The following is a 142,493-nucleotide window of genomic DNA, read 5'->3' on the forward strand; positions in this document are numbered from 1 at the left end:
AAATAACACATTGAGGTAGTGCAGAATGAGAAACCCTCTGTTACTGCTATTTAACACTCACAAGCTGAAATCACATCTCTAACATCTCTAAAGAGACCATAAACTGTCCAGCAAACTGATACATTTCTCTAATCCTGCTTTTCAGTGAGTGAGCACAATAAAAAGGGAGCTCAGAAAAGGCTTTGGGGTCCTCAGGGTCAGGTTGTTGTTGGATCAGTTTCCCCCAACCATCACCATGTCAGCTGTAGCAATCCATCACACAAGGCCCAAGCACTGGCCTGGGAGCCCCTAAACCAACAGTGACTGGCCACAGAGAAGGGTGAGCTGCTGTCCCAGGCCCTCCCACCATCACCTGTCACCTGTTATTGTCAGCAGCCCTCTGACTCCTTATAGAAAACAGGGCAGCAGCTGGCCTAATGAAGCAGACTGTGTGATGGGTGGCCTTTGCGAGTGTGTTAAAGGTTGCTCTGTAAGTCCTTTTGCTGTGTACCAAGGCCTCTTTTGCCAAAGGAAAAAAAAAACATCTCGCACCAGAACACCTTATCTAAGGGGGAATGAGGTTTGCTGGGCACCAAGAAAATAGCTTTCATTTAGTAGGGAGGGGAATGATCAAAAGCCTTTCATGGTTTGAAATTATCTCATTGTTTGTTTATATAACAGCTTGAGAACGGGTGAGTCATTTGTTCTTTGATTTCATTTAATTGCCTGGAAATATTATAAGCAGCGAGCAGACCTCTTCAGTTACGGGCTGATCAAAACTCAAGGGAGAGAACCAAATCAAACCAAAACTGAACAAACAGATGACAATTTATAGATTTTAAAAAATTACTTCTCTCCATGGATATATTGACCCACTACCAAACCAATCTGTGAAATCTGTGAAAAGTACAGAGCACCAATGGTAGACCTACCAATTCTGTTATTCTATGGCAAATGCCAATCAGGCTACACGTTGCTGGGCAGTGAGAACAGAGCTCACCAGAGGACATTAGCCCCACAGGCCATCCTCATGAAGTCTGTTTCTGATTGTTTTATCAGAGATATTGACACTAGTGGCCTGCTGGAGCTCACTTTGTGGCTCTGGTAGTGGTCATCCTGTTCCTCAGATACCCTTCCCGCTGATGGTTTAAGGACCTCTATGACCCAGTCCAGCTATCCAAGCCTGTCTCCTGGAATCTCCTGTATGCTCCTGATTTGTGTGCTGAGAGACACACAAGCCTACTGGGAATAGCACGCACGAAGGTATCATTTTAGAGGAGCTGGACCTGTGTAACCTCTGTAGGATCCAGGTGTCACCTCATGCTACCAGTAGTGACACTGACCCTAGCCAAATGTCTGTGGCCTCCATCTGTAAAACAATTCCTGTCTTGTGGATTGCCTCACTGTCTAGTGCACCTGTTGTTAATTTTATGAAGACCAAAGCAGCTGAAACTGATTAGAACCCCCCCCCCCCCCCCCCCCCACCACCACCACCACCACCACCACTTATCTGACAGATCAGTAACTCAGTTTAATTGTCACGATGCAAAAAAGTGTTCCTTTAATTTTTTGAGCAGTATACTTATATACTGAACATGGAGCCCACTCCAAATACATATTCCCCATGCGTCTTTCATGAGAGGCTCTCTGCACACTAAATGTCCACTTGAATCACCACTTGATATATATATATATCACATATTTATATGGCCTCAAAGTAAAATAGAAAATAAAGTCTGTATATCTCTCTCTAGTTGTTGTTTGCAGATTAGTTGAGATTATGTGTGATTTTCTTTACAACAAAGTATTGATTGCAATGATTATTAAGCTCAGAGCAAAAACAATAGGTCACCAGCTGGTTAGCAAATGAAGCACTGAGCTGCCACTGGCAGCTCAGTCAAGACTGCTGCTGATGGTGAGAACTACAGTCAGAGAAGTCAGATTGTGACTATTTGTCGACTTGTGTCATACCTGTCACCTCATAAGAGGACACAGCAGGATCCTGTTGAAGGTCTTCAGGGACATCAGTGTATGCAGAGTGAAATCTGAATCTGTTTGAGGTGTGCTTTTTGCACTGTGGGGTGGGGTTGAAGCTGGCATTAGCAACACAAAAGTGACAAAATCTTCACTGCTCACAGGAGCTGACTCTGCCAGCTGAGCAATCTAACTATTCCGGCTATATTACACCAGTTTGAGACAGTGTCTGTGAAAGAATTTGATGAGGCCTAACAGATGGGATTGTTTTTAGATCAGTCTGACAATCTAATACTGGTAAACATGTTCATGAAATAAATCAAATTCTTACCATTTGCAATGTGTATTTTCTTGGTTTAGCAGTAATTATACAGAAAGGATGAATGTCAAAATCACACACAGTTCTCAGTTCTCATTGCCTAAGAAATACAAAAAAATAACCACTAAAAACAGCAAGAATGAAATAAAACAACAGATTAATCTACATTATTTTTGCTGTGTTTATTGATTTATGACAGAAAGCATCAGTGCAAACAAACCTAAATGAATTCCTTGTGAAAGCTAAATAATGAAGGTGATAACAGGAAATTAAGGGAAAGTGACAGAGTCAGCATTACCTTAAGTGGAAAACACATGGGGACAACTGTTAGACTGCCATTAGGACCTCACACATAGACAAAAGCAGGTCAGCACCTCAGCTGTCTCTTGACATGTGGGTGTAAGAACCTGGCATCAGGGGTGGCCATATCCAAAGGTGTGCAAACCACAAAGTGATTCAAGAAAAGAGACGATGAGAAGTTTTATTTACTCATCTCTAATCTTAGCTTGATCAAAAGAGAGACATCCTCTTCTGGGCCATATCCCCAAAAATTCTCAGTAATGGGTTTGATTACTGGTGCTATTTTTTTTCTTGCTGTTATGTAACAATAAGTAGGTGGGGTCATTTGACTCTGTTTTGTCTTTTCTGTTTTCCTACTAGTGTTTGTTGTTTTACTGAAAGTTAGCTGCAAATCAGAAATCGCAAATACAGTTTTCTCTAATTGTATACCTAGAAGTGAGGAACTGTGACTCGGGAGCAATAGTGGAGAGTAAAAGAAAAGAAAGTAATAGCTCTAAATATAGGGAGTGCAGAATTATTAGGCAAGTTGTATTTTTGAGGAATAATTTTATTATTGAACAACAACCATGTTCCCAATGAACCCAAAAAACTCATTAATATCAAAGCTGAATGTTTTTGGAAGTAGTTTTTAGTTTGTTTTTAGTTTTAGCTATTCTAGGGGGATATCTGTGTGTGCAGGTGACTATTACTGTGCATAATTATTAGGCAACTTAACAAAAAACAAATATATACCCATTTCAATTATTTATTTTTACCAGTGAAACCAATATAACATCTCCACATTCACAAATATACATTTCTGACATTCAAAAACAAAACAAAAACAAATCAGCGACCAATAGAGCCACCTTTCTTTGCAAGGACACTCAAAAGCCTGCCATCCATGGATTCTGTCAGTGTTTTGATCTGTTCACCATCAACATTACGTGCAGCAGCAACCACAGCCTCCCAGACACTGTTCAGAGAGGTGTACTGTTTTCCCTCCTTGTAAATCTCACATTTGATGATGGACCACAGGTTCTCAATGGGGTTCAGATCAGGTGAACAAGGAGGCCATGTCATTAGTTTTTCTTCTTTTATGCTCTTTCTTGCCAGCCACGCTGTGGAGTACTTGGACGCGTGTGATGGAGCATTGTCCTGCATGAAAATCATGTTTTTCTTGAAGGATGCAGACTTCTTCCTGTACCACTGCTTGAAGAAGGTGTCTTCCAGAAACTGGCAGTAGGACTGGGAGTTGAGCTTGACTCCATCCTCAACCCGAAAAGGCCCCACAAGCTCATCTTTGATGATACCAGCCCAAACCAGTACTCCACCTCCACCTTGCTGGCATCTGAGTCGGACTGGAGCTCTCTGCCCTTTACCAATCCAGCCACGCCCCATCCACACTCAGAAAAATTATGGTTCTTCAATGGTTCTTCAGATGTCTTCATGGTTCTTTAAAGAACCATCATACGTCAAAGAACCTTTTTATTTTGTGGATGGTTCTTCAGCTATTACAAATGGTTCTTTAAAGAACAAAAGGTTCTTCATCCTTAGCAATCTAAGTTTGATGGTGTAAATGGCATAAATATTTATTCACTATAATGAGGCTGTGAATTATACTGTGTGTTTTCTTTGTGTGCATGTGTGTGCGAAGGGGGAGGGCGGGATACCTGGCAATTACCCTTTAAGAGAAGATGGTAGGAAACTGAATATTCAAATAAAAGTTAGAAATATTTGCTAACAATAGACACAATACACACATTCAAATACTGTACTTTAGTTTTAAATTTTAATAAAGCATTACTATTTTCTACTCCAATGCATTACTTTTGAGATTATTATATATTTTTGAAAATATAGCATAATGATAATACTAGTTATTGTAAACTTTACAAACCACCCAGTAGTATGTAAGTCAAATTATAAAATACAAGTAAATAACAATTGCAGAACAGAATGTCAGTGTAATGAACACACACTTCGTTTTGACAAAGCGCACTGCTTAGGTAAATGATCTGAGTAGTTGTTCATCACTGAGCAATTTGTTAATATGTGTTTCGAGCCAAATAAATGACAGGGAGCGAGAGAGTGACGTCAGAACACGTCATACTGTAACCTCCCGGGAGCGGACGGGGGTCAGTCGTTGGGATGCGCATGCGCAGACAGAGTGTGCGAGCGGCGGGCCGTGACCTTTCGGGGGAAAAAACTCACGGACGGTGACAGCGAAACGGATAACAGTCTTCAGTACCTGCTGAACTGTGAAGCTGTGGATTCTGGGACTGTTGGAAAAGGTAAAACATTTTCATTGAAACCTTATTACTGTTTTGTTTTTGTTACTCGTCATTGTAGCTTGCTGTTAATGTTGTGCTAACAGTAGCGATTAGCTAGATACGTTAGCCGTTGAGGTCAGCGCAATTTAGTATCCAATTGTTTTCCTAACAAAACCACTGTTATAATTAAGTGAAGCTGCTCCCAGCTAATTTGAACCTTTGGCTTCTAAAATATGTGGTTCAATTGCGTGCTGCGTACATAACCTAGTGTCAGCTAGACCGAAATTAAAATTTAATATATTGTTAAAGTCACTAAAATGGCGCCTGAAGCCTGTTGTGGCGTGAGCTCTGTGTCTGCTCTAGAAACTCTGAAATTCTGTAGATCTGAGCCGTACATTAAATACTCACATGAACCTCTACTTTGAATTCTGTATGAGCTGTATAAAATACAGCTATGCATAAGTGTTTTGAATGAATAACTCTTTATTGTCTAATCAAATAATATATAAATGAATAGAAATGTGACATGAGAAGGTGTGTCTTTGACTGTTCCTGCATAACTTAGTTTCGGACTAGTTGACAAGTTATGCTCCGGTCATTTGATGTTTCCAAGATAGATGTTCTTTTGTAATATAGTTAATTTTTTTGTATATTTCATTTATCCACCATCATACATCATACATACAAGCTAAGAAGAGGTCGTTATACTAACAAGAGGTATCAACGCCGGGCCAAAGTTCAGCACATGGTTAAAGTTTGTAATCCAGCCAGGGTGTAAATATCACTCAGCAGCCAGAGCTGAAGCAGGTAGCATCAACACATAAATCTACTCTACCCGGCTTAAATCACAAGAGCACCTCTGACCAAAAAGCTGTAGATTTTTCTTGTTTGCACAAATTAATCCAGATTCACATTAATTGTGTTCACAGCTCCAACAAAATGAGGAAGAGGAGGGGGAGAAACACAATTAGGTTGAATTACAATTGGATGGAAGGCGAGGACAAGGAGAAGGAAGCTTAGGATGAGGAGGAAGAGAAGCAGCAGGAGCATCTTTAGGGATCCCTATGATGTCATTGAGGTTTGTTTCATTAATATGGTCCTCTCACAAAGAACGATGACTTGTTTTAGTTCACGTACTTCCTGTATTAAATAGTGATGTGCAAAATGTTGTGAAAAACCATGGAGCAGGTACGTATAGTGCATCTGCAGGTAAATGAACATCAAATCTCTAAGACAGACTGAAATCTGTATATTTGTCACCCTTATGATAAAACCCATGTCAGCCATTGGTTTATGGACTTTGTATTTTGAAGCCTCAACATTTGCTTTATTGCTGTTGCTATGTTGGGACCATATTAGGATGAGGGATCAGAATCTGGAGTCATGCACACTATTGTTTTATTTAGTGTGTATCCATAAGATTCGTACAGCAGATCCAAGTTGTGCCTTGAAAACCGGAAAGTCGTCTGCATAGAGGAGAACTGTAATAGCAGGCTTGTACAAAGTGAGGCTTTGTGCACTCGTTTTACTTCTGTCACCCTGTTTTGATGCAGATTTCACTTGAAATCAGGCAAGAACTGGACTTATTTTTTATAATGTGTTCTTGTGAATTGATTGTGTATCGCATATGTTTGATTTGACTTTCTGCAAGACAACAGTCGTCCGCTGGCCAAAAAAGTTTTCCAAATACCTCCACTTGATCTAGCCTGCATTTAGAAAAGAATAGCAAAAAAAATCTGCACCTCCTGCTTCAGATGCAATTTGTGTTTCTGTGTTCAGAGGCAGCGGCGAGAGGGGAGACCTCGGCTCATCCAGCTGGAGAGCCTGACCAGGAGGAGTCTAACATTAACTCAGCTCTTCCAGGGCACCCTGCAGACTCGGCTGTTGGCATCGACGAGGGATGACGTGAACGCCAAACTGGAGTCCATCACTGCACAACTGCACGTATGCGAGTCAGACCTTCTGAGGAGGGTTTCACTTTTCTCTCTTCTTTATAATTGACTCTTTTCTCTATCTCTTTCAGCTCCTTGTCTCAGAGTGGGAGGGATTTGAAGCACAAAGGGAGGAACTTGTCGTTTGGTTGGCTGATATGGATGTCCGCCTGAGTGAGGTTGACCAGCTGACAGGAAACACCAGTGAAAAACTGAAACAACTGCAGGTGTGGGCTTGTTTTGATATGACATATACAGGGAGTGCAGAATTATTAGGCAAGTTGTATTTTTTAGGAATAATTTTATTATTGAACAACAACCATGTTCTCAATGAACCCAAAAAACTCATTAATATCAAAGCTGAATGATTTTGGAAGTAGTTTGTAGTTTGTTTTTAGTTTTAGCTATTTTAGGGGGATATCTGTGTGTGCAGGTGACTATTACTGTGCATAATTATTAGGCAACTTAACAAAAAACAAATATATACCCATTTCAATTATTTATTTTTACCAGTGAAACCAATATAACATCTCCACATTCACAAATATACATTTCTGACATTCAAAAACAAAACAAAAACAAATCAGCGACCAATATAGCCACCTTTCTTTGCAAGGACACTCAAAAGCCTACCATCCATGGATTCTGTCAGTGTTTTGATCTGTTCACCATCAACATTGTATGCAGCAGCAACCACAGCCTCCCAGACACTGTTCAGAGAGGTGTACTGTTTTCCCTCCTTATAAATCTCACATTTGATGATGGACCACAGGTTCTCAATGGGGTTCAGATCAGGTGAACAAGGAGGCCATGTCATTAGTTTTTCTTCTTTTATACCCTTTCTTGCCAGCAATGCTGTGGAGTACTTGGACGCGTGTGATGGAGCATTGTCCTGCATGAAAATCATGTTTTTCTTGAAGGATGCAGACTTCTTCCTGTACCACTGCTTGAAGAAGGTGTCTTCCAGAAACTGGCAGTAGGACTGAGGGTTGAGCTTGACTCCATCCTCAACCCGAAAAGGCCCCACAAGCTCATCTTTGATGATACCAGCCCAAACCTGTACTCCACCTCCACCTTGCTGGCGTCTGAGTCGGACTGGAGCTCTCTGCCCTTTACCAATCCAGCCACGGGCCCATCCATCTGGCCCATCAAGACTCACTCTCATTTCATCAGTCCATAAAACCTTAGAAAAATCAGTCTTGAGATATTTCTTGGCCCAGTCTTGACGTTTCAGCTTGTGTGTCTTGTTCAGTGGTGGTCGTCTTTCAGCCTTTCTTACCTTGGCCATGTCTCTGAGTATTGCACACCTTGTGCTTTTGGGCACTCCAGTGATGTTGCAGCTCTGAAATATGGCCAAAGTGGTGGCAAGTGGCATCTTGGCAGCTGCACGCTTGACTTTTCTCAGTTCATGGGCAGTTATTTTGCTCCTTGGTTTTTCCACACGCTTCTTGCGACCCTGTTGACTATTTTGAATGAAACGCTTGATTGTTCGATGATCACGCTTCAGAAACTTTGCAATTTTGAGACTGCTGCATCCCTCTGCAAGATATCTCACTATTTTTGACTTTTCTGAGCCTGTCAAGTCCTTATTTTGACCCATTTTGCCAAAGGAAAGGAAGTTGCCTAATAATTATGCACACCTGATATAGGGTGTTGATGTCATTAGACCACACCCCTTCTCATTACAGAGATGCACATCACCTAATATGCTTAATTGGTAGTAGGCTTTCGAGCCTATACAGCTTGGAGTAAGACAACATGCATGAAGAGGATGATGTGGACAAAATACTCATTTGCCTAATAATTCTGCACTCCCTGTATGTGTTTTCACAATGTACGGTATGTAGTATGTGTACTATAGAAAAAAACAAGGGTAACTACAGCTATTTATGCTTATTTATGTACTTTGCGTTTGTCGTTGGTGTTCTGCATTTTGGTGATGTGGCTAAGGTTGAACAGGCACGAGGCTGGTTGTTTTGTTATTTTATATGAATTTCCTGTGGTTTGTGCAACTTTCTCATGCTAAACAAGAACATCTGCCAGCAGTTTATTTACACTTTATTTGCACCACGCCAAGGGTGTGTTTCAGAAAGACTGTGAAAGCAGGTTTGTGGTGCTCCATTTAAACTCCTCATTCATTTAGTGACTGGCAAATCTCATATCAGAGCATACTAACTTGTTAAAATGAATGTCTTTACAAACACTGAAGAAGCTTTTACAATCAGTCTGCCATCAGTAGACACTGTGGCTTTATTATCAGCTCAGAACAAAATGTATGCATCTTTCTCATGTTGTGACTTTGTGGTCTGTAAAGCAGCTGTCAGCATTTTGTGAAATATTTGTTGTAGAAATCACTATTTAGGTAAAAGTAACCTGTGTGAGTGTTCAAACATGTGAAACTCTGGTAAATCATTAGTCAGTTATTATATTGCAGTGACTCATATTGATGTTGGAGATAATGTAAATATATGAGTGAAGATGAGTGTGCTAAAATCATTAAGATTCTAAAACTGGAATAAATTGAGCTTAAAGCGACCGTCAACAAATTTATCAGTGGAGCAGACCTCAGGGCATCCTGTGATTGGTTTTGCTTGGTGGTAAAATGTAGAAATCTTGTACACCTTTTGCACAGAGTGGCAACTTTCTCATACTCACATGTCTGAGATACCAGCAAACTCTTGTTGCACTATTCAGTTACCAGTGCAATAAGAGTTTTTTGGGGAAGGAAATGTTGACTTTTATTTAGATTTACTTCAAACTCTGTAATTTCTCATGAACATTATCTAATCTCACTTAATGTGTGTGTGTGTGTGTGTGTGTGTGCATAGTTTCATTGTTGAAGTGAGAATGCTGGGGCTTGCTTTTTGTGTTTTTGGTATCTGTTTTTATATGTGACATGACTTCAACTCAAGAAATAAAGCATTAAAAAATATATTAAGACATATTTATTAATGTCAAAATGCTCTAGATCAGGGGCGTCAAACTCATTTGACATCATGGGCCACATATAGCCCAGAGAAACTACATGATCATTTTGTGAAATTACAGAAAACGTTCTGGTAGTTCATCTTCCAGACTGTTTTGTAGTTATGAAATTGTAAATTATAACAAACACATTTTGGACTGGCTGTAAAGAAAACAGTCCTTTCTACAGCAGACAGTGAAAAAACAGGAACTTTTCTGTGATTTCATTGTTTATCCATTGAATGGCAGTTGGAGATGGGGGGGGGGGGTTAACAATCTATCTAATCTAGCTTAAAATCTATGCTGCTGTTCATATTTTCCAAACCCGTCGGATGGGCCAGATTGAAGTATTTGCTTTGTGTTTGACACTACTGTTCTAGATGGTGTGTTTAGTATTAAGAAGATCGTCCTAGCAGAGGGAGGGAAGGTGCTGGATGGTGTTTTATGCAAATCATTCCAATATTCCAGCCTCGAGTTCAGTATCCAGCATCTTCTTGGCACTTAAGAAAGTCCGTGGCACCAATCAACACCGAGCTCAAATCCGAATAAGAGAGACAACAGATGGAGACGTATTTGCATTCCCGAGCAGTTGGAGTGAACAACACAACAGATGCTTTGCTTTTATTTTTTCCTGTGTTCGCTCGGACATTTGGAGGTATGGTAGGCAGAGAAGGACAAAGAGCCAAGGCCAAATATCTTGGCTCTGCAGGGACAACAGCTGGGAGGAACAGACCAGGAAGTCGTTTCACTTCATTAAAGACTCAGCATGAGAGCAGCAGAGCTTTCCTAGCTCACCCCGTTCTCATGATCACTCTACTCCTCCTCCCGCCTACTGGCCAATACACACTTGTGCATATGCCTTTCCCCACCACTGATGGTTATAAGTCCAATTAAACATGGCACCTATTCCTAAACCTTTCCCATCAGTGCAATAAACTATCCCCTAAGTCTGTTTCTATTTCTAACGTGGTCATTGAGCTTCTAAGCTCCTCACAGCTGATCCTCTTACAAGTGTGAAAGTGCTCTCTCCCTCTCCTCCATAGCGGAGCTGCTGTTTCACAGGTACAACAACCAAGGCTGGACTGGGACAAAAAATCGGCCCGGGCATTTTGACTAGAGACCGGCCCACCAGGATAAAGATTGAAAGTGTGACGTCATTCAGGGGTAAAACCGCAAAGGATTCTGGGAACTTGTGGCAAGAGGTACTAGCGCACGCAGGCTTTCAATTGAACTCAGTTACACAGGATAAAAAGAAACACAAAAAATGGCAAGAAGCTGTTGTATTATTAACTGCAACAGCCGGTCGCATGACAGCCATGGGAAGCCGATCGTTTTTTTTTTAATCGGATTACGTCGTTGAAGAGAAATGTTTTAAGCCATGTTTCCGAAGTAAGAGCCGACGGATGGTCTGGATATAGGGGAGACCGGGGATAGTTGTAACATTTTTGACATTTCTGTCTGTAAATTGGAGCTCTTTTAAGGTAGTGGATTCAAAATGTAATGCAAAGTATTTACATGTCTCGGCTATTAAATAGTGCAGCTATTTTCTCTGCAGCACAATTACCCATTGCATGGTATGGCCTCAAACACAAATAGTGAAATGTTACAATTGACCCCATAGTGTGGGTTAGTTGTAACATAGTAACCTTATTTCAATAAGGGTACTAACAAAACATTAACATGTAATCTTTGTTTATTCAACACATGAATGCACTTAGAGCCATTTATGTAGCTATGTGTGTGTGTGTGACAGAATGCAGAAATCTAGCTTTTGAACATATTCCAACCCCCCCAAAAAGACAAATTATGGAATTTTCTGCAACTGAATATTTCCTTAATTTTGGTTGGTCTTCCTTGAGTTTGGCCTCATTGGCTCAGTGGGCATTATAACCTACAACTCTTGCACCAATTTTGAACATAACAATGAAGCTGAAAAAATGTAGTTGTTCACCAGCATCGCAATTCCATTACTTTTTATCATGGCTTACCTTGGTGTGGTTTGCAAAGTGCTTCAGAAAGATGAGGAAATCTGTTTCTTGCACCCATCCTGATTTATTTCCACTACCAGTACTTCCTACTGGTCCATCTCTGACACAGTGGTGTGCATAGTGTATGTGTGGGAACACAAACAGTGGAGGAATTGTGTTGCCAATGGCATTAACCGCATATACAAAAGTGACCAGTGAACCTCTCTCTGCTGATGCCGTTGCCCCAACTTGTTTAATATAAGTTAAAGTAATAGTGTGGTAAGTTGTAACATCTGCATTATTGTTACAACTGACCCAGACTCCTATAGCCATGAACTAGCTAACATTACAGCCAACGGCTAAAACATTAACACTAAAGACCTACACAGAATATATCCCCATAGACATACAAATAACATAATTTAAGTTTGATGACTTTAACTGCAAAGCAGATAATGCTATTATAAATTGAAATAAAGTAGAAAAACTTACTTTTTGGCATACAAATTACTTTTTTTGGTGTTAAATTGTCTGTTTTTGACAAAATGTGCTGATTTTTCACATGTGATAGCAGAACTGAATTGGGCATGCACAGGATGAGTCACATCATTTGAAACTTAGCCCTGATTGGAGAAATTGGAAGTGTTACAACTGACCCACGTTACAACTATCCCCGGTCTCCCCTACCAAATATAACGTCTCAGAACACTCCAGCTCACATGTTAGTCTGCTCCAAGCATTCCCACAAAGGTCAGAGTTTTTTAGTCGTTAATACGTCATTTTTCTTAACATAATTGGTGATATAGGTTACAAGCAAGTCTGGCGCTGAACAGAAATTGTCGCGCTATGCTCCTTTATTTATTGTGCATAAATAGTAAATTGTCCTGACACAATATTGCGTTTCGCTTCTGTTATTATGGTACATTGACAAAAACATATACTTTTATTCACAGGATAAAACAGTTGTTTTGTATCACTAATTGTCCAGTGCGATTACAGCATACAATATTATTGTCACTGCTACATTTCTGTAAAGAACCAGAAATTATTTCCACTACTAATTAATTACCGCTGAGCTCAAAGGTTATATTAATAAACGGTTAACGAATGTGTATTTATGAAGACGATTTGTGAGACTGGTAAACTTACCTTTGTTCGTACGATGGTCTTTCGTTCTACACGGTGCATTTCAAGGTCCTGCACCCATCCGTCGGTAAACTGTACCTGGGCTTGTTGCAGTGACCTGAAGTTACTAAACTTCATGAGTGTATGCACTCACTCCAAGAACCGTATAATTATAAATATGAGCGTGATGAAAGTTGGGCAGCACGCTAACGTCTTTTGTCCCTCTGTGTGCTCGTAAGGGTCTGACACTTTCACACCTTTGATTTTTTCCTCGTATCTTTTCTTTGACTTTTCATCAAGTCTGTCTTTGTACGGACCAGCATTGTTCTCCTTTTGTTTTGTACATTCCTTTTTTGTGCGGCAAAGAAAAAACAAGAAGGTATTGGAACCGGAGAATGAACGTTTTGCGGTGCTGCAAATGCTTGCATTTGATGCGGTACTTGGATTGTTTTGCCACAAGTTCACGGCATGCAATGCGCGAAAATCACGTGATTGCTAAACAAGGGGGCGGGTGCATTCGGCCTCCTCGGCTGTAATTGGTCCAGCCCAGAGTCGATCATGACCAATTGGCCAATCCAACACCTTTCATTATATATACCCTTCCTAAAAAAAAAAAAAAAAATTTAAAAAAATCCATCGGCCCATAAAAACAAAAAATCGCCAGTGGCCCACTGGGCAAACGCCCGGTATGCCCGATGGCCAGTCCAGCTATGACAACAACCGATCTGCTGGGATGACGAAGTGTTTGTGGGAGTAATCTGAGAGTTTATTACCTCTTTATTTATCTTTTTCCATTTTGCCTCATTTGACTAGTTTCCTGCATGTCACCTTGCACCACCACACACTCATCACCAAGCATGTTTTTTAGCAGGCACAAATCCACATCTTTTGGCATCATTGGCGTCAATGAGTAATAAACAGTTACTTCATGATTTGCTCGTTCAGTAAGTGACGACTCCCTCCCCCTACAAAAGAACACACCTGTTAGAATCTGCTTAATCCTAGCCAGCGGCCCTGCTCTCTCTGTGCTTTCTGGGGCCTGGTCTAATCCACACAAGGGCTCCGGGCCAAGGCCAGGGCAGATTAGACCCCCACCATCAATTTATCCATCCATGAACACACACCTCTGAGTCTGGCCCCTATAGCAAGTGTTTGAATTGGCCTCTTAATCCTTGGACTCAGTGGAGCCTTCCACCCGAGCACACAGCCACCTTCCCCCTCTGCCCAGACTTAATATTTATGCATCTTTTCCATACCCACTCACAAATCTGGCCCAGCCCAGCACTCACCACTCTGACCCCACCCAACCACTACCCCACTCTGCCCCCACCTCCTTTCCCACTCTGCCGCCACCTCCTTTCCCTCCCCTGGTGGGACTGAAAGCCCATTGATTTGTTGATTTCTCCCCTTTTGTCTGCAGTCGGCCGAGTGTTAACGGGACATCCAGAGTCCAGAGCGCAGTGACAGGACTTTTGGCATGGGAGATTAAGGTCCTAATCTGGGCATCTGTCAATGTCCAGTACTGCTTTTTCTTTGCCGTTTGGAGAGGGGCCTTTTCTTGAGTTATTTTCAGTGTTAATTAGCTGTTCAAGCTGAAGACCCCCTGAGAAAAAAGAAAACTCCCCGATTCAAATAGAGCATAGAGGCAGTTTACAAATAAAGCCACATGTCTGAAAGCAGTTGGGCAATAAATGAAGTTGATTGATTTCTAATGCTGGTGGTGCACTGTGTTAACAAATACATCTGTAATCCTGTGTGGGCAGTTCATTGTACTTATACCACGATGTAGTACAAACACACATCTGTGTGTATAGCTAAGGTTGTCTAAACTGTGGCAGTGTAGTTTGCAAATCAGTCCTTAGGTTATGTCCTTTATAAGTGATGGAAAAATTGTGTAACAAGGAAATTACCACCAAATTATGTGATATTACATTAAAATTATCTAATGTATGGTAAAAAACCCCAAAACAAAACAAAAGAAAAACATTAGAAAACTATATGCCACCTACACCTATATGCCTGCTCATAGGGGGTCATCTGATTGTTGGGGTTTTGTCTGTTTTTTCTGTATCATTGTTGGGTCTTTACCTCACATTATAAAGCACCTTGAGACATCTGTTGTTGTGATGTGCAGTTTAAATAAATTTCCGATTTACATAAATATAACTGCATTGAATTGAACTGACTATATCAGGGGTCTGAACCCAGGCCTCGAGGGCCGGTGTCCCTGCAGGTTTTAGATGTGTCCTTGATCCATCACAGCTGATTTAAATGGATAAATTAACTTCTCAACATGTCTTGAAGTTCCCCAGAGGCCCGGTAATGAACTAATCATGTGATTCAGGTGTGCTGACCCAATGTGAGATCTAAAACCTGCAGGGACACCGGCCCTCGTGGACTAGGATTGGGGACCCCTGGACTATATCATACAACTGTCAGGTTATAGCATTAGCAAATAGTGACCCAGGACTTAATGAGTCTATGTCTCCATCTAGTGTTGTGATATCAGATTTTCAAGTCAGTAGAGTTGAATTTGATTCGAAAGTTGAGAGATTATTTTACACAACTCATTCTTTGTGTTAGTGTTTAAGGTTTTTACATGAGCAAAAAACTGGAGGAGAATGTAAACCCAAAGCGTTTGACAGTTTCACAAGCTCAAACTGAAAGAAGGACATGGCTGAATTTTGCATGGTTTTAGAATGTAGTAGAGTTTAACTGCAACAAAAAATATTGATGACATTTAGTAAAAATGAAATTTTAGGCTTTTGGAAGATCAGATATATTTCTGTGCTAGTTCTCGTGCATTTCATGCATTTATAAACTAAAGTTATGGAGAATTATTTGAACTACTTGTTTAGGCTATGAACCCTGACAGATGAGATTGAGTGAGAGAAGCTTACATCCTCATCTATTGGTAGATCAAGAGGTCGCTAAAGTATGTCTATTAAAAACAGGATTGCATTAATGCATAAAAAAACACACATTACATTCCAAATAGTATGGCATTTATTGATCTGGGAATAAAAGAATTATGTTTTTAAGATGATCTCACAGTAAAAATACAATTTTCACATCAGTAGCAAAGAAGCAGAAAATTCTTATTTTCAATTAGAAGTGAGTATAATACTTTTGTGATTGCTGTGCAGCAACAGTACTGTCTTTCATCAGCAACAAGGAATGATATATTTAATTGTAGATGATAAAGCACTGTGTCTTTACGTATGATGAAACTTCAAAAGCATCTGCAACAACATCTTTTTTTTTTTTAGTAAAGTAAAAAAAAAAAAATAACAGTACATGTCACATGTATAATCATGAATAAAATATTACTGTTAAAATGTATAAGGTGTATTAACAGAATTGCACTTCAAGTTGAGCATTAGTGGCTGATTTCCACAGCTGAGAATCCTGTTTGGATAAACTTAACCCGAGACGATCTTGTCACATGGCAACAGTGGGTTGACACCGATTTTCTTGGCGCATTCATTCTGCAGGAAAAATACAAAATGCTAATGAAGTTAGCATCATGCTTAAAGAGGTTTTAAATAAAGTCAGATTGTATTTAGGTAAAAATACTCTCATTTACTTTCTAGTTAAAAACATAAACTTGTGTTAATGCCAAGCTAAAACAGGACCTCTAAATCTTCCTGTAGTCTGTGTAGGTTCTCAGTCATCCAGGTTATGGTAGTCTTCAAGCATGTGAGTTGAACTGGATTTGAAAATATTTCACCTTTCATCTGAAAGGCTTCTTGAGTTCTAACAGCTGATGGGGAGTTCCCAGTATTTAACCTCTACGTTGGTTAGAAATGTTCTCATTTTGGACATGGAAGATAGACTGGTTGAGAGGAGTAAAAGAGGCTAGATTTCTATATCTACCTTGAATCAATGAATACAGTAGCCTATGACAATAGCTATCAGTTACCTGCAACACAGGCTTGAAATCCCTTCCCAGGCATTTCATCCCTCACTCACACTTTGGCTGTGTGACCTTGATGGCCCAGGGAGGGGCAGTTTCTCACAAATAAGTCACAGCTTTACTCATATGTGATGCAACTAATTTGAAGGTTGGCGGTGGATCCTTGGCTGCTCCGTTCAGCATACCTAAAATACCTTGGGCAACATACTGAACGCCATGTTACTCTCTGATGCATTCATCTGAATACGAATGTTAGATAGAAAGCACTTGGGTGTGGGAAAAAGTGCTTGTATAAATGAGTCTGAATGAGGGAATAAGGCATGTTGTATAAATTGCTTTGACTGGGTAGAAAAATGCTATATAAGAACCAGTCCATTTACCAATACCATTTAACATAGCTCATGCAACACTAGAGGTTAAATATCTGGGACTCTATCAGCTTTTCTCTAGAGCAAAATGTGTGAGTGTAACTGAAAACAGAGCAGGAGCTATTTAATTAACACTTTTTTTTTCCTGGCTCCACCAAAGAAGCACTCTCACTCAAATCAAATGGAGTATTTCCAGTAAAAGCAACAGGTCTGAAGAAAAGCATTTCATGTTGGGAGCTCTATGTGAAAAAGGACAACCTTTAGCCACTGCAGTTTAGACTAGCATGAGAACATCCCCACTTCTTAGCTTTTACCATGTATTTGACGACGTTGATGTGGTAAGGGATCCCACCCATATCCTCACATTTCTTCATGTTCATCCTCTCTGGATCTCCGGCAGCCAAAACAGGAGTGTCTAGGTCAGCCTGAAGCAGATAAGCCACAAAAAAGGAACAAAGAAAAAAAAGAAAGTATAGAGCAAGAAATTCACTTTTAATCTGCAAATGTTTGTCCCTACTTGATTTCATAAAACAAAGAAACTGTAACTACTGGATATCAACTGCATTTTTGATTAATCTTTTTTAGCATTTAATATTCCATCACTGGGAGCAACTCACAGGATTCAGGTTTCTATGGATGGACAGCAGATCTGACATCCTGTCACTGAACCCGGGAGCAAAGTTCTCTGGATTGATTGCCACAAAACACTGACCCTGAAAATACGAAACAGGTGACACTGTGAGCTCATCAAACATGAACATCAAACAGAGCCTTGACGTCAGATGACCTATATCAGAGTCACTAGCTGGGCCTCTGTTTTAGATAACAGCAGTCAAACACTTCAGACTTGTGTCATGCTGATTTCTCTTCTGCTGGTACATGATGGCTGATTACTTTATGAACTTTGCCCCAGATCTAATAATCAGCACCACATTATCTGCAGTGTATTATCTATTCTAGCTACTCAAAAACTGTATTTTATCATTGCTGTGGGAGCAAGGGGGGGGGGGGGGGGGGTGTTTGAATTATTCTTAATAAAAAGGTGATACAACAGTTTCAACTTGTTTCTCAGTCTGTTTCATTTCACAGATAAAACAACAACATGACTTTTAGAACACTTTGTTATCAGTTTTGTCACAAGTTACATCAGGGACATGTTAAAATAGAACCAGTGTGTCCTTTGTATTTCACAACTAGGCAAAACAAGATGTACCAGGTTTGCAACACGGTCTGTTACTTTCCAACTGCGGATGTATTTGCTGTACTGGGCACCAGCCAAGATGCCACAGAACACCTCCACCATCATTCCCAGACCATAGCCTTTGTACCCTCCTGAAGATAAAAACACAGAAAAACATATGCATGGAATAAATGTATTATACTGATCCTAGCCATCAATGGCATGTAATTCCACCAGTTCTGATAACTGGTTTCCAATTAATCTCCTATATGAGTTTCTCAGATCTGTGTATCTTGGTATAGATGAAGCACAAATCAGCCAGTTAGGGTTGTGGTTCAATTATATAGACTTAAAAAAGCAAGCAAACAAACACATATTTCACACATGAAGAATGAAAACATTCTTGACAAGATCTGTTGCTTCTGACCTGTGGCTTCACTGCCACCAACAGGCACCAGTCCTCCTCCAGTCAGCACTCTCTTGGGGTCTGTTGTAATTTTTCCCAGAGGGTCACAGCCCCAGCCCTCAGGAATGGGGTCTCCACGCCGCTCATGAAGCTCCACCTATGCACATTTATATACAGTACAAGAGAAGAATGTTTCCACATTAAAAATGTTGTTGTTTCAGTGGTCAATCACTGCTCGCTTGCATTTAATTTGTTAGCAGCTTACATGTGCAATAAACAAATATGCAGCAGTAGAGATGTTGATCTTACCTTTCCAATGGCTACTGCTGAAGTGGCCATGTCTAAAACAAAGCTGTCTCCATCTTTAGCAGGAGCCGCAACACTGATGGGGTTGGTGCCCAAAGTACACTGCAGAGTTCACAGAGTTTGAATAATGAAGATTTTATGATCAAATTCATAAATATCTTAATTAAAATGTCGTATATTGCATTAACTATGGATTCTTTTCTAAAATAGTTAATACATATACCTCTTTAGCACGTGTGGGAACCACCAGTGGTGATGTGTTGGTAAATGACATCCCCTGTGGAGTTTAGATTTTTTCTTAGAAAGTTAAACAAAAAGCAAAAGCAACTGATCATGCTATGATCTAAAGAAGCAGCTGAGAAACAAAGTCATTGACATCTATCATCCTGGAAGGAAATACAAAGCTATACTAAAACATAGTAAATCTGGGCCTATAATTGAAAAATGTATTCTTTCTGGGGGAAAAAATCAACTGAAAAGGGGGAAAAAAGATCAACAGACAAACATTTCACTCACAATCATGTTTTCTTTCAGCGCCTGCATTGCATAGTATCCAGCAATGCCATAATGGTTGGAGTCTAAAAAGAAAAAGGTCACATATAAATTTAATAGCTGAACAGCAGTGGTAATGCACTGTCATTGTTTTAGTCGTCAGATTTGAGAACTATCTCTCCACTATAAATAAGTGTTGAAATATAATAATTATATTTAAAAACTCAAGATTTTATTGATGAGATCAGAGCACTTGTTCCCCTTAAATGAAAGTTTCTTAAACCTCTAAGAGCTAAATCATCATGGGCCCCAATCCTAATCAAACCCTGTGCAATCTAATTATGTAGGTACCTTTGTTGTTTTTAATTGTTATCTTAAGTTTTGGCAGTCAGGCAACAAGGAAGGCAATAATTCTAATTTACACTCTTAAAAACTACTTAAAGATTTATTTCTCCAAAATAGAAGTTAAGGGTAGGGTTATTATTACCAATAGTGACTTATGACTTCAGAGGGTTAATAAAGTCTAACTGAGTCTTATATACCTCACTGAGTGTTAAACAAACCAAACAGTCAACTAGTTGCTGAACAGGAATCATGCACTTATAAAGGCAAGATTTTGTATAATCAAATACTTTAGTAAATATCTATGTAAAATGAACAGGTTTTTAAACAGGGCAACAAATGACAGACATATATTGCTTGTTTAGTATAAGACCAGTTATGTCTAACATAGTGCACTATATTTTGGTTCTTACTGGAAGTAAAATGCAAACAGTTCAATAATAAATGATCTGGAAACCTGTTTAACTGTGTCGCCACTATAACATTTCCTTGAAATGGGACTCACTGTGTGCCACCACCCAGCCAATGCCAACGTCGTTGGCCTTTTTTATGGCCAGATTCATACAAAAGTTTCCCACCACCGGGCCTAAGAGATTCTTCCCATCCACCAGTGCTGTCGCTTCACTCTCCTTTTCTACCACTGGCTCACCATCCTTGGCACAGATGCCAGTTTGAATGTCCTTCACATACATGTCTGTTAAAAATATAGTGAGTACACATAAACGACACACAGACTTAAATTTAAAATTACTGCTGATGTCTCCAGCATCAGTGAGGAAAGATGCTTAGTTTTTGTGCAAATAAGACACAATGATATGTACAGTGAGGATCAAACAATGAAGCAACAATGATGAAAACACAGTTTTGAAGGAGGCTGACCCATCCTGTTGAGTCCATGGCTGTAGTGGCCCCTGTGGTCTCCTTCCACCAACACTTCAGCTAGACTGCGAGCATGATGCTGCTTGGTACCCACTGCTGTCATGCACCTCTCAATGAAGCCTTTGACCTCCACCTCGCTGATCAAACATCTGCATGGGGAACGTGATATTTAATAAGAAACATTTGAAAAAGTAGAGTAAAGATGATGATGTGATCATACTGCTTGTTTAGATATTGCATGTACTAAAAACACATTACACATATTACTTTTTTATCAGTCATATCAAATTCAACGGTCGACAGTCCAGTTATTTACTCTAACATGAACTGCTGATTTTCCTTAAATTGCAGTTTATCTTACCTAAAAATTTGAATTATATCATATAATTATATGAAATGTATTGCTTTTATTTTGTAAGGTTAAATAACCATCACCATCTTGGCTTCTTGACCTGAGTATATTTGGATGAAAGGGGTGGCTAGCTAATTTTATTAGAATGGTGCAGTGGTACTTCATTTATATAAGTGTATTAAATGCTGTGTCACTTTTGTGCAGTGAAAGACAGACATTTAGAAAGCCACAAAAAGTTCACACACCACACTCTGCAAATCTTATACTAATACCTAACCATAAAAACATTTATTTATTATTTATTTTCACAAGGCTTGGGTGTATCATATTTTCTTTACCTGGTTTGTCCATGCACTACATCCAGTGGCTCATCACCACACTGGAGCATCTGAAAGTGGTTGGGCTTGCCCTGCTGCCTGTGTAATTACAACTAAATGCCAAATAGGACAAAATAAAACACACCTAACATCTATTATTGTATGTATTTTTTACTACAGGTTCATTCATTTTCATTTTATTAGCACCAGAAGTTGTTTATTTGGAAAGCATAGCTAGCATACCTTCTTTGTTCTTTCACTTTTGACACGTGGATATGAATGTGTAACACACATGACTAGGCTGTCAGCCTGTCTAGTTGTATTACAATTGTCTCCTTGATGAGCTTAATTAAATGTTTCTGTGTAACACATCTGCATCTGTGTGAGCTGAGCTGATTACATCATACATATTTTGTGTTCACCTTTGAGCCCTGCGTAAATAATTGTTTTGGCTCACTGCATCTAATTAAAAATCAGTGCACATGACCATGGCAGTCAGTTAAACTACCACAGGAGTTTTCTGCCTGATGGTCTAGCTCTCATTCAAAGACTGGAATCAAGAACAGGACATAAATAAAGTAAACTGCAAAGCTCCCCCATACTCTACACAACAGTTCCACCATGGGGATTTGTTTCCTGCCCTGTGCTAATTCAAATTTCCATTTTTGAAGTGATTGCAAAACCTGTAACCACACTGATGATATACTTGTGGTAGGACTGCCTTCAAGAGAACACCTGAGGAGTATATTGTGAACTTCAACATGGCCTGGCTTTCTTACATTAACTGGCTTGACAAAACCTAAAAGCCCAGTCAGTCATGATGTGTATCATGATTAGTGGTTATCAGTTGGTTATCAAACCTTTCTTTCCTTCCTGTAATAAAACAAGTTTGAACAACTAATGATACGTTCTGAGTGTTTAATGGTGAAAATGTAATGCTTTTCATCCTGTCGTCATTCTCATCCTCCTTTTTGCTTCTTTCAGAATCAATAAAAATAGACATAGAAATAATTTACCCTGAGACTATTTGTGATAAAAAACAAAACAAAAAAACATTTCCTTTTCGTTTGTAAAATTAATTTCCAGCAAGATATTTTCACATTCCAAGAATTACCCAAAAGAAAAAAAACAATAAAAGTAAGACAAGTTAATGAAAGTTTAACATAATTGTGTATAATGTCATTATTGTTATTTAATGCATTATTATTACTTTGATGTAAGGAGCAATTTACCATTCTTTATTTTTGGCCAGATTTTGGGCATTGCACTCAAAACTAGAGGTGCATGGACAATTCAAATATTGATAGTATTGATACCAATGCTGGTATTGGTATTGCTTAGGTTCTAGCACAATAGTATCAATACTGCGTTTCCAGGTTGCCAGCCAGTTAAATAATTATGATATTATCATTATTATCATTATTATCATTAGCAGAGATGGGCAGTAACGCGTTACTTGTAACGCGTTACTGTAATCTGATTACTTTTTTCAAGTAACGAGTAAAGTAAGGGATTACTATTGCAAAATCGGTAATTAGATTACCGTTACTTTCCCGTAGGAACGCTGCGTTACTGCGTTACTAAAACCGTGATTTTTTTTGCGAGAATGTCTCATGACAGTGACGTAAGCAAGTGCGACGTTGGTGACAGCAGCTGTGTGCAGATCAACAATGGATAATATATCGAGTGCGGGAGAGAGTGTGAGCGTGCAGCGTTTAAAGTGTGGAAGTACTGACCTTACTTTGAGTTTGATTCCATAAAAAGTGACAAAAACATTAGTGTCCATCGTGCGTGGGAAGAAAACTTCTTTTTACAGCGAAAAAAACCCCTAAACTTCCGAGCAAGTACCGAGTAGCTACGACGTGATGGGAAACTCACAGAGACACTCGCGCGGATTCTTCAACTGACCGCAGCACACCTACACCAGGGTAACCCTCCGCCTACCCTGCTCCTGCTTTACAGGTGAAAATAGAGCAAAAGGACCGCTGAGTCTTTGACTTTATTTATTTTCTGCTGTGTTTTACTTGCATCTGTTTGAAAGAGTGAGTGAAAACACAAAAAATATTTTATTTTATGTGCTGGAATGTGTAGAAAATAGGTTTAAATGTTAAACTAATTTATTCAAGTCAGAGAATGTTGCATATAATTAAATGTTTTGCTTGATGCATAAAGTTAAAAGATTAAAACTGATAAAACAAGTTAAAAAAAGAGACTTTTCCATTTGATTACATTTTGTATGATGGATTATGTAGAAAAAGTAGAATTGGGCTGAAAGATCTATCACTTTATCACCTCTTCAGGTTGTAAATCGTGTTTTTAAAAAGTAACTAAGTAACTAATAAGTAATTAATTACTTTTGAAAATAAGTAATCAGTAAAGTAACGGGATTACTTTTTGGGGGGAGTAATCAGTAATTAGTTACTGATTACTTTTTTCAAGTAACTTGACCAACACTGATCATTAGTAGTAGTAGTAGTATTGGAAATGAAAAATGCCTTTCAGCTTTTCAGTTTCAAAAAACATGAAATGTTGAAAGGTGTGTTTTGTTGTATTAACTAATTATTGTGGAAAGTAAAACTCACAGTAATTTAGGGGTCATTAAAATGTGTTCAGAATTCGCACATTATTTATGATTCATCAAATGAAGTCGTAGCACACTGCTCTTCCCTACATTAGCTTTATAGGTTAAAAGTATCGGTATTACCAGTAATGGACAAATGCTAATGATTTGGTGGCTCGACACCAAAAAATGTAGGATGGCACAGCACCGCTGTAAGCTGACGTTTACGGTTTTTTCTCTAAAATCTAGCAATTACGAAATGTAGTGAGATGGTAGAATATTAATAAAGATGGAGACGATAGAAATACTAAAACACGGTAGAGGTAAACGTCTTTACACATAATAAATAATAAGCTACTGCATCACAAAAGCACTTTTTGTCGCAAGTCTTGCGATTATGTTAATCACAATGAAAAAACTCTTGGATGAGTTGCTAACTCGTCTTGGCGCACAGGTTTTTAATTCATTGACTGAATCTACAGGTGTCCTTTGACCACACTTCTAACCACGCTCCTACCTGTTCATGCTGACTTTGCTGTCCTTTCACTATGATGGTCTGTCGATCCTGGATCAGATGTGTTGGGGGTAAATCCGATGACCTGGCAACTTTCCTCTTCAAGTGCCTCAATGTTAGGAAACGCCCCGTGTGTCAAAACTATCTGTCAGGTGTCTCTGCCCGGGGAGAAGCTTTGTGATTTGGCAAGGTCGTGAACCTGCTGCTTTCGGTATTTCCATTATATCGTGTCAATTTAACCCAGAAAGCACATTCTGATCACAAGTACAAGTCAATGAGTTTGGCAAATAAGTGTCATTGGCAATAAAATGTATTTTTCAAGAGAGATCTGGCCAAAGAGGGCAGCAGAGTGGAATCACTTTTTGGCACACCTGGCGCTTTCCGTTTTCCTGCTGTTTTAATCGCGCTCTACTTTCTGATTTCTGTCTCAAAGACCACCTCGTAAACGTCGCACCTTGCGTCCCTAATACAGAGCTTATACAGACATGTAGGTATACACATAATTTTTCTGCTTAAAAACACAATTGCTGGTAATACACAGGTTAAGAATGGACAAGAAAAGCCCTTAAGAGCTGCATCATTATACCTCAGCAACTCCTTTTACATTTGCGGGAAGACTGAGAAATTTCTCTCTGATGCATTTTTCATAATCTTAATCGAGAGCGGAGGATCACAACTTTGACTACACTGCACCCACCCGGTACCGCTGAAAACTGCTGTCCTGCACCAGCAACGCCCCAATCACGGTCTTAAAGAAAAATGTAATCTTTATACAACTTATTTAAATAATAAAACAACATATATTGCTATTTAACAGGAAATATTGCGGGTCAGTTCGTTATTTTTCGCAATGCTTTCATACACAGGGTGCTTTTCAAGAGCAAAAGTGCAAAAAAAAAAAATCATTACCTTTTAAATAAATGCATCTTAATGCTGATGGTACATGCAGGAAAAAAAGCATGGAATGAAAATGTTTACTTAAAACCCGTGAATAAAGCTTTATTTATAGTCATGTCCTTTTTATTCAGCCACAGTTTCTTAGAAAAATGTGATCCGCTTTAGGCCAAGGTGTGATCAGGTCCAGGAAGAGCCCTTATTGAGTGCCAGATATTGCAAAATATTGTCTTTACTTCGCAAGAACAGATGATGTCGGAATCACTTTGACTAATAAGCAAGTTTTGAGAGGTTTCCCCCAACAACAGCAACAACAAACAACAACAACAACAAATGGAGCCCCAAACTATGACAGAGCCTCCACCCTGTCTTACAGATGGCTGTAGACACTCACTGCTGTACCTCTCCCCTGACTTCCTCCAAACATATCAAGGTCTAGACTGAGAATGAGTGAACCAGCTGAAGTTGAAACAGAATTACAAAACAGAGACATAATCTTGAATACTTCTTTGAGCTAATGAGACTTTTTTGATAGATGTATGAAAGCTGCTTGGAAACATTTCATATGGATAATAGATTATATCTCTTCATAGTTAATGAATAAACCTTTAGTCTTTTTCCTCTCACAGTGATGTGATGTAAACCAAGGTTTTTCTTATATTTTAAATTTTTATTTTGAAAAGGCCAAGGAATGTCTTGCATCAGTGAATTAGATGCCAGTCTCTTTCTTTGAAAGCTTTCTGTCCACAAGGGGTCAGGCAATCACTGAATGCTGGGATGCAGAAACATAGAATATGCTGCAGCAAACAACTTTAAATCTATATACATACATACATACAACTTTATATACATATATATATATATATATATATATATATATATATATATATATAGAGAGAGAGAGAGAGAGAGAGAGAGAGAGAGAGAGAGCGAGAGAGAGAGAGAGAGATGGATGGATATTTACAAAGAAAATAAGCAAAGAAAACATGATGTATCTTAGACCATAGTGATCCTGTACAAGTAACTTACCAAAAGTTGCTATAATTTTTGCTTGTTTTTAGCACATTAACCTAACATGAATTATATTTGAGCCAACCCACAAGAGAAATTAGCTTTTCATATTACGCTTCTGTTTCTGCTGGATCAACTCACCAAAAGGAGCTGTTCCTAGGCATAAACCGCTCTTGCAAACCTACATTCTGGCCCTATGTGTAAATGTTCGTAGTGCTACACTTCAGTTAGGTCATTCTGGTGCTAATAAGGAGACAATGAGATATTTAACCCTCCTGTAGCGCTGCAGTTTAATGTAAACACTGTTCAAAACAACATGACCATTGTCCTGCTTCAATACAACAACAGCCCAGCTATCTAGGCTATCCATAAAAGGGAAAACATGTAGCTGTGGTGTGGCAAGAAAGCTTATCGAGTGTTACGAAACAAAATTTAGTCTTTACTTGCTCTTAAAACCTGGACCGTGCTACAAGAAGAAATGATCTGGGAATCAGTTTGACTTCTGTGTAAATGATGAATTGTAATGACCAGTACTGGACTTTTGAGGATTGTACCGTAGCAACCGTACTATATTGTAGGAAAATTTTGAGTCATTGTACTCCAGCGATGGATTCCATAAACCACTCCTGATTGCTGTGACGTTGATACATGTCCTACAGACAATGCTGACATCATTGAAACTATGTGACCCTTTATGAATGACTTGAAGCACATTTTTCTCCACAGTGTCATGTGTAGAAATCATATTCATAATCATATACATCTTGGAGCACATTGTAGAACACCAATTTTGGTTAGACTCAAATAAGTGATAAGCCAGAGTGAGACTAAATACAACACAAAAGCACAGCATCTTCACAATTTCTACACCTGGTTAGTACCCTTGTAGCCCAGATGTTGAACCAGAAAATGTTTGCTTCAGGTGGCAATGTAATAATGTATCTTTATGTATGAAAAAGAATAATAATTTTAAGACTATGTGTCAGTTTTTCTCCGTGACAGAAAAAGCTGCTGTTGCAAAGAAATATGTCTGTGTCCTAAATAAAAATATAAATGTGTAAAATTACAGCAAAAAGTTGATAGCAGATATCAACTCTCAACTATTTGATAGTTCATTGGCCAAGACTGTCCAGTAATGATACGGTTTTTATTAATTCATAGAAAATGTCTTGAAAAAGTGTTTAGTTGTTTATCTTGTTGTAATTTGAGTAAAAGTACTTTTGTTACAGTGCCATAAACCGGTAGCTTTATGGTTTGGTTTTGACATAAAACACTAACAAACCAATATTGGAAAACTAATGATTGAGTTTAGGTTAGTGTAAATGTTAGAGATTCAAGATTCAAGAAGTTTATTGTCATATACACCACAAAATACATTGGTTACACTGAGCAATGAAATTCGTACTGTGTGAGTTACCTTCACACAACTATAAAAAAAAAAACAACTGAAGTTCATTGCTAAGAAGTTTTTCCGTCTCCTGACTGACTTGATAGCACGAGTTTAAGCAGTCCTCCTGCACGTCTTTACTCCCACAGGCCTCAGCTGCGACTCGAGAAAGAGTATGGAGAAGTTAGCACCACCTCCCTATGCAGTGCCGCCTCCTATCCTGTAATTCTCCATGGGTCAGACATCTGTAAGCATTTCTCTCAGACCACAAGAGGAAAATAGAAAGTTGGAAGCTACAGGCTGTGATTTGGGTGTGTATAAATAAAGTTGCTAGCAAAGGAAAAGCTGCTAATGTGATGGGAGTCCAGAAGGTGGGAGGTTAGTAGGAGCAGGACACCCAAATCATCAAAGAGTGGAAATGAGTTGCAGGAGGGCAAACAGAGCCTCTGAAGAATTATATGAAAGGTTAGTTTCTGATTTGCTCATGAGGTATTCGTGGGTGTATATTTTACATATGTAAGTACAAGTTTGATTCATTGCATGTGTGGCTAAAAAAAAAACATACATGGAGCGTACATTTCTAAATGATTTCTCTTTTTATGGGTTGCACATGGTAACCAGGGCTTAGCTGAACATGAAAACACTTGGAAGGGTAAGTCATTTTGGGACAGCTGTTGCAAACGCATGTCATTATAGTCAGGGCTTGATCAGGGCTGCTGAGGGGTGTGTTTAATGTGCTTATACACCACAATCATTTAATCATTAGTTGTTATTAATCTCTGGTTCTCTGCCACAGTGTGTCTTTTATCCTGTCTCCTTCCCCTAACCCCCAGCTGGTCAGTGCAGATGGCTGCCCCTCCCTGAGCCAGCGTCTGCTGGAGGTTTCTTCCTATTAAAAGGTATTTTTCTTTCCCACTGTCGTCAAGTGCTTGGTCATAGGTCATTTGATTCTTGGGGCGTTATCTTTGTTTTTCTATGGTCTTTACCTAATAATATAAGGCATCCTAAGGTGACCAATGTTGTGATTTGATGCTATGTAAATAAAATGTAATTGAACCATACTGCTCTATCTGTATCTACAATCTTCACTCCTTAAAATATAAGCAACGCTAGAACAAATTAAAGAATGTTGTCAGATATATTACCAATTATTAGAACAAGTAATAATTTGTTTAAAACTGGTGTTTTAAGGCTGTTCTAATGAGTCCATCTGCAGTAGACGAGTAAACTAACAAAAACATGTTGACTCTGAAGTCTCAGAGTGCTAAACAGGGAGCAACACCCATTCAGTCTGTAATAATGCCTGAGCAAAGAGCAGATTGAGTGGAAATGAGCCATGTTGCCCCTTCACTGCAGGCCTCCACATTGGTGCTGACTCCTCTGTAGTGGTCGGCACTGCCTCAAAACTGCAGGGCACATTTGTGCAGCTTCCAGAAATAGGATGTGCTGTATATAATTGGCAAAACAGCAGGCTCACAGCTGCTATGAAAACAACCATGCTTTTCCCGTTGCCTTAGAACCACCCTACAGGCTTACATATGAGGCCCAAAATGATACCTTTAAAGTTGGGTGTAGGTGCAAAACCGCAATTTAATGGAGCGCCTCTTTGCCTCTATGTTCCTGAAAGACCTGAAAAGCATTTGTAGATCTTTGATGAATTGAGCAAAAGTTTTTTTAAACAAAAGAATAAAAGTTTTGTGCTAAAAGTGTTAACAGTAACTGGTTTATTTAACTCATTTATAAGACAGCAAGAGAAATTCAAAATACTTATAAAATCACAGGAATAGTGATAAAAAATAAATGTGTGTCGTGACTAATAACATTTAAAGCCTGCTGAGAGATAAAATATATTTGACTGTCAATGCAAGATGAATGTTGATTGTCCTTTTGTGAAGTGGTTTCTCATCCTCGTGGTATTCAGACATCAGCTCCACAGCCCCCTGTTCTCTCTGCTATTCCTCTCTCTCCCTCTCTCTCTCTTTCTCTAACCTGACAAAAGATCATTCAAATTCACTCATAAATACAATAAATAACAAAAACGATGCAGAGTAGCTGCTTGCTCAGTCTCTCAACTTGATTCAGCTCCCAGTCTCAATACAATACTAATACTTATTCAGTCTTTGGTCAGCTTCACATCTCTACTGACCAATCCTAGTAAGGCTGACATTAAAATGGGGAAATTTTAATATTAGTGTTTCAGATCCCATGTGTGAAATTTCTGTTATGCTTTTTCTTAATGTGTTTGTTCTTAATTTTTATTTTTTGTAAGTTTAAGTTTACTTTTCCGCATTTTTGAGACCATCTCATAATGCACTGACATGATTTCCTTTGAGTTAAAATGGTATTTTGGCGCTGATTAGGGGGTAGAGAGGCCAGCCCAAGTCCAGACTCCCATTTAGGTTAGGAGTGTAATAAATTCTCATGTCAGCCTTCATATTCTTGATTTAAATCAAATGCCTTCTTCATATATCACTCTTATCTCTTGCCTTCATCTACCAGCTGAAAAGTTTCAGGAAGTTTTGGAGTCCATCTTCTCCAAGGAAGTCGAAAGAGCCCTGAGACGAGCCCAAGTGGACGAGCAGGAGGACAAGCAGGACGATGGCCAGGAGTGGAATGAGAAGGTTCCAGCCGGCTGCCAGGATGTTGTACCATTTAGCCTTGTCCGAACACTCCTGAGCCAGCTGCAGGTTGCCCTGAGTCTTTTGGTCCCTGGCCTGCAAAGATGCAGGAAGACAAATTCATATTAAGACATCTGGTGTAGTCAGTTTTAACTGGTAATTTAAATATGAAGACTCCTCAGCATCAACGTAACTTTGTGCTGAAAGTCTGGGTAAATTCCCAGATGATTAAACATGCAACTATTTTGCTGGTAATAACTGAAATGAGTAAAGAAAATGAACAGCCTATTTATATATTGGTTGGGTCTGATTATTGGGGGGGGGTCATAACCCCCTCTGGAAATTACGCCCCTGCTCCTCAGTCTCATAAGTCTTGTGGGACATCTAGAGACATTAAAGCTTCATCTGCACTACATAAAAAAGATAATATGAATTCACTGTAAATAAAGAAGGTAAAACACAGATCATCTTTTTGTTTATAGACAGCTTGTCCCACAGATCTGGTTCAGTGCTGACCCAGGGCAGACTGAATAGCTTCTAAGTGTATCCATTTATTGTGGAAAGAACCCAGCCAGGGCCTTCCATACAACTCTCTAATTTCCCATGAGTACTTGCCCATTAGAAAGATACCAATTATGCCATTTTTAACTCCCCAGACAAGGAACCAGTGACTGTCTTTAATCTGAGTGCTGAGCCAGTGGCCCTGTGATTCTGAGCTGCACCGCGTGCATGCAGAAAAAAAATTAAATAAAGGGTATACACACCCTTTTGTGGTGAGATTTTCGGGAACTTTTATTTCCAGGTAGTCATGCGGTGTTTCCAAACAAGATTTGAAAATGCAATTTTCCAGGACTTCTTAACTTTTTAAAATGTGTTAAGTTTTTTGTTTTGTTTTATGTTTCTCTGCAGCTCCATTCCTGTGGTAAAGGGCGCTCCTGCTTTCTACTGTGTGAGACATTCGACCAGAGACAATAATAAGTCTTTACATGCTTCAGAATCTTACTGTGTTTAATCAAACTCAAAGATTTTGCAACAGAACTTTTACACAGAGGAAAAGCTAGAAGTTGTTCTGCTTTTTACACATAAAAAATCTGTAAAAAAAAATAAAGTAAAATGTACAATTTTTAAATGAAGAATGCTTCCATATTCATTTTATAAGAATTTTTTTTAACACCTTAAAAATCATAGGGTATGCAGGGTTTTTTCCCCTCTTTTTACAGTTTATACCCTCACTTACACATGGTTAAAAGAAAACATTTTTCTTCTTTTTGTCAAAAATGTAATTGCTGGTTCCTGCTGCTTCTTTTAGAAATGTTATTGTAGGTGCAGCCACTCATTGGTGCTTGACTTTTGCCCATTGTTTCATAAGTATCCTTGCCAACTTTGCACAACTTTTGCTTTTGCTGCCAAGTTTCATTGCAGAAGGCTGAGGCAATTATAGTAACACAATGTTCTTGTTAGCATTAAGCTGTTCAAGACTGACAAAAGTCTAGTATTACACTGCATAGAAATTCTTCCATTTTTTTTCATCAAGTGTATCCAAGTGTTTCTGCCTTTGTTGTTTTCAAAATGTTTTAATAAAGAGTTTAAATAACTGGAGACAACAATGAAGGCTACTTTATTTAAAAATAAATACATTAATAGAAAGATTTGTTTTAATTGGGACTGAGTTAACAATGTAGACCCTTCTTTGTTAGATGTCTGTAAATTGATTATAAAACATTTTCAAAAGCAAAGAAAGAAAAAGAGCACAAGGCCTCACCTTGATGGAGTAGATAAGCGCCATGAAACCCAGACAGCAGAAGTTAACATACAAGGTGTTGCACAGCGACCAGACTAGATAGTCTCGGGGAGGATTCTTGCCAGTGTTCCCCATGTTCACTACAGTGGATCCAACAGGCTTGCGAGCAGATTTGCAGTTGGTAAGAGGGGTGCAGTCGGAAGGGAAGTTGTAGGAATGGTTGTCCATTGTTAGCGTTCAGAGAGGGGAATCCTAGCTGTAAGTGGATAGACAACTTTGTGAGCTTGTTATCCTTCCAGATGCTTGGTCCTCGTCTTGAGAGTACTCCCCCCACTCCTCTATGCGAGAGGCTTAAAAAGGCCCATAAAGAGGGAGGTGGCAGGGAGAGCATCCATGGGCAGGGTCCTTTAATGCACTGCAGGTCTGTCATTATGTGGTCAAGCCTGTGAGACTGAAATAGAGATAGAGAGAAGAAGACAGGGAAACAGTTCTCTGAGAGAAAGACCAAATATATAAACTGTAGCTGAGAAAAGTATCCAAACAATAATTTTCCTAGAGATTTGAAGGTGGTGCGTGGTGATTTGGGTGAAGGTGAAGGCCATTTGAATGATGTTGAAAAGCCTTGATATGTCTGATGAAGAGTCTGCCAGAGGTCTTGAGGCAGGCATCTGTATCTTGGTGGGAACAGAGTGGGTTAACACAACCAACAGGACACATTTCTAAAACATATAAGAACCATTAGTTCAGTTCATTTCATTTGGTTTTCATGTGAACGGTCACAGTTTCTTACATAAAATAAAGTAAATTACCCAACCTGAACATTATTTTTTAAGCTGAAGCCAAACAAATTGTAATATTTGTAACAAATTGTAACAGTTGCATACATTGAAGATCCCACAGTAGATGGCCACTGACCAATTTATGCTGGACAATAGGGTTAACCAGGGTAAGAGGATACGCTTTATAATCAAGTGCTTGTCCTTTTCATTGTTTTCTTTTTTTTTGAAAATCATTTTGATATAAACACAAGGATTATATACATTTGAAAGGGAATTAAACAGACTCAACAGACTATGTTTTAAAAGACCAATGAGCCAAGTAGTGAGATCTAGCTTCCACCAACTGCGCCTTATCTCTAAGGCTAGGCATTATGTTCCGCATGAGGACCTGGAGAAGCTTATTCACGCTTTTGTGACCTCCAGGTTGGATTATTGTAACTCCTTGTACTACGGTCTTCCCTCTTCTCTTCTTCTTAGACTGCAAACAGTCCAAAATGCAGCAGCCCGCCACTTGACTGGTACGAGTAAATTTTGCCCTATTACTCCTGTTTTAGCTAGCTTGCATTGGCTGCCCATAAAGTACCGTATTCAATTTAAAATATTACTCCTTACATTCAAAACTATTAGTAAATTAGCGCCGAGTTATCTTAGTGAACTTCTCAAACCACATACTCCTGCTAGAACACTTAGATCTGCCACTCAACTACTTCTGATGCAACCTAGATCTCGGCTGAAGTCCCCATGGTGACTGTGCGTTTGCTCTGGCTCGACATCCGCGCATCTGATTTATTGTTATGATAATAATAAACGTTTCTTTGCGTTAATAATACAATAGGAAATCAAACATCACTTTGCACGGTCTATTCCCACAGTATCATCAAAGATGCACATAATAATTATTAGTGGATCAGGGTTCAGCTACACATGAAGAATTTCAGACATTGAATCAAAGATGTCGGCCCAATATTTTTTAACCTCGGGACAAAAAACAAAACTGTGGCTTATGTATTTCTCACATATAGGAGAGACCTCAGGGTATATTTTATTTAACCTTTCTCTAGTAAAGTGTAGATGAAGCTTTAAACTGAATCAAGAAGTGTTTTGCATTATAGGAGCATTTATGGATATTCTGCAAACCTTTTTCCCATTGAGTGTCTGTGATTATGATACCTAATTCTTCTTCCCATTTAGATTTGATAAAGGATGAGCTTGCAGGGTTTACTAACATTAAATTCTGAAAGGTGCAAGAGATAAATTTCTCACTACAAGGTGAAAGTTGGAGACACTTATCAAGACCGGAAATGTTGAGACTCTCAAAGACCTGTATATTTCCTGACAGAGTCTGGCAGGTATCTAAAAAAGTCTCTTCCTGATAGCTTGTATATCTCTTGTAACTGATTGAAAGAGGCAAAGACACTGTCCCAATATAGATGACTGACTGAGCAAAGTCCTACCTGTTTTAATGCATTGTCTAGAATAGATGGTTTAAAAGATGGATTGCCTACAATGGGTGTAATAGGGGATAGAGACTTCAAATTAAAACATAGTTTAATCTGCTTAAAAATACATAGGGTGCTATGTATTACCACATTGCCATCATACATAGACTTATCAATGGGCAGTATAGCTATATAGTAAAGCTGACAAGCTTCCTGCTCCAGTTGCGACCATGTGAGGGGATTGCCGTTGTCTGCTAACCAGTATGTCATAAATTTTATATGCAAAGCCCAGTAATAGAACAAGAAATTCAGAAGCGCTAACCCTCCCTCCGTTTTAGACTTGCAAAGCTGTTTCCTAGCAATTCTATGTGTTTTATTGCCCCATAAAAAAGGTAAGAGGAGTGAATTCAGGTTTTTAAAAAATGTTTTAGGAAGGAATACAGAGAGATGTTGAAATAAGTACAACCACAATCAAAATTATAATTTTTATAGGATTAACTCTACCAATGAGTGATATAGGAAGTGAATTGTACACTTGACTGAAGCTCAGATATTAAGGGAGAGAAGTTAGATTTTAATAGAGAGGAATAGCATTTTGTAACCTGAATACCCAGATAAGTGAGCTTCTCATAAGCTATACTGAATGGGAGGTTTTGCAGCCATGATGGGTTACTCACATGTATTAGTTCACTTTTATTCAGATTTATCCTGTATCCAGAGAAAGACCCAAATAACTTAATTTTGTCTAATATGGCAGGAATAGTCTTTCCTGGCTGGGTGATATATAATAACACATCATTCGCATAGAGTGAGATTTTATTAGTAGTTGTATCAGTATTTTTTTTAAAAATAGATCCCTGTTTTGTCGCTCTATATAAGCCAAAGGATAGTGATAGATTCTGGTTAGTAAGAATGCGAGCATGAGGATTGCCATAAAGAAAACTTACCACTGAAATAAATTTCTTGCCCAATTTAAATCTTTCCAATATTTCGAACAAATAGGGCCATTCAATCTGGTCAAATGCCTTCTCAGCGTCGAGTGCCAAAACTGCCAACTCTTCTTTAGGTCTGGCAGTGGAGTAAATAATGTCGAATAGTCACCTGAGATTAAAAAAAAGAATTTCTCTGGGGTATAAATCCAGTTTTATCAGGGTGTACTAACTGTGTTAAAAGGGGCTTAATCTACTGGCAAATACTTTAGACAATAGTTTCCCATTCAGATTTAGCAAGGTGATGGGACGATAAGAACCTGCATTCTCAGCATTCCTACCTTTTTTTTTTTTATAAATAACAGTTATAATTGCCTCTGTAAGGGTGGGAGGGAGGACTTTATCTGCTAGAGCTTGAGTGAATGTTTTATGCAGGTATGGGCACAAAATCTCACTAAATTTCTTATAAAATTTGCTGGGGATGCCATCTGGTCCAAGAGCCTTATTGGTTTTACTAATTGCCTTCTTGATCCCCTCTACTGTTATTTCTGAGTTTAAGCATGTGAGTTCATCCTCCCCTAGGTTTGGAAAAGTGCAGCTATCCAAGAACTTTTTCGTAGAGTCACAATCTATATTTTGTTTAGCATATAAACTTTGATAAAATTGGAAATAGTGATTGTTAATGTCTCCGGGGTCCATTAAAGCCTTAACTGCATTATTTTTAATTTTATGAATTGTACTGTCTTGTTCTTGTTTCCTAAGTTTTCTTGCTAGTATTTTATGCGATTTGTCACCAAGCTCAGAGTATTTCTGCTTGGTGCACAAAAAGGCTTTACTGATTTTTGCTGAGAGTAGATTATTATATTCATATTTTAAAGACAGTATTTTCTTAGGTAGCATTGTGGATGGCGTTTGGGCATTCTCTTTATCCAGATCTTTAATTTGTTTGTCCAAGTCAAGGAGCTTAGCCCGGTTTCTCTTCCTTCTGGCTGATTTAAAAGAGATAATAGTACCCCTTAAATACTCCCAAAGTGTAGCAGGCTTAGTTTCTGAGTTTTCATTTACCACAAAATACAGAGAGATCAGTGTTTCCAAATATTCATGAAAATCCTTCGCACCTAACAGTAGAGGGTTGCTGCAGTCTAGTTGCATTTGGATGTTTAAGGTTAATGTGACAGGGGGGTGATCAGAGATGACAATATTGTGATATTTTGTGTCAATTTTGTGTCAATGACATGTGGCATTAATTCAAATCAAATGGTGCCATTAAATAGGAAGGAAACTGAAAGGATCCGATGTCTTCATGAATGAACATCTGATAAAAAGAAATGCGGACATTGCCAGGAAAGCACGTTACTTGAAGAAACAGGGAAAAATTCAAAATACATGGACCACCAACTGCAAAGTATTCATTAAACTCAATGGAACACCGGAACAAGCCAAAGTGTTGGTCATCAGAAATATGGAAGAGCTGGACAAATACTGAGGTCAACTTACTCTGGAGGTATGAATACACATGTGACGTGACACACAACACAACACATGGCACAGTCCAAAAGAACTTCATCTGCATCCGGCAACAATATCAACATGACTCATTGGAATTCTCTTTATGATAATCTGGAACTGAGAACATTTCGATACACAGACCATAATGTTCTAGACTTAGAAAAGGATATAGACCCGGAAAATAATTTCTTCTACAACATCAGCTGTAACTGCTGCTACTTCACTGATGAACAGTTTAAGCACACCATCAACACGGAAAATAAATTATCAATAATCCATTTTAATAGCAGAAGTCTGTATGCCAACTTCAACAATATAAAGGAATATCTAAATGAGTTGACAAATCCATTTGGAATTATTGCCATTTCTGAAACATGGATCAATGCGGAGAAAGGAATGGACTTTGGACTGGAGGGATATGAAGTGAATTTTGTAAATAGAAGGAACAAGAGTGGAGGGGGAGTAGCTGTGTATGTGGATAAAAACCTAAACTACAAGGTGGTAGAAAGTATGACAACTGTAATTGATAATTTACTAGAATGTATAACAATTGAAATTTATAAGGAAAAAGAAAAAAATGTAATAATTAGCTGTATATATAGAACACCTGGCTCTAGTATTCAAGTATTTAATGACTTCATAGAGGAAATATTCTCTAAAACAAATCAAAAAGTTATGTTTATCTGTGGTGATTTTAATATTGACCTGTTGAATCCAAAAAAGCATAAAATGACCGACGAATTCCTAAACACTATGTACAGTTTGAGTTTACATCCTAAAATAACCAGGCCTAGCAGAATTACACCACATTGTGCCACCTTACTTGACAATATTTTCACTAACAATATGGAAAACAACATTGTGAGCGGAATATTAATTAATGACATCAGTGATCACCTACCAGTTTTTGCAGTTTATGACACTAATTATAAGAAAAATCAGCATGAAGAACAACTGAGATACAGACGTGTAAGGACGGAAGAAACTATGACTGCATTTAAGAACGATCTATTAAATCAGGACTGGGACAAGGTGTACAAAGAAGCTGATATCGATATTGCATATGGCATATTTTTAAGAATATTCATGGAGTTGTACGATAAAAACTGTCCAACAATAAAATACAACAGAAAGCACAAATATTCAGATAGACCATGGCTCACTAAGGGTTTACAAAATGCATGTAAAAAGAAAAATACACTCTATAGGGAATACCTAAAACAAAGAACAAAAGAAGCTGAAAATAAATATAAAAAATACAAAAATAAGTTGACCAATATTATACGTGTATGTAGAAAGGAGTATTATAGTAAAATATTGAACAACAATAAACATAATATGAAAGGAATATGGGATGTTTTAAACGGTATCATTAAAAATAATTCTGGACAACAAAGTTATCCACAATACTTTATCGATAATGGCAATATTATGGAAAACACTGCTGATAAGGTCAACAGCTTTAATCATTATTTTGTAAATATTGGACCAAAACTGGCAGAACAAATTCCTGAGTCACTGCCATCAGTAGAATGTAGTGAAAACCTGATTGATAGGAACCCTAACTCAATGTTCCTCACATCAGTGGAGGAAAAAGAAATAATTGACATTGTACACATGTGTAAATATAAAACATCCACTGATTGTAATGATATTGACATGAAAATCGTCAAGAAGGTCATTGAAGGAATTGTAGGACCTCTAATATATATTTGCAACTTATCATTTCAGACGGGAAAAGTGCCAAACAAAATGAAAATAGCTAAAGTTGTGCCGCTGTATAAAACCGGGGATAGACGCCACTTCACAAATTACAGGCCCGTTTCTTTACTACCACAATTCTCCAAAATCCTAGAAAACCTGTTTAATAAACGATTAGACAAATTCTTAGATAAATATAAATTACTCTCTGACAGTCAATATGGATTCAGATCAAAAAGATCAACATCTCTGGCATTAATCGAATCAATTGAGGAGATTACGAATGCTATAGATCAGAAACAGTATGCAGCTGGAGTATTTCTGGATCTCAAGAAAGCATTCGACACAATCAATCATGACATATTAATTAATAAACTGGAACGGTATGGGATTAGGGGGGTTGTACTGCAATGGGTGAAAAATTATTTAAGTGACCGGAAACAATTTGTGAAGCTGGGTGTCCATTCCTCATCATGCTTGGACATTGCTTGTGGTGTTCCACAAGGCTCTGTACTGGGTCCAAAATTATTTATTATTTATATAAATGATATTTGTAAGGCATCTGATATATTAAAATTAGTATTATTTGCAGATGACACAAATATTTTTTGTTCTGGGGGGAATCTAAAGGAGCTGCTGGATACAATTACTTCAGAAATGTGCAAAATTAAAAAATGGTTTAACAGGAACAAACTATCGCTAAATCTAAGTAAAACTAAAATTATCTTATTTGGGAATTCCCTTAGAAATGCACAAGTGCAGATTCATGTAGATGGTGTGGAAATTGAAAGAGTACTTGAACATAAGTTTCTTGGTGTGATTATAGATGATAAATTAAACTGGAAGTCTCATATAAATCATATACATAACAAAATTTCAAGAAGTGTCTCAATCTTGAGTAAAGTAAAACACATTCTGGACCACAAATCACTCCACATTCTCTATTGTTCCCTGATTGCACCGTATTTGAATTACTGTGCAGAGGTTTGGGGCAATACTTACAAATGTTCGCTATCATCAATCTTTATATTACAAAAAAGGGCCATAAGGATAATCCATAAAACTGGTTACAGAGATCATACAAATCCACTATTCTTAAAATCAAAAATTCTAAAATTCACAGATCTGGTTCATTTTCTCACAGCACAAATTATATATAAAGCAATAAATAACCTGCTTCCTGACAATATTCTAAAAATGTTTTCTAAAAGGGAACGGGGATACAATTTGAGGGGGGAATTAAATTTAAAACATCCTCGTATCCGTACAACATTAAAAAGTTTTTGCATCTCTGTGTGTGGAGTGAAGCTGTGGAACAGACTAAGTAAAGATATGAAGCAATGTCCAAGCATGGCGCAGTTTAAAAAGCGGTTTAAGGATATGGTTTTTACAGGGTACAGGGAAAAGGTAGAGATTTGATAGGGTGTTCTTGTCTAATATTTTCATGTGTGTGCGCATGCACGGGTTTGTTGGTATGGGTATATATGTATGTGTATATGTATGTATGTATGTATATATATGTGTATATGTATATGTATATATGTATATATGTGTATATGTGTATATGTGTATGTGTATATATATATGTGTATATGTGTGTGTATGTATGTGTGTATGTATATATATATATATATATATATATATATATATATATAAAATTGTAGGTTGTGTATCCTTCAGGTGTTAATGGGGTTATTGAAAATGTGTATATGTGCGTATGTGTGTATATACGTAGGTATGGATAGATAGAAACATATATGTGTATATATTAAAAAAAAAAAAAAAAAATTACACATAATATATAATGTAATTACAAGGAGGTATTTCTGTAGTCTATTGATACTAGATAGTGGAAAAGGGGTGGGATTAAATAAGCTTATGCTTCTTCCTGCTCCTTTTTGAACATGGACGTTATTTGGAGTTGTGGTTGCTCGTTTTCCTTTTGTTTGCTTTGTTCATTTGTCTCTTTTAATTCTATTTTTTTTTTATACTTTTTCAACATGTTCAAAATAAAGATTCAATCAATCAATCAAATATGCATAATCAAAATATTACAGTACACACAGGTTATTTAATTTATAAATTATTTCCAATTTTTCAAAAGATTTATTTCAGCAAAACAATAACTGTCATTGTATTGTAGAGCTTATGAAAAACATTGTTAGAGGCACAATTTCTTCGTTTGATTTCCGAACACCAGTAAAATGATTCTGATGCTATTTAAACGTGATAAAAATGAGTCAACTTTGAGCCAATGACACAATGAAAACCGACTTTGATGATAAACTCGGGCATGATAATGCGCTAAGTAGAGAAATGAGTACTGTGAAATCTTATGACCACTATAGTGAGCTGTGAGTTCAAAGTATGGCTGAATAAAAAAAACAAATATAACTTAATGAATTGAATCATCTAGATTTTTAAACGTGTCTCTTTGCTTTTGAACGCTGTTGTTTCAAATGTTGAAACAAAATGAGCAACAACGCCCTCTGCCGCCTATAACTGTGCTTTACAACAAAGCGGGAACAACCAAAAAAAAGTCCCTCGTGATGTTTTATGTGACCGTGGAGCAGGTAGCTGTTGTTCTCATAGACTGTTGCAGTAGTGTGATAGGTAGGTTTAAGCTGCGTATTATCTACGAAGTATTTCGTCTCAAAATGTGGTGTAAAATGTGGTGTTATCGTCGTCGCTTCTGCGAAAGACAACAGTGGGAGGGGCGTATGCAGAGCTCCAATTGATAGTGTCCCGTGCCGCTAACTCAGCGCAGCAGAGTGGCGCAGCGGAAGCGTGCTGGGCCCATAACCCAGAGGTCGATGGATCGAAACCATCCTCTGCTATGTATGTTTTTTCTTTTCTTTTTTTTAAATTAACTAATCTTACAAGATATGTAACATAATGTTACATTAAATCGTGTAATTACATTCATTTGGAATAAATGTTTATTTTAGTATTAACATCTAATCAAACCACAGTAACTTTATACCTATATACAGTTTATATCTACAACACTATCTTTTTTCTGAAATTCTCACTCTCTTTGTTATGTAATTACTTTCTAAAATGTTTAGAGACAAACAAAATTACTGTCTGCGTTTAATAAAAAGAGCAGAAAACTATATGGTGCCTCATTAATATCAGTTTACAAAGTCAAACCAATTAATGAAAACAGCAATTAAAGTTGCGTTTTTTCACTTTAGTAAAAGGTAAAAATTAAAAAGTAAACGTAAAATCCCACACTTCTGCAGTGTTGTTTTTATTGTATAATTTTTATATTTAAAGCATGTACACATTAAGAATACCATCTGGCATTTATATAAAAGAGAGATGAATACTCTAAATATGTTTCGTTTGCAGTAGTAATTTTTTTAAAATCAGATATTATAATACAGGTAAAAGAAAAATAATAAACTGTTAAAAAACCCCACACGGGGTAGAATGTAATTTATCATTGTTTAAGAAAGTTATGTGTTAATTCCCTTCATGAAAAGTTGAGATAAACATGACATGGGGAAAGAAAATCCCCCAAAGTGAGATTTGCAAGGAACTGTGAACTTTCTATAACTGACAAATGATGTAAGCGTTCAGGAAGCATTCTGGTGTAACTTGCCAGATGCCGTTTTCTGACAGCATGGTGAATGAAATGATAACGTTTGACTTTATGAGGCACAAACAGTTTCTGCCACTTAACATAAAAGGCAACTCCCTGTACAAAACTCAATTTCAAAAAGAATTGTGCACATTTTGACCACACAATCATCACTATAAGATTAAAACATGAGTGCATTATTGTTTTAAAGCTCTCTTAAAATTGACAGACTTAAAAAGACGAAGTTCAACATTTAAGATTAATAAATGAGTTGACGCTGAATTGTTTGAAACACATATTTAAAGGAAATTTAACAGTAGTTTAATGTTTAAAATAGTACACTGAGATGTTGCAGAGGTTGTGTGCAATGTAAATATTTCATTACGTTCACTTCTTAGTGAAAAACTACAAACACTGTGAATCAGACTTTTGCAGAATCACCTTTAGCAGCAATAATTTGAACAAAGCATCCTCTGTATGATTTCATCAGGCTCTCTCATAATTGTAGAGGAATTTTGGTACATTTGATTAGCAGCATATGGCTGCTACTTGTCCTCTCAACTCCCATGGAAGCATTAGGGATGTGCTTAAAAGACTCTAGGGAAGAAGTCAAAATACAAATAAGCATTGCTATGTTGGGTGGACCTCCTTTTTGCTCATTCCACAGAAAAATCGCTGAGATATTAGACAGACCTCCATATAAACAACAGCTGCATACTCTCATATGGGAACTGGGAGTTGGATTAGTGTGTGTGTGTGTGTGTGTGTGTGCTAATATTTCTTTCCAGTTTTTCAGCCACAAGTACAGTATTGCGTTCGCAAAAAGCAAACACCAATCAGCTGAAAAGGCTTTTATGTAGAAATGCACAATATGTGATGTTTTTATAGGAAAACACTACATAAGTGTTCAAAGCACCCTTTGGAAAAAATTAAACAATATCTTCAAATGGCATTGTCTGGGACTGCATTATAACCATGTGAATAATACTTTAATACCTACTTTCACTAGTTCATGATTAGAATGCCACACTTACAAAATTTGTTTCTATTGCAGTTCAATGTTTAATTCTTTATACATTTATTATTATATTTATAGAATTATGAAGATGGAGACAGAAAAAGGCTTTTGTCTAACATAAAGACACTGACATATAGCAGAAAGCACAATAGTGATGCAAAAGCATTTATTTGAAACCATGAAGAGTTAGCTTAAATGATTTATTGACAATACATCAGTCAAGCATCAGAATAACTGACTTAAACTTAGGTCTGTGAGATAATAGTTATTCCTATTACAATGCATTCATGAATTCATTGCCATTGGGAGTTTCACTTCAGTTGGTCAACTGAGAATCGTTGGTCTCATTTTTAATACTACAAAGTTTTCTTTCTTCTACAAAATGCAGCCCCGATGCTTTACCCATAATTCATAAACAACTGCAAGCTTAGATTTTTTCTTCCATTGGGGTAAATGAGAACATTTCTCTACATGTAATATAAGAAATAAAAATGCAATAAAAATGTTGAGATAAACATGATAGTGGGGGGAAATTGGCAAAAGCAAGATTCGCAAGGAACCGGGATTTTTCTATAACTGACAAATGATGTAAGCGTTCATGGAACATTCTGGTGTAACTTGCCAGATGCCGTTTTCTGACAGCATGGTGCAGCCTGTATCTTGGATGGATTTGTCTGGCTGACCTTCTCCCCACTTGGTAAATGTCAGACGTTGGTTTTTCATATCCACCTCAAAATTTCCCTCTGCCTTTTTGTTGTTGACACTGATCCAAGCTGCCTTGTAAACATCGCCAAACACTTGAGTCAGTGCGTTGTTCTCCTCCTCGTTCTGGGGCAAAGCCAACTCTATGTGTTGTTGGGAGCAGAATTCGACAGCCCTGGAGAAAGAGCCTCTCTCCTTGTTGGACACAAAGTATTTCTGACCAACTCTCCGGACAAAATGATAGTTAATGGCTAGAGAACAGAAAAATGTAATAAAGCAAACTGTTACTCTTAGGCTTTTTATTTAAAATCAATCTAATGTTGTAGAGACATGGAAAACTGTCACACAGAAATATGATGATGAATATGATGACTTATCAATCATGTCTGAAAATTAGACTTAAAGTTGCATTTTTTAGATGTCCTGTGAATTTGACAAAAACAGTTCTTTGTAACTGAGTTGTGTTTGAATTTGAATTAAAAACACATGATTGTGACACTTACCGAGCTCTAGCTTGGCAAGTCTGTCCTTCAAAGCTCTGAGGTCTGGGCAGCTCGTCTCAGTAGCAGCTGGATCAAACAGATCAAGTTAGTGAACTTTACACAGAGGCCACACTTACAGCTCTGCTGTACCTACAAATGGCCATTTAAAGTTTCTTCGTTTTATGCCTCACTTTTAACCACTGACAGATTTTCTTTTCCAAACTTTTATTTATTTATGACATGGAAGGAATTGTTGTTGTTTTTCTGATTTCTGAAATGATTAGATAATCACTCTGTTAAACTTACGGGCTCTTTAAACTGTTTCAGGATGTTTTGTTCAGTCATGAGAGAAATATGGAAAAAACAAGTGGTTACCATTTGTAAACTGTTTTTCTAGCTCATCCATCATCGTTGACATGCTGCTAACCAGCATGTAAATTTAGACAGTGATCAAATTACCCCCATGTGAATTATGTTGTGGGCACTTATGATCAACAAATCAGAAGATAACATGAGAAAATACAAAATGCGTGCAGGCATAAATTGTTTTATATACTCCAGCTTTGAGTAAATGTAACCAACCAAAACAACTGAGGCCTTGTGAGAAATTTGTGTGACTACAAATGTTACAGAGAGAACGACAGTCTACAGTCAAGCTTCCCTTTAGACTTTACAGACTATAAATACAGTAGACTTATTTCTAATCCTGCGCCTGCCTAATTGTGTCACCATATGCATAGATTTCAAGGCACATCAGGGGACACATAGCCTTTATCTTTAGAAAACATGCCAGATAACTGAGGTGTACATGATCTAAAGCAATCATTGCAAAAAAAAGGTGTTTAAGTGTAAACTTTACAGCATGTTCCACGAACGCCAGGATATCCAGGTATCCCAGGAAATCCTCGGTCCCCTGCAGAATAGATAAACAGGTAGTGAGCCAGCTAAAGGTGCTTGTGGCTTCAAAATCAAATATATTTGTCTGTCCAAATAAAAAATAAATGACCTAAATTTAGTTCGAAATTACATCCTTTAAAATACTGCTGGAATGAAGTAATAACATCGGTTATTTTGACCTTTAATCCCCGGTAATCCAGGAACACCATCTCGTCCAGGTGGTCCTATCATCCCAGCAAACCCAGGATATCCGGGATCTCCTTTTTCACCTTTTTGACCTGGAGGACCAGGAGGCTGACTGAAGCTGACAGTGGCCATCAAGCAGATGACGGAGAATAAAAGAAGCAGTCTCATCTTCGTAGTTCAGAACTGAAATTTTGGTTAAATATAGTATTAAGTTTTCCATATAAAAGCCATGTAGCCCTAACCCTCAAATGGAAGAATGATAAATTTTCCAATTATAGACATTCTTTATGCAGAAATTGCTAAATTTAATTAATTTTTTCTAGCTAGTGTGTTGTACTTCTTTATCTTTGTTGTTTTAAAGTGTTTTCAAGAGTTAAAACCATTTGGTAGCACAAAATTTAGTACAATACAGAGATAAACAGGAGAGAACTCACCCCACCAACGAGAAGTGATGTGCTGGGCATACTGCTTCTTTGCTGCTTCCACAGAAAAAGAACTGAGATATTTGCTAGAAGTAATGTGGGAGGGATTCAGTCCACAGTAAGCAGCTGGAACATCTCATTAGGGATTGTCCATTAACCTCCCTCCTTTCAAACCAAAAAAAGGCCACTGTGTTGTGATACCTTAAAGACTCTATGAATCTAAACATGAGAATACGGATTTGACGTAGTTATGGGTGAATGCAGAAATGATAACGTTTGACTTTATGAGGCACAAACAGTTTCTGCCACTTAACATAAAAGGCAACTCCCTGTACAAAACTCAATTTCAAAAAGAATTGTGCACATTTTGACCACACAATCATCACTATAAGATTAAAACATGAGTGCATTATTGTTTTAAAGCTCTCTTAAAATTGACAGACTTAAAAAGACGAAGTTCAACATTTAAGATTAATAAATGAGTTGACGCTGAATTGTTTGAAACACATATTTAAAGGAAATTTAACAGTAGTTTAATGTTTAAAATAGTACACTGAGATGTTGCAGAGGTTGTGTGCAATGTAAATATTTCATTACGTTCACTTCTTAGTGAAAAACTACAAACACTGTGAATCAGACTTTTGCAGAATCACCTTTAGCAGCAATAATTTGAACAAAGCATCCTCTGTATGATTTCATCAGGCTCTCTCATAATTGTAGAGGAATTTTGGTACATTTGATTAGCAGCATATGGCTGCTACTTGTCCTCTCAACTCCCATGGAAGCATTAGGGATGTGCTTAAAAGACTCTAGGGAAGAAGTCAAAATACAAATAAGCATTGCTATGTTGGGTGGACCTCCTTTTTGCTCATTCCACAGAAAAATCGCTGAGATATTAGACAGACCTCCATATAAACAACAGCTGCATACTCTCATATGGGAACTGGGAGTTGGATTAGTGTGTGTGTGTGTGTGTGTGTGTGTGTGTGTGTGTGCTAATATTTCTTTCCAGTTTTTCAGCCACAAGTACAGTATTGCGTTCGCAAAAAGCAAACACCAATCAGCTGAAAAGGCTTTTATGTAGAAATGCACAATATGTGATGTTTTTATAGGAAAACACTACATAAGTGTTCAAAGCACCCTTTGGAAAAAATTAAACAATATCTTCAAATGGCATTGTCTGGGACTGCATTATAACCATGTGAATAATACTTTAATACCTACTTTCACTAGTTCATGATTAGAATGCCACACTTACAAAATTTGTTTCTATTGCAGTTCAATGTTTAATTCTTTATACATTTATTATTATATTTATAGAATTATGAAGATGGAGACAGAAAAAGGCTTTTGTCTAACATAAAGACACTGACATATAGCAGAAAGCACAATAGTGATGCAAAAGCATTTATTTGAAACCATGAAGAGTTAGCTTAAATGATTTATTGACAATACATCAGTCAAGCATCAGAATAACTGACTTAAACTTAGGTCTGTGAGATAATAGTTATTCCTATTACAATGCATTCATGAATTCATTGCCATTGGGAGTTTCACTTCAGTTGGTCAACTGAGAATCGTTGGTCTCATTTTTAATACTACAAAGTTTTCTTTCTTCTACAAAATGCAGCCCCGATGCTTTACCCATAATTCATAAACAACTGCAAGCTTAGATTTTTTCTTCCATTGGGGTAAATGAGAACATTTCTCTACATGTAATATAAGAAATAAAAATGCAATAAAAATGTTGAGATAAACATGATAGTGGGGGGAAATTGGCAAAAGCAAGATTCGCAAGGAACCGGGATTTTTCTATAACTGACAAATGATGTAAGCGTTCATGGAACATTCTGGTGTAACTTGCCAGATGCCGTTTTCTGACAGCATGGTGCAGCCTGTATCTTGGATGGATTTGTCTGGCTGACCTTCTCCCCACTTGGTAAATGTCAGACGTTGGTTTTTCATATCCACCTCAAAATTTCCCTCTGCCTTTTTGTTGTTGACACTGATCCAAGCTGCCTTGTAAACATCGCCAAACACTTGAGTCAGTGCGTTGTTCTCCTCCTCGTTCTGGGGCAAAGCCAACTCTATGTGTTGTTGGGAGCAGAATTCGACAGCCCTGGAGAAAGAGCCTCTCTCCTTGTTGGACACAAAGTATTTCTGACCAACTCTCCGGACAAAATGATAGTTAATGGCTAGAGAACAGAAAAATGTAATAAAGCAAACTGTTACTCTTAGGCTTTTTATTTAAAATCAATCTAATGTTGTAGAGACATGGAAAACTGTCACACAGAAATATGATGATGAATATGATGACTTATCAATCATGTCTGAAAATTAGACTTAAAGTTGCATTTTTTAGATGTCCTGTGTATTTGACAAAAACAGTTCTTTGTAACTGAGTTGTGTTTGAATTTGAATTAAAAACACATGATTGTGACACTTACCGAGCTCTAGCTTGGCAAGTCTGTCCTTCAAAGCTCTGAGGTCTGGGCAGCTCGTCTCAGTAGCAGCTGGATCAAACAGATCAAGTTAGTGAACTTTACACAGAGGCCACACTTACAGCTCTGCTGTACCTACAAATGGCCATTTAAAGTTTCTTCGTTTTATGCCTCACTTTTAACCACTGACAGATTTTCTTTTCCAAACTTTTATTTATTTATGACATGGAAGGAATTGTTGTTGTTTTTCTGATTTCTGAAATTATTAGATAATCACTCTGTTAAGCTTACGGGCTCTTTAAACTGTTTCAGGATGTTTTGTTCAGTCATGAGAGAAATATGGAAAAAACAAGTGGTTACCATTTGTAAACTGTTTTTCTAGCTCATCCATCATCGTTGACATGCTGCTAACCAGCATGTAAATTTAGACAGTGATCAAATTACCCCCATGTGAATTATGTTGTGGGCACTTATGATCAACAAATCAGAAGATAACATGAGAAAATACAAAATGCGTGCAGGCATAAATTGTTTTATATACTCCAGCTTTGAGTAAATGTAACCAACCAAAACAACTGAGGCCTTGTGAGAAATTTGTGTGACTACAAATGTTACAGAGAGAACGACAGTCTACAGTCAAGCTTCCCTTTAGACTTTACAGACTATAAATACAGTAGACTTATTTCTAATCCTGCGCCTGCCTAATTGTGTCACCATATGCATAGATTTCAAGGCACATCAGGGGACACATAGCCTTTATCTTTAGAAAACATGCCAGATAACTGAGGTGTACATGATCTAAAGCAATCATTGCAAAAAAAAGGTGTTTAAGTGTAAACTTTACAGCATGTTCCACGAACGCCAGGATATCCAGGTATCCCAGGAAATCCTCGGTCCCCTGCAGAATAGATAAACAGGTAGTGAGCCAGCTAAAGGTGCTTGTGGCTTCAAAATCAAATATATTTGTCTGTCCAAATAAAAAATAAATGACCTAAATTTAGTTCGAAATTACATCCTTTAAAATACTGCTGGAATGAAGTAATAACATCGGTTATTTTGACCTTTAATCCCCGGTGATCCAGGAACACCATCTCGTCCAGGTGGTCCTATCATCCCAGCAAACCCAGGATATCCGGGATCTCCTTTTTCACCTTTTTGACCTGGAGGACCAGGAGGCTGACTGAAGCTGACAGTGGCCATCAAGCAGATGACGGAGAATAAAAGAAGCAGTCTCATCTTCGTAGTTCAGAACTGAAATTTTGGTTAAATATAGTATTAAGTTTTCCATATAAAAGCCATGTAGCCCTAACCCTCAAATGGAAGAATGATAAATTTTCCAATTATAGACATTCTTTATGCAGAAATTGCTAAATTTAATTAATTTTTTCTAGCTAGTGTGTTGTACTTCTTTATCTTTGTTGTTTTAAAGTGTTTTCAAGAGTTAAAACCATTTGGTAGCACAAAATTTAGTACAATACAGAGATAAACAGGAGAGAACTCACCCCACCAACGAGAAGTGATGTGCTGGGCATACTGCTTCTTTGCTGCTTCCACAGAAAAAGAACTGAGATATTTGCTAGAAGTAATGTGGGAGGGATTCAGTCCACAGTAAGCAGCTGGAACATCTCATTAGGGATTGTCCATTAACCTCCCTCCTTTCAAACCAAAAAAAGGCCACTGTGTTGTGATACCTTAAAGACTCTATGAATCTAAACATGAGAATACGGATTTGACGTAGTTATGGGTGAATGCAGAAATGATAACGTTTGACTTTATGAGGCACAAACAGTTTCTGCCACTTAACATAAAAGGCAACTCCCTGTACAAAACTCAATTTCAAAAAGAATTGTGCACATTTTGACCACACAATCATCACTATAAGATTAAAACATGAGTGCATTATTGTTTTAAAGCTCTCTTAAAATTGACAGACTTAAAAAGACGAAGTTCAACATTTAAGATTAATAAATGAGTTGACGCTGAATTGTTTGAAACACATATTTAAAGGAAATTTAACAGTAGTTTAATGTTTAAAATAGTACACTGAGATGTTGCAGAGGTTGTGTGCAATGTAAATATTTCATTACGTTCACTTCTTAGTGAAAAACTACAAACACTGTGAATCAGACTTTTGCAGAATCACCTTTAGCAGCAATAATTTGAACAAAGCATCCTCTGTATGATTTCATCAGGCTCTCTCATAATTGTAGAGGAATTTTGGTACATTTGATTAGCAGCATATGGCTGCTACTTGTCCTCTCAACTCCCATGGAAGCATTAGGGATGTGCTTAAAAGACTCTAGGGAAGAAGTCAAAATACAAATAAGCATTGCTATGTTGGGTGGACCTCCTTTTTGCTCATTCCACAGAAAAATCGCTGAGATATTAGACAGACCTCCATATAAACAACAGCTGCATACTCTCATATGGGAACTGGGAGTTGGATTAGTGTGTGTGTGTGTGTGTGTGTGTGTGTGTGTGTGCTAATATTTCTTTCCAGTTTTTCAGCCACAAGTACAGTATTGCGTTCGCAAAAAGCAAACACCAATCAGCTGAAAAGGCTTTTATGTAGAAATGCACAATATGTGATGTTTTTATAGGAAAACACTACATAAGTGTTCAAAGCACCCTTTGGAAAAAATTAAACAATATCTTCAAATGGCATTGTCTGGGACTGCATTATAACCATGTGAATAATACTTTAATACCTACTTTCACTAGTTCATGATTAGAATGCCACACTTACAAAATTTGTTTCTATTGCAGTTCAATGTTTAATTCTTTATACATTTATTATTATATTTATAGAATTATGAAGATGGAGACAGAAAAAGGCTTTTGTCTAACATAAAGACACTGACATATAGCAGAAAGCACAATAGTGATGCAAAAGCATTTATTTGAAACCATGAAGAGTTAGCTTAAATGATTTATTGACAATACATCAGTCAAGCATCAGAATAACTGACTTAAACTTAGGTCTGTGAGATAATAGTTATTCCTATTACAATGCATTCATGAATTCATTGCCATTGGGAGTTTCACTTCAGTTGGTCAACTGAGAATCGTTGGTCTCATTTTTAATACTACAAAGTTTTCTTTCTTCTACAAAATGCAGCCCCGATGCTTTACCCATAATTCATAAACAACTGCAAGCTTAGATTTTTTCTTCCATTGGGGTAAATGAGAACATTTCTCTACATGTAATATAAGAAATAAAAATGCAATAAAAATGTTGAGATAAACATGATAGTGGGGGGAAATTGCCAAAAGCAAGATTCGCAAGGAACCGGGATTTTTCTATAACTGACAAATGATGTAAGCGTTCATGGAACATTCTGGTGTAACTTGCCAGATGCCGTTTTCTGACAGCATGGTGTAGCCTGTATCTTGGATGGATTTGTCTGGCTGACCTTCTCCCCACTTGGTAAATGTCAGACGTTGGTTTTTCATATCCACCTCAAAATTTCCCTCTGCCTTTTTGTTGTTGACACTGATCCAAGCTGCCTTGTAAACATCGCCAAACACTTGAGTCAGTGCGTTGTTCTCCTCCTCGTTCTGGGGCAAAGCCAACTCTATGTGTTGTTGGGAGCAGAATTCGACAGCCCTGGAGAAAGAGCCTCTCTCCTTGTTGGACACAAAGTATTTCTGACCAACTCTCCGGACAAAATGATAGTTAATGGCTAGAGAACAGAAAAATGTCAGGGAACAAACTGTGACTCATAAATCATTATCAACAAAGGTAAATAAGCAATTAGGAAACAATGAAAAAAGCTTCATCTACATGGTGCATTTGTCATAGTTAGATACAAGAAAGGCAAGTAAAATCAAATTTTAAAAACACAGAGCTTGTAGGAACAAGATCACACACCATACCCAAAATCTCTGGAGGCTTCTAAATGAATATGCCAATTCATCAGTCATCTTCAAATGTTTTTAGCTTTGATGTTCTGATCAGCTGTTTTTTATTGCTGCTAACTGTCAATCAACTAACTTTTTCAATGTTGATCAAGTTGTAACATCAGGCAAAAACACTGGATTTATTGTAAATTGCAACAACAAATTATTAACGGATGGTCTTTGAAAGAGTTTTAAATAAACATAATTAATAATGCCTTGATGATGATACTTACCCAGTTCTAACTCAGCAAGTCTGCTTTTTAAGGTTTCAACATCTGGGCAACTGGATTCAACTGTAGCTGAAATTAAATTGTGAGCGTACAACAGGAATGAAAGGAGCTGTGTGGTCTATTTTTCTTTTAAATTACAGAGCATCAACTAATTCACTGTGCAATCTGTCATCAAACTGATCTTGTGCTGTCTGACACAGATTGGACTAATATCAGTATGCTACATGGGATCTTCTCATCTTATTGTATCTTATCTTTACCTTCAGTGCACACTGTTTCTCCAGGGTGCCCAGGAAGCCCATATATTCCTACATCCCCTGAAAGCAAAGAAACAGACATAAAGCCTTCTAAAGTCAAAGTACATAAATATGTGTCAAAATCAAACGATGATAAGAAGTTATATTCTTTACAACATTCTTGTGGTGAACTCATAATATTTTAGACTTTTTTCACCAGGATGTCCACGCAGTCCAGGCAGTCCAGGAATTCCAGTTCGCCCACGTAGTCCAGGCACTCCTTGTGTCCCAGAAACTCCTCGATCTCCTTTCTCACCTTTAAGACCAGGAGGACCTGGAAACTGAGTGTAGGTGATGCGGGCCGACAGGCACAAGATGCACAAAAAAAGAAGTGGGCTCATCTTCTCAGTGAAGAACTGAAATGATAATTAAAAATATATGTAATGTACGTTTTTCCCAGATTTACCTTGGTTTAACTGATTCAATGTGTAACAAAAATGAAATCTGATCTTTCAAAACAGAGATTGTATTAAATATTGTGATTGTAGCTCCGAGGGATTTTCTAGGTATATGTTTAGAATGTCAAGCAATACTTCAAACAATATGTAACTCGCATGATAACATTAAATTTAGTAGAATAAAGCAGTAAGCAGGAAAGTACTTACAATATAAATGAAGAGCAGTCTGTTGGGTGTACTGCCTCACTGCTAATGTCCCAACAAAATAACTGAGATATTAGGTAGAACTAATGTAAGATGGATCGTTCTCTCCAAAGTAAACAACAGCTACAAAATCCCATTTGGGATAGAAAAAAATGTCAGAATGTAGAATCCTCCCTCTTGTGCTGAAGCACAACCTACTTTCCAGATTGATATTTTTTCAGCACTCTTTATTTCCCCACCACAAATAAAGCATGGTTTAAGACAAAAAACAGTCTTTCTTCAGGTATTTGTGCACAGACGAACTTCAGTGTGAAACAAAGTATGGTGACACAGAGCATAGTTTTCATGCAATAGAAATACCACACTCACAAAATGTATGTTTCTGAAAAGTATAAATACTTGGCTTGGGTCTGTTTTGAACATTTAAAACTTCAAACATGTTGAACTTAGTGTAGCAAAGACATTGACAGAGACATATGGGGCCAAGTTGATGATAAAGATTACTAAATGAGCTTCAGATTTCCAGTTTTGGAAACAATGCAACAGTCGTCAACTTGTTGCGAACAATTAACTTAACTCGTTGTTAAGACAAATAGGATTGTTGTGTTTTAATTGCTCATTTGTTTCATAATTTCTTTATCAGTGCATGAAAAATGTCTACGATAATATGTTTCTAAAGTGAATTGCATCTCCAAGGTGGTCCCTGAGAATTGTTGCACAGACAGCAAATCCAAATCCATGTATAGTAATTATGCACAGGGAGACATTATGAATCCAGATAAACAGTAAAATCTTTACTTGTGTCAAAATTTGTGACAGGCACAAGAGGCAGAAAAAAGCAGCTCTTAATGCATCCATTTAACTGTTAGTAATAATTATTGCTTTATTGAAGTTTTGAAAATATCTTTGGTTAAGTAACTGTTTTTGAGACCCCGTTAGAGTCAAAATTTTGTTGCTTCTGGAGTCCAAAAGTCTTCTGCTTATAGCCTTTTTTTGTGTGTCCAGACTATTCTTTGACATTCTTTAAAATTACACTTTTGTCTCATTGCATGTTTGCAACACCTTTTAAATTGCTAACTTATGGTCACAGCTGGCTATTCTCTTGGGAAGCAGGGTTGCTTCCGATTCCATTGGAATCTTTTAATAATGACTTGAGTACGGAATTATATATTGGTTAAAAGTGGCATATGAGAGAAAACATCATCACTAAAATTTAATTTCACTGGCACAGGCATTCATTCCCACTTGCACAATTAAATTCTTTGAAAGTGTCCAACAGCGCTCCAGCTGATTCATGCTGTCACAGTTAGTTCTGATCTCAAAGCTGAATTCTGCTCGCTAAAATCAATCTGATCTGACTACTTGCTAAACAGACCTGTTGAGTCAGGATAAAAATGGCAAAAGGGTGATTTACACAAGCACTCCTATGTGTGTCCGTGCTCTCTGCGGTAGAGTATCACTTCCTAGGGATGGGCAAATTAAGCTTTCTGAAGCATTGAAGTACTGCAAAACGGTTCATTACTCAAAGCTTTTCAACACAGTTATCTTTGGTGACATCTGGTGGCCAAAAGAGCAGCTTGAATCTACAATTTGTAATGAACAGCTTTATTATGATTGACCACTTTACAGCTGAACTGACAGCTTCTGTTTGATCATGTGATAGTTCTGTCTGATAACGGGATGATATGGTGCTTCGGACATGAATTTTATTTTTTTTTTATGTTATGTCTATTTTAATAATAAATGTGTATTTAAATCCTCTGTTTACCTCCGTCCGTTCTTGTGATCGCCCTCATTCCCCACCATGTGTTCCACACACTTGCTTAGGTCACACATTTCTCAGTTTGGTTTTTGTATTGTTTAGTTTAGTTCAGCTGCCTTTTTTGACTTCCTTTTCACCCAAATGAGTCTCCATTTGGGTCTATCCCTGCCTGCTTCACACGGCTATTCACAAGAGTATTTGGTTCCAAATATGTTAGGGTTTAGAATTTCAACTTCAGACATTGTACCTCACAGAATCTTTGACATTATTATGTGACTAAATGTCAATCTGTGAACAACTATTAACATCATCTCCAAGATCCAACTTTAGGAGACATTTTTTCTATCAGTGTGACAAATTACAACAGGACAAATGGGTGATTATTGATTAGTGTGCTGAAAAGTCTGACTGACTGACAGTCTGACAACTTAATTTCCAGTTAGAAAAATGGAGGCTATAGATTTTATTCTGAGTGGATTATAAATCTCCATTGTAATCACTGTCTCCATCTTTATATATTGATGACTGAATGATTAAGTGTTTGTGTTAAAAACAAAAAATAACGAACTAATGGGATGTCAGTATTTGTAAAACTATAAACATCTACTAATTAGTTTTCTGCAGCTTGTGTTTTAAAGAGCAAGGTGCAGATATGATGCAGAAGTGTTTTCCACTTTATGAAAGAGGAAATTAATTGGTGTCTCACAGTTAGCTTCCCTGCAATAACAATAATAATAATATCTCTGCTATAACTGACAAATGCACTCAAGGAGGCATTTCAGTGTAACTTGCCAGGTGCTATTTTCTGACAGCATGGTGCAGCCTGTATCTCCCCATTTGGCAAAGGTCAGAGGTTGGTTTTTCATGTTAACCTCAAAATTCCCTTCTGTAATGTTATTTCTGACATTGATTTAAGCTGCTGTGCAAACATCCCCCACACCCTTTGGTCAATGCGCTGTTCTCCTGCTCACTCTGGGACACAGCCAGCTCAAGTGTTGATGCATGCAGAGTTCTTATTTCTGGACTACAAGGCGAAGGAAACTCTATCCTTGCAAGAGTATTTCTGACCAACTCTTTGGACAAACTTGTAGCTTGTAGCTGAAGAAAAAAGAAATCAAACAATGAACCAAATTTAAGAACAATTTATTAAGCAAATTTATCATTTCTGTGCATTTGTCATTTTTTAGACTCACACACACGAACAGACACTTTTTTGTTTCTCAAGTTGATCCAGGCCTTTTTGTAAATATATCCAAAAACTTGATTTAGTATGGTGTTCTCTTCCTCATTCTTGTGCAAAGTCAGCTCTGTGACGTGTTTGTAAAAACTGCTTTATTTAATCTTTTTCATCCCTAACAGTGGACAAAACATATTGTGCGGAAGAAAAGTCACATGGCGCCTGAAATTACCCTTTTATGTGACCAAGCTACTTCATAGCTTAAATAGTGGTCTTGGTGACTTGCTCCCATATACCAAAAAACAAACTGTATATGTTCCTCTGAGTTCTGTGTAAAGTTTCTTGAGTCAAAAGTGAAAATAATATGGACCATTTCAAAGTGGTGGCATAAACATAGTAAAGTCGAAGGAAAAAAACAGCATGACACAAAAATATATACAGGGAGTGCAGAATTATTAGGCAAATGAGTATTTTGTCCACATCATCCTCTTCATGCATGTTGTCTTACTCCAAGCTGTATAGGCTCGAAAGCCTACTACCAATTAATCATATTAGGTGATGTGCATCTCTGTAATGAGAAGGGGTGTGGTCTAATGACATCAACACCCTATATCAGGTGTGCATAATTATTAAGCAACTTCTTTTCCTTTGGCAAAATGGGTCAAAAGAAGGACTTGACAGGCTCAGAAAGGTCAAAAATAGTGAGATATCTTGCAGAGGGATGCAGCAGTCTCAAAACTGCAAAGCTTCTGAAGCGTGATCATCGAACAATCAAGCGTTTCATTCAAAATAGTCAACAGGGTCGCAAGAAGCGTGTGGAAAAACCAAGGCGCAAAATAACTGCCCATGAACTGAGAAAAGTCAAGCGTGCAGCTGCCAAGATGCCACTTGCCACCAGTTTGGCCATATTTCAGAGCTGCAACATCACTGGAGTGCCCAAAAGCACAAGGTGTGCAATACTCAGAGACATGGCCAAGGTAAGAAAGGCTGAAAGACGACCACCACTGAACAAGACACACAAGCTGAAACGTCAAGACTGGGCCAAGAAATATCTCAAGACTGATTTTTCTAAGGTTTTATGGACTGATGAAATGAGAGTGAGTCTTGATGGGCCAGATGGATGGGCCCGTGGCTGGATTGGTAAAGGGCAGAGAGATCCAGTCCGACTCAGACGCCAGCAAGGTGGAGGTGGAGTACTGGTTTGGGCTGGTATTATCAAAGATGAGCTTGTGGGGCCTTTTCGGGTTGAGGATGGAGTCAAGCTCAACTCCCAGTCCTACTGCCAGTTTCTGGAAGACACCTTCTTCAAGCAGTGGTACAGGAAGAAGTCTGCATCCTTCAAGAAAAACATGATTTTCATGCAGGACAATGCTCCATCACACGCGTCCAAGTACTCCACAGTGTGGCTGGCAAGAAAGGGTATAAAAGAAGAAAAACTAATGACATGGCCTCCTTGTTCACCTGATCTGAACCCCATTGAGAACCTGTGGTCCATCATCAAATGTGAGATTTACAAGGAGGGAAAACAGTACACCTCTCTGAACAGTGTCTGGGAGGCTGTGGTTGCTGCTGCACGCAATGTTGATGGTGAACAGATCAAAACACTGACAGAATCCATGGATGGCAGGCTTTTGAGTGTCCTTGCAAAGAAAGGTGGCTATATTGGTCGCTGATTGGTTTTTGTTTTGTTTTTGAATGTCAGAAATGTATATTTGTGAATGTGGAGATGTTATATTGGTTTCACTGGTAAAAATAAATAATTGAAATGGGTATATATTTGTTTTTTGTTAAGTTGCCTAAGAATTATGCACAGTAATAGTCACCTGCACACACAGATATCCCCCTAAAATAGCTAAAACTACAAAAAAACTAAAAACTACTTCCAAAAACATTCAGCTTTGATATTAATGAGTTTTTTGGGTTCACTGAGAACATGGTTGTTGTTCAATAATAAAATCATTCCTCAAAAATACAACTTGCCTAATAATTCTGCACTCCCTGTAAAAGTTGCATTCTGTCATTGGGCATACCCATGGGTCCGAGTACATCTCCTAAAAAACGACCTTGCACTGTAATCCCTCCTCCACCAAATTTCCACTTTGCACAATGCAGTCAGACAAATGCCATTGTCTTGGCATCTGCCAAACCCAGACTCTCCCACCCATCAGATGGAGAAGCATGATTTGTCACTCTAGAGAAAATGTCTCCACTGCTCTACAGTCCAGTAGCAGAAGGCTTTTACACAACAGCATCCGACACTTTGCATTGTGCTTGGTGATGTAAGGATGCGCTGCTCAGCCATGGAAACCCATTCCATGAAGCTCTCTACATACTGATCTTGAGCTAATCTGAAGGCCACATGAAGTTTGGAGGTCTGTAGCAATTGACTCTGAGTTGCTGTCATTGCAAATACTTCTTCTTTGTTACAATACCATTAACAGTTGACTGTGGAATATTTAGTTAGGTAATATTCTATCATGATACCTCACCGGAAGTCACTGAGCTCCTGAGAGCAACCCATTCTTTCATAATTGTTTGTATAAGCAGTCTACAGCCTAGCTGTCTGACTTTATACACTTGTTGCCATGGAAGTGATTGATCCAGTGATTTGGATGGGTGAGGGAATACTTTTAGCAATGTAGTGTATTTATGAATATGCTTAGGCAAAAGGAAATATTTTGTAAAACAAAAGCTGAAAAATTTAGCCCATGAAGTAGTTTTTCTAATGTAAAGACACCCTGCATTAACTACGGAAGAGGATTAGGGCCACTGGAAAAAAAACAAAGGAAAGAATTCTGACTTTAAAGTCAGAATTCTGAAAAAAAAAGTCAGAATTCTGAGATTAAAGTCAGAATTCTGAGAAAAAAGTCAGAATTCTGACTTTTTTCAGAATTCTGAGAAAAAAGTCAGAATTCTGAGATTAAAGTCAGAATTCTGAGAAAAAAGTCGGAATTCTGAGATTAAAGTCAGAATTCTGACTTTAATCTCAGAAAAAACAAAAGTCAGAATTCTGAGATTAAAGTCAGAATTCTGAGAAAAAAGTCAGAATTCTGACTTTAATCTCAGAATTCTGACTTTTTTCTCAGAATTCTGACTTTAATCTCAGAATTCTGAGATTAAAGTCAGAATTTTTTTTCTTTTCCAGTGGCCCTAATCCTCTTCCGTAATTAACAGATGATTTAGATGAACTGATGTAAATTAAACATAAAAGGTATCATGTCTGAATAAGGAACATAAGGATCATTTTGATCTTTTTTCATTGCTTTCTCACTTTTGGCATTACATAATCTTTAGTTGCCATCACACACAAGAAGGCTGAAACAGAGTTAGATTAAGCATGCAAAGCTGAAAATACACATATACACATAAATGTGGGATTTGTGTTTGTTTGTTTTGGGAGTTTTTTGCAGTTCTTCTCATGAGACATTTCTATAACTGACAAATGATGTGGACATTGAGAGAACATTCATGTGTCACTTGCCAGGAACCGTTTTCTGACAGCATTGTGCAGCCTGTATCCTCAATGGATTTGTCTGGCTGCCCTTCTCCCCAATTTTTAAAGGTCAAAGGTTGATTTTTCATGTCAGTTTTAAACTCCCCCTCAGCTTTTTTATTGTTCACATTGATCCAGGCTTTGGCTCTGAATTTGCCATGAACTTGAGTCAGTGCGTTGTTCTCCTCCGCGTTCTGTGGCAACGCCAGCTCTAAACCACGTTGGCTGCAAAACACTACAGCCTCTGAGAAACTGCCTCTGTGCTTGTTGGAGACAAAGTATTTTTGATCAACTATTTGGACAAAATCATAGTTTACAGCTGAAAAAAAGCACAGAAAAGTAAAATTAGAAAAAAGACATTTACTTGTAGGCAATCTTAAGGATATGTTTTCTGGCAAAATAATTGTTGCCTTTTCTAAAGCTTATCTAAAGATTCTTATTCAGTTAAATTTTATTTTACTAATATACCATGAATTGTCTCAAAAAAGAAACTTGGATTTTGAAGTAAAACCTCTAAATATGAGAATTTTATTAATGTTAATCAATAATATGTTCTTTACAGCTACTGCATTGGCATTGGAAAATTATTTTGTTACTGTTTATCAATATAGTTTTTACAGTGTTGACTTCAGGTTATTATTGTTGCAAACTGGTGGTATTTTAATAAAATAAAATTAAAAACTGACTATGTAGTCTTTTCTTTATCAATTTAAAGAATGCTGTTTATTATACTATTATTGATTACAATAGTGATGTGACCTCTTAGCTTCATTCAGTGACAGCAAATCTTTGCGTTAATCTGAACAAAATAATACAAATAGGCATCAATTTGAGTCCTGACTACAGCTGCTGGTCATCTGCAAGCTACTTTGCAACCCACTACCACACCAGTCCCTTCTGTGGCTGACAACAACATCTTGACTATTGTTACTTATGTCTGGTTTGCTTTAAATTGTAGGTGGGGGTGGTCTTAATACAGTTTTCTCCATTGAAGAGTCCTGTGTATGTAATAGTGATGCCAAACTCCCCAGAACAGAGATATACCATCAAATTTAAAATACAGCAGAAAGAAATAACAGCTGTCTGTTATGCTATAAAATAGCAGTTATGTATTTGAAACAAATGAATATGGATAAGATACTTACCAAGTTTAAACTTGGCAATTCTCTTCATTAGCTTTTCAGTGTCGCTTTGAAAAGAGCCAATAGGATCTGGACAAAACACATTAGAGTTAACAAAGTGTGTATTTATTCATTTGCATATTTAGTTATCTGTCTTTTTCCACGTCTCTCAAAACTGTAAAATAATTATGAAAACATAAGGGACATCTCACAATACAATGCATCTGGTGCTAAACCTGGTTCAGTATATACTAAAAGTTTTGTCTGCATAAAGGTTTTGTCATGGAGTCCCGGGACTCAGTGATTTTGGGTTTGGTGTATTATTATTATTATTATTATTATTATTATTATTATTATTATTATTATTATTATTATCATTTGTGATCTTCTAGCTTTGGGATTATTTGTGTTCTGGTGCTGGGATTCTGGGTTGGTGCTCCCTCTGTTGGTCCCTGGTGTTAGTCTTTCCTCTGTCTCGTCAGGTTAATCAGGTCCAGCTGTGTCTCCCACCTGTGTATGTGTGATTTCCCAGTGTCCCTCTGTGTGTTTTTATGTTGTGTAAACTCATGTACTCATGACTGGTCCGTCTGTGTTCGTCTCCTGGAAAACTGTCTGTGAATCCACTGTGTCCTCTCCCTGCTGTCCCCCTTCGTGTTCAGGATTGCTGTTAAATTACGTTTCTCCCAGTTTATGGTAAATGGCCTGCATTTGTATAGCGCTTTTCTAGTCCCTAAGGACCCCAAAGCGCTTCACACTACATTCAGTCATTCATCCATTCACACACACATTCACACACTGGCACTTCACACTTAGATTACCCTTAGTTCTGTTTTTGTAATGCCGTCTTTGTGTTTGCCTTTTGCAATAAACCTCCCTCACAACTCAGTAAGTGCCTGCATTTTGAGTCCTCTTTGTGGGATGTGTGGGAGCTGCAGCCCTGACAGGTTTACCAGACATACTTTGTATTAGATGGGACCTTGACTTCCCTAATAAGCTAAACCATAGTGAATTGTGATTCAACTCCCAAAACCATTATCCTTTCAGAAACCTAACCAATTAAGTTTAGAGACCAAACCTAGAGAAAAACTGAGAAAGTAAAATTAAAACTAAAACAAAAGAAAGATCAAATATAAGGAGAAAAAATGGTCTCAAAATGGAGTGAAGACAAACACCACCAACCTTCTTTGTTTTTAAGATTTTTGGTTTTCACTAGAAACTTAAAAGAGCATATTTTATGGGAATGTAGTTTTCGTGTGTTGTATATTTATGGTTAAACTGCTATTAGTTGTTCCCTTATTCACAAGTTGTCAACACAGTAGGTAGCCCTGCATGTTTTTGCCTTAGATGCCCTCCCTGACACAACCCCAAAGGGTTTTAAGTTTCACAGGATTGAATTCAGATATGACTTGTTAGGTAAATGTATAAACCACAACACCATAGAGCCACTATTAAAGTGTGTGTCTGTGAAGTTCCCTCTGGGATCAATAAAGTTATTCTTATGTTCTAACCTCGTCCACACATTATAATAGTTCCAGGTAGGCCAGGCAGTCCAGGTTTTCCCCTTGGTCCATTAGGTCCTGGAAATCCACGTGGTCCTAGAGGCCCTCTAGCCCCTAAAGTGAAGATATAAACACATCAAATAAGATGTTTCCGGTTTCTGGTTTTCCAGAGAAAAAAACTTTACCCTGTTGTTGTTTATAAATGTCGTCCATATAAGGTGGGGAAAATGATCATGTACACAACACAACAATGTGAAAAAATCCATGTTGGAGTCAAATTGTTAAATGTTGCCAATATTGTACTTAAATTTGTAAGTCTTGATTCAAACTATGTGATCAAACGTTACAAGGATTTTTTCCCCCTTAATAATAAACCCCTTTATTAAGAAACTGCATTTTGTATTTACTTGTTTTATCTTTGTCTAATATTCAAATTTGTTTGATGATCAGGAACATTTAAGTGTGACAAACATACAAAAAAAATATGAAATCAGGAACGCGGCAAACACTTTTTCAAACCAGTGTAGCTCTTACGCTAAGGAAGTTATGAGGGCTTACTTTTTCCCAAATATATTGTAGATATATTGATCCAGAACGTGGGCCAAATTCAAATCCGAACACATCACCACTTACTGTCACGGTCCTGGCTCGGTGACCCAGTGTTTTGTGTTGTTTATTATTAGAAGTCTGTTTTTTGTAATGTTTTTGAGGCTTCCCATGTTATTATATTTAGCTTCACCCAGTTTAGGCTTTTATAGCATTTTTAGTTCTTCCCTTCATTAGTTGTTTTGCAGTCTTTTGTAGAGCCTCTAATAAAGGCTGGCTTTCAGTTTAAAAGTTCTCTTGCATCTGTGTCTGCGTTTGAGTCCACATTATCTTATCTCCAGTTCGAACACACCTGGGGCACACATGACAACAGAATCTAACTGAAAGAAACCTACATACATAACATACACAACACAAGTGACTATAGCAATAAACTAGGAAACTAACACTGACATGGAGACTGAGACACACAAACTTGACGTAGACAAGGGAAAATTACATGGAGACATGACTGACAGGGTAAACGAGGCAAACTACAGAGACAGGGCACAGAGGGACCAAAGAGACACGGGGACTCAACTGTGGAGAAAGAAGGTGAATAAACATGGAAGCAAGACCGACAACATACACGGGACACTAGGGAAGACACACAGATGCTAGACTAAGAAAACCTGGGCTCAAAAGCGAACAAAGAACTAAGAACTAAACGCATAAATAATTAAAATAGGAAGCACTGGGAAATACTAGACACAAAAGACTAAACAATGTAGAACTATAAAGAAATCACATAAACCTCAAAACAACATTCAACAGTCCAAAATCAAAAAACCACTGGGTCAAATACCCAGAACCATGTGAGGCACAAATATGTTAGACCATGAAGTAATTTCCAGGAAAATCTGTTTGTTTTTTAATTGAAGTATTTGTTGAACTACTGCTTACCGCAACTTACTGCATTTGGAATTTAAAAAAAAACCAAAAAAAAAAACCAGATCATTGCTTGAAAATGTATTGTGCAGTTTATTTAGGTTTTTTGGTGGAAAAGAATCATACTGATAATGTAAAATTTTTAAAAACCTATAAAAAGTCCTGTACAATACACTTGGCATTATGGGGTTAAAAATAACCCTCCCTGAGAGTGTATTTGGGGGGATGTTTATCACACTCACCAGGTTCTCCTTTCAAGCCTTTCTGTCCTTGTTTTCCAGGTTCTCCATATGCCCCGGGTTCTCCAGGTGACCCAGGTGGGCCTTTAGGACCAGGAGGACCAAAAAGCTGACTGTAGCCCACAGGAGCCATGAGGCAGAAGGTTATGACAAAAACAAATGGCTTCATCTTCTTTATGCAACTCTGAAATGTGACATATTGGAAATTATTTTCTTCTTCAATTTTTATGATAATTTAAATAAATGAAATCAAAGAAAAATAACAGTTTGTTTGGTTGCAGGTTGTCAGCTGAATAGAAAAAACTGTACTTTTTAGAGACAAATACTCACAGTTTAAATGACGAATGATATGGATGTGATCCTTCTTTGCAGCTTCCAAACAGAAGTGGCAAAGAAAAAAGTCAAAGTCAGATATATAAGACATCCAGCCCAGCTATAATGAGAGACAGGTGAAAAAAAACAGAGTCTGCCTCTGGTGTCATAATCGAGAGTTCACTTACAACCGATGCCTTTTAAAAGCTTTTCCTTCCACTCACAAAAGGCAAACCACTGTGATCAGTCAAACATGAATAATCAAAAGGCCTGCATTCCTAGATCTGAAATATAGCAGGGTTTAGATTAAAGATAAATAGAATCTGATCAGTAATGTTGGTTCGGTATTGGTGAAAGATTTTCTTATTTACAGTTTATGTTAGTGTTCTGATCATAATTCCAATTGACATTTAGTAAATATGATCAAGCAGTAATTTCACAGTTATTAGAAAGGATAGCCAGATGCAGATGATGTAATTTTTTTAAACTGAATTTTTATAAATGTAAATTGCAAAGTTATTCAGTTATGTTAGTGTCAAATTGTATTAAAATGAAAATAAAATAGAAACTCACCATTATACGTAAGTAGTTATCGTCTAGTTGTGCTGCTTCATGTACAGCTTTAAAACAATTTCAGAACCCAAAGTCAAAAATATCTGACACTCTTTGGAGAGGAAATAAAAACCAGGTGAGTATTTTGTGTGTATTCTGTGTTGGACACAGAAAAGAGGGGGAGCATGAGGCCCAAAGCCTGCCTCTTTTTAGCTAAAACACTCTGAGAAAGACAAATATGTGTATCATAAAACAAGTTGTAGTTCAAACTTTACTATTTTATTATATTAAACCACAAAGAACACAGACTTATCTTTGATGAAACATGTATTTTACATAACTGTATAGGTTCAGGTCATGGTAATCTGAGGAGCTTGGAAAGAAAAACCATACGACTGTTTTAAATTTCTTGAAGACATTTTGTCTCTCATCCAAGAAGCTTCATTAAGTCTGAGACCAAATGGTGGAGACTCCCAGGATTTTAAGCGCTAGTGGGAGTTTTCCTTCAAGAAGGTTGTTGAGCCATTATTGATCATGTTCCTCATCATGTGTGCCAAGGTTTGAAAAAGAGTATGGGTCATTATTATCAGAGTTTTCAGTTGAAACCACTGTGAAACCTTGCCTCACCCTATCATGTGACTTACTGAGATCAACTGACACAAGATGTGAGTGGGCATTAAGGCACCTGAGAAGGGATCTCAAAACTGGATTATAGATGATAGACAGTTGGTGTCTGTGACACAAAGGACCCGGAAGTACACACTGTTAACAGGCTGGTTACATTTTATTTGCTCCTCTTCTTTCTTGGGTTTCTGCTGCCCGAGGTGCTCACTAAGCACATGATCATCTCTGGTTGCATTTGCAGCTTTCCTAATGGCTCTTCCATGGTTCCTGTTCGCCTGTGGGATTCCAAGGTACTCATAGCGATCCTCAGTGTCTAGTGTTGCTTTTGGGTACTGCATTCGTCTCATTTCTGACTCCCTTTCTTGTATTTGTTACCATTCAGCTATACTTTTCCAGTCTGAATGACATTCCGATGTCATTACTGTAGATCCTGGTGTTATGGATCAGTGATTATGTCATCCCTTTAAAGGAGGTGAATAATACTTGCTCCCTTCAGTCTTGTTAATGATCTGGCTGCAGGGTTCAGGCCTATGAAGAGCGGCAGTGAGGACAGAGCATCTCATTGGTAAATCCCACAGTTTATGGTGATTTGAGCAGCTGGCTTGACATTTGCCTCTAGTGTTGTTTTCACGTCCCCATTGAATTCGTTTTGGGTCATGTGGATCTTGTACAGTTCTAACCATTCCAGGATGCATGTATAAAGTACTGTGTCATAGACTTTCTTGTATTCGCTTTCATGTCATGCTGAGGCAGGTCATTTGTTGGTTGTTCCATGGGACTGGTCCTTTCTGGGGACATTTCGACTTTTGGTGAGCCATTCTGGATGCATCTCATCTATTAGCTAGTTCATTTGTGCTGTCATGTGCTGAGAAATCATTGTTGGGAAATCACGGACATCCTAAACACATCACTGAGCTCAGCTGTGGTACCTGCATGCCTCAAAACCACAAAAATCATCCCAGTGCCAAAGAAGTCCACTGTATCCTGCCTCAGTGACTACCGGCCGGTGGCACTTACGCCCATCATCACTAAGTGCTTTGAGAGGCAGGTATTGAGGCACATGAAAACTCAGCTTCCACTGAATCTGGACCCACTACAGTTTGCTTATCGCCAACATAACATACCATCATCCACAGATGATGCCATCTCATCTGCTCTTCACCTTTCTCTCTCCCATCTCGACAAAAAGTTGTTTATTATTAAGTTGTTTATTGACTTCAGCTCAGCATTCAACACAGGAGCTGGTAAAGAAGTTGGACTCACTAGGAATAAACACCTCCCTCTGCAATTGGATCTTGGACTTCCTAACTGACAGGCTCCAGTCTGTCTTCATAGGAAATAAAACCTCCAAAGTCATCAGACTGAGCACAGGATCGCCGCAGGGGTGTGTGCTTAGCCCACTTCTATTCACCCTGCTAACACATGACTGTACTGCACAGTACAGCTCAAACCACATCATCAAGTTTGCAGATGACACAACAGTGGTGGGTCTTAGCACCAACAACGATGAGTTTGAATACAGAGAGGAGGTACAACACCCGGTAGACTGGTGTCAGAATAACAACCTGTCTCTAAATGTTCAGAAGACTAAAGAGATGGTTGTTAACTTCAGGAAGAGCTCAATGACCCACACCCCACTGCACAACAACGGATCTGCTGTTGAGATGGTCAACAGTGTGAAGTTCCTGGGTGTGCACACATCAGATGATCTCTTCTGGAACCTTAACACCACCACCATCATGAAGAAAGCTCAACAACGTCTTCACTTTCTTAGGAAATTGAAGAAGGCCAGTCTCCCTTCTCCTACCCTCACATAATTTTACCGGGGAACCAATGAGACCGTCCTCTGCTGCTACATTGCTATCTGGTATGGGAACTGCACCCTCGCTGAAAAGAAGTCTCTGCAGTGGATAGTGAGGACAGCACAGACGATCATTGGAAGCCCTCTCACATCCATCTCCCAACTCTATGACAGACACATCATTCGACGTGCAAACAGCATAGTGAAGGACAATTTCGTCCCCTCACATGCACTGTTCTCCCTCCTTCCATCTGACAGACGGTTTCGCAGCATTAAAACCATAACAACCAGACACTGCAAGAGCTTCTTCCCCCAAGCAGTCAGAGCCCTCAACTCACTACCACAAAAAGGACTGATGTAAACATACACCTCTACAAACACCTTACAATAATCATCAAAAGACTCAAAAACAACAAAAACTACCACAAATCCACTACAAACTGGACCTGGGAACAATATGCTTATTTGTACACTCAGTCACATAGTTCTGAACACACACCTAAATTATATTGTATTTGCACATTTTGTATTTTGCACGTCTTTGTCATGTCTCGTCAATAATGTCCTGACAATAACTTGAAACTGGTATTCAATACCTACTGCACATTCCACTTTGTATTGTCCCTGTCCTGTCTTTGTTTATCGTACAGTTAATATTGTATAGTTACCATTATAGTATTGTATAGAATTATATAGTTAGTAATTAGTAACTTTTTCCCCCTTAATTTTTACTAAAACTTAGCGTGTTATTTATTTTTAATTAGTAGTTTTATATCTCTTGGAGATATATCCTTTATATATTTATAAATGCACCATGGGGGGCTTAGGGTGAAACAGCATGCACTGTATACTGTGTATACTACTGTATTGACAATAAAGCTCTTGAATCTTGATTCTTGAATCTTGAAAATTGTAGTTTAACTGAAAAACAGAAGCATAGAGAGAAGAAATCTGAACGAACTACTTTTATTTATTTTGTTAAAAACAGCAGAAAAAAAGGTTTTGTCTAGCTATCACACATGATGTATCCTTTCATTTTACTTTATTGTTCAAATTACAATGTTAAATAAATGTCTGAAAAATAATTTACATTTAAAAACCAAACAAGCCAGAGTTGGAACATGTTTCAAAACAGATAAAAATGTTCCCCCTACTGTAAAATTCATGTCTAGTTGCTCTTGATGACAGTTAGTCAGCTCTATCTTAGATATGCTTTCTTTTAAGGATGTAATGGTTTGATGGTCCTGGTCCATGGAACCAATGAGATCTGGATCAAACAGACACACACATATATACAGATAGATAGAGAGATACACACACACTTATTAACACATGAGCTCGTGGCATAGACCTGACATGCATAAGGTTTTGCAGTTTTAGGAAGGTCACCTAACAATCCTTTTTGAGGTTGTTGTTGTTGTTTTGGATTTTTTAGTTTTTTGCTTAGCATATACAAAATCAACCATTAATTTAATTAATACAAAATGATTTAATTGTGTAAAAATAAAAAATGCAACTTAAAAACTAATGAATCTGATAAAAACTGATTACCACCTGCTCAGCAGTCTGCACGTTTTCCAGATGGTCCAGTCATTCCACGTGGTCCAATTATTCCAGCTAAACCAGGTGGTTCATCAAGTCCAGTATCTCCTTTAAAGCATGTATAGAAGTATCAGCTGTGATCGTATATGTTCAAATATTCACTTGCAGTCTGAAGAGTAAAATTCTCTCACCACATTAGGAAACTGGTTATATGGAGCTCAAAATCACTCAAACTGGAATTTTAGCCTTATGTCAGCACCACAAAAAGACCACAATAATTACATTTAACCATATATCTAAAAGTAATTTGTATAAATATAATGAACCTATAAATGCAGAGCTTAAAGATAAACAAGAAGGTGTTAAAGGTATTCAAAGTTATTCAGAGATGTTAATTTGTTAAATGGTATTAACACTGCCCTGCGACAGACTGGCGACCTGTCCAGGGTGTACCCTGCCTCTCGCCCTATGACAGCTGGGATAGGCTCCAGCGCCCCCGCGACCCTGAAAAGGATAAGCGGAAGCGAATGGATGGATCAATGGATGGTATTAACACTAAAATATAATAGAAACTCACCAATATACAAGCAATTATCCACTAGGCTGCTTCATGTGCTGCTTCATGCGCTGCTTTCAAACAAATACAGCTCAAAGTACTCAAAGTAAAAAATATATATAGCACATATTAAAAACAACGAAGTTGACCAAAGTGCTTCACAGTCAGACAGAGTAAAAGCATGAGACAATTAAAACAAAACAATTAAGACAAAACAGGGCAAGAAACAATAGGTGACAACACAACAAGCCAGATAACAGCCAACTAGTTTGAATTAAAAGCCAAAGTAAAAAAATAAGTTTTAGGGCACAATTTAAAAGACGACACAGAGGTACGAATATAAACAGGGTGGTTATTCCAGAGTCTAGGTGCTACGGTTGCAAAGGCCCGGTCACCTCTGGATTTCAGTCGAGACCTAGGTTGTGTTAGGAGCATCTCATTGGAAGATCTTACTGCTCTATTGGGATTGTAAAAATGGAGGCGTTTGGATAGATAGCTGGACGCTAAATTGTTTAGAATTTTAAAAGTAAACAAAATAATTTTAAAATCTATATGATATTTAACAGGGAGTCAATATAAGTTGGCTAAAATTGGAGTGATGTGATGATAGATTCTAGTACCTGTTAAGAGATGCACAGCTGCATTTTTAACTAACTGAAGCCGGTAAAGAGAAGAGTGTTGGAGGCCCAAGTAGAGGGAGTTACAGTAGTCCAGTCTGGACGTGATAAATGCATGGATAAGCTTTTCAAGGTCCTTTAGAGGAAGGAACAGCTTTGCTTTAGATATCTGGCACAGCTGGTAAAAACTGTTTTTACCACAATGGAGACCTGTTTCTCTAGTTTAAAAGAGCTTTCCAGTAATACTCCGAGGTTTCTTACAGTGAGCGAGAGATGGCTTGCGAGAAGACATGCGAGGGCATCAGCTAACTGGTCTGGCGGAGCGTGACTATCAAAAACTTTGACTTCGGTCTTATTCTCGTTCAGTGTAAGAAAATTATGTGATAACCAAATTTTAACCTTGTGCTATGTTCATTAGTTGAATTTTCCAAGGAGCATTTTACAATGTCCAACACCTGTGCTGAACTGGTCATTGATATGGGTGTGATATGGGGTGATTATTGAGCAAGGTTTAACTTAAAGTGCATATATATTTATATTTACAAATTTAACTTACAATGAGTATTGCAGGAGCAAGTAAATGCCCTATTTTAAAATCCACACTATGATCAGTGTGGATTTCATTTTTGTTACATGGTCAAGATGCTGAATTACTTACACCAGACGCCATGAAAAGGTCCTCTTCTCTCTCCCAGGTTCAGTCGATGGGTACTTCTCTCCATACTTTGATTGCATGTCCTATTTAAGAAAACATAGATAAAGTATCGAAATGAGTATAAACTATATGGGTGACTGCCAACAAAGTGCATGCTGAAGCCAAAGGTCTAAATAATCATCATACCTCAAGAAGCATGTCACTGATGAGCCTGATTCTCACTCCTTTAGCTCCTCCCCTTAATGAAACTACATCCATCAGTTTTGGAGTCCAATGGCCACGTTTAGCCAGATTCAACGCTTACAGTGGTTATTCTCTTGAATTATTTTTTAATCTGTAGATTACACATACAGAAAAAATGCTATAAAAAGCTTTGACCATTATTACAAACAAATGTCAGGCTTTACAAATGTTTTCTTCAAAAGGAACCTGTTATTTTAAAAGTATTCAATTTAAATTTACTTAAAACTGATAGTGCAGACAGATGATCCACCAAAATCACAATTTAATATATTTTTAAAATATTAAATGATTTTTATCTATGCACAAATTACTTATATAAAAACTTAAAGACAAGAAGATTCACATAGTCTATGCCTGGATGTTACTACCAAAATAGTAACATTTCTTACATGTGGTAGTACAAAATATTTGCTCAACTGTATGAGAATAACATCAGACACAAATCCACTATTGGTCATAACAAAATTGACTAGCACAAAGGCATTGCTTTAGTAGAAGTGTTTGTTACATTCTGGCAGAGGCAGACTGTATGTATTATGAAAAGGACCCAAAATGCAGACACCATGAAACAAAACTTAAATGTTAACAGAAAGCGAGCCGTTTATTAAGGCTGGTGAAAACATTACAAAACAAAAGGCAGAGGAGAAGCTAAACAATAACCTAAACTGGGAGAGCTAAGATAACACAGAAACCCAAAACATGAACCCTAACATGGACACAAAAATACCTAGAGCACAGAACCTGGAAACATGACACAAAGGACAACAGACAACCTGACAATGACACACTGAAAACAGAGGACTTAAATACACAGGAGGTGATTAGGGGAAGTGGGAACACATGGAGGAACAGCTGACTGACATGAGCCTAATGATAGTACAAGGGAAGTGAAACTAAATACAATGAACAAAGAACACACGACTCCTTCAAAATAAAACAGGAAACATGAGACAGACATGATAATACAAACTTGATAACATAAGACACGCAGCGTGAAACACAAAGGGTGAGGGAAACTTAAATACAGGGGAAGAAAACACAAGGAGTCTAATAACCAAATGAACTTCGCTAATCTAATGAACTTAAACATAAACAACATCCAAATAAACTAAAACTTAAAACGCTGGGTCAACAGACCCAAGAACATGACAGAGTTATTTGAAAAAAAAATGTTACTTACCTTAAAATTTCTTTAACATCTGCCTGCAAATCCACCATCCACATTTAAACATTTTACATGTCTGAGTATTTCTCTCATGATAAAACTGTGGTTATAAAGCATTTATCTAGTGAAACATATATGTATGATTTTAATCTTAGAAAGTGCAATGTACAAATTGATACAATCATGCTCAGGTAATGAAGGTGAAATGATTTAATCAAAATGATAATGTACTGCTGCTACATTCCAGGTTACAAGCTGCTTATTCATTTGGAAGCTGAAAAAATCAATACATTTAAATCTGGAAACAAGCCACAGACTAGCCTCAGACTTTGAGCTGCTAATTCTCATTCCAGCCATGTCACACTCACTAACAAGTTTGTTGTTTGATCAAGTCATGCAAATAAAGCAGAGATGAGATGCTGGGGCCACCAAACCAGAACACCCTCCATGACTTCTCACTTTGCTGGATGAATATAAATATGGCTACTGTATGGTGAATGGTTACTAAATACTGCAGGTCTCGAAAGAATTTTTCATTTTACCTAAAAATGTAATAAAAGATTTGAAAGAATGTTTTGACCTGTTTTATAGGAATAGGAAAATTGCGCCAGATAGATGTGTGATTACATATTTGTACTCCATTTGATTTCCCCACACCAGAACCCAAAGAGTTACACTTTACTTCATGTCATCAAAGGCATTTCTATAACTGACAAACAATGTAAGCATTCATAGAGCATTCACTTGTCACTCTCCAAACACCGTCTTCTGACAGCGTGGTGCAGCTTGGATCCTGGATGGATTTGTCTGGCTGCCCTTCTGCCCAGCTGGTAAAGGTCAGAGGTCGGTTTATCATATCAGCTCCAAAGTTTCCCTCTGCTCTTCTATTGCTGACATTAATCCAGACTGTTTTAGGACTGTTTTCAAACACTTCAGTGAGTAAGCTATTCTCTTTATCACTCTGGGGCAAAGCCAGCTCTAATCCTCGCTGGGAGCAGAACTCAACAGCTTGGAGGAAAGAGCCTCTTTCCTTGTTGGACACAAAATATTTTCCATCAACTCTTCGGGCAAAATCGTAGTTTATAACTGAAAAAGAAAGCAGCATAGAAAGAGAAATTGGAATGAACTACTTTTATTTTAAAGAAACCAGCAGAAAAAAGGCTTCGTCTAGTCATTACACACCATGTATCCTTCCATTTAGCTTTATTGCTCAAAGTTCAAATTATTATGTTAAATAATAATCTGAAAGATAATTGAAATTTTAAAAGCAAACAAGGAAACCCCCCAGAGTTATTAATGATGGAGTTACTGTAAAACCTATGTCCTGTTGCTGCTGATGACACTTACCCAGCTCTAACTTGGTTATTGTTTCCTTTAGGGCTCTAATGGTTTGAAGGTCCTGGTCTATGTAACCAAAGAGCTCTAGATCAAACAGATAAAATTATCAGTGTTGTAGTCATTTGGGACCAACATTTCTTTGTGTATGTTTAAAATTGCAAACTGTTATTAAATAAAAGCTAGTTTTTCTCTTTTGAGCGTCAAATCTCTAATCATGCACGGCGTCAACACGTTAGCACGGTTAGCTTATTAGCGCGGTTAGCTCGTTAACGCGTTAGCGCCATCAGTCTGCGCTAACTCACTAACGGAGATTTGCCAAGTTAATGCGGTTATGGCGTGAACTCCATTTTAACGAGATTAACGCTGACAGCACTAGTAATTACGGAGCCCTGCAGGGGACATGGGAGAAAAAAAAATTAAGACGGACTTTTGCGAGATCTCGCAATACTTTTGCGAGATCTCGCAAAACAAACTCGGGATCTCGCAAAAGTTGAATTCCAACAATGGCGGCAGCTACTTAGTTGTAATATTACTCTTTCTGGGTCACAAAATACACTTTTAAGATATTTTGAGGCGTGAATGTAGTTGTGTAAACGTCAGATACCTGCTCGGTTTACAAGACATCACATATTTGCAAAAGTGCTCCGACGTTTTTGGAGATGTGACACCCACTAGCTCGAAGCTAACGGGAGGTCGAGACCTACTACAGCCGGGAGGAACACCGCTTTCCCGGCACATCGTGCCTCGACCTCCCGGTCGGCTTCGAGCTGGCGGCCTCCGGAGAATGCGGCTGAAACTTTTGCGAGATCTTGCAATACTTTTGCGAGATCCCGAGTTTGTTTTGCGAGATCTTGCAAAAGTCCGTCTTAATTTTTTTTTCTCCCGTGTCCCCTGCGGGGCTCCGTAAGTAATCAATTAAAATTATAGCTAAGATGCATTTTTTCAAATACCACATTTCTGTGTCTTTCACATTCCAAAACACATTACACTAAATATCGTTCTAAACCAAGGATCAGGTACCCCAGCATAAACAGAGTAATATAGTGTATGCAGTGAAGTGCCAAGAGGACTGCTGTGAGTAGTGACACTATATAAAACAACAATTTGATATTAATAAACCCTACTGATTAAAATGGTAAAAGTAATTTGTATAAATTACATTTAAAATTCTGCATCAAATTTAACAGAGGTTGTTTTTACTTTTGCTCCTGTCAGTCCATTCAATCGTCAGAGTCAGCTCCTATCACTGCCATTGATATGCCTAGTACAAGTCCTACTACACTCATGCTTGCCTCAATAGATTTTTATTTGGCATAGTCCTTGATTTTAGTACTTGTGTTGGTTTCACCTCAAGTCCAACACCCAGAGACTCTATACTCAAGCGGAAGCAAGGAAATCAAGGACTAGTGAGAACCACTGTCCAGGAGAAGACAACAAAGATCCATGAGTACATCAAAAACATGGCCACAACCAATTATGTGCTTAGTGAATATCTCAGGCAGAAGAGCAGCAAGAAGAGGAAAAATAATGGGAGTACAGCCCCCTGTACGGCATTTACGACAGATAGATACAACGAGTGGTTGGACTGAAAGAAAGAAAGTTACAATGGTTAAGGACACTGAATGCATCTATGGGAATGTTTCATAGCAAAGAAAGTAGTTGGTGCTGCCCTTGTGTGCAAAAATGAAAAATAAAACTTAGTAACTAATGAAACTAATAAAAATTGATCTTCACCTGTTCTGCAGTCAGAATCTTTTCCAGATTGTCCAGGAAGTCCAGGTGTTCCAACAAATCCACGGTTTCCAGGTAGTCCAGGAGGTCCATGTGGTCCATTAACTCCAGTATCTCCTTTAAAGCAGGTATGGAAGTATCATACCATATGTTCAGATATTCACTCACAGCCCAAAGAGGAAAAATTCTCTCACAACGTTAGGAAACTGGTTATACAGAGCTAAAAAGCAGTTAAATACCTTATTATTAATTAATCACTACTCAAATGGGAATTTTAGCTTCACGTCAGCACCAAAAAAAGACCATATTTAATGCACTTAACCATATATCTAAGTATAAAGTGTATATAGAAGTATAAATATATTGAGCCTCCACTATCTGATGTCATAAAATGCTCATTCAGTGTCACTTCCATTCATACTTTGTAGCATAAGCCTCTGTTGATACATCATGAAAACTTATTTGGCTATACAAAAGAATTGTAACAAGCTTTAGATAAACTATAAATAGTATCTGGTCAGTAGTCTTGTGGTTTGTAGGATTATTGCTCACCTTTTTGACCTACTGGTCCTGGTACTCCAGGTGGACCAGCTGGTCCAGGAAGTCCACTGTCTCCTTTGGGACCACGAGGACCTGGATTCTGACTGTACCCAATTGGAGCCACCAGGAAAAGGATACAAAATTGGAGCCATGCCATCATTGTTTAAATGCAGAGCTTAAAGATAAACAAGAAGGTGTTAAAGGTTTTCAAAGTTATTCAGAGATGTTAATTTGTTAAATGGTATTAACATTAAAATATAATAAAAACTCACCAGTATACAAGCAGTTATCCACTGGGCTGCTTTGTGTGCTGCTTTCAAACAAATACAGCTCAGAACTCAAAGTCAAAAATATATGAGCCACTCGTTGAAGAGGAAATAAAAACCAGGTGAGTATTTGATTGGAAACAAGGCAGAAAAGAGACAAAAAAACTATGAGGCCCAAAGCCTTCCTCTTTGTAACAAAAAAGGTCTGAGAAAGACTAAAGTGTGTATAGACAAACGTCCATTCAAGCAACATCATTTGATAACACTTTATAATAATTACACACTATAAAGGATTAACTAGGTGTTAGTAAGTGCTTTATTTATCACTTATAAAGTATTGCTCCTCCTTATTATGTAATTTATAAAGTTATATTCAGCTCCAAAGTGTCTTGTAATTTGTTTATTTAAGCTGACTTTACATGTGTGAAAGAACAACATCACTCTTACTATTTTGACTAATTCAGGAGCATTTTGGACCTGAACCTGAGTGGGTGCTGAGTTATCTTACTAAAGCTCGGTAACAGACTACAGACCTGAGGAAAGTTGAACTTTAGGAATCAACTAAAGTAATTAAAAACATCCCAGAGACATTTTCCTGCTTATTGGCTTAATATAATGGGCATTTTGTTTATAGTGTTTACAACTGTTCGTGAGGCTCTGTGAAACAGTTACTTTTGTGATAATCTCATTCATATTTTATTTTAAATGAAGAAGCTTCAGTATTTTAAAGGTAAGATATCCTGTAGCTCCAACTTCTCTTTCTGTCTTAAACCCCTCTTACCATCTTAGACGCTGTTCCAACTTACGTTGCAATCTTCTGCAAATCTCTGGGGGTTGACATTTACACCTGGCAATAAATATTGGTATGTTTTGTATCTCTTTTTGATTTGTCTGTCATTTTTCTGTTGTCAAGATAACCAAGACTTTGTGAGCTACTTGATTTTCATTAATAAATGCTTTATAAGGTAAACATAATAATCAATTTAGATGAAGTCACACAAAATGGTTAAATGACTACCAGTAATTGCCTGAATTAACTATGAATTAAAAAAAAAATAAGTACATAAAATAATAATCAAATAAGTTTTTATAAAATTCTCTATTAATAAATTCACAAAAAATGAGCTCATACCTTAATCTTAATAGTGCATGTGAACTTAATAGTATACATGTAAATACTTTGATCACAGTTATATATTATATATGCATGATACATGAACCTATTAATCAAGAATAAACATTTATATCAGTTTTTTAGAAAGGAGGAGTAATGCTTTATAATGTTTTATGAATGATGACTGAAACACTTACTAATACCTTACTAATGCTTAATAGTGTGTCTTTATTATAAATTATATATTTTAATAATGTATATACTCTTATGGTTTTCTGCACTGATGGCTTTGATAGGATTGAATCACTAAGATTCATACCTCTCCGACCTTTTACATCTTTACGTTCCATCCCGTGCTCTCCGATCTCAGGACTCTGGCCTTCTAAAGGTTCCTAGAGCCAGAAAAAAGACAATTGGAGAGCGTGCTTTTTCTTTTCATGCCCCGTTTCTGTGGAACACCCTCCCTCAAGATGTTAGGCAGGCATGCTCCGTGGAGGTTTTTAAAACTAAGCTGAAGACACATTTGTTCACCTTATCTTACAAGTCTTAATTCTATGGCTTTTAGTTTTTAAATTCTTACTGTTTTTAACTTGTATTGTGTCTTTTACGTGTATTGCTATGTATCGCTTTTTATTATTATTATTATTTTTTTTATCTCTTTAGTTTTAAACAGTTGTACAGCACTTTGTTTGAAAGCGCTTTATAAATAAAGTTATTATTATTATTATTATTATTATTATTAAGATTGTGCACTTTCAGATGACAGATGATCAAAATGTTTCTTTTTTCAATTAAGCTATTAAACTATTGCTACTGCCTCAGATTCTATCCATCCATCCATCCATTCGCTTCCGCTTATCCTTTTCAGGGTCGCGGGGGGCGCTGGAGCCTATCCCAGCTGTCATAGGGCGAGAGGCAGGGTCCACCCTGGACAGGTCGCCAGTCTGTCGCAGGGCCAACACACAGGGACAGACAACCATTCGCACTCACATTCACTTGCACATTCACACCTAGTGACAATTTGGATTATCCAATTAACCTATCCCCACAAGCCTCAGATTCTATTCAGTTACAATTCATTTGTTGTTTTTTATCAATTCATTGTGCATGTTTTCAGATGTGATCAAATTTTAAAGCGAAACAATGAATAGACATTACTTTTTTGAAACCAGGTCATTTATATTTCTTTGAAATGTATCATGTTGGAATGGTGAGCAGTGGAGCCATAAAGTTGTGCACCGTCCAGACCTCTAGCCACCTTCCTGTCTCTGGCCTGGAAAGATAGAAACATACACGTATCCACTTTTTTTTCTTTTTCTTTTAGCATGTCCTGTTTGGTTCAAGAAAAAAGCAATACAATAAACACAACACCATTGCAATAACCTATAACGTGTAATGATAATGGATTGGATTTATATAGCGCTTTTCAAGGCACCCAAAGCGCTTTAAAATGCCACTATTCATTCACTCTCACATTCACTGACTGACAGAAGCGAGGCTGCCATATCGCGCCATCGGCCCCTCGGGCCAACACCAGTTGGAATTAGGGCTGGGCAAAACGATTATTATCCTAATCGATGAATCTAGCGATTAATTTTTCGATGCATCGATTAATCTAACGATTCATTTTTCAATCCGATTCGATTTCGATTCGATTCGATTAACGATTTTTCCCCCATTATTTGACTTGTATAGCAATTTCACATTTATTAATTTATGTATATAAATGAAAAACACAAATTTATTCATTTGAAGACCTTTTAATAAAAAAAAATAATAATTGCAAAATAAAGTTGTAGAGGTCGTACAATCAATACAATAGAGATAGCATTTAACAAGAAATGAAATGTGCAAACATATATAAAATTAAGGAAAAGTTAACAAAACATTTCAAATAAATAGCAACAATGGTGTCTTTAAACAAACAAAATGTAACATTCACTTTGCTTTCTGCCAAAAAGTGCTCTTCATTCACAAAACAAAATCCACAATAACATTGTACTACAATCTTCTGTTTTTAACAAAAAATTAAATGTTTTGCAAAACAAATATAACAAAGGAAATCATAGCAAAAAATTAATAATATACAAACAGCAGCAATGGCGTCTTTGAACAAATAATGAAATGACAAGTTACCCCTAAGTAGGACTCTGTGACCAGACTTGTCCAAGCATCAGTGGTAAGGGAGATTTTGGATGTGGCTTTTTTTAGTTCATTCCTTAGTTTCTCCACTGAAGTTTCATACTTTCTCTCCATCATGCTTGTAAAATGACGCCTAGACGGCAGAGTGTAACCTGGTTGGAAAGTGGTCAGCATTTCTTTGAATCCCTCACCCACAGCAAGTGGTCTCTTGTCTTTTAAAATCATAGCTAAGACGCTCTCAGTAAGTACAGCCACCTCCTGGGGGGTGCATGGTGTACTTCTTCTCTGACAGTAGTCCTCCAGACTTTTCTGTTTATTCCTGAAATCATAAATCACACACAGCACACAGATGAATTCGAATAATTACAAAATACTTATATGGAAAGCATAATATCAAAATAATTTGATAAGGATCTGGTTGAGCTAGATAGATACACACACACACACACACACACACACACACACTGTTATGCCATGTGCTTTCATAGCATAACAGTAAGAGGTTAATAATAATCCCCAATGTTGAACATATGATATGCAGTAATCATGATGGCTGGAAAAGATAATGTTTAAACAGCCATAGCTGATGGCACCTTTACTGGTGCACTGCTTTCTAGTCATTAGATGGCATAACTTTGACCTATAAGATCAAGCTGGAGAAGCATAATGTATAAAAACAGCGTTCAAATAGGATGAAACACATTAAATTTGACAAATCAAGAGTTCATTGTCATTTTGCTTTTGCAAGCACTTTAACAATGTTGTAACAGTGTCCACGACGGCTACGTTTAGCAGGTGGTGCATTATCCTTGTTAACATTTCTCCTGCGGCCAATTCGCTGTCTCACATTTTTGTCTTTCGCCGATTCTGATAATCAGCCTGCGTGCATTCCGACTCATTTTGCCAGCATGGGCCACAAAAAAAAAACAATAACAACAGCAGCTGCTATATGTTACTGCTCAGCAGCTTAAATGAGTTTTGCATTTACGGAGGTTGGGTGCTTATCTCTGTGTCTATGAGTGAGTGTACGTCTACGTGGGGGGCGGTCTGCATGAATTAACGGGTAAAAACTAGCGTTAGTGAAAAAGTTGAAAACTTACGGTGGTTTGTCCTTTGCAGAAGCTGCTCCTGGATGCCGTCGTTTGAGGTGCTGGTGCATAGCCGTCGTGCGTTTATGATAGGCCATTTCCACCTCACAAAGCCGGCAAACGACTGAATCACTTCCTTTTCTGTTAAAATATCGGGTGGAGTGATTTAAGTTGACTGCAACTGCCTCACTCATGATTCCGCTACTCGCTGCCGCCATGTCTTTTTTTGAAAGTGACGACGCATCGACGCAGATTTTTTTACGTCGACGTATTTTTTGCATCGACGTAATCGATTACGTCGACGCGTTGTCCCAGCCCTAGTTGGAATGTTGTTGCGCAGCACACAAGACTGACAGCACACAATGTGTTTTGAGGAAGCAGCCAAGAAAGATATAGCTTGTGTCTGTGAGCACCCATGTGTACACCTGTGTGGATGAGCACGCTTGTATTCAAAAGGTTTCACCATCGAGGATGTGGGGGTCCATAGCCCCGTCTCCCAGAGCATGAAGCAGGCATAGAGGAGACCCAGGCCCCAGACATCCAGAGGTCCGCAAAGCGCGAGAGCCCAAGGAGGACCATGAGAGGGGCAGCTTCCTGTTGGAGAGCAGCAGGTGTCAGCACGGCCCCTCCTGAGAACCCTCAATGTCTACATGCATTTCAAATTGAGAGGTGGGCGCCGGCGCCAGAGGTGAGGTTGAATACACAGACCGTCCTCTGGACGCCGTATAGCGTGTCCGTGGAAACTCAAAACATCAGATGTCAATCAAAATCCTCTCATAGTCCCCTGAAAATAAGATTCTTGTGTGTTTTCTTTAAATTGTGTGGCTTATATGTACGGTCTCAGTGAAGCTACTTTTTTGCACTGTCCATAACACTCTCTTACACTCAGCCACTTTAATGTCATCTGACAATTTCTGTGTTCCTTTCGCTACAGTTAGTTACGCATATTTTCTGGAAATATTAACAAACAACACACTTAAATTGTTGTTTTAAGAACAACAATGCTTCAGATTTATAAAGCCCTTAAGAGAATGATAGTCAGTGAGGTGAGGGACTTGCATGGGTCGCCATTCAAAGACTGGACTCAAAATGAGTTTCTAGGTAAAGAACTCCTTTCAGGGAACCTCACCTACGTTTCTTTTTTGCTATTAGAAGCAGTTTAAAACACAGAAAAAAGAAAACAAACAGGTGTAATTGTGAAACTAAAAAAGTTGTTAAACAAAACTGCAGATCTTGTGATTTCCCTGAGCTCTACAAACTAAAAAATCTGTTAAAATTTCAAACAATGAGCAACATAATTTCCATCCAGGGAATTATTTGATCGGTTTATCAGTGTAGCTCTAAAAATGGCAACATATTACCCACAATATGCCTTATTGCAGCAGCGATACAAAGAGCAGAGACTGAGGTTAGAGCTTATCGCTCTAACAAAAACAATATCGCAAGCTAAAGGAAAAGTGGAAATTTATAGATTTTTAGTAACACTGAAGTGTTTTACTTTTTTTCCACTTGACTGTTTTTTGTAAATTGTCTTTTAGCTTCTAGTTAGCTTCTTGTTGCAGGAATTGCCGTCTTGTGTGTGACTGGGTGCAGTAAGGAGTGTATGTGATGTGTGTGTGAGCATGCGCGTGAAGGAAACGCGGGGAGCGAAAGAGGGAAAAGAGAGAGAGAGTGTGTCATGGGTAGAGAGGGCGACCGGGAGCAGCGTTCTAACGGGCTACAGGCTATGCAGTGTGTTTTTGAAGTGTGCAGTACTGTTATTAAAGCCTCATCTCTTCAGTACTCTCCGGTGCCTCGGCTGATTTCTGTCTGCCTCACTACTCCACAAAAGTGAAGGGAGTTAACCCCGAAGGAGGACAAACTTCGGCCCTGGAGGAAGCATCTCCCCTCGCGTCTCCCGACCACGGTCAGGGGACTGACGGCGAGGAATGGTTAACACTGGCGACCACGAAGGGACCCTCTCACGTTGTCAAAGGAGTGGTGAGCACTGAGAAAAACCGACAGGCTAAAGCGGCTAACGATAAAGCCGAGTGACCGTAATTACAAGTGTATTAGCCCGTAGCTAAGCTAACTCGCGATGGCCGCTGCTCGCCATTCTCGTGAAAAGTACGGACTTGAGACCAATTACTCCAACCCGTTCATATCGCTGACCAGTGTCTCCGAGGGTGCCGCGAGCATTAGGGAAGCTAACAGAGACAGAGCTGTGACTAAATGTGAACATATGAACCCATTCCTGTGTGCCGAAAGTTGTGCTAACACACACGCTAATGGAGAGGGTGTATTCGCGCCGCCCGATGGTCCTGCCCGGCCGCAGTTTTCCTGCACGAATCCCTTCGTTGATGCTGAATGCCGCAGCTACGGCCGTGAGAGAAACACAGGCAGCAGCATGAACTATTATCCAGCTCCTACTCCCCAAATGAAAATCCACTATCCAGATTCAAACCCATTTTCCCCCGCTCACGTGGACAGTTTTGTACACAGCACACCGGCTCAGTTTAACGCAATGTTAAATACACCCATGCAATGTATGCCTTCCAGTTGCCTTAATGAAGCCATAAGCTATGGGGAAATCACTGCACAGCATAAACCCCGCTCGAAACTAGGCAAGACCCGCTGTGTGCCCCGTCAGCCCCCATCTGACAGTGAAGAGGACGGTGACACTAGAGAGAGAGTCCCCACTCTACGTCCGGGCCAATATGACGGCACCACACCGTGGAAGGAATTTCTGCACAGGTTTGAGAGCTGCGCTGAAGCCAACTATTGGTCAGAAAAAACAATGACAACTCAGCTTAAATTCTGCCTAGTTGGAGCAGCAGGGGCCATTATCCACAGAAATCCCCGCTCATCCAAATGGGATTACCGCCGCCTGGTGGACGAACTGGAAACTGCATATGGCCCTTCTTCTGACCATGCAGCTGCTGTTGCTGTAGAACTGAGGCAGTGAGTGCGTAAACCTGGTGAGGCCCTGCATGTTTTCAGAGATGACATTTATGGGAAAGTGGCTGTTGCATATGGTAATAGAGCAGAGATTGAACAAGACTCTATAGCTGTTGAAGTTTTCACCAATGGGCTGGGTGATGCAGAAATAGTACAGAAGTTGCTAGAGAGGCACCCAGCCACACTCGCCTGTGCATATGAAATAGCCCACCGACACGAAACCACTAAAAGGGCTGCATCTTATGTAACCAGTGCCATGCAGCAAGGAGCCCGTAATGCAGCTGAACGCCGGCCCCGAGCTGCCGTCGTCAGAGAAAAAGACAAAGATGAGACTGTTGCTGAGCATGCACCTGCAGCTAGCCCCTCACCGAATCGTTTTGCCCCACACACACCCTCGACAACACCGAACAATCACAGAAACTTTAAAAGGAGTGGGGTTCGCTGCCATAACTGTCAAGGTTGGGGCCATGTCCAAAAGCAGTGCCCTTCCCCTCACAAAACCACCAAGGCCTTAACACTGAACAGTAGCCCTTGGGACAGCCCAAAACCCACTGTACTCCACCTTAAGTGCCAAAGCCAAGAAATGAGTATCCCCATGCGCCTCTACGAAATGGAGGTATGTGCTGTTTTGGACAGTGGAGCCCGGAGGAGCGTGCTGCCGCTGCCCTACTACAACTCCATCCACCCAGACGTGAGACCACCACTACAGCCCTCAGTTGTTGAGACCTTGCTTGGTGTGGGACCTGGGGACGTGCCGGTGCTAGGTGAAGCCCAGATACCTGTCAATATCAACAATCGACAGGTGGATGTTGATTTCTTGGTGGCAGATATAGCAGGAAATGAGGTGCTGCTTGGGCATCCCTTCCTCACTCAAGCTGAAGCACGTCTTGATTTCGGCAAACGCCGCATCATCCTTTTCGGTGAAGAGGTGCTCTACTACCAAACCAAAGCCAGTACAAAGTCACACGCAGTGAGAATAGCTAGAACTGTGGTGGTGGAACCGGGGCAAGAGTATATGGTGAAAGGCAATGTGCATCCTGGTGCAGCAGCTCGAGGTGACATGATGCTTAGTCTCACCAAAGGTTTTGTTGAGAAGCACAAAGTACTTATCGCCAGAGTCCTAGTCAACGCACAGCCTTCTAAAGCTGTCCCACTTCGCCTTTTTTAACCTTGGCAATAAAGCAGTAACAATTAAGGCGGGATCAATTGCCGGGCTCCTCCAGCCAGCTGAGGCCGTGGAACCCTCCATGGTCTCCCCAGCTGCAGACTCTCTGACCAGCCCTCCTGTGGTTCCTCTGCACCTGCAGGAGCTCTATGCCCAGAGCTCCACAGACCTCAATGACTATGAACAGCTCCAACTGAAACGCTTGCTTTGCACTTATGGACATGTGTTTTCTACAGGGCCTGCTGACCTGGGCCGAACCAGCCTTGTGCAGCATGACATCATAACCCGTCCTGGTGCCCCAGTCAAACAAAATCCACGAAGAATGGCAGGGGAAAAGCAGCAAAATGCTGATCAGCAGATCTACGACAGTCTACAGAGCGGTCTCGCCCAACGCAGCTGCAGCAGCTGGGCCTCGCCCATCGTTATGGTGCGTAAGAAAGATGGGACATACCGTCTCTGCATTGACTACAGGGCTCTCAACGACCGCACCATAACAGACGCCTACCCGCTGCCCCGCATCCAGGACACGCTGGACACACTCTCAACTGCCAGATGGTTCAGCACATTAGACCTCGCATCAGGCTACTGGCAGGTTGAGCTGACGCCTAGAGCACGCAGGGCCGCTGCTTTTTGCACTAGGACAGGCCTCTTTGAGTGGAACGTCATGCCATTTGGACTATGCAATGTCCCGGCAACGTTCCAGCGGCTGATGGACCGCGTCCTGGCTGGCATGCAGTGGGAGACCTGCCTGGTCTACTTGGACGACATCATCGTGCTGGCTAAGGACGTGTCGGGGATGCTGCAACGGCTTGGCCAGGTATTCTATAGACTTCAACAAGCTAACTTGAAACTGAAACCTGCCAAATGCTGCCTCTTTCGCCGCGAAGTTGCTTATCTTGGCCATGTGGTATCCGAGCATGGTGTGGCTACCGACCCCAGCAAAGTTCAAAAAGTTCAGATGTGGCCCACACCTACGTCCATCCAGGAGGTCAGACGCTTCATCAGCCTGGCCTCATATTACCGCCGGTTTGTGAAAGATTTTGCCTCTATAGCCGAACCCCTGCACAACCTGACCAAGAAGAATGCACATTTTCAGTGGCATGCTGAGCACCAAGCAGCTTTCGACAAGCTGAAGTGTCGACTCACCTCTGCCCCTGTTCTTGGCTATCCACTTGACCATGGAGAAATGACACTAGACACTGATGCCAGCGACACTGGCATCGGCGCGGTGCTGTCACAGATGCAACAGGGCGTGGAACGTGTGCTGGCATATGGCAGTCGTAAGCTATCAAGAACTGAACAAAACTACTGCACCACACGACGTGAACTACTAGCCGTCGTGGATTTCACGTCCCATTTTCGCCAGTACCTCCTTGGACGGCCTTTCAAAGTGCGCACAGACCACAGCAGTCTACGGTGGCTAACAAAAATGAAAGAGCCAGAGGGACAGTTAGCTCGATGGCTCGAGAAGCTTGCCGAGTACAACTTTGAGATCATCCACCGTCCAGGTCGAGTGCACACCAATGCTGATAGCCTCTCCAGAAGACCCTGTCGCCAGTCCTGTCCATGCAGAGTGCAGGACCCCCCCAAGCATCTCGGGGGGACCAGTCATCAGGCAGGTCAATGCGAGTTGGACTCTGACACCAGCTCCCTGTTGCTGAGTCCGGTGAGGGTGGAGGGACAACCGGCTACTACAGCGGTGTGTCTAGTGGGAGTAAGTCACGACACCACCACACCAGAAACAAAGACTTTAGACCAAACTGCTCTTACAAAGTCAGACATTTTATGTCAAAACACTCCTACCAACACAGACATCTCAGAACAGACAATTCACACTAGAACAGACATATCACACCAGAACATGTCCACTAATACACACACTGTAAAGCTGACTGAGAAAGTATATGTGGCTAAAACCCTTGATACTGCTTCTCTGTTTCATGGCTGGACCATGGGGGAGCTGAGCCAAGCCCAGGACGCTGATGCAGACATTGCACCCATACGCGCCTGGATGGAGGCCAGCAGTGAGCGCCCCCCATGGACTATTGTTTCACCATGCAGCCCAGCCACTAAGACATACTGGGCTCAATGGAAACGGCTCTACTTCAGAGATGGAGTTCTGGTCCGTCGCTTCTACTGCCTTGACGAGACCCAGTTCTATCCCCAAATCGTACTGCCACGCAAGCTACAACCAGAAGTGATGGGCCAGATGCACGAAGGGCCAGTGGGTGGACATTTTGGTGTTGAGAGGACTGTGGCCAGACTACGAACCAGATTCTATTGGTATCACATGAGGGAAGACGTCGCTCTTTGGTGCCGTACTTGTACCAGCTGTGCATCCAGGGCCCGACCCCAGAAGACACCGCAAGCTCCGATGGGAACTGTCCGGGTAGGAGCCCCAATGGAGCGCGTTGCGCTGGACATTATGGGACCACTGAATGAGACGGAGCGCAGAAACCGATATGTGCTTGTGATACAAGACTACTTTACAAAGTGGACTGAAGCCTTTCCTATCCCAGATGAACGGGCTGCAACCGTTGCCGAGGTCGTTGCATCTGAGTGGGTGTGCCGCTACGGGATACCTCAAGCACTGCACAGTGACCAGGGACGCAATTTTGAATCTGATGTGTTCCAGGGGGTGTGCAGTTTGTTTGGCATAGATAAGACTCATACAACGCCATTCCGACCCCAGTCAGATGGCCAGGTTGAACGTTTCAATGCCACTCTCCAGAAGATCCTGGCCTCCACAGCAGAGCGTTGTCATTGGGACTGGGACCTGATGATCCCGTACGCTGTTATGGCCTACAGGGCGACCAAACACAGTGCTACAGGTTTCACCCCGAACTTCATGATGTTTGGCCGAGAACTGAGTGAGCCAGTGGACCTTGTCGCAGGTCTACCTCCTGATCCAGACAACCAACACTCAGCTCCAGAGTATGTGCAGCAAATGCGTGAGCGGCTGGAGCTGGCCCACCTCATCGCCAGGGAAGCCCTGGGTGAGTCAGTCAAGCGCGCAAAAAGGCAATACGATAAGAACTGTTGCCACACACAGTATAAGACTGGAGATCCTGTATGGTATCTCATCAAAGGAACACGTCACGTCAAGAACAAGGTCAGAAAGTTCCTCCCATCGTATGAAGGACCATTCTTTATCCTGGGGCAATTGGATGACCTAGTTTATCGGATCCAGAAGAACCCAAGGTCTAAAGTGAAAGTTGTCCACCATGACCAGCTAAAGCATTATCGCTGCCGCGAGCCACTGGACAATACCTGGGTCCTTGATCAAGCTCATCAGTGGTCCCCTACAGAGGTCCCACCACCAGCTTTAGAGGATGACCCAGCAGACCGTGATCTGGGTCTGCACAGTCTGTTCTCTACTGCAACTGCCAATGGCCCCAGCTCCTCTCAGCCATCTGTCTCAGTTGCAGCTGATCCCGCTCTGGTTGTGGTTGTCCCATCGTCCCCTTCCCATGTAGACCATGAGAATGGTGGGGGTGTGGTGGGTGAGCCAGACCACCCGAGCCAGCAGTTTCAGCGACCAACTCGTCGGCGCAGAGCTCCAGACCGGTATGGAGTGTGGATCACTTAGCTTGGTTTACCTACCATGGACAGTTCCAAGTAGGACTGAAGATTCAGTTCAAGTTTAAATAGTTTCAGCCTCCTACACTGTTAGCTACAATGGTTTAAAAGAGCTGTATTTTTCATTGTTCCAGTGTTTACATTTAAAAAAAAGATGAGTAAAGTATCTGAAGGATCTACGGGGTTATCTACATGCACTTATCCATTTGTATTTGTGCCTTCCTAGATGCTAGGATAAGTTAGTTATTCCCGGTCGCCATGTAATAGTTACAGTTGTGTAATTTCTTTTCTACTTAACAGCACTTGAAATGCTTTATTTTGCATATGTATGTACACCTTACTTGAGCCAGCCTCTTTGTCACTGAAGTGCACTCGTTGATACTATACCTCACCTTATATGCGGTAATGGCTAACACTTTTATCTCCTGTGGGCTCCAAGTGGTAAAGGGGATTGTGTACCAGTTTTATGCATTACAATGCTGGAGTGGAATTATTGTTTAATTGCCATCCAGAGTGGGGGTAGTGTTGCAGGAATTGCCGTCTTGTGTGTGACTGGGTGCAGTAAGGAGTGTATGTGATGTGTGTGTGAGCATGCGCGTGAAGGAAACGCGGGGAGCGAAAGAGGGAAAAGAGAGAGAGAGTGTGTCATGGGTAGAGAGGGCGACCGGGAGCAGCGTTCTAACGGGCTACAGGCTATGCAGTGTGTTTTCGAAGTGTGCAGTACTGTTATTAAAGCCTCATCTCTTCAGTACTCTCCGGTGCCTTGGCTGATTTCTGTCTGCCTCACTACTCCACAAAAGTGAAGGGAATTAACCCCGAAGGAGGACAAACTTCGGCCCTGGAGGAAGCATCTCCCCTCGCGTCTCCCGACCACGGTCAGGGGACTGACGGCGAGGAATGGTTAACATTCTGATAGTTGACCAAAATATGATGTATTGAGAAAACACTTACAGTTCTGCTTTTAAAATGGCTCATAAGCAACAAACTAAGTAAAAAAAATGAAGGTTACTTCAAAGACTGCTTCAGAACTGCACAAGATTATTTGCCGTTAGCAGGTTGTTAATGCTATCCATCAAGTCTAACAGTCTGCAGTCTATGAACTAAATTCGGCTAACGCCAGCTAGCAATATTAGCTTGGTGGCAAGTAGCCTTCAGTAATAGTAACAAACACAGCAATAGTACATCGAAGATACTGAAGTGGAATATAACCCATGTAGCTGCCACAACTAAAACAAGGTAGATGCAGTAGGCTAACATTAGTTTTTAAAAAAGAACTAACTTCCAGATGTTTCTTTAGGTTAGAGGTGGAATCTTTTCACACTGAGAGCAGCTTAGTTGCTGGCAAACAGAATTCGCATTGCATGGTCAGATTTTGCCCATCCCTTTATTCTTTAAATGTGAAGTGCTGTCGGAATTTCCACGTAAGAAATGCATTCCTGCCCATGCACTGCTGGCTCTGTTGTGCTGGCTCTGGGTCCATTGTGTAACTGACGCTACCAAAATTAACAGGATGCTTACATTAGAGCCTCTTATTGTGTGTTTTGTTTGGGTTTCCAGCAATACGTTAAATTACCAAAATTAGAGAGGGGATAGCGTAACATATGAAACAGGAAATGACCACCATGTAATCAATTTATTTCAACAAAGTAACTGTATTCTAATTATCACCTTTTTAAACTTTTTAAACACTGGACACAATTAGACAAGGTGGAAGCAATACTGAAGGCAATGAACACAGGACAAGGGACTGTCAAAATAAAACAGGAAAGACACAGATATGGAGATGCAAGCTTAACATTGAGTCTGGGGAAGAAACAGTCATTCTGACTGCAGGAGACAGAGAGGGAATATAGAACATGGACACAAGAGTAACTAGATGTGGAACACAGGGAAACCATAGTGACAGAAAACTAAAGACTAGAAACTATAAATATAACGTAAGCAGAAAACAGCTAAGAACCAGAAACATGAACGACACTAAATCAATGAATATCAATCACACCAGAAAACACATAAACACTGAGTCACAGACCCAGTGTCATGACACTATCTGGGCCCAGGATTCTTAATCTCAAGAGTTTCTATTACATTAGAGCTACAATAGCATCCAAATTCTTGTAACAAGCAACATCTGGACACACCTTGAACTTGGGTCTATGGGGTAGTGAAGCTATTAAACTTAACTTGGAGCGCCACCTAGTTTTCTAACAGGCAAAGCACTATTGAGATGAAGAGAATAAAATACTGATAAAACATGACTATAAAAAACTAACACATTTTTATGAAAACAATTATGATGTCCTTGATTAATTAGTAAACATGTCTGTCACTGTACAGTTTGTTAACAGTTTTTAACATACTGTAAGGGAGGTTGAATTGCAAAAGGTGGAGGTGGAGGCGGAGACAGCTGTCAAGTTGTGACAGTTGGAACTCCAGCCGGCTTCCCTTCCTGCGACTGCCTCCATTCGGCAGGCAGACATACCGTTTGATGTGGGGAAAAACAGTCGCCTGGTTCCGGTGTTCCGCGACAATGAGGTTGACATCTACTTCGAGTCATTTGAGCGAATAGCCACAGCCTTGCACTGGCCACGGGACTCATGGGCCATTTTGCTACAATGTAAGCTGGCAGGTAAGGCTCAGGAAGTTTGTTCCTCGTTGTCAGCTGAGGACTGCCTGGACTATGACAAGCTGAAAAGTGCTATCCTTATATCCTTATGAGCTGGTCCCAGAGGCTTATAGGCAGCGTTTCCGGAGATTGAAAAGGGGACAGGGTCAGTCCTATCTTGATTTTGCCAGGGAAAAAAGTGTCCTTTTCGATTGGTAGTGTGCGGCCTGCAAAGCTGCTGACCGTGCTTCGATCTGTAAACGAATGCAGACAGAGGAATTTAAGAACGATTAATGGGGTGAATTTTATAATGGGAAATGACATAGCGGGTGGGAAAGTTTATCCTACCCCTGAGGTGACCAACAATCCTGTTGTAGAGCCTGTTTTAGATGCCCTGAGTCAGCATGACCTGACCACTTCATGCAATATACACTAATGGCCTTTGGCATGAAAAATGCCCCAGCTACCTTTCAACGTTTAATGCAGTTGGTGTTGGGAGATGTGTCCCAGTGCAATGTGTATCTAAATGATGTAGTGCTATACACAGACACATGGGCAGATCATATGTCCCTCCTGAGGACAGTGTTTCAGCGGCTAGCCGAGGCCTCGTTGACCCTCAATCTCACTAAATGCGAGTTTGGTAAGGCAACAGTCACTTACCTAGGTAAGCAGGTGGGGTTTGGACAGGTCAGCCCGGTGGAGGCGAAGATTGCTGCAATCTTAGCCTACCCGATTCCAACCACCAGACGGGAACTGAAGCGGTTCCTAGGTATGACCGGATATTACCGGTGCTCCGGTAACCACAAACAATACAGGGAGTGCAGAATTATTAGGCAAATGAGTATTTTGTCCACATCATCCTCTTCATTCATGTTGTCTTACTCCAAGCTGTATAGGCTCGAAAGCCTACTACCAATTAAGCATATTAGGTGATGTACATCTCTGTAATGAGAAGGGGTGTGCTCTAATGACATCAACACCCTATATCAGGTGTGCATAATTATTAGGCAACTTCCTTTCCTTTGGCGAAATGAGTCAAAAGAAGGACTTGACAGGCTCAGAAAAGTAAAAAATAGTGAGATATCTTGCAGAGGGATGCAGCAGTCTCAAAATTGCAAAGCTTCTGAAGCGTGATCATCGAACAATCAAACGTTTCATTCAAAATAGTCAACAGGTTCGCAAGAAGCGTGTGGAAAAACCAAGGCGCAAAATAACTGCCCATGAACTGAGAAAAGTCAAGCGTGCAGCTGCCAAGATGCCACTTGCCACCAGTTTGGCCATGTTTCAGAGCTGCAACATCACTGGAGTGCCCAAAAGCACAAGGTGTGCAATACTCAGAGACATGGCCAAGGTAAGAAAGGCTGAAAGACGACCACCACTGAACAAGACACACAAGCTGAAACGTCAAGACTGGGCCAAGAAATATCTCAAGACTGGTTTTTCTAAGGTTTTATGGACTGATGAAATGAGAGTGAGTCTTGATGGGCCAGATGGATGGGCCCGTGGCTGGATTGGTAAAGGGCAGAGAGCTCCAGTCCGACTCAGACGCCAGCAAGGTGGAGGTGGAGTACTGGTTTGGGCTGGTATCATCAAAGATGAGCTTGTGGGGCTTTTTCGGGTTGAGGATGGAGTCAAGCTCAACTCCCAGTCCAACTGCCAGTTTCTGGAAGACACCTTCTTCAAGCAGTGGTACAGGAAGAAGTCTGCATCCTTCAAGAAAAACATGATTTTCATGCAGGACAATGCTCCATCACACGCGTCCAAGTACTCCACAGCGTGGCTGGCAAGAAAGGGTATAAAAGAAGAAAAACTAATGACATGGCCTCCTTGTTCACCTGATCTGAACCCCATTGAGAACCTGTGGTCCATCATCAAATGTGAGATTTACAAGGAGGGAAAACAGTACACCTCTCTGAACAGTGTCTGGGAGGCTGTGGTTGCTGCTGCACACAATGTTGATGGTGAACAGATCAAAACACTGACAGAATCCATGGATGGCAGGCTTTTGAGTGTCCTTGCAAAGAAAGGTGGCTATATTGGTCGCTGATTGGTTTTTGTTTTGTTTTTGAATGTCAGAAATGTATATTTGTGAATGTGGAGATGTTATTGGTTTCACTGGTAAAAATAAATAATTGAAATGGGTATATATTTGTTTTTTGTTAAGTTGCCTAAGAATTATGCACAGTAATAGTCACCTGCACACACAGATATCCCCCTAAAATAGCTAAAACTAAAAACAAACTAAAAACTACTTCCAAAAACATTCAGCTTTGATATTAATGAGTTTTTTGGGTTCATTGAGAACATGGTTGTTGTTCAATAATAACATTATTCCTCAAAAATACAACTTGCCTAATAATTCTGCACTCCCTGTAAAAGTTGCATTCTGTCATTGGGCATACCCATGGGTCCGAGTACATCTCCTAAAAAACGACCTTGCACTGTAATCCCTCCTCCACCAAATTTACACTTTGCACAATGCAGTCAGACAAATGCCATTGTCTTGGCATCTGCCAAACCCAGACTCTCCCACCCATCAGATGGAGAAGCATGATTTGTCACTCTAGAGAAAATGTCTCCACTGGTCTACAGTCCAGTAGCAGCAGGCTTTACACAACAGCATCCGACGCATCCGACACTTTGCATTGTGCTTGGTGATGTAAGGATGCACTGCTCAGGCATGGAAACCCATTCCATGAAGCTCTCTACATACTGATCTTGAGCTAATCTGAAGGCCACATGAAGTTTGGAGGTCTGTAGCAATTGACTCTGAGTTGCTGTCATTGCAAATACTTCTTCTTTGTTACAATACCATTAACAGTTGACTGTGGAATATTTAGTTAGGTAATATTCTATCATGATACCTCACCGGAAGTCACTGAGCTCCTGAGAGCAACCCATTCTTTCATAATTGTTTGTATAAGCAGTCTACAGCCTAGCTGTCTGACTTTATACACTTGTTGCCATGGAAGTGATTGATCCAGTGATTTGGATGGGTGAGGGAATACTTTTAGCAATGTAGTGTATTTATGAATATGCTTAGGCAAAAGGAAATATTTTGTAAAACAAAAGCTGAAAAATTTAGCCCATGAAGTAGTTTTTCTAATGTAAAGACACCCTGCATTAACTACGGAAGAGGATTAGGGCCACTGGAAAAAAAAAAGGAAAGAATTCTGACTTTAAAGTCAGAATTCTGAGATTAAAGTCAGAATTCTGAGAAAAAAGTCAGAATTCTGAAAAAAAAGTCAGAATTCTGAGAAAAAAGTCAGAATTCTGACTTTTTTCAGAATTCTGAGAAAAAAGTCAGAATTCTGAGATTAAAGTCAGAATTCTGAGAAAAAAGTCAGAATTCTGACTTTAATCTCAGAAAAAAAAAAAGTCAGAATTCTGAGATTAAAGTCAGAATTCTGACTTTTTTCTCAGAATTCTGACTTTTTTCTCAGAATTCTGACTTTAATCTCAGAATTCTGAGATTAAAGTCAGAATTGTTTGTTTTTTTCCAGTGGCCCTAATCCTCTTCCGTAATTAACAGATGATTTAGATGAACTGATGTAAATTAAACATAAAAGGTATCATGTCTGAATAAGGAACATAAGGATCATTTTGATCTTTTTTCATTGCTTTCTCACTTTTGGCATTACATAATCTTTAGTTGCCATCACACACAAGAAGGCTGAAACAGAGTTAGATTAAGCATGCAAAGCTGAAAATACACATATACACATAAATGTGGGATTTGTGTTTGTTTGTTTTGGGAGTTTTTTGCAGTTCTTCTCATGAGACATTTCTATAACTGACAAATGATGTGGACATTGAGAGAACATTCATGTGTCACTTGCCAGGAACCGTTTTCTGACAGCATTGTGCAGCCTGTATCCTCAATGGATTTGTCTGGCTGCCCTTCTCCCCAATTTTTAAAGGTCAAAGGTTGATTTTTCATGTCAGTTTTAAACTCCCCCTCAGCTTTTTTATTGTTCACATTGATCCAGGCTTTGGCTCTGAATTTGCCATGAACTTGAGTCAGTGCGTTGTTCTCCTCCGCGTTCTGTGGCAACGCCAGCTCTAAACCACGTTGGCTGCAAAACACTACAGCCTCTGAGAAACTGCCTCTGTGCTTGTTGGAGACAAAGTATTTTTGATCAACTATTTGGACAAAATCATAGTTTACAGCTGAAAAAAAGCACAGAAAAGTAAAATTAGAAAAAAGACATTTACTTGTAGGCAATCTTAAGGATATGTTTTCTGGCAAAATAATTGTTGCCTTTTCTAAAGCTTATCTAAAGATTCTTATTCAGTTAAATTTTATTTTACTAATATACCATGAATTGTCTCAAAAAAGAAACTTGGATTTTGAAGTAAAACCTCTAAATATGAGAATTTTATTAATGTTAATCAATAATATGTTCTTTACAGCTACTGCATTGGCATTGGAAAATTATTTTGTTACTGTTTATCAATATAGTTTTTACAGTGTTGACTTCAGGTTATTATTGTTGCAAACTGGTGGTATTTTAATAAAATAAAATTAAAAACTGACTATGTAGTCTTTTCTTTATCAATTTAAAGAATGCTGTTTATTATACTATTATTGATTACAATAGTGATGTGACCTCTTAGCTTCATTCAGTGACAGCAAATCTTTGCGTTAATCTGAACAAAATAATACAAATAGGCATCAATTTGAGTCCTGACTACAGCTGCTGGTCATCTGCAAGCTACTTTGCAACCCACTACCACACCAGTCCCTTCTGTGGCTGACAACAACATCTTGACTATTGTTACTTATGTCTGGTTTGCTTTAAATTGTAGGTGGGGGTGGTCTTAATACAGTTTTCTCCATTGAAGAGTCCTGTGTATGTAATAGTGATGCCAAACTCCCCAGAACAGAGATATACCATCAAATTTAAAATACAGCAGAAAGAAATAACAGCTGTCTGTTATGCTATAAAATAGCAGTTATGTATTTGAAACAAATGAATATGGATAAGATACTTACCAAGTTTAAACTTGGCAATTCTCTTCATTAGCTTTTCAGTGTCGCTTTGAAAAGAGCCAATAGGATCTGGACAAAACACATTAGAGTTAACAAAGTGTGTATTTATTCATTTGCATATTTAGTTATCTGTCTTTTTCCACGTCTCTCAAAACTGTAAAATAATTATGAAAACATAAGGGACATCTCACAATACAATGCATCTGGTGCTAAACCTGGTTCAGTATATACTAAAAGTTTTGTCTGCATAAAGGTTTTGTCATGGAGTCCCGGGACTCAGTGATTTTGGGTTTGGTGTATTATTATTATTATTATTATTATTATTATTATTATTATTATTATTATTATTATTATTATTATTATCATTTGTGATCTTCTAGCTTTGGGATTATTTGTGTTCTGGTGCTGGGATTCTGGGTTGGTGCTCCCTCTGTTGGTCCCTGGTGTTAGTCTTTCCTCTGTCTCGTCAGGTTAATCAGGTCCAGCTGTGTCTCCCACCTGTGTATGTGTGATTTCCCAGTGTCCCTCTGTGTGTTTTTATGTTGTGTAAACTCATGTACTCATGACTGGTCCGTCTGTGTTCGTCTCCTGGAAAACTGTCTGTGAATCCACTGTGTCCTCTCCCTGCTGTCCCCCTTCGTGTTCAGGATTGCTGTTAAATTACGTTTCTCCCAGTTTATGGTAAATGGCCTGCATTTGTATAGCGCTTTTCTAGTCCCTAAGGACCCCAAAGCGCTTCACACTACATTCAGTCATTCATCCATTCACACACACATTCACACACTGGCACTTCACACTTAGATTACCCTTAGTTCTGTTTTTGTAATGCCGTCTTTGTGTTTGCCTTTTGCAATAAACCTCCCTCACAACTCAGTAAGTGCCTGCATTTTGAGTCCTCTTTGTGGGATGTGTGGGAGCTGCAGCCCTGACAGGTTTACCAGACATACTTTGTATTAGATGGGACCTTGACTTCCCTAATAAGCTAAACCATAGTGAATTGTGATTCAACTCCCAAAACCATTATCCTTTCAGAAACCTAACCAATTAAGTTTAGAGACCAAACCTAGAGAAAAACTGAGAAAGTAAAATTAAAACTAAAACAAAAGAAAGATCAAATATAAGGAGAAAAAATGGTCTCAAAATGGAGTGAAGACAAACACCACCAACCTTCTTTGTTTTTAAGATTTTTGGTTTTCACTAGAAACTTAAAAGAGCATATTTTATGGGAATGTAGTTTTCGTGTGTTGTATATTTATGGTTAAACTGCTATTAGTTGTTCCCTTATTCACAAGTTGTCAACACAGTAGGTAGCCCTGCATGTTTTTGCCTTAGATGCCCTCCCTGACACAACCCCAAAGGGTTTTAAGTTTCACAGGATTGAATTCAGATATGACTTGTTAGGTAAATGTATAAACCACAACACCATAGAGCCACTATTAAAGTGTGTGTCTGTGAAGTTCCCTCTGGGATCAATAAAGTTATTCTTATGTTCTAACCTCGTCCACACATTATAATAGTTCCAGGTAGGCCAGGCAGTCCAGGTTTTCCCCTTGGTCCATTAGGTCCTGGAAATCCACGTGGTCCTAGAGGCCCTCTAGCCCCTAAAGTGAAGATATAAACACATCAAATAAGATGTTTCCGGTTTCTGGTTTTCCAGAGAAAAAAACTTTACCCTGTTGTTGTTTATAAATGTCGTCCATATAAGGTGGGGAAAATGATCATGTACACAACACAACAATGTGAAAAAATCCATGTTGGAGTCAAATTGTTAAATGTTGCCAATATTGTACTTAAATTTGTAAGTCTTGATTCAAACTATGTGATCAAACGTTACAAGGATTTTTTCCCCCTTAATAATAAACCCCTTTATTAAGAAACTGCATTTTGTATTTACTTGTTTTATCTTAGTCTAATATTCAAATTTGTTTGATGATCAGGAACATTTAAGTGTGACAAACATACAAAAAAAATATGAAATCAGGAACGCGGCAAACACTTTTTCAAACCAGTGTAGCTCTTACGCTAAGGAAGTTATGAGGGCTTACTTTTTCCCAAATATATTGTAGATATATTGATCCAGAACGTGGGCCAAATTCAAATCCGAACACATCACCACTTACTGTCACGGTCCTGGCTCGGTGACCCAGTGTTTTGTGTTGTTTATTATTAGAAGTCTGTTTTTTGTAATGTTTTTGAGGCTTCCCATGTTATTATATTTAGCTTCACCCAGTTTAGGTTTTTATAGCATTTTTAGTTCTTCCCTTCATTAGTTGTTTTGCAGTCTTTTGTAGAGCCTCTAATAAAGGCTGGCTTTCAGTTTAAAAGTTCTCTTGCATCTGTGTCTGCGTTTGAGTCCACATTATCTTATCTCCAGTTCGAACACACCTGGGGCACACATGACAACAGAATCTAACTGAAAGAAACCTACATACATAACATACACAACACAAGTGACTATAGCAATAAACTAGGAAACTAACACTGACATGGAGACTGAGACACACAAACTTGACGTAGACAAGGGAAAATTACATGGAGACATGACTGACAGGGTAAACAAGGCAAACTACAGAGACAGGGCACAGAGGGACCAAAGAGACACGGGGACTCAACTGTGGAGAAAGAAGGTGAATAAACATGGAAGCAAGACCGACAACATACACGGGACACTGGGGAAGACACACAGATGCTAGACTAAGAAAACCTGGGCTCAAAAGCGAACAAAGAACTAAGAACTAAACGCATAAATAATTAAAATAGGAAGCACTGGGAAATACTAGACACAAAAGACTAAACAATGTAGAACTATAAAGAAATCACATAAACCTCAAAACAACATTCAACAGTCCAAAATCAAAAAACCACTGGGTCAAATACCCAGAACCATGTGAGGCACAAATATGTTAGACCATGAAGTAATTTCCAGGAAAATCTGTTTGTTTTTTAATTGAAGTATTTGTTGAACTACTGCTTACCGCAACTTACTGCATTTGGAATTTAAAAAACAAACAAAAAAAAAACCAGATCATTGCTTGAAAATGTATTGTGCAGTTTATTTAGGTTTTTTGGTGGAAAAGAATCATACTGATAATGTAAAATTTTTAAAAACCTATAAAAAGTCCTGTACAATACACTTGGCATTATGGGGTTAAAAATAACCCTCCCTGAGAGTGTATTTGGGGGGATGTTTATCACACTCACCAGGTTCTCCTTTCAAGCCTTTCTGTCCTTGTTTTCCAGGTTCTCCATATGCCCCGGGTTCTCCAGGTGACCCAGGTGGGCCTTTAGGACCAGGAGGACCAAAAAGCTGACTGTAGCCCACAGGAGCCATGAGGCAGAAGGTTATGACAAAAACAAATGGCTTCATCTTCTTTATGCAACTCTGAAATGTGACATATTGGAAATTATTTTCTAATGAAAATCTTCTTCAATTTTTATGATAATTTAAATAAATGAAATCAAAGAAAAATAACAGTTTGTTTGGTTGCAGGTTGTCAGCTGAATAGAAAAAACTGTACTTTTTAGAGACAAATACTCACAGTTTAAATGACGAATGATATGGATGTGATCCTTCTTTGCAGCTTCCAAACAGAAGTGGCAAAGAAAAAAGTCAAAGTCAGATATATAAGACATCCAGCCCAGCTATAATGAGAGACAGGTGAAAAAAAACAGAGTCTGCCTCTGGTGTCATAATCGAGAGTTCACTTACAACCGATGCCTTTTAAAAGCTTTTCCTTCCACTCACAAAAGGCAAACCACTGTGATCAGTCAAACATGAATAATCAAAAGGCCTGCATTCCTAGATCTGAAATATAGCAGGGTTTAGATTAAAGATAAATAGAATCTGATCAGTAATGTTGGTTCGGTATTGGTGAAAGATTTTCTTATTTACAGTTTATGTTAGTGTTCTGATCATAATTCCAATTGACATTTAGTAAATATGATCAAGCAGTAATTTCACAGTTATTAGAAAGGATAGCCAGATGCAGATGATGTAATTTTTTTAAACTGAATTTTTATAAATGTAAATTGCAAAGTTATTCAGTTATGTTAGTGTCAAATTGTATTAAAATGAAAATAAAATAGAAACTCACCATTATACGTAAGTAGTTATCGTCTAGTTGTGCTGCTTCATGTACAGCTTTAAAACAATTTCAGAACCCAAAGTCAAAAATATCTGACACTCTTTGGAGAGGAAATAAAAACCAGGTGAGTATTTTGTGTGTATTCTGTGTTGGACACAGAAAAGAGGGGGAGCATGAGGCCCAAAGCCTGCCTCTTTTTAGCTAAAACACTCTGAGAAAGACAAATATGTGTATCATAAAACAAATTGTAGTTCAAACTTTACTATTTTATTATATTAAACCACAAAGAACACAGACTTATCTTTGATGAAACATGTATTTTACATAACTGTATAGGTTCAGGTCATGGTAATCTGAGGAGCTTGGAAAGAAAAACCATGCGACTGTTTTAAATTTCTTGAAGACATTTTGTCTCTCATCCAAGAAGCTTCATTAAGTCTGAGACCAAATGGTGGAGACTCCCAGGATTTTAAGCACTAGTGGGAGTTTTCCTTCAAGAAGGTTGTTGAGCCATTATTGATCATGTTCCTCATCACGTGTGCCAAGGTTTGAAAAAGAGTGTGGGTCATTATTACCAGAGTTTTCAGTTGAAACCACTGTGAAACCTTGCCTCACCCTATCATGTGACTTACTGAGATCAACTGACACAAGATGTGAGTGGGCATTAAGGCACCTGAGAAGGGATCTCAAAACTGGATTATAGATGATAGACAGTTGGTGTCTGTGACACAAAGGACCCGGAAGTACACACTGTTAACAGGCTGGTTACATTTTATTTGCAACTTTTTAAATAATTCTGATCAGCTTTCAGCTGACATGTTCATGGTGCAGCCTTTTTCTCTCCTGTCGCAGCTGGTAACTGAAATAGCACGACTGATCACACCAACCAGTCCCAGCTGGTCTGCCACCCTTCTGGCACTGCTCACCGGACACACTGCCCTACCAGTCCTTTGCAGCAGAGCTGCAGACCACACCCCTGCCACATACCTCCAGCACCCAACTAAGGCCAGAGAGCCATCCGGGCGACCCTACCACCCACGAGAGGGAGAGGAAATCAGCCATGACCACCTTGAAATGAAAAGACTGGAGAGCGAGATACCACTGGGTGATTAAGTAGATCCCAGTGGGGATTCAAGATGGTGTCTGTGTGTGTGGCTTGCCATCAGCTGTTACCTGTTTTGATTCTACTAACCCTGCTTATATCTGTTTTTCTCAACAATGTCTTTACTCTTTTGGTGTATGATTTCCAATCGCTATTAACCATCCGAGCCACTGTTGATGGGCAGTATCATATGGCCCCAGGAGGTGAGGATTACCGAGTCCCACCTGTGGTAGAAACCGTACCACTGTTTCTCTGCCGTTATCCACCTAGCCTTCCCCTCAGGAAGAAATCCTACAGAAGGCGAGGGAAACGGGGTGGAATACTGGTAAAACTCAGAAACTGTGTCGCTACTTACACGGCAGCCTCGGACATCAAGTTGTTCATCTCCTGGAATCGGCACCCGTTCCCGATTCCAGGGAGCATTCCAGAGAAGATATCCAGCATTCCAGGGAAAATATCCAGCTTCCACGGTATCCTTCCCCACGTCTTCGCAGGGGTGAAGTGGATTACCAGAATCTTCGCCCTCTGGATCGATCATTCGAGCCCACGGTGAATACTACATTAGCTAAACTGGCCCTGGTTAACGCCAGGTCGTTGGCTAAAAAGTCATCCTGAATGACTTTTTCACCGCTCGCAATTTGGACTTTCTCCTGGTGACTGAAACGTGGCTCACCTTGGGTGACTTTAGCTGTGGTGGTGGGGAAGTGGTGGTGGGGGGAGATAGGCCTCTAAACCTTGGAGGGCCTGAGATGTCCCCAGAGAGGTGGCGTCTGATACCCAACCTGACATATAGACACAGACATACAGGCGCACACAGATACAAACATCCATTCCCACCCTCATGCTCTCATATGCACTTGCTCCACACTCAACCAACATGGAGACAGACATAAAGAGACGCTGTACACACAATCACACTCCCCAAGCGTACTCTACGAACCAGGTCTAGGTACCCTTGCCCCTGGAGGGGGGAACTGCACCCAGACCCAGGTGGTGTTACCCTTTTCCCTGCGGTGGGGAGAGGCAGACCGCCCCGACTCCGCAGCAGCAGGGAGGCCCCACACCCCAGACCGCAGCCGGACGGCCATCTCCTCCTCCTAGCCCCCCTGCTCCAGCGGGCCGCAGAGAACGGGGGTGAGAGAAGACTCCAAACCTCCCTCCACCCGCTCATTGTAGTGTTGATGCATGTGTGTTCTAAGGTGCATTTAAAACCCAGGAGGGCATGGAGCTACCTGCCAAGGAGCAGCAGGTAAGCGCATAGTCCCTCCTGCTAGCCCTCAATGTCTACGTGTATTTAAAATTGAGAGGTGGGCAACGACGCCAGGGGTGAGGTGTACACCCTGATGGTAATTTGGATTCCGTGTGTCGTGCCCTCCCCCAAGATCCTATATGTATGTGTAATGAGAGTGTGAGCAATGTGAATGTCTAAGTTGTGGGATAAAATTGAGGCAGAGGCAGCCAGAAGGGGACAGAGGCGGGGGGGGGGGGGGGGGGGGGGGTAGCCTCCTCTGCACCCTGGTGACATACCCCTACTCCAAGGCCCTGCATGTGTGGGTGGTTGTGGTGGAGCGGGAAGAGGAAGAGGGAGGCAGCTGGAGATGGGGAGGGAAGGAAGGGAGGGGCAAGTGACCCCTCCCTGGGGCCAGCTCCCCCGCTGACCCCAGTAGGCACCCCCATACTCCGCGACCCGCCAGGGAAAGGGGGCCCAGGCCCATCCAGACCGGGGCCCAGTGCAGCAGCGCCTCCCAGCCCCACAGAGCCCGGGACAGTCCACCCAACCCCACCAAAGAGAAAACTGCACCCACCCCACCATCCACTTATCTTCCAGACTACATAAGACAATAGATGCCCAGGCTGAGATCTTCCTCCTCCTCTCCTGTATCTCCCCCTCCTGCAGAGAGAGTTCCTGAAGAGCGGAAAGCTCCTGCAAGATGTGACAATCTCCCCCACCAGTTGAAGAGCCCCCCAGGTGGCTCGACGCACCGTCGCCCTGCGCCAGGGCTGAGCCCCCATGCACCCACCCGCCCACAACCCCGGCAACACACCAACCAGGACCCAAGCCCCTGAGGCCCGGCCAAGGCCCCAGCCCAGAACCTCACGCCCATCCCGGACCCACCCAGGGGCAGCCAGGCTACCAGGTCAGTAACCCACGTCCGTCAGCACAGACCCTCCCCTAGCCCCGCTGCACGCAGCCACGAGGAAACAGTCACCCGAGAGCCAACAGAGCCCCTAACCGGACATGACCGCTACCCCGGATTGAGCCCCCCAAGGAAGATGCCTCTGGGGAACCCACCGACGCCCTAGGCCTGTCCCTACCCCCACACCAATCACAACAGTGAAGGCGGGACCAAACTATGACCCCCCACCCCCACTAGGTGATGGAGCTGATCAATGAAGCCCAGAGCAATTGATCTGGTGTGGTGACAGAGGCTGTATCAAGACTAATGTAATCTAATAGATAATTTCTATATTGGTTAGAATTAAGATTATTTTTATTTTTCCAGTTCATGAGGACTGTTTTCTTGGCTATGCATAGGGCAGTGAAAACCATATGGACTATATTCTTTTCTGAAGTGACATTATCTAAGCTGCCCAACAAACACACTAAGGGGGAAGTTGGAATGTTACATTTCAGACACTTTGATAAGTCTTCACACATCTCGCGCCAAAACTTCTGAACTGGTGGACAGAACCAAAGAGCGTGGATATAATTGTCTGGTGAATTGGTTTGGCAGTGTGAGCAGTTGTTGGTAGACGTAAAGCCCATCTTGAACATCCGATGACCTGTATAGTGCACTCTATGTAATAAAGCATTCATGTCGTTGGATGTTTGAGCTGATAAATGGTAGGTCTGAGATCTCTAGATTATTGCAAAGTGCTTGTTCTACATCTAGCCAAGGTTCATCTAAGAGGGTATGTTTTAGCCATCCTGAGATAAACTGAAGCCTGTTGGCTAAGAAGTAGTGCTGAAAGTTAGGCAGTTCTAGTCCTCCTTTATCCTTGGTCTTTTGTAGTGTTTTTAAGCTTATACGTGGGGGTTTATTTTTCCAAAGGAATTTGGACATACATGAATCTAGAGATCTGAACCAATCTTGTGGCGGTTTAGTTGGGATCATTGAGAATAAATAATTTATTTTTGGTAAGACCATCATTTTTATAGCGGCAACCCTTCCCATGAGTGATATGGGTAGACATTTCCACCTAGCCAGATCATCTTCTACCTTCTTTAAAAGTGGGATATGGTTTAATTTAGTTAGATCTGCAAGCTTGGGAGAAACATTAATACCTAAATATTTTATATTTCCCGATTGCAGTGGTGTAGAAGAGGAATTATGGAGGGAGCAATTAATCGGTAGGACTGTAGATTTGGACCAGTTAATTGAGTAATCTGATATTCTTGCAAAAGAGTTTATCAATTCAATCACCCCAGAGATATTGGTTTGTGAATTTTGGAGAAAGATTAACACATCATCCGCATAAAGGCTGATTTTATGTTCCACGTTCTTGCATTTTATGCCCTTAATTACTGAATTCTGTCTAATTGCTGCTGCTAGTGGTTCAATAAAAATTGCAAACAGTGAAGGGGAGAGTGGGCATCCCTGCCTGGTGCCCCTCAAGAGACAGAAGCTGGAGGATGTCTGGTCATTTGTTCTGACACAAGCTGTTGGGGAATTATATAATATTTTCATTACTTGCATTACTTGCAAATAGGCCCACCCATTTAACTATTGACAGCCTACTCTCGCTTTTTAACCCAACTTGTTTGGAAGTACTTGATTCTATTGCTCCTTTCACCACTAGGTATCTAAAACCCAAAACTCAACCATAGTTGAATAATGATACAAGAAAACATAGACAAGTCTGCAGGAAAACAGAACGAACGTGGAAAAAACACTGATTACAGGTATCATTTGAGACTCAGAGAACCCTTGTCAAATTACCAGAAAGCCGTTAAAGCAGCAAAAACAATGTATTTTTCTAAGATTGTGTCCAATAATTATCATCAACCTCATATTTTATTTGGCAGCGAAAATCTTCTGAAATTCTTCGTTAACAAAATTGTAGATATCAGGTCTCACATTATTCTTCCTACTTTTGACCCATATATTCACTCTCCAACTTTTGCCTCTTTTGATTATTTTCAGCCAGTGTCCTTTTCATTACTTAATGAAATAGTTAATAACTTGAAACCCTCAAAATGTTCCTTGGATATCATTTCACCTAGATTGCTAAAAGATGTGTTTGACACGGTTGGTATGCGTTTGCATTCCATTGTAAACAGCAGTCTTCAGTCTGGGTCTGTTCCCCCTGACTTTAAACATGCAGTGGTGGAACCTATCCTTAAAAAGCAGAACCTGGACCCAACTTTTCTATCAAATTATAGACCAATCTCCAAATTGCCTTTTCCGTCAAAAGTTCTGGAGAAAGTTGTCCTCCTCCAGCTCCAGACCTTTTTAGATTATCACGGCATTGGTGAAGTATTCCAGTCTGGTTTTAAAACGCATCATAGCACTGAAACTGCTCTTTTAAAAGTTTCTAATGACCTTTGAACTTTTACAGACTTGGGGGATTCTGCCATTTTAATATTACTAGATCTCAGTGCTGCTTTTGATACGGTGGATCATAGGATTCTTATCTCTCGACTGGAACAATATGCTGGTATTAAAGGGACTACATTGCAATGGTTTAAATCTTACCTATCTAATTGATCCTTCTCTGACACATTATCCCCAAGGACCTCGCACTTTTGTGGGGTCCCTCAGAGATCTATTCTTGGCCCGGTTCTCTTCTCAATTTGCATGCTTCCTTTGGGCGCTATTTCTGAAAAATATGGTATCTCGTTTCACTGTTATGCAGATGATTTACAGATCTACCTCCCACTGAAACGCAAATCTGCTAACCCTCTGAAGACACTGTTCGATTGTCTGGAAGACGTTAAGGCATGGATAGCTTTAAATTTTCTCAATCTAAATGAACAGAAAACTGAGATCATTGTCTTCAGCCCTAGTGACCATTACAACCTTCGCCCCTTAGAAAATTATAAAAAAAAACTGTTTGCAAGGAATTTAGGTGTGATTTTTGATAGTAATTTGACATTCGATAAACAGATAAATAATGTGATCAAGACCAGCTTCTTTCACCTCCGCTTACTTGCAAAGGTGAAGCCTTCAGAGACTTTGAGAAAGCATGTCTTTATTTCATCTCGCCTCAACTTCTGCAACAGCCTCTACTCTGGTTTTACTTCGTCATCTATTGGCCAAATACAGCTGGTTCAAAATGCTGCGGCAAGGCTTCTGACTGGCAAGCGGAAGTGAGAGCACATATCCCCTATACTTGCCTCGCTACACTGGCTGCCAGTAAATTTTCGAATTGATTTTAAGATCTTGACACTTGTTTTTAAAACATTGCATGGACTAACTCCTATATGCTTCAAGGCCACCACCATCGTCCCCGTGCCCAAGAAGTCTTCTGTGTCCTGTCTCAATGACTACCGCCCTATCGCACTTACACCCACCATCATGAAGTGCTTCGAACGGCTCGTCATGAGACACATCAAGACCCTACTGCCCCCCTCACTGGACCCAATGCAATTTGCATACCGCCATAACCGCTCAACGGACGACGCCATCTCCACTGCACTCCATCTTGCCCTGACACACTTGGACAAGAAGGACTCACACGTCCGAATGCTGTACATAGATTTCAGCTCAGCATTTAACACGATCATCCCCCAACAACTGATCGGAAAGCTGAGCCTGTTAGGCCTGAACACCTCCCTCTGCAACTGGATCCTGGACTTTCTGACCGGAAGGCCTCAGTCAGTACGGATCGGGAACTGCACCTCCAGCACCACCACACTGAGCACTGGGGCCCCACAAGGCTGTGTGCTCAGTCCTCTGCTGTTCACACTGCTGACTCATGACTGTGTAGCAACACACAGTTCAAATCACATCATTAAATTCGCTGATGACACGACCGTGGTGGGTCTCATTAGCAAGAACGACGAGTCAGCATACAGAGAGGAAGTGCAGAGACTAACGGACTGGTGTAAGGACAACAACCTGTCTCTGAATGTTGACAAGACAAAAGAGATGGTTGTTGACTTTAGGAGGACACGAGGCGACCACTCACCGCTGAGCATCAACGGCTCCTCTGTGGAGATCGTTGACAGCACCAAATTCCTGGGTGTACACCTGGAGAAGGACCTCGGCTGGTCCCTCAACACCAGCTCCCTGCACAAGAAAGCCCAACAGCGTCTCTTCTTTCTGAGAAGACTGAGAAAGGCCCGGCTTCCACCACCGATCCTGACCACCTTCTATAGAGGAACTATTGAGAGCATCCTGAGCGGCTGCATCACTGTCTGGTTTGGGAGCTGTGCCATATCAGACCGCAAGACCCTACAGCGGATAGTGGGAACAGCAGAGAAGATCATCGGGGTCTCTCTACCCTCTATTGAGGACATCTACACCACACGCTGCATTCGCAAAGCCACCAGCATTGTGGCTGATCGGACACACCCCTCTCACACACTCTTTACACTCCTGCCATCTGGAAAAAGGTACCGAAGCATTCGGGCACGCACATCCAGACTGTGCAACAGCTTTTTTCCACAAGCCATCCGTCTCCTCAGCAAAAAGGGACTGACTGATAAACACGCACACACACACATACACTAACATTATCACTCAGCTTAACTCAAATACCTCAAAACATTGAGACTGGACTGACTAACCAACACAAAGCGCAAACACACTGACCTACACCACCAAACCATCGCACACACCAACCTGTAAATGCTCTTTTGCACAATATTATTACTAGATATATTATATATTATTATTTTTTTTGCACTAACTTGTCTTGTAGCACCTTGGTTCCTGGAGGAACGTTGTTTCGCCTCACTGTGTATTTTTAAACTGTATATGGTTGAAGTGACAATAAAGTTGAACTTGGACTTGGAACTTGGACTTGGATATCTTTCTGATCTTTTAAATTGGTGTACTCCGGCGAGATCGTTGAGGTCTGCAGACCAAATGCTTTCAGTTGTCCCTAGGTCTAGATTAAAACACAGAAGAGATCGGGCTTTTGCTGTGACTGCTCTGAAACTGTGGAATAAACTGCCTTTACATATCAGGACCTCTCCAACACTGGATACTTTTAAAATTTAAGTTTAAAGTTTAAAGACCCATTTTTACTCTTTGGCTTTTAATTCTGTATGAGTCTGTCATTATTTTATTCGTATTATTTTCTTATCTTTCATTTTACTTTCCTTTTAAATTGTATCTGATTATTTTATTGTAAAGTACTTTGGTCAACAGTTGTTGTTTTTAAAAGTGCTATATAAATAAAATCGATTGATTGATTGATCTGAGCATTCACATCCTTCATGCAATGGAGCCATTGCAGTGGGGTATGGTCTGAACAGAGGCCTGCATACTATGCCAGCTACTTGGTTGTGGCATTATCTGTATGCGTGGCCTTCTAGCATGTAATGGACAGTGTTGGTCAATTTACTTGAAAAAAGTAATCAGTAACTAATTACTGATTACTTCCCCAAAAAAGTAATCCCGTTACTTTACTGATTACTTATTTTCAAAAGTAATTAATTACTTAGTTACTTAGTTACTTTTTAAAAACACGATTTACAACCTGAAGAGGTGATAAAGCGATAGATTTTTCAGCCCAATTCTACTTTTTCTGCATAATCCATCATACAAAATGTAATCAAATGGAAAAGTCTCTTTTTTTCACTTGTTTTATCAGTTTTAATCTTTTAACTTTATGCATCAAGCAAAAATTTAATTATATGCAACATTCTCTGACTTGAATAAATTAGTTTAACATTTAAACCTATTTTCTACACATTCCAGCACATAAAATAAAATATTTTTTGTGTTTACACTCACTCTTTCAAATAGATGCAAGTAAAACACAGCAGAAAATAAATAAAGTCAAAGACTCAGCGGTCCTGTTGCTCTATTTTCACCTGTAAAGCAGGACTGCGGTAGGCGGAGGTTTACCCTGGTGCAGGTGTGCCGCGGTCAGTTGAAGTTTCCCATTACGTCATTGCGCACTCGGTGCTTGCTTGGAAGTTTAGGGGGTTTTTTTCGCTGTAAAAAGAAGTTTTCTTCCCACGCATGGTGGACGCTAATGTTTTTGTCACTTTTTATGGAATCAAACTCAAAGTAAGGTCAGTACTTCCACGCTTTAAACGCTACACGCTCATACTCTCTCCCACAATCGATATGTGATCCATTGTTGATCTGCACACAGGTGTTGTCACTAACGGCGCACCCGCTTACGTCACTGTCGTGAGACATTCTCGCAAAAAATCACGGTTTTAGTAACGCAGTAACGCAGCGTTCCTACGGGAAAGTAACGGTAATCTAATTACCGTTTTTGCAATAGAAATCCCTTACTTTACTCGTTACTTGAAAAAAGTATTCAGATTACAGTAACGCGTTACTGCCCATCTCTGGTAATGGATTGTCTCAGGGGCATCGTTACACCGCCTGCACCTGGGGTCTTGCCAGATGTGATAGACCCCAGCTTTTATTGATCTTGTGCTTAGAGCTTGTTCCTTTGCTGGCATGACTAGGTCCTCTGTGCTGTCTCGGTACATTTTATACATATCCCTGTACATTCTATATATATCTCAGTACATTTTTTATCTGTTCGAATTTCAGTTGCTTATGTATATGGGACTACTTTTGTTTAGATCTACCTTGCTATAAGAGCTGTGTAACACCCAAATTTCTAATCCGTGGGATAATGAAGGTTTTTTCTATTCTGTCTTTCAGTCCAGCTTTCTTCAGCCATTGGTAGGATTGCTCGATATCAATCACTTCTTCTATCTCCTGGTGGGACACATCGTGCAGCATTCTGTCCTTCCATTGTAGTTTCTCTTCTTGCTCCTCTTCTTTCTTGGGTTTCTGCTGCCCGAGGTGCTCACTAAGCACATGATCATTGTTAGAGTTTGTATTGTTGATTGTCATTTATGCCTAGAAATATTTACTTATATATGCTTAGAGTTTTGTAATTAGTTGTAGACTGGTAGAGGTTTTGATCCTTGATAGTCTGCAAACTTTGTGTGTATTAGACAGCACTCTGGGAGCATGAGAGGTCGTACCGTGTCTTATTGTTTTATGGTAGGATTAATGTAGTTGCGTCTGTTCTAGTCTAAGTGCTCCTTGTTTAGATGAACTGCAGGACTTCCTCACCGTGTTATCTAGGGTGAGGGGGAGGCTACCCTCTTCCTGACCAAGGATGTTTGACCCTTTGATCAGCAGTACACACACACACACACACACACACACACACACACACACACACAGGCAAGGTACTCTTTGTGTGTATGTAGACGTCATATGTTAATGAACCTATGCATATTCATGTAACCTCAATAAAAGAACAGTGGTACGGGAGAGCGGGCGAGAGCAACTGGGGTCAAGCGAAGGAACGGCGTTTGTCCGGTTCTCTCCCGTGCACGAGAAACATGAAGAACATTGCCTACTTGTGTCTTGCTTTGCTGTGTAATTATATTGTCTTCAACGTTCCAGCGGATGGGTTCAAGCTACAAACCTATCAATCATCTCTGGTTGCATTTGCAGCTTTCCTAATGGCTCTTCCATGGTTCCTGTTCGCCTGTGGGATTCCAAGGTACTCATAGCGATCCTCAGTGTCTAGTGTTGCTTTTGGGTACTGCAATCGTCTCATTTCTGACTCCCTTTCTTGTATTTGTTACCATTCAGCTATACTTTTCCAGTCTGAATGACATTCCGATGTCATTACTGTAGATCCTGGTGTTATGGATCAGTGATTATGTCATCCCTTTAAAGGAGGTGAATAATACTTGCTCCCTTCAGTCTTGTTAATGATCTGGCTGCAGGGTTCAGGCCTATGAAGAGCGGCAGTGAGGACAGAGCATCTCATTGGTAAATCCCACAGTTTATGGTGATTTGAGCAGCTGGCTTGACATTTGCCTCTAGTGTTGTTTTCACGTCCCCATTGAATTCGTTTTGGGTCATGTGGATCTTGTACAGTTCTAACCATTCCAGGATGCATGTATAAAGTACTGTGTCATAGACTTTCTTGTATTCGCTTTCATGTCATGCTGAGGCAGGTCATTTGTTGGTTGTTCCATGGGACTGGTCCTTTCTGGGGACATTTCGACTTTTGGTGAGCCATTCTGGATGCATCTCATCTATTAGCTAGTTCATTTGTGCTGTCATGTGCTGAGAAATCATTGTTGGGAAATCACGGACATCCTAAACACATCACTGAGCTCAGCTGTGGTACCTGCATGCCTCAAAACCACAAAAATCATCCCAGTGCCAAAGAAGTCCACTGTATCCTGCCTCAATGACTACCGGCCGGTGGCACTTACGCCCATCATCAGTGCTTTGAGAGGCAGGTATTGAGGCACATGAAAACTCAGCTTCCACTGAATCTGGACCCACTACAGTTTGCTTATCGCCAACATAACATAACATCATCCACAGATGATGCCATCTCATCTGCTCTTCACCTTTCTTTCTCCCATCTCGACAAAAAGTTGTTTATTATTAAGTTGTTTATTGACTTCAGCTCAGCATTCAACACAGTCATTCCCCAGGAGCTGGTAAAGAAGTTGGACTCACTAGGAATAAACACCTCCCTCTGCAATTGGATCTTGGACTTCCTAACTGACAGGCTCCAGTCTGTCTTCATAGGAAATAAAACCTCCAAAGTCATCAGACTGAGCACAGGATCGCCGCAGGGGTGTGTGCTTAGCCCACTTCTATTCACCCTGCTAACACATGACTGTACTGCACAGTACAGCTCAAACCACATCATCAAGTTTGCAGATGACACAACAGTGGTGGGTCTTAGCACCAACAACGATGAGTTTGAATACAGAGAGGAGGTACAACACCCGGTAGACTGGTGTCAGAATAACAACCTGTCTCTAAATGTTCAGAAGACTAAAGAGATGGTTGTTAACTTCAGGAAGAGCTCAATGACCCACACCCCACTGCACAACAACGGATCTGCTGTTGAGATGGTCAACAGTGTGAAGTTCCTGGGTGTGCACACATCAGATGATCTCTTCTGGAACCTTAACACCACCACCATCATGAAGAAAGCTCAACAACGTCTTCACTTTCTTAGGAAATTGAAGAAGGCCAGTCTCCCTTCTCCTACCCTCACATAATTTTACCGGGGAACCAATGAGACCGTCCTCTGCTGCTACATTGCTATCTGGTATGGGAACTGCACCCTCGCTGAAAAGAAGTCTCTGCAGTGGATAGTGAGGACAGCACAGACGATCATTGGAAGCCCTCTCACATCCATCTCCCAACTCTATGACAGACACATCATTCGACGTGCAAACAGCATAGTGAAGGACAATTTCGTCCCCTCACATGCACTGTTCTCCCTCCTTCCATCTGACAGACGGTTTCGCAGCATTAAAACCATAACAACCAGACACTGCAAGAGCTTCTTCCCCCAAGCAGTCAGAGCCCTCAACTCACTACCACAAAAAGGACTGATGTAAACATACACCTCTACAAACACCTTACAATAATCATCAAAAGACTCAAAAACAACAAAAACTACCACAAATCCACTACAAACTGGACCTGGGAACAATATGCTTATTTGTACACTCAGTCACATAGTTCTGAACACACACCTAAATTATATTGTATTTGCACATTTTGTATTTTGCACGTCTTTGTCATGTCTCGTCAATAATGTCCTGACAATAACTTGAAACTGGTATTCAATACCTACTGCACATTCCACTTTGTATTGTCCCTGTCCTGTCTTTGTTTATCGTACAGTTAATATTGTATAGTTACCATTATAGTATTGTATAGAATTATATAGTTAGTAATTAGTAACTTTTTCCCCCTTAATTTTTACTAAAACTTAGCGTGTTATTTATTTTTAATTAGTAGTTTTATATCTCTTGGAGATATATCCTTTATATATTTATAAATGCACCATGGGGGGCTTAGGGTGAAACAGCATGCACTGTATACTGTGTATACTACTGTATTGACAATAAAGCTCTTGAATCTTGATTCTTGAATCTTGAAAATTGTAGTTTAACTGAAAAACAGAAGCATAGAGAGAAGAAATCTGAACGAACTACTTTTATTTATTTTGTTAAAAACAGCAGAAAAAAAGGTTTTGTCTAGCTATCACACATGATGTATCCTTTCATTTTACTTTATTGTTCAAATTACAATGTTAAATAAATGTCTGAAAAATAATTTACATTTAAAAACCAAACAAGCCAGAGTTGGAACATGTTTCAAAACAGATAAAAATGTTCCCCCTACTGTAAAATTCATGTCTAGTTGCTCTTGATGACAGTTAGTCAGCTCTATCTTAGATATGCTTTCTTTTAAGGATGTAATGGTTTGATGGTCCTGGTCCATGGAACCAATGAGATCTGGATCAAACAGACACACACATATATACAGATAGATAGAGAGATACACACACACTTATTAACACATGAGCTCGTGGCATAGACCTGACATGCATAAGGTTTTGCAGTTTTAGGAAGGTCACCTAACAATCCTTTTTGAGGTTGTTGTTGTTGTTTTGGATTTTTTAGTTTTTTGCTTAGCATATACAAAATCAACCATTAATTTAATTAATACAAAATGATTTAATTGTGTAAAAATAAAAAATGCAACTTAAAAACTAATGAATCTGATAAAAACTGATTACCACCTGCTCAGCAGTCTGCACGTTTTCCAGATGGTTCAGTCATTCCATGTGGTCCAATTATTCCAGCTAAACCAGGTGGTTCATCAAGTCCAGTATCTCCTTTAAAGCATGTATAGAAGTATCAGCTGTGATCGTATATGTTCAAATATTCACTTGCAGTCTGAAGAGTAAAATTCTCTCACCACATTAGGAAACTGGTTATATGGAGCTCAAAATCACTCAAACTGGAATTTTAGCCTTATGTCAGCACCACAAAAAGACCACAATAATTACATTTAACCATATATCTAAAAGTAATTTGTATAAATATAATGAACCTATAAATGCAGAGCTTAAAGATAAACAAGAAGGTGTTAAAGGTATTCAAAGTTATTCAGAGATGTTAATTTGTTAAATGGTATTAACACTGCCCTGCGACAGACTGGCGACCTGTCCAGGGTGTACCCTGCCTCTCGCCCTATGACAGCTGGGATAGGCTCCAGCGCCCCCGCGACCCTGAAAAGGATAAGCGGAAGCGAATGGATGGATCAATGGATGGTATTAACACTAAAATATAATAGAAACTCACCAATATACAAGCAATTATCCACTAGGCTGCTTCATGCGCTGCTTTCAAACAAATACAGCTCAAAGTACTCAAAGTAAAAAAATATATATAGCACATATTAAAAACAACGAAGTTGACCAAAGTGCTTCACAGTCAGACAGAGTAAAAGCATGAGACAATTAAAACAAAACAATTAAGAAAAAACAGGGCAAGAAACAATAGGTGACAACACAACAAGCCAGATAACAGCCAACTAGTTTGAATTAAAAGCCAAAGTAAAAAAATAAGTTTTAGGGCACAATTTAAAAGACGACACAGAGGTACGAATATAAACAGGGTGTTATTCCAGAGTCTAGGTGCTATGGTTGCAAAGGCCCGGTCACCTCTGGATTTCAGTCGAGACCTAGGTTGTGTTAGGAGCATCTGATTGGAAGATCTTACTGCTCTATTGGGATTGTAAAAATGGAGGCGTTTGGATAGATAGCTGGACGCTAAATTGTTTAGAATTTTAAAAGTAAACAAAATAATTTTAAAATCTATATGATATTTAACAGGGAGTCAATATAAGTTGGCTAAAATTGGAGTGATGTGATGATAGATTCTAGTACCTGTTAAGAGATGCACAGCTGCATTTTTAACTAACTGAAGCCGGTAAAGAGAAGAGTGTTGGAGGCCCAAGTAGAGGGAGTTACAGTAGTCCAGTCTGGACGTGATAAATGCGTGGATAAGCTTTTCAAGGTCCTTTAGAGGAAGGAACAGCTTTGCTTTAGATATCTGGCACAGCTGGTAAAAACTGTTTTTACCACAATGGAGACCTGTTTCTCTAGTTTAAAAGAGCTTTCCAGTAATACTCCGAGGTTTCTTACAGTGAGCGAGAGATGGCTTGCGAGAAGACATGCGAGGGCATCAGCTAACTGGTCTGGCGGAGCGTGACTATCAAAAACTATGACTTCGGTCTTATTCTCGTTCAGTGTAAGAAAATTATGTGATAACCAAATTTTAACCTTGTGCTATGTTCATTAGTTGAATTTTCCAAGGAGCATTTTACAATGTCCAACACCTGTGCTGAACTGGTCATTGATATGGGTGTGATATGGGGTGATTATTGAGCAAGGTTTAACTTAAAGTGCATATATATTTATATTTACAAATTTAACTTACAATGAGTATTGCAGGAGCAAGTAAATGCCCTATTTTAAAATCCACACTATGATCAGTGTGGATTTCATTTTTGTTACATGGTCAAGATGCTGAATTACTTACACCAGACGCCATGAAAAGGTCCTCTTCTCTCTCCCAGGTTCAGTCGATGGGTACTTCTCTCCATACTTTGATTGCATGTCCTATTTAAGAAAACATAGATAAAGTATCGAAATGAGTATAAACTATATGGGTGACTGCCAACAAAGTGCATGCTGAAGCCAAAGGTCTAAATAATCATCATACCTCAAGAAGCATGTCACTGATGAGCCTGATTCTCACTCCTTTAGCTCCTCCCCTTAATGAAACTACATCCATCAGTTTTGGAGTCCAATGGCCACGTTTAGCCAGATTCAACGCTTACAGTGGTTATTCTCTTGAATTATTTTTTAATCTGTAGATTACACATACAGAAAAAATGCTATAAAAAGCTTTGACCATTATTACAAACAAATGTCAGGCTTTACAAATGTTTTCTTCAAAAGGAACCTGTTATTTTAAAAGTATTCAATTTAAATTTACTTAAAACTGATAGTGCAGACAGATGATCCACCAAAATCACAATTTAATATATTTTTAAAATATTAAATGATTTTTATCTATGCACAAATTACTTATATAAAAACTTAAAGACAAGAAGATTCACATAGTCTATGCCTGGATGTTACTACCAAAATAGTAACATTTCTTACATGTGGTAGTACAAAATATTTGCTCAACTGTATGAGAATAACATCAGACACAAATCCACTATTGGTCATAACAAAATTGACTAGCAAAAGGCATTGCTTTAGTAGAAGTGTTTGTTACATTCTGGCAGAGGCAGACTGTATGTATTATGAAAAGGACCCAAAATGCAGACACCATGAAACAAAACTTAAATGTTAACAGAAAGCGAGCCGTTTATTAAGGCTGGTGAAAACATTACAAAACAAAAGGCAGAGGAGAAGCTAAACAATAACCTAAACTGGGAGAGCTAAGATAACACAGAAACCCAAAACATGAACCCTAACATGGACACAAAAATACCTAGAGCACAGAACCTGGAAACATGACACAAAGGACAACAGACAACCTGACAATGACACACTGAAAACAGAGGACTTAAATACACAGGAGGTGATTAGGGGAAGTGGGAACACATGGAGGAACAGCTGACTGACATGAGCCTAATGATAGTACAAGGGAAGTGAAACTAAATACAATGAACAAAAAAAACACACGACTCCTTCAAAATAAAACAGGAAACATGAGACAGACATGATAATACAAACTTGATAACCTAAGACACGCAGCATGAAACACAAAGGGTGAGGGAAACTTAAATACAGGGGAAGAAAACACAAGGAGTCTAATAACCAAATGAACTTCGCTAATCTAATGAACTTAAACATAAACAACATCCAAATAAACTAAAACTTAAAACGCTGGGTCAACAGACCCAAGAACATGACAGAGTTATTTGAAAAGAAAATGTTACTTACCTTAAAATTTCTTTAACATCTGCCTGCAAATCCACCATCCACATTTAAACATTTTACATGTCTGAGTATTTCTCTCATGATAAAACTGTGGTTATAAAGCATTTATCTAGTGAAACATATATGTATGATTTTAATCTTAGAAAGTGCAATGTACAAATTGATACAATCATGCTCAGGTAATGAAGGTGAAATGATTTAATCAAAATGATAATGTACTGCTGCTACATTCCAGGTTACAAGCTGCTTATTCATTTGGAAGCTGAAAAAATCAATACATTTAAATCTGGAAACAAGCCACAGACTAGCCTCAGACTTTGAGCTGCTAATTCTCATTCCAGCCATGTCACACTCACTAACAAGTTTGTTGTTTGATCAAGTCATGCAAATAAAGCAGAGATGAGATGCTGGGGCCACCAAACCAGAACACCCTCCATGACTTCTCACTTTGCTGGATGAATATAAATATGGCTACTGTATGGTGAATGGTTACTAAATACTGCAGGTCTCAAAAGAATTTTTCATTTTACCTAAAAATGTAATAAAAGATTTGAAAGAATGTTTTGACCTGTTTTATAGGAATAGGAAAATTGCGCCAGATAGATGTGTGATTACATATTTGTACTCCATTTGATTTCCCCACACCAGAACCCAAAGAGTTACACTTTACTTCATGTCATCAAAGGCATTTCTATAACTGACAAACAATGTAAGCATTCATAGAGCATTCACTTGTCACTCTCCAAACACCGTCTTCTGACAGCGTGGTGCAGCTTGGATCCTGGATGGATTTGTCTGGCTGCCCTTCTGCCCAGCTGGTAAAGGTCAGAGGTCGGTTTATCATATCAGCTCCAAGGTTTCCCTCTGCTCTTCCATTGCTGGCATTAATCCAGACTGTTTTAGGACTGTTTTCAAACACTTCAGTGAGTAAGCTATTCTCTTTATCACTCTGGGGCAAAGCCAGCTCTAATCCTCGCTGGGAGCAGAACTCAACAGCTTGGAGGAAAGAGCCTCTTTCCTTGTTGGACACAAAATATTTTCCATCATCAACTCCTCGGGCAAAATCGTAGTTTATAACTGAAAAAAAAAACAGCATAGAAAGAGAAATTGGAATGAACTACTTTTATTTTAAAGAAACCAGCAGAAAAAAGGCTTCGTCTAGTCATTACACACCATGTATCCTTCCATTTAGCTTTATTGCTCAAAGTTCAAATTATTATGTTAAATAATAATCTGAAAGATAATTGAAATTTTAAAAGCAAACAAGGAAACCCCCCAGAGTTATTAATGATGGAGTTACTGTAAAACCTATGTCCTGTTGCTGCTGATGACACTTACCCAGCTCTAACTTGGTTATTGTTTCCTTTAGGGCTCTAATGGTTTGAAGGTCCTGGTCTATGTAACCAAAGAGCTCTAGATCAAACAGATAAAATTATCAGTGTTGTAGTCATTTGGGACCAACATTTCTTTGTGTATGTTTAAAATTGCAAACTGTTATTAAATAAAAGCTAGTTTTTCTCTTTTGAGCTTCAAATCTCTAATCATGCACGGCGTCAACACGTTAGCACGGTTAGCTCATTAGCGCGGTTAGCTTGTTAGCGCGGTTAGCTCGTTAACGCGTTAGCGCCATCAGCCCCTCACACGGGGCAATCTGCGCTAACTCCTTAAGGGAGATTTGCCAAGTTAATGCGGTTATGGCGTGAACGCCATTTTAATGAGATTAACGCAGACAGCACTAGTAATCAATTAAAATTATAGCTAAGATGCATTTTTTCAAATACCACATTTCTGTGTCTTTCACATTCCAAAACACATTACACTAAATATCGTTCTAAACCAAGGATCAGGTACCCCAGCATAAACAGAGTAATATAGTGTATGCAGTGAAGTGCCAAGAGGACTGCTGTGAGTAGTGACACTATATAAAACAACAATTTGATATTAATAAACCCTACTGATTAAAATGGTAAAAGTAATTTGTATAAATTACATTTAAAATTCTGCATCAAATTTAACAGAGGTTGTTTTTACTTTTGCTCCTGTCAGTCCATTCAATCGTCAGAGTCAGCTCCTATCACTGCCATTGATATGCCTAGTACAAGTCCTACTACACTCATGCTTGCCTCAATAGATTTTTATTTGGCATAGTCCTTGATTTTAGTACTTGTGTTGTTTTCACCTCAAGTCCAACACCCAGAGACTCTATACTCAAGCGGAAGCAAGGAAATCAAGGACTAGTGAGAACCACTGTCCAGGAGAAGACAACAAAGATCCATGAGTACATCAAAAACATGGCCACAACCAATTATGTGCTTAGTGAATATCTCAGGCAGAAGAGGAGCAAGAAGAGGAAACATCATGGGAGTACAGCCCCCTGTACGGCATTTACGACAGATAGATACAACGAGTGGTTGGACTGAAAGAAAGAAAGTTACAATGGTTAAGGACACTGAATGCATCTATGGGAATGTTTCATAGCAAAGAAAGTAGTTGGTGCTGCCCTTGTGTGCAAAAATGAAAAATAAAACTTAGTAACTAATGAAACTAATAAAAATTGATCTTCACCTGTTCTGCAGTCAGAATCTTCTCCAGATTGTCCAGGAAGTCCAGGTCTTCCAGGAGATCCACGTTCTCCAACTAGTCCAACATATCCAACTGGTCCATTAACTCCAGTATCTCCTTTAAAGCAGGTATGGAAGTATCATACCATATGTTCAGATATTCACTCACAGCCCAAAGAGGAAAAATTCTCTCACAACGTTAGGAAACTGGTTATACAGAGCTAAAAAGCAGTTAAATACCTTATTATTAATTAATCACTACTCAAATGGGAATTTTAGCTTCACGTCAACACCAAAAAAAGACCATATTTAATGCACTTAACCATATATCTAAGTATAAAGTGTATATAGAAGTATAAATATATTGAGCCTCCACTATCTGATGTCATAAAATGCTCATTCAGTGTCACTGCCATTCATACTTTGTAGCATAAGCCTCTGTTGATACATCATGAAAACTTATTTGGCTATACAAAAGAATTGTAACAAGCTTTAGATAAACTATAAATAGTATCTGGTCAGTAGTCTTGTGGTTTGTAGGATTATTGCTCACCTTTTTGACCTACTGGTCCTGGTACTCCAGGTGGACCAGCTGGTCCAGGAAGTCCACTGTCTCCTTTGGGACCACGAGGACCTGGATTCTGACTGTACCCAATTGGAGCCACCAGGAAAAGGATACAAAATTGGAGCCATGCCATCATTGTTTAAATGCAGAGCTTAAAGATAAACAAGAAGGTGTTAAAGGTTTTCAAAGTTATTCAGAGATGTTAATTTGTTAAATGGTATTAACATTAAAATATAATAAAAACTCACCAGTATACAAGCAGTTATCCACTGGGCTGCTTTGTGTGCTGCTTTCAAACAAATACAGCTCAGAACTCAAAGTCAAAAATATATGAGCCACTCGTTGAAGAGGAAATAAAAACCAGGTGAGTATTTGATTGGAAACAAGGCAGAAAAGAGACAAAAAAACTATGAGGCCCAAAGCCTTCCTCTTTGTAACAAAAAAGGTCTGAGAAAGACTAAAGTGTGTATAGACAAACGTCCATTCAAGCAACATCATTTGATAACACTTTATAATAATTACACACTATAAAGGATTAACTAGGTGTTAGTAAGTGCTTTATTTATCACTTATAAAGTATTGCTCCTCCTTATTATGTAATTTATAAAGTTATATTCAGCTCCAAAGTGTCTTGTAATTTGTTTATTTAAGCTGACTTTACATGTGTGAAAGAACAACATCACTCTTACTATTTTGACTAATTCAGGAGCATTTTGGACCTGAACCTGAGTGGGTGCTGAGTTATCTTACTAAAGCTCGGTAACAGACTACAGACCTGAGGAAAGTTGAACTTTAGGAATCAACTAAAGTAATTAAAAACATCCCAGAGACATTTTCCTGCTTATTGGCTTAATATAATGGGCATTTTGTTTATAGTGTTTACAACTGTTCGTGAGGCTCTGTGAAACAGTTACTTTTGTGATAATCTCATTCATATTTTATTTTAAATGAAGAAGCTTCAGTATTTTAAAGGTAAGATATCCTGTAGCTCCAACTTCTCTTTCTGTCTTAAACCCCTCTTACCATCTTAGACGCTGTTCCAACTTACGTTGCAATCTTCTGCAAATCTCTGGGGGTTGACATTTACACCTGGCAATAAATATTGGTATGTTTTGTATCTCTTTTTGATTTGTCTGTCATTTTTCTGTTGTCAAGATAACCAAGACTTTGTGAGCTACTTGATTTTCATTAATAAATGCTTTATAAGGTAAACATAATAATCAATTTAGATGAAGTCACACAAAATGGTTAAATGACTACCAGTAATTGCCTGAATTAACTATGAATTAAAAAAAAATAAGTACATAAAATAATAATCAAATAAGTTTTTATAAAATTCTCTATTAATAAATTCACAAAAAATGAGCTCATACCTTAATCTTAATAGTGCATGTGAACTTAATAGTATACATGTAAATACTTTGATCACAGTTATATATTATATATGCATGATACATGAACCTATTAATCAAGAATAAACATTTATATCAGTTTTTTAGAAAGGAGGAGTAATGCTTTATAATGTTTTATGAATGATGACTGAAACACTTACTAATACCTTACTAATGCTTAATAGTGTGTCTTTATTATAAATTATATATTTTAATAATGTATATACTCTTATGGTTTTCTGCACTGATGGCTTTGATAGGATTGAATCACTAAGATTGTGCACTTTCAGATGACAGATGATCAAAATGTTTCTTTTTTCAATTAAGCTATTAAACTATTGCTACTGCCTCAGATTCTATCCATCCATCCATCCATTCGCTTCCGCTTATCCTTTTCAGGGTCGCGGGGGGCGCTGGAGCCTATCCCAGCTGTCATAGGGCGAGAGGCAGGGTACACCCTGGACAGGTCGCCAGTCTGTCGCAGGGCCAACACACAGGGACAGACAACCATTCGCACTCACATTCACTTGCACATTCACACCTAGTGACAATTTGGATTATCCAATTAACCTATCCCCACAAGCCTCAGATTCTATTCAGTTACAATTCATTTGTTGTTTTTTATCAATTCATTGTGCATGTTTTCAGATGTGATCAAATTTTAAAGCGAAACAATGAATAGACATTACTTTTTTGAAACCAGGTCATTTATATTTCTTTGAAATGTATCATGTTGGAATGGTGAGCAGTGGAGCCATAAAGTTGTGCACCGTCCAGACCTCTAGCCACCTTCCTGTCTCTGGCCTGGAAAGATAGAAACATACACGTATCCACTTTTTTTTCTTTTTCTTTTAGCATGTCCTGTTTGGTTCAAGAAGAAAGCAATACAATAAACACAACACCATTGCAATAAATTATAACGTGTAATGATAATGGATTGGATTTATATAGCGCTTTTCAAGGCACCCAAAGCGCTTTAAAATGCCACTATTCATTCACTCTCACATTCACTGACTGACAGAAGCGAGGCTGCCATATCGCGCCATCGGCCCCTCGGGCCAACACCAGTTGGAATGTTGTTGCGCAGCACACAAGACTGACAGCACACAATGTGTTTTGAGGAAGCAGCCAAGAAAGATATAGCTTGTGTCTGTGAGCACCCATGTGTACACCTGTGTGGATGAGCACGCTTGTATTCAAAAGGTTTCACCATCGAGGATGTGGGGGTCCATAGCCCCGTCTCCCAGAGCATGAAGCAGGCATAGAGGAGACCCAGGCCCCAGACATCCAGAGGTCCGCAAAGCGCGAGAGCCCAAGGAGGACCATGAGAGGGGCAGCTTCCTGTCGGAGAGCAGCAGGTGTCAGCACGGCCCCTCCTGAGAACCCTCAATGTCTACATGCATTTCAAATTGAGAGGTGGGCGCCGGCGCCAGAGGTGAGGTTGAATACACAGACCGTCCTCTGGACGCCGTATAGCGTGTCCGTGGAAACTCAAAACATCAGATGTCAATCAAAATCCTCTCATAGTCCCCTGAAAATAAGATTCTTGTGTGTTTTCTTTAAATTGTGTGGCTTATATGTACGGTCTCAGTAAAGCTACTTTTTTGCACTGTCCATAACACTCTCTTACACTCAGCCACTTTAATGTCATCTGACAATTTCTGTGTTCCTTTCGTTACAGTTAGTTACGCATATTTTCTGGAAATATTAACAAACAACACACTTAAATTGTTGTTTTAAGAACAACAATGCTTCAGATTTATAAAGCCCTTAAGAGAATGATAGTCAGTGAGGTGAGGGACTTGCATGGGTCGCCATTCAAAGACTGGACTCAAAATGAGTTTCTAGGTAAAGAACTCCTTTCAGGGAACCTCACCTACGTTTCTTTTTTGTTATTAGAAGCAGTTTAAAACACAGAAAAAAGAAAACAAACAGGTGTAATTGTGAAACTAAAAAAGTTGTTAAACAAAACTGCAGATCTTGTGATTTCCCTGAGCTCTACAAACTAAAAAATCTGTTAAAATGTCAAACAATGAGCAACATAATTTCCATCCAGGGAATTATTTGATCGGTTTATCAGTGTAGCTCTAAAAATGGCAACATATTACCCACAATATGCCTTATTGCAGCAGCGATACAAAGAGCAGAGACTGAGGTTAGAGCTTATCGCTCTAACAAAAACAATATCGCAAGCTAAAGGAAAAGTGGAAATTTATAGATTTTTAGTAACACTGAAGTGTTTTACTTTTTTTCCACTTGACTGTTTTTTGTAAATTGTCTTTTAGCTTCTAGTTAGCTTCTGATAGTTGACCAAAATATGATGTATTGAGAAAACACTTACAGTTCTGCTTTTAAAATGGCTCATAAGAAACAAACTAAGTAAAAAAAATGAAGGTTACTTCAAAGACTGCTTCAGAACTGCACAAGATTATTTGCCGTTAGCAGGTTGTTAATGCTATCCATCAAGTCTAACAGTCTGCAGTCTATGAACTAAATTCGGCTAACGCCAGCTAGCAATATTAGCTTGGTGGCAAGTAGCCTTCAGTAATAGTAACAAACACAGCAATAGTACATCGAAGATACTGAAGTGGAATATAACCCAGGTAGCTGCCACAACTAAAACAAGGTAGATGCAGTAGGCTAACATTAGTTTTTAAAAAAGAACTAACTTCCAGATGTTTCTTTAGGTTAGAGGTGGAATCTTTTCACACTGAGAGCAGCTTAGTTGCTGGCAAACAGAATTCGCATTGCATGGTCAGATTTTGCCCATCCCTTTATTCTTTAAATGTGAAGTGCTGCCAGAATTTCCACGTAAGAAATGCATTCCTGCCCATGCACTGCTGGTTTTGTTGTGCTGGCTCTGGGTCCATTGTGTAACTGACGCTACCAAAATTAACAGGACGCTTACATTAGAGCCTCTTATTGTGTGTTTTGTTTGGGTTTCCAGCAATACGTTGAATTACCAAAATTAGAGAGGGGATAGCGTAACATATGAAACAGGAAATGACCACCATGTAATCAATTTATTTCAACAAAGTAACTGTATTCTAATTATCACCTTTTTAAACTTTTTAAACACTGGACACAATTAGACAAGGTGGAAGCAATACTGAAGACAATGAACACAGGACAAGGGACTGTCAAAATAAAACAGGAAAGACACAGATATGGAGATGCAAGCTTAACATTGAGTCTGGGGAATGTAAAATTATGATATTATTTTATGCCATGTTATACCCCTAATTAAAGATTGTGAATTATTATGTAGTTTTAGTTTGCATTATTCTCCTGAATTAGAAGAAGCTGATAACTATTGCATTAGTTAAACTGATTTGCATTACATTAAATTGCTGACTTGTTGTGAATGAATGATATTGTTTTATGATGCATTATATTGCTGAGTTATAAGAAATACTGTTCGCAGAAGGTTATTGTCTAATTTGTCTGAGTAGAAGAGGACAGAGTGTGCTGGAGTTTTCTGCCCCATTTCAGCAGGAGCAGATAAACAGGGAGCCAAGGTCGTAGCTTAGGCGCTGTGTGAGAGAAAGCATGTGAATGTTTAGGCTTTTTATGATAAGGTGGAGGCACCAGAGGTTATAAAAGTTTGAGCAATGCTCCACCATTTTGAGATTTTGAGGCTGTCTGCATCAGTGTCCATCTCCCACGTGTGTGATCATTAAATCATCGTTTGACTCAACCCGGCCGGACCAGTGTTGTTATTGTGGTTTTTTCTCTTGTCTCCATCCCCAATATTTTGAACCTTAACAGCTTGGGGGCTCGTCCTGTGGTATTGGGGTGGAATTTAAAAGTTTGGACGGTCCGAGGTTGTCGAACGGACAGGCACGAGCCAGTGGTCTGATGTGAGTGGACAAAAGCCGGCTTATCTAAAGGTAAGGCACTACCTGTTGAATTATTTCCAAAATGTGCCAAATTGGATATGACTAAATTAAAGTCTACTCACTGAAATTACTGGTAGAGTGTCTGTTTTGATTTTGATGAGAATCACCGTGTGGTATGCAGTTAAAGTTGCTTAAGAATGTTTAATGAAGTTGAAGAGATATGAAAGTAATAATGTTGGGTTTGAGTCCCTGGATATTGAGCTGAAGGCTCAGGTAGTTTGGTAGGGAAATTAGGACAGAAACTGTTCCAGAAGTAACAGATACTGTTTAATAGTTTTACAAATTAGGACAGAAACTGTTCCCAGAAGTAACAGAGACTGTTTAATTGGTCGTAAAAAAGTTATCTTTCTTCGGTGGGACCCGTTATGGTAAAATTTTTCAAAATCGGTTAGGTTAAAATTATTATAGGACGGCACTGGAAGATGCTAAGAAGCACATAGCCCGGAGGTTACGCTCCCTCCTGGCCGTGGACGCGCGGTCTTGACCTGTCGGCGAACAGGGGTAGTTCAGTTTTGGTTTAACTGTGGGGTACAGGGCATCCCGAAATAAGCTAGGAGTTACCGAGACTCCTCATCGTTTGAAACGGTGTCATGTGCTTGTTTGGACAAAGTTAAATTGAGTTAGGGATTTAGAAGTTAGGTCAGAAACTGTTCCCAGAAGTAACAGATACTGTTTAATTGATTACAAAAAAGTGAAGCTTTCTTCGGTTGGACCCGTTATGATAAATTTGTCGAAATTGTTTAGGTTCTTTAGAAATCAGGCCATAGGCTGTTCTGGAGGAAACAGATACTGGTTAATTGATTACAAAAAAGTGAAGCTTTCTTCGGTTGGACCCGTTAACTTAAATTTGTCGAAATTTGTTAGGTGCTGAATCTGTCAGGCCTGTCAGTAATTGTAAATATAAGACGTCTTTGTAATATAAAATAAAAGAGTTTTGTCTGAGCTTTGTGTGACCCTGTGTGTGACGACAGCGCACTGCAGCGCTGCGAGCTATTTTTAGACGGTGTGTGAACATGCAAATGAGCTGTGACGCGCACAGAGGACTTTGCTTCCTGTTTAGCGTGTTTTTGAGTTTTATAATTTTGATTTGCAAACAATGATACATGCCTGTAAGTAAAACGCTGATTTTGCTGATTATGATACTACAAATAAGGTGTTGAATGACTGGGGTGTGAATGATGTTGGAGTTTAAAGCTGAAACTCAGAGAGGAGTGTGTTGGGAGACTGGCATGTAGTCTGCAGTGCAAAGGTGGGCGTCTTGCCTGCTAGTCTATTTAACAGTAATGAAAATGATATTAAATAAATCTCTCAGTGTGTTGATACAGGTGGCTATGGGGCTGGACCAACTGCCCCCACAAGCACGGCGGCCGAAGCAAAATTATAGTAATGGACACAAAATCAGCAAGAATCAGCAGCTGTGGAAAAGACAGCAGCTAGCAGAGAATTAAAGGAGAAATTAAGAGAAGTTTTACACATAAAATTGCGGCCAACACACTTGTGGAGGTTGGGAAGGCGCCTGGAGCATCACAACAAGAAGGTGAAACAAAAACACACACAAGCAGAGAAATGTGAGAGAGAGGCACGTGCTAGAGAAATGCCTCGTTTGAGAAAAAACGTTAAATTAGCCCATGTACAAACGCACATACACGCAATGAAGAAACAGCTTACACCCATGAACACGTGAAGATTTTCCAGCAAGTTTAAAGCAGTGAAACTTAACATACACCCGCCGTTACACAATAAAGTTTATCCACTACTAACAAATAAACCCTCTGGGTTGCAGGACAACAACTTAACTTCAAAAAAAAAAAAAAAAAAAATCACAACCAGTGATTACACGACAAATTTAGTGGTTAATAAAAGTCAAATTGTGACATGTTTTCTTCTGATTGATTAATACAAGTGATTACTGAATGAAAGAAAATTCCATTTTTGTGCTTTAAACATGATCTTAAGAATTTTAACATGTACCTGTGTTGTCCTGTCAGCTTGGTGGGTTATGAGAGGATTATATGGTGAAAAAAAAAAAAAAAAAAAAAAAGGGGGAGAGAAGGCTGACACAGGGCCTGGTCCCGTTGTTTTTCCCCTCTCTGAGTAACACAGCCAATACAACATGATTTTCCTGTTCGTTTGTTTTTGTTTTTGTTTTGTTTTGTTTTTTCTCTTTATGCTTGATTACAGGCTGCTTTGTCGGCCCGGAAAAGCCGAGGCTGACCCTGGACTCCTGCTCTCCCCTCTACCATCTTTGCTCTCTCCTCCACCATCTTTGATGTGACCCTGACTAAATGCTAAAGCAGCTGAACCCGCAACAACAACTTGAAAATGTCAACAGTGCTGCAGGAAAATGATCTCATGCAGCAGAGACGGAGAGCGGTAATCCAAGGCCCGTTTCACTACACGGGGAGATTTCTGTCAGCGTGTTTTCTTTATGAGAAGATTGAGAAAGGCCCGGCTCCCACCACCGATTCTGACCACCTTATATAAAGGAACTATTGAGAGCATCCTGAGCAGCTATATCACTGTCTGGTTCGGGAACAGCACCATGCCGGACAGACAAGCACTACAGAGGGTTGTGCAATCAGCTGAGCGCACCATCCGCTCGGTGCACCCTGACCTGCACTCAACCTACAGCAGGCGGTGCTGGACCAAGACCAGGAAGATAGTGAAGGACCTCAGCCATCCCAACAACAGACTGTTCTCTCTGTTGCTGTGTACGTGACAAATAAACATCTGGATTTGGAAAACGAGGCACTCGCAAAGCCACCAGCATTGTGCCTGATTGGACACACCCCTCTCACACACTCTTTACATTCTTGCCATATGGAAAAAGACAGCTTCAGCTGACAGAGCTGTGACGAGACGCCCATCAAGCCCAGATGAAAAGTGAGGCCGAGCAAAACCATGCTGACCTTAACCACTCTGCATTAAAACTGTGCAGGACAGTGACGGACCAACAATGACCATCGGGCAGCAAAAAGGGCGTGCCAGGGACAGGAGGAGTAACTGAGGTCACCTCAGAATGGACAAAACACCAGGAGAAAATAAGCTGAAGGCACAGGTGTTGGGGCTCGGCCAGGAGCTGACCTCTGAGAAGAGCCGAACAGCAGAGCCGCAAAAGGCCGTGGAGCAAAGCAAGGAAAACATCAATGGACTTAAATCTGATTTCTACGGAAAAGACTCTGAGGTTTCTGCCCTCAATAAGACCTCGAGGCATCAGAGCAGAAACTGAGCATGGCCCAGGAGGAGCTAGCTGAAAATCGAACCCATCAGGCTTGGAGTCCTAGACACCGGACTTGAAATCAGGCCGGAGCATCCTGGAGCTAGATGAGCAGTGTGATTTGTCCGGTCTGCTATGGAGCGAACGTTAGGGGGATGGCTTCCTGTCGCCTCTGCCGTCCTCCGATCGCTCAGCGTCCTGGGCTGCCCAGCTCTGGACTGAACGCTCGGGCCGAGACACCCAAACAACCATGGACTCCATTCCCCTGGAATGGGACCACGACTACGACCTCAGCCGTGGGCTTGAGAGTGCAAGAAGGGATCCCAGAGAGCCTTGAGGCCTGTGTAAAACTAACAGAACAAAGATTGAGGTCTTCCACTGGGGAGGTGGAAGCTGCAGACTCTCCTATACACCTTCTGGATGTCAGCCGTTCCACCTGCAAACAAACGGACAGCAGTCGTACTTCTGCAAGCAACAAACGGACATCCAGACAATTGAGCTGCGTATCAAAACCCTGAAGGAAGACCGAAGCAAAAGGGTCAAGTTAAGGAGGAGCGAAATAAGGAGAAGATGCTGGACACTGGAGAAAAGGACTGCCTCAATTGGGGCCAGAACCAGTATGGACAGAACTCTGAGCAGCAGCACCAATGGATGCAAACAGACTGAAAAGGAGGAGGGCAGGACCCAGGGCACGCTTCAGGCTGTGGTTTACCCAGAACACTACAACAGGAAAGTGATGAACACAAACACCCACACAAACACACACATCTACATGCACCGACTCAGAGTGAAAAGAAACATACATATGAACATATGCACTCGTTGATTGAGGGAGAAATGACACACACACACACACAAATTAAAATGTTGATTCAATGAACTGAGAAGTGATCCACACACACACACACACGCTGATGCAATGAAGAATGCTTTACTAACAAATGCTGCACACAAACATCCAAATACGGAGTTGGTTACAACAGCAAGAACTGATTGATCATTTATTGCTTAAATGTATTTCATGCCACGCAGAGGGCATTTGTGTAGATTTAGAGGACATGGTCTGAAGCACTTTGATAATGAAAACAATGTCTGTGCGTGATGTCTGTTTATGGCTCAAAGCCTCCACTGAATTGTTTACTGTGCTTCACACAGTCTAACAAGGAGCAGTGGTACAGAGCGAAAATGATGAATGAATGGTGTGAGTTTTATTTCGAAGAGATTATGAAAAGGTTGTGTTGATTCAACTTAGTTGTTTACGTTTTTGCCAAGGTAAAGAGTTGGTGTGTAACTAGTGTCCACTATTGAGTCAAGTAAATCCAACATGTTTTGTTGGTGCAAAAAGGAGTTTTGGTTGATCTTTGGGTTTTGTTTGACACTAGGTTGATTCTATCAGTGAGGTTTGGATTGTTCTCTTTCTCTAAGAGAGAGAAAGATGGTTTGAATTTTGGACATGTTTGCAATGGGCCCCAGTATCTGTTATTATATGAGTGTTTAATTGGTTACGTCTGTGTTTGCTTTTGTTACAGTGCACTGAGATAAGAACATCTGAGAGGTGTGATCCACCGGTGGTGATATTTTGGTATTTTGTGAGTTCCTGATTTAACAAATCAGCTCTTTAATCCAGGCCTGAGAGATTGAACTTTAAAGCGCTATAAAATATTCTTATTGAAAACAGTCGCAAAGTATTTTTTCTCCATGATTATAATGGGCTTGGGAGAAAATTGACTTATATGGGACACTGATCCTGAAGCCTAAAAGGATTGCAGCGAGTCAATCCAGTCCAAAGAAGGAAAAACAAACAAGGAGCTGTTTCCTTTAAAATGATGACGTCATCTTGCTGGTGATGGAGCCTCGAATAGGCTGCGCGTGAGACTCCATTATCAGCAACTTTTGGTATGAATGTGTGTGGATGTATGCATATGACTGACGACTAAAAGTCATGGACTGACGACTAAAAGTTTAACTGACTTGATACTGAGACAAAAACGGTGCTGACTTTAGGATTATTGAATGTCCACAGACAATTCACCCAGCCTGTAAAAGAAGGGTGGATGTTTTGTTTTGCTTTGTTTTGTCTGCAAGAACAGAAGAATGACAGAGACTAAAGAGCTGTAGCTTCACAGCAGTGTGAACTGCAGACTGAACCCTTTGGTTGCTAATTTTGAGCTACTGAGGTTTGCATTAAGGAAATTGTGTTTTAGTAGCTGTGTTTTAATTAAGGTATTACATTATATTGTTGGGAATATTAAATGCTAAAGTGAAGAAAAGGTTTGATCCCACTCATGACTGAGCATGTTATTATTAACCATAGTGGGTCACTATAGAGAGTCAATTAATTTTAGAAAAAAAAAAACAAACAAACAAAAAACCCTCCACCGAGGTCTATGAATAAGAGGGGAATGATAGACAGCCACACTCAAAATGGAGATATGTAATGATAAACACTGGTCCCCGTCTTTTGGGCGCTCTCTTGAAGTAGTCAACATTTTAAAAGTAAGATAAAATAACAGGGGCATGTGCTGAGGGGTGGTGCTGCACAAGAACAAGAGTAAAATAAAGAAAATATTGTTTTTAGAAGTGCAAATTAAAATGTACCATTACACTCAGAGGATCAATATGAAGCTTAATATTTGTTAATTTTGAATGAAGTACATGACTGGTGACTGTTCTGTCCTGAGCTTTTGTTTTTACAGCACCCGCTTGATCACACCAACAGTTTCTCGCCACTGAAGAGGGGTACTTGAAAAAAAAATAAAGAACGGGGAGGAATATCATCAAAACTGGAAACAGGTAATCCCCAAAGGGGGTGATAATGCCATAACTTTCACTATGGTCAAATTCTCAAAATTTGACCCTCAAAAATTCTTCAAACATTTAGACACAAAGTGGAGATTTAGATAAATATAATGTCGTAAACCACATAAGCATGAAGTATTTGATTCAATAAGATGGTGAAGTAACAAGCAGCAAAAGGTTGATCATGTTAATGGTGTTTATTCAAGGGTGCAGAGGAGATTATTATTATTAAAGACAACAAATGAAATAACGAAAAGTAGAAGTGGAAAGAATTTGCGTTAACGGTAATAAAATCAAAAAAAAAAGAAATACTAACTAAAACTGTACTGAATGTTCACAAAACTAACTAAAATTAACTAGATTTATAGCAAAATGTGTTTGGTTGCATTGATGTGTGCGTGCCCTGCTATAGTGAAATTAAGGGAGTACGTTAGTCGAGTCGTCTGGGTTGCTGCTCCGTTCACCCGCAGAATCTGGTCAGGAAAAGTCGGGAGACAGCGCCAGAATAGAATTGAGGATGATTTTAATATGATTGTTTTGTAGACATAACAAGAGTCTTGTAGTGGAGAGGGACGTAATGTCCTCCTGAGACCCAGAGAATAAGAAAAAACAGGGAGAAAATATTTTCGTTTTTTCTTTTTTCTTTTTTTTCTTTTTTTTTTAAATGAATCAAGTGTTATTAAAATAACAATCTCATAAGATGAAGATCAGGGACCAACCCAGAAGTCACTGACACTTCACTAACTGTAAACTATTGGTTTAGGAATAAGTGATGGCACTGACCTTTCTATTTCACAAAAGTCAATTTATTTAGGATATCTGAGTAAGTACTGATTTATTTGGAGACACAAAGGAACATTTGGCACTTCCCTCATCTCACATCTGTTTCATTGTTGTACCCAATCATTCTACAACTGAAATGCCTTGGACTGCTAACCATTTCAGGCAAGTGGAGTGAACCATATTTTGCTAGACTCTCATCAGATTGGGGCTTCCTTTTATTGATCTTTGGAGAGAAGTCTTCATTACTGATATTATTCAGGTCTTGTTCACATGTTTGTCCCAGGTTTCTCAGCCAAGAGGAGCTTAAACCCCAGATACTGTGAGTTCTTTTCACACGTTGAGATCACTGATAACTCTCAGCAACGACGTGATCTCGTAGAAACAATTAGGTGTTATGGATTCAACTATAATTGCGACTCTTATTTTTTACTTTACTGGAAAACATTTCTGCATTTTACCCATATTTTATTTTTAACTCAAAAGATAGGACGACAGATTTCAGGTGGCCCTGTGTCTTTCTCTATTACATCTGCCACTGCATCTCGATAATCTTTGTGTGGCTTTTAGTGGGTCCTGACCCTCTCATATTTTGAAAAATCTATGTTTGAATCTCCCTTAATAATTGTGTTAAGAATTCTCTCCGCCTTTGTCAAAAGTTGGGTATTAGGAAAAAGTGAAATAAATATAAATATAAAGTCCCAATGTGTAGAGCACACATTAATAAATTAGTCATGTTCCCTGTGAAAGTAAATGAGCCTAATTCTTAAAGACCCCTGAAATTATTTACCAGATGTTTATTTTTTGAATAAAATAAAAATCTGAGTTTAACAAAACATTTTAATTGTAAATATCAAGCTTACCTTTCTTTCTTCCATAAAATGTGCTTGTGGGCACGCCAGCCATTTTGAAAAGGTGGGAAAAACAATTGGCAAGGCCACACCCCCACACATGGGATATAATTTTAAAGGTTCTGTTGTCCTCTCTAAGAAACATCAGGACTTAGAGGAGTGGCAAGTAGAGTATGAGAGCTACAAGCAAAACTAAATGTGTACTACAGTGCGCAAAAATGAATTACTGGGTCATCAGGGGGTCTTGAGGGACATTTAAATAAAGGTGTGAAACAATCGCCTTCAAAAGGTTATCAATTAACTTTAACCAAAATTAGGAACACTCGGTGCGGTAAGAGTTAATAGTTATTAGTCTCAACACCCAAGGATAATTAGAAGAGCATGACTGATATGATGCAACTGAGATTTTGTTACACTTAACTTTTGCAAAACACAAATAAAACTAAATTGAAACTAAGGATTTTCAGAAAATATAAACTAGACTAAACTAGCAAAGAATTGGTAAAAACTAATTACAACTGGCAAAAAATTGAAAATCTGGAGTCGAAACTAAATAAAAGATAAAACCTAATGAAAATGGCGAAACGTTTAAAACTCTGGTGCAGAGATTGGCAAATCTGACCAGGAACGTTATAAAATGGATTGTCAGAACAGTCAGCGTTAAAGCCACTTTTGACAGTCCATACTAGGATGGCATTGGACATCTTGGGGGTGGAAAGGGGTTGGTGTGACCAAGGTGTGGTTTGGCTTGTTGTATGTATATTTGAGATCATATGGCTCTGGATGGACCAGTTACCAGGGCATGGAAGGAGGACAGACTCATTAAAGGAGGAGAAGGCATTTCCTGGGATTGGAGATCCTCTGGGTGAGTGGTTGATTAAAAGCATGCATAAAATAGAAGTTATCTGTTGTTATTGATTGGTAATAGATTGATAATTGGCCTCATTTACAGCTGTATTGACTTGTTGTGGACGTAGTCGACTTCAGGTTTAAACACTCTCATTAACAGGTTGAAAATAGTGATATTAAAGGAAGAGTATGCAGCGCCACCCTGTCAGACGCCAGTGATGGTGGAGCTCACTGATGAATCAGGTGAGCTGGATTCATGGCTGATTCAAAACTAAGATCCCCCTGCTGTGGTCAGTAAGGGGAGAAAACGGGGAAATAAAATCAAGAATTAAAGAGCCATTTATAATCGTTTAGGTGTCAAGTGCAACGGGACAAAAGGGGGTGTTTTACTGTTATTTTAATGTCAGCATTATTATTGTATGAGAATCATGCAACAAGCATTGCATCGATGATCATTTATTGAAGCTTTTGACCTTATACTAACATCTGTGTTCCTGTGATTGTTATAACTTCTGATGAATCTTCCATTTACAGGTGTTAGGATAATGATATAATTTTTCATTGCAGGTGTAACCATGATCATTTTTATACATATTGCAACTTGTTGCTCATTGTAGAGTTGTGCTCAAGTTAATAAGGGTTAAAAGCTACAGTCAGCGCGAATGTCTGACTGATCTATTGAGGGGAAAGGCTTCGAGCATAGAAGGCCGCACGCGCTTACAAAACACTGATATCATGTTATTCTTTGTGATCTTTTCTTAAATTATGTCTTTAAGGTTAGTTTAAATAGTGGCAGTTAATTAAACGAGATTTATTAAAATATTAAATACCTGAGTCAGAACGTTACACGCGGATCACCTTAAGAGTCTGGGAAACTTTGTAGCTGCCTAACTTTTTTGAATGTTCTAGCTCCGTTGATTTGACACATTGGAATGTGTCAAAAAAGGGGGGGAAGGTTGAGCTTTAACATCAAACAAGGATTATTTGAACATTTTATAACTTCATTTGTGTCTTTAATAATTTAGGAATGGTAAAGCTTAAGCTAATAGCGGTCCGAGAAGACGGACCTTTTAGAGAATCAGTGAAAAAGCATAAACTATCACTTTCATGTTTAATCATTACTCATTGAAATGAACTGAATAGCGTTTAGAAGATTTGTTAATTTTTTGTCTTTTGTTAAAAAGAGGGGTTTCAATAATTTTCAGACACACCTTGCAAATGTGCTTATAACGAGTTGGCACTCGGCCTTTTGAAGGTCAGAAGCTTCGTTCGGCGTGACTGTCCGGACTGATAAAGTGTAAGAAATGCCTTGAGTGCGGAGGGCTAAATGCGAACACTGCTTACACACACATAAGATATGATTAGAATAAGTCCCTGGGACATTCTGAATGTTTTAGACCAATTCTGAATCACTAGAAGGTCAGTAGATGACAACATTAGATTATTAGGGTTAGGAAGAGAGGTGTTTTGGTTTTCTGTCTCTTACAGAGCAAGGAACAGACACCAGACGAGGTCACAGAGATGCGAGGATCCTCCGTAGCAGAGTCAGACACAGTGTCTGCCGAGACATCAACTGGGTCCAAGGGTCATGGCGTTTGGGCTCCAGCTAGTCACCACAAAAGGATGGATCCCATAAACACAGCAATAACCATGAAGGGGTTGGCGGAAATCCGGGAACACCAGACCAACGAAGTTCGAGAGGCTTTTGGGCAAAAAGGGGACACCTTCCTGTTCCTTTTTCTGGAGAATACACAGATCGTTGTTTGAAATCGGAGCAGAATAATCCCCTGATCTGTGATACGACTGAAGGGTTGTCTAACCCCTAAGGTTGGAGAATTAAGAGCAGAGGATCACCCAACTGGACGACACTGGTAGCTGCAGCAATAAAATAAAGGTTAAGAGCTCTTCGGACAGAGGTTCTAGTCTACGTCTGAATGGTATAAGGGAACACCAAATAAAGCAGTGGGAGACAAGGACATTGTCATCTGGACCTGCTACTGTTGGAATCCTAGTTTTTCTTGCACCTGACTTGCGTAAACAGAGAGGTCATCTTACATATGGTTTGCCCCTCAGGGGGACAAAGGACCTCAGGAGTGAGAAGAGATGAACCCGGCCACACTGGGCTACAGGGTGTTTGTGAGGTCATTATTCTAATGACCTCATCAGGGGGAATTGTAAAATTATGATATTATTTTATGCCATGTTATACCCCTAATTAAAGATTGTGAATTATTATGTAGTTTTAGTTTGCATTATTCTCCTGAATTAGAAGAAGCTGATAACTATTGCATTAGTTAAACTGATTTGCATTACATTAAATTGCTGACTTGTTGTGAATGAATGATATTGTTTTATGATGCATTATATTGCTGAGTTATAAGAAATACTGTTCGCAGAAGGTTATTGTCTAATTTGTCTGAGTAGAAGAGGACAGAGTGTGCTGGAGTTTTCTGCCCCATTTCAGCAGGAGCAGATAAACAGGGAGCCAAGGTCGTAGCTTAGGCGCTGTGTGAGAGAAAGCATGTGAATGTTTAGGCTTTTTATGATAAGGTGGAGGCACCAGAGGTTATAAAAGTTTGAGCAATGCTCCACCATTTTGAGATTTTGAGGCTGTCTGCATCAGTGTCCATCTCCCACGTGTGTGATCATTAAATCATCGTTTGACTCAACCCGGCCGGACCAGTGTTGTTATTGTGGTTTTTTCTCTTGTCTCCATCCCCAATATTTTGAACCTTAACAGGAAGAAACAGTCATTCTGACTGCAGGAGACAGAGAGGGAATATAGAACGTGGACACAAGAGTAACTAGATGTGGAACACAGGGAAACCATAGTGACAGAAAACTAAAGACTAGAAACTATAAATATAACGTAAGCAGAAAACAGCTAAGAACCAGAAACATGAACGACACTAAATCAATGAATATCAATCACACCAGAAAACACATAAACACTGAGTCACAGACCCAGTGTCATGACACTATCTGGGCCCAGGATTCTTAATCTCAAGAGTTTCTATTACATTAGAGCTACAATAGCATCCAAATTCTTGTAACAAGCAACATCTGGACACACCTTGAACTTGGGTCTATGGGGTAGTGAAGCTATTAAACTTAACTTGGAGCGCCACCTAGTTTTCTAACAGGCAAAGCACTATTGAGATGAAGAGAATAAAATACTGATAAAACATGACTATAAAAAACTAACAAATTTTTATGAAAACAATTATGATGTACTTGATTAATTAGTAAACATGTCTGTCACTGTACAGTTTGTTAACAGTTTTTAACATACTGTAAGGGAGGTTGAATTGCAAAAGGTGGAGGTGGAGGCGGAGACAGCTGTCAAGTTGTGACAGTTGGAACTCCAGCCGGCTTCCCTTCCTGCGACTGCCTCCATTCGGCAGGCAGACATACCGTTTGATGTGGGGAAAAACAGTCGTCTGGTTCCGGTGTTCCGCGACAATGAGGTTGACATCTACTTCGAGTCATTTGAGCGAATAGCCACAGCCTTGCACTGGCCACGGGACTCATGGGCCATTTTGCTACAATGTAAGCTGGCAGGTAAGGCTCAGGAAGTTTGTTCCTCGTTGTCAGCTGAGGACTGCCTGGACTATGACAAGCTGAAAAGTGCTATCCTTATATCCTTATGAGCTGGTCCCAGAGACTTATAGGCAGCGTTTCCGGAGATTGAATAGGGGACAGGGTCAGTCCTATCTTGATTTTGCCAGGGAAAAAAGTGTCCTTTTCGATTGGTAGTGTGCGGCCTGCAAAGCTGCTGACCGTGCTTCGATCTGTAAACAAATGCGGACAAAGGAATTTAAGAATGATTAATGGGGTGAATTTTATAATGGGAAATGACATAGCGGGTGGGAAAGTTTATCCTACCCCTGAGGTGACCAACAATCCTGTTGTAGAGCCTGTTTTAGATACCCTGAGCCAGCATGACCTGACCACTTCATGCAATATACACTAATGGCCTTTGGCATGAAAAATGCCCCAGCTACCTTTCAACGTTTAATGCAGTTGGTGTTGGGAGATGTGTCCCAGTGCAATGTGTATCTAAATGATGTAGTGCTATACACAGACACATGGGGAGATCATATGTCCCTCCTGAGGACAGTGTTTCAGCGGCTAGCCGAGGCCTCGTTGACCCTCAATCTCACTAAATGCGAGTTTGGTAAGGCAACAGTCACTTACCTAGGTAAGCAGGTGGGGTTTGGACAGGTCAGCCCGGTGGAGGCGAAGATTGCTGCAATCTTAGACTACCCGATTCCAACCACCAGACGGGAACTGAAGCGGTTCCTAGGTATGACCGGATATTACCGGTGCTTCTGTAAGAACGTTTCTGGTGGTCGCTAACCAAACTATGTAGTCCAAAGGTGCCTTTTGAATGGTCAGTTGAGTGCCAGCATGCCTTTGAGTCAGCAAAATCCCTCCTGTGCAGCACCCCTGTCTTGGCGGCTCCTAATTTCTCTCGACCCTTCAAGCTAGAGGTCGATGCCAGCGCCACCGGAGCTGGAACTGTCCTACTGCAGGATGATGAGGAGGGTGTGTGCCATCCGGTCTGTTATTTCTCTGTGAAGATCAAACGGCATCAGCTGAACTACTCTACCATAGAGAAGGAAGCTTTAGCTCTGCTTCTGGCTCTGCAGCATTTCACAGTGTATGTGGGCTCCAGCTCTTCCCCGGTGACTAGGGTTGCCAACTCCCTGAAAAATAAATAAGGGACACCTCGTGGCCAGGGCCGGGCAACCTAGTTGTCTTCACCCTTCCCAGTGTGGTAGCTCTTTTTTGTGTGTGTGAAATTATTTTTTAACCATTTGACTTGAATTTGATTTAAGCAGATGCATATTCTTTGTGATATGACCATATGGGAAACAAATGATCATTTAGCCATTTATTTTTAGCTCAAAATGACAACATTAACACAGTAAAACAGGTCTCCTTCTTAAACAGAAGCCTGTCATGCTTAACTTTTGAGAATAAAAGTAAATCTTTCTTTAAAAGAACTCTGTCCTGCTTAACTTAAAATTATATAAATTAATAGAAAGCAATAGAACGAAAAATATTCTTGTAACTGTGCACATTTAGTGCATTTAGTACAATTGGCTTCAGTTGAGGTATTATTTCAGCTTTTCTAATGCTAATCAGCTGCTCCTGTTTGTAAACCCACTTGTTCCCATGATTACGCATCATAACTCATCATCATTATTCATCTATGTATTACTTTTATGTATTAGTCATCTATTTGTTGTAATCATCTATCCTTGCAGTTGTTTATTACACAAAATAAATTATATTATCACACTTCTGGCCACATAGCGCTGATATTCACTGCACATGCCCATATTAACCTTAACCAGAGGGTTTAAAAAAACAAACCAGTGTTTACATACCATATCTGCTTCTGCCGTGGCCTGGTGGACAAGAAATTGGTTAAGGGTTCCCTGAGCTTTCACGCCCCTCATGTTCTTCATGTGCCCACCATTAGAAGCATGCCTATGGAAAAAGTGCGCCGGCACACAGTGCAGTGCGCTTTATAGGTGTTATGGTGACCTTTCCCAGCCAGGTGTTTCCCTTTTCCCATTCCTCCCTGTGCTTTTGCAGCCTTTTTTTCTTTCTCTGAGCGAACAAACATTGCTGCTCTAATGCTGGGCTCACACTGTGCGATTTCTGGCCCATTTTGAGACGATTTTTGAGTCGTGCGACCGATTTGGTGATCGGCCCAATTTTGGCCTTCATCGTGCATCGTGTAGTATACGTGGGGTAACGAGAAGCGATTAACACCTCGAGCAGCTCCCGATCATCAATCGCTCGTGAGCCGCTCACACTGCTCACGCGCAAACACGTAAACGTCGGTGAAAAAGACGGAGCAGCACGGCAGTGCAGCGTGTGATCTGGACACAAGCGATGGAGGCACAACTTGTAGAACTTCGGAAAGCTCATCCGAGCCTTTTCGATGTGGCATCACAAAATTATCACGACCACAACAACCGTGAAAATAGTTGGATTTACACTGCTGCTCAATCACAGCTGCCTGATCAATGTTTTTCATTAGCAATTTAGCAAAGTTGATGGTGGTGGTGTGTCTGTGTGAGTGAAAGACAGAGCGACAGATTTTCTGTTATAACCTTCATGTTATGGAGGCACAGTGTGAGCACTCGGGTCGCATCAGAGCATCGGGCGGTATAGTGTGAGACCTGCATCGTGACCTACCAACTTCTAACCCCTGCGAGTCAATCGTGCAGTTTGAGCAGGAGCTGAATAACGCGACTGAAAAAAATCACACAGTGTCTGCCCAGCTTTAGGTGTACTGTCGTCCGAGACCGCAGTGTCGGCGTTTGTTTCCCTGTTGGCCATGCTTCTTGTTGTGGTCATCTGTTGTCTTCCGGTATTTTCTCCGCAAGCGACCTTTCCTCGACCAATGAGATGAGCGGTAATCTGAATTGTCATAAGTGTGCTGTCAGCTCATTGGTCACAAAGCAGGAGAGGGGCTGGGAGTTATGCTTTCAAACAAAGCGTTAATTCCATTAACATTTATAGACTACTTTTGATTCTCACTGTATTACGGGACAAAGTGCGTCCCTTATTAGCTCAACACGGGACGTGTGCTTTTGTTTCTAAATACGGGACGATTCCGTTTTTTAAGGGACGGTTGGCAACCCTACCGGTGACCGTGTTCACAGATCACAATCCCCTCATTTTTCTGAACCGGATGTACAACCACAACCAATGACTGATGCGCTGGGCACTGCTGGCCCAGGATTATAATCTGGTGATCAAACACAAAAAAGGTACTGACAATATAGTAGCTAATGCACTGTCACGCAGCTCACAATTAGGTGTCTTTGTTGTTTTGGTAGAGCTTGAATGTAAGGGGGGGATGTTACATTCTGTGAGGCTGTGGGAGAGTGTGACTGGGGTGTTTGCCCGCTCTCTCCGCCTCCTCCTCCTTTGCCACTCCTACCCCCTCTGTCTCTCTCACTCTCCTCTCTCCCCAGGACACAGCTGCTTTTGATTAACCTCGTTTGCCACCTGGATCCAGTCAGCAATCACCTCTGAGGCTATGTAAGCAGGGGATGAACTGTGAGCGAGGTGTTTTTTTCCCCCTTGTGGCTCTACACGTTTTTCTGCTAGGTTTTGGACAGGCAGCCTACTTCGACTAGTGAGTAGACGGGCTTGTGGGCCCTGAGATTGTCTCCTTGTGGTGAGGAGTAAAGTAAGAAGTGTGGGAAGTGCCTCCCTTATTTGTTTGGTAGTTTTTTCTTTTGTTGCTGTGAGGGTTTTTCCTTTGTTTCTTTGGCATTATTGGTAAAACAGCGTTGCCGGCTCTTTAAGATAAGGTTATTTGTAATAAAACTATATTATTATAGAACAACTCTGTCTGTTTTCCTTTTCATTCTATTTCTGGACGCATTTGTTACTGGTCCCCTCCCTCACAGGCCTAGACCTCTTCGTGGGGACGTAACATGCCCTTTGAAAAGTAGGTGAATCTAGCTCCTGAATGATGAACTGGGGACTTTATAGGATTTGGCAAAACATCCAGAGCACAAAATATGTTTGAATCAAGTAACAGGTGCTATATCACCCTATATCAGGTGTGCATAATTATTAGGCAACGTCCTTTCCTTTGGCAAAATGGGTCAAAAGAAGGACATGACAGGCTCAGAAAAGTCAAAAATAGTGAGATATCTTGCAGAGGGATGCAGCAGTCTCAAAATTGCAAAGCTTCTGAAGCGTGATCATCGAACAATCAAGCGTTTCATTCAAAATAGTCAACAGGTTCGCAAGAAGCGTGTGGAAAAACCAAGGCGCAAAATAACTGCCCATGAACTGAGAAAAGTCAAGCGTGCAGCTGCCAAGATGCCACTTGCCACCAGTTTGGCCATATTTCAGAGCTGCAACATCACTGGAGTGCCCAAAAGCACAAGGTGTGCAATACTCAGAGACATGGCCAAGGTAAGAAAGGCTGAAAGACGACCACCACTGAACAAGACACACAAGCTGAAACGTCAAGACTGGGCCAAGAAATATCTCAAGACTGGTTTTTCTAAGGTTTTATGGACTGATGAAATGAGAGTGAGTCTTGATGGGCCAGATGGATGGGCCCGTGGCTGGATTGGTAAAGGGCAGAGAGCTCCGGTCCGACTCAGACGCCAGCAAGGTGGAGGTGGAGTACTGGTTTGGGCTGGTATCATCAAAGATGAGCTTGTGGGGCCTTTTCGGGTTGAGGATGGAGTCAAGCTCAACTCCCAGTCCTACTGCCAGTTTCTGGAAGACACCTTCTTCAAGCAGTGGTACAGGAAGAAGTCTGCATCCTTCAAGAAAAACATGATTTTCATGCAGGACAATGCTCCATCACACGCGTCCAAGTACTCCACAGCGTGGCTGGCAAGAAAGGGTATAAAAGAAGAAAAACTAATGACATGGCCACCTTGTTCACCTGATCTGAACCCCATTGAGAACCTGTGGTCCATCATCAAATGTGAGATTTACAAGGAGGGAAAACAGTACACCTCTCTGAACAGTGTCTGGGAGGCTGTGGTTGCTGCTGCACGCAATGTTGATGGTGAACAGATCAAAACACTGACAGAATCCATGGATGGCAGGCTTTTGAGTGTCCTTGCAAAGAAAGGTGGCTATATTGGGCGCTGATTTGTTTTTGTTTTGTTTTTGAATGTCAGAAATGTATATTTGTGAATGTGGAGATGTTATATTGGTTTCACTGGTAAAAATAAATAATTGAAATGGGTATATATTTGTTTTTTGTTAAGTTGCCTAATAATTATGCACAGTAATAGTCACCTGCACACACAGATATCCCCCTAAAATAGCTAAAACTAAAAACAAACTAAAAACTACTTCCAAAAACATTCAGCTTTGATATTGAGTTTT

At 39.6% G+C, this 142,493-nt stretch overlaps 10 protein-coding genes, 3 long non-coding RNA genes and 1 other non-coding gene across 16 annotated transcripts; 3 read left to right on the forward strand and 11 right to left on the reverse strand.

The window, feature by feature from the left end:
* The first annotated feature begins 4,726 nt into the window (after positions 1–4,726).
* Positions 4,727–16,251, forward strand: LOC147325038 (uncharacterized). Of its 2 annotated transcripts, XM_086299318.1 has the most exons (6): positions 4,727–4,845; positions 5,754–5,902; positions 6,604–6,768; positions 6,848–6,982; positions 10,763–10,921; positions 14,232–16,251. In XM_086299318.1, the coding sequence occupies exons 2-6, from the start codon at positions 5,846–5,848 to the stop codon at positions 14,244–14,246; spliced, it is 531 nt and encodes a 176-aa protein (XP_086155444.1). In that variant the 5' UTR covers positions 4,727–4,845; positions 5,754–5,845; the 3' UTR covers positions 14,247–16,251. The 2 variants fall into 2 exon arrangements, with proteins under 2 accessions (XP_086155444.1, XP_086155443.1); XM_086299317.1 differs by having other exon boundaries at positions 10,763–16,251.
* LOC147325039 (uncharacterized) lies at positions 15,800–24,592 on the reverse strand. Of its 2 annotated transcripts, none has more exons than XM_086299316.1 (11): positions 24,447–24,592; positions 20,701–20,849; positions 20,327–20,515; positions 19,504–19,565; positions 19,211–19,264; positions 18,991–19,089; positions 18,703–18,838; positions 18,309–18,427; positions 17,713–17,808; positions 17,410–17,520; positions 15,800–16,299 (listed from the first exon to the last, which is right to left on the reverse strand). In XM_086299316.1, the coding sequence occupies exons 1-11, from the start codon at positions 24,452–24,454 to the stop codon at positions 16,234–16,236; spliced, it is 1,089 nt and encodes a 362-aa protein (XP_086155442.1). In that variant the 5' UTR covers positions 24,455–24,592; the 3' UTR covers positions 15,800–16,233. The 2 variants fall into 2 exon arrangements, with proteins under 2 accessions (XP_086155442.1, XP_086155441.1); XM_086299315.1 differs by lacking the exon at positions 24,447–24,592 and adding an exon at positions 23,106–23,260.
* LOC147325040 (uncharacterized) lies at positions 23,041–31,945 on the forward strand. Its single transcript, XR_015130257.1, has 3 exons — positions 23,041–23,331; positions 27,885–28,634; positions 30,235–31,945. It is a non-coding gene; the product is annotated as an uncharacterized LOC147325040 (long non-coding RNA).
* LOC147325041 (interferon-induced transmembrane protein 5-like) lies at positions 27,512–32,938 on the reverse strand. Its single transcript, XM_086299319.1, has 2 exons — positions 32,116–32,938; positions 27,512–30,449 (listed from the first exon to the last, which is right to left on the reverse strand). Exons 1-2 carry the CDS (start codon positions 32,320–32,322, stop codon positions 30,228–30,230), a joined length of 429 nt encoding a protein of 142 aa, XP_086155445.1. The 5' UTR covers positions 32,323–32,938; the 3' UTR covers positions 27,512–30,227.
* An 8,278-nt stretch (positions 32,939–41,216) lies between these two features.
* On the forward strand, positions 41,217–41,288 carry trnam-cau (transfer RNA methionine (anticodon CAU)). Its single transcript has one exon. It is a non-coding gene; the product is annotated as a tRNA-Met (tRNA).
* Positions 41,289–43,204: 1,916 nt separating this feature from the next.
* LOC147325043 (mannose-binding protein C-like) lies at positions 43,205–45,909 on the reverse strand. Its single transcript, XM_086299320.1, has 5 exons — positions 45,757–45,909; positions 45,316–45,505; positions 45,099–45,152; positions 44,261–44,326; positions 43,205–44,008 (listed from the first exon to the last, which is right to left on the reverse strand). Exons 2-5 carry the CDS (start codon positions 45,488–45,490, stop codon positions 43,626–43,628), a joined length of 678 nt encoding a protein of 225 aa, XP_086155446.1. The 5' UTR covers positions 45,491–45,505; positions 45,757–45,909; the 3' UTR covers positions 43,205–43,625.
* A 1,226-nt stretch (positions 45,910–47,135) lies between these two features.
* Positions 47,136–49,840, reverse strand: LOC147325044 (mannose-binding protein C-like). The gene is made up of 5 exons (XM_086299321.1): positions 49,688–49,840; positions 49,247–49,436; positions 49,030–49,083; positions 48,192–48,257; positions 47,136–47,939 (listed from the first exon to the last, which is right to left on the reverse strand). The coding sequence occupies exons 2-5, from the start codon at positions 49,419–49,421 to the stop codon at positions 47,557–47,559; spliced, it is 678 nt and encodes a 225-aa protein (XP_086155447.1). The 5' UTR covers positions 49,422–49,436; positions 49,688–49,840; the 3' UTR covers positions 47,136–47,556.
* Positions 49,841–51,064: 1,224 nt separating this feature from the next.
* Positions 51,065–53,367, reverse strand: LOC147325045 (mannose-binding protein C-like). The gene is made up of 5 exons (XM_086299322.1): positions 53,217–53,367; positions 52,769–52,967; positions 52,576–52,632; positions 52,319–52,384; positions 51,065–51,868 (listed from the first exon to the last, which is right to left on the reverse strand). The coding sequence occupies exons 2-5, from the start codon at positions 52,950–52,952 to the stop codon at positions 51,486–51,488; spliced, it is 690 nt and encodes a 229-aa protein (XP_086155448.1). The 5' UTR covers positions 52,953–52,967; positions 53,217–53,367; the 3' UTR covers positions 51,065–51,485.
* Positions 53,368–59,343: 5,976 nt separating this feature from the next.
* On the reverse strand, positions 59,344–64,626 carry LOC147325046 (mannose-binding protein C-like). Its single transcript, XM_086302398.1, has 6 exons — positions 64,478–64,626; positions 64,308–64,349; positions 63,981–64,161; positions 62,275–62,379; positions 60,791–60,856; positions 59,344–59,964 (listed from the first exon to the last, which is right to left on the reverse strand). Exons 3-6 carry the CDS (start codon positions 64,144–64,146, stop codon positions 59,582–59,584), a joined length of 720 nt encoding a protein of 239 aa, XP_086158524.1. The 5' UTR covers positions 64,147–64,161; positions 64,308–64,349; positions 64,478–64,626; the 3' UTR covers positions 59,344–59,581.
* A 3,651-nt stretch (positions 64,627–68,277) lies between these two features.
* LOC147325047 (uncharacterized) lies at positions 68,278–71,042 on the reverse strand. The gene is made up of 4 exons (XR_015130555.1): positions 70,823–71,042; positions 70,640–70,719; positions 68,821–69,312; positions 68,278–68,533 (listed from the first exon to the last, which is right to left on the reverse strand). It is a non-coding gene; the product is annotated as an uncharacterized LOC147325047 (long non-coding RNA).
* Positions 71,043–71,454: 412 nt separating this feature from the next.
* On the reverse strand, positions 71,455–75,863 carry LOC147325048 (phospholipase A2 inhibitor subunit B-like). Its single transcript, XM_086302399.1, has 4 exons — positions 75,666–75,863; positions 75,117–75,230; positions 73,392–73,466; positions 71,455–73,130 (listed from the first exon to the last, which is right to left on the reverse strand). Exons 1-4 carry the CDS (start codon positions 75,811–75,813, stop codon positions 72,748–72,750), a joined length of 720 nt encoding a protein of 239 aa, XP_086158525.1. The 5' UTR covers positions 75,814–75,863; the 3' UTR covers positions 71,455–72,747.
* An 18,198-nt stretch (positions 75,864–94,061) lies between these two features.
* On the reverse strand, positions 94,062–99,400 carry LOC147325049 (mannose-binding protein C-like). Its single transcript, XM_086302400.1, has 6 exons — positions 99,252–99,400; positions 99,082–99,123; positions 98,744–98,924; positions 97,039–97,143; positions 95,546–95,611; positions 94,062–94,719 (listed from the first exon to the last, which is right to left on the reverse strand). Exons 3-6 carry the CDS (start codon positions 98,907–98,909, stop codon positions 94,337–94,339), a joined length of 720 nt encoding a protein of 239 aa, XP_086158526.1. The 5' UTR covers positions 98,910–98,924; positions 99,082–99,123; positions 99,252–99,400; the 3' UTR covers positions 94,062–94,336.
* Positions 99,401–112,919: 13,519 nt separating this feature from the next.
* Positions 112,920–115,671, reverse strand: LOC147325050 (uncharacterized). Its single transcript, XR_015130258.1, has 4 exons — positions 115,452–115,671; positions 115,269–115,348; positions 113,462–113,953; positions 112,920–113,174 (listed from the first exon to the last, which is right to left on the reverse strand). It is a non-coding gene; the product is annotated as an uncharacterized LOC147325050 (long non-coding RNA).
* A 791-nt stretch (positions 115,672–116,462) lies between these two features.
* Positions 116,463–121,458, reverse strand: LOC147325051 (phospholipase A2 inhibitor subunit B-like). The gene is made up of 5 exons (XM_086302401.1): positions 120,061–121,458; positions 119,801–119,963; positions 119,252–119,365; positions 118,025–118,099; positions 116,463–117,763 (listed from the first exon to the last, which is right to left on the reverse strand). Exons 2-5 carry the CDS (start codon positions 119,946–119,948, stop codon positions 117,378–117,380), a joined length of 723 nt encoding a protein of 240 aa, XP_086158527.1. The 5' UTR covers positions 119,949–119,963; positions 120,061–121,458; the 3' UTR covers positions 116,463–117,377.
* Positions 121,459–142,493: the final 21,035 nt, after the last annotated feature.

This window comes from Aulonocara sp. 'chitande type north' Nkhata Bay, linkage group LG7, assembly GCF_057382095.1.
Source record: "Aulonocara sp. 'chitande type north' Nkhata Bay isolate Kocher_YH1m ecotype deep benthic linkage group LG7, A_spYH_male_GT1.1, whole genome shotgun sequence".
Taxonomy (NCBI): Eukaryota; Metazoa; Chordata; class Actinopteri; order Cichliformes; family Cichlidae; genus Aulonocara; species Aulonocara sp. 'chitande type north' Nkhata Bay.

Bases quoted from the DNA above. Each gene is read 5' to 3' on its own strand.
- LOC147325038 (XM_086299317.1), top strand. From the start codon at position 5,846: ATGAGGAGGAAGAGAAGCAGCAGGAGCATCTTTAGGGATCCCTATGAT. The intron at 6,769-6,847 runs GTATGCGAGTCA...TATCTCTTTCAG, and splicing joins CCATCACTGCACAACTGCAC to CTCCTTGTCTCAGAGTGGGA. The intron at 6,983-10,762 runs GTGTGGGCTTGT...TCTCCTCCATAG, and splicing joins AAAAACTGAAACAACTGCAG to CGGAGCTGCTGTTTCACAGG.
- LOC147325039 (XM_086299315.1), bottom strand. From the start codon at position 23,155: ATGGACACTAATGTTTTTGTCACTTTTTATGGAATCAAACTCAAAGTA. The intron at 20,516-20,700 runs GTCAGCCTCCTT...TATTTTTAACAG, and splicing joins CCATGGACTCAACAGGATGG to ACATGTATGTGAAGGACATT. The intron at 17,809-18,308 runs GTACATCTTGTT...TCGTATTTTCAG, and splicing joins CAGACCGTGTTGCAAACCTG to GGTCAGTGTTTTGTGGCAAT.
- LOC147325041 (XM_086299319.1), bottom strand. From the start codon at position 32,322: ATGGACAACCATTCCTACAACTTCCCTTCCGACTGCACCCCTCTTACC. The intron at 30,450-32,115 runs GTGAGGCCTTGT...GCATCTTTGCAG, and splicing joins CGCTTATCTACTCCATCAAG to GCCAGGGACCAAAAGACTCA.
- LOC147325043 (XM_086299320.1), bottom strand. From the start codon at position 45,490: ATGAGACTGCTTCTTTTATTCTCCGTCATCTGCTTGATGGCCACTGTC. The intron at 45,153-45,315 runs GTCAAAATAACC...TCTATTCTGCAG, and splicing joins TGGATTACCGGGGATTAAAG to GGGACCGAGGATTTCCTGGG. The intron at 44,327-45,098 runs GTAAAGTTTACA...TGTTTGATCCAG, and splicing joins TGGCGTTCGTGGAACATGCT to CTGCTACTGAGACGAGCTGC.
- LOC147325044 (XM_086299321.1), bottom strand. From the start codon at position 49,421: ATGAGACTGCTTCTTTTATTCTCCGTCATCTGCTTGATGGCCACTGTC. The intron at 49,084-49,246 runs GTCAAAATAACC...TCTATTCTGCAG, and splicing joins TGGATCACCGGGGATTAAAG to GGGACCGAGGATTTCCTGGG. The intron at 48,258-49,029 runs GTAAAGTTTACA...TGTTTGATCCAG, and splicing joins TGGCGTTCGTGGAACATGCT to CTGCTACTGAGACGAGCTGC.
- LOC147325045 (XM_086299322.1), bottom strand. From the start codon at position 52,952: ATGAGCCCACTTCTTTTTTTGTGCATCTTGTGCCTGTCGGCCCGCATC. The intron at 52,385-52,575 runs GTAAAGATAAGA...ATTTAATTTCAG, and splicing joins AGAAACAGTGTGCACTGAAG to CTACAGTTGAATCCAGTTGC. The intron at 51,869-52,318 runs GTAAGTATCATC...TCTGTTCTCTAG, and splicing joins ACTTGCTGAGTTAGAACTGG to CCATTAACTATCATTTTGTC.
- LOC147325046 (XM_086302398.1), bottom strand. From the start codon at position 64,146: ATGAAGCCATTTGTTTTTGTCATAACCTTCTGCCTCATGGCTCCTGTG. The intron at 62,380-63,980 runs GTGAGTGTGATA...TCTTCACTTTAG, and splicing joins AGGCTTGAAAGGAGAACCTG to GGGCTAGAGGGCCTCTAGGA. The intron at 60,857-62,274 runs GTTAGAACATAA...TGTTTTGTCCAG, and splicing joins TATTATAATGTGTGGACGAG to ATCCTATTGGCTCTTTTCAA.
- LOC147325048 (XM_086302399.1), bottom strand. From the start codon at position 75,813: ATGATGGCATGGCTCCAATTTTGTATCCTTTTCCTGGTGGCTCCAATT. The intron at 73,467-75,116 runs GTGAAGATCAAT...TGTTTGATCTAG, and splicing joins AGATTCTGACTGCAGAACAG to AGCTCTTTGGTTACATAGAC. The intron at 73,131-73,391 runs GTAAGTGTCATC...TTTCTTTTTCAG, and splicing joins AATAACCAAGTTAGAGCTGG to TTATAAACTACGATTTTGCC.
- LOC147325049 (XM_086302400.1), bottom strand. From the start codon at position 98,909: ATGAAGCCATTTGTTTTTGTCATAACCTTCTGCCTCATGGCTCCTGTG. The intron at 97,144-98,743 runs GTGAGTGTGATA...TCTTCACTTTAG, and splicing joins AGGCTTGAAAGGAGAACCTG to GGGCTAGAGGGCCTCTAGGA. The intron at 94,720-95,545 runs GTAAGTATCTTA...GCTTTTTTTCAG, and splicing joins AATTGCCAAGTTTAAACTTG to CTGTAAACTATGATTTTGTC.
- LOC147325051 (XM_086302401.1), bottom strand. From the start codon at position 119,948: ATGATGGCATGGCTCCAATTTTGTATCCTTTTCCTGGTGGCTCCAATT. The intron at 119,366-119,800 runs GTGAGCAATAAT...CCTGCTTTAAAG, and splicing joins AGGACCAGTAGGTCAAAAAG to GAGATACTGGAGTTAATGGA. The intron at 118,100-119,251 runs GTGAAGATCAAT...TGTTTGATCTAG, and splicing joins AGATTCTGACTGCAGAACAG to AGCTCTTTGGTTACATAGAC.